Source organism: Siphateles boraxobius, unplaced genomic scaffold (assembly GCF_051911475.1).
Source record: "Siphateles boraxobius isolate OS27281-9 unplaced genomic scaffold, OSU_SipBor_1 19, whole genome shotgun sequence".
NCBI classification, from domain to species: domain Eukaryota; kingdom Metazoa; phylum Chordata; class Actinopteri; order Cypriniformes; family Leuciscidae; genus Siphateles; species Siphateles boraxobius.
The window spans coordinates 31048124-31192302 of record NW_027508799.1 but is presented as its reverse complement, the minus strand read 5'-3'; the positions used below and the strand labels follow the sequence as shown (position 1 = coordinate 31192302).

General features: G+C 37.9%; 10 protein-coding genes and 1 pseudogene across 12 annotated transcripts in view; 6 read left to right on the top strand and 5 right to left on the bottom strand.

Moving 5' to 3' along the window:
• The window catches only part of cdk17 (cyclin dependent kinase 17), a 57560-nt gene extending 53723 nt beyond the window's left edge, over positions 1 to 3837 (bottom strand). The window contains exon 1 of the mRNA XM_077234958.1: positions 3491 to 3837. The gene's annotated coding sequence lies outside the window, so the exon portion shown is untranslated. The remainder of the gene's footprint in view (positions 1 to 3490) is intronic.
• Positions 3838 to 9016: 5179 nt separating this feature from the next.
• On the top strand, positions 9017 to 10180 carry teni.1 (thiaminase I, tandem duplicate 1). Of its 2 annotated transcripts, none has more exons than XM_077234962.1 (3): positions 9017 to 9130; positions 9236 to 9539; positions 9622 to 10180. In XM_077234962.1, the coding sequence occupies exons 1-3, from the start codon at positions 9087 to 9089 to the stop codon at positions 9943 to 9945; spliced, it is 672 nt and encodes a 223-aa protein (XP_077091077.1). In that variant the 5' UTR covers positions 9017 to 9086; the 3' UTR covers positions 9946 to 10180. The 2 variants fall into 2 exon arrangements, with proteins under 2 accessions (XP_077091077.1, XP_077091078.1); XM_077234963.1 differs by having other exon boundaries at positions 9051 to 9130; positions 9242 to 9539.
• Positions 10181 to 11131: 951 nt separating this feature from the next.
• On the top strand, positions 11132 to 16402 carry phyh (phytanoyl-CoA 2-hydroxylase). Its single transcript, XM_077234960.1, has 9 exons — positions 11132 to 11293; positions 11630 to 11688; positions 11891 to 12001; positions 12645 to 12813; positions 12907 to 12988; positions 13625 to 13806; positions 13889 to 14038; positions 15403 to 15537; positions 15619 to 16402. Exons 1-9 carry the CDS (start codon positions 11228 to 11230, stop codon positions 15670 to 15672), a joined length of 1008 nt encoding a protein of 335 aa, XP_077091075.1. The 5' UTR covers positions 11132 to 11227; the 3' UTR covers positions 15673 to 16402.
• A 2676-nt stretch (positions 16403 to 19078) lies between these two features.
• On the top strand, positions 19079 to 25088 carry ucmaa (upper zone of growth plate and cartilage matrix associated a). Of its 2 annotated transcripts, XM_077234956.1 has the most exons (6): positions 19079 to 19163; positions 20479 to 20664; positions 21210 to 21266; positions 21477 to 21572; positions 23575 to 23673; positions 24365 to 25088. In XM_077234956.1, coding segments are annotated over exons 1-6 (537 nt in total). In that variant the 5' UTR covers positions 19079 to 19162; the 3' UTR covers positions 24463 to 25088. The 2 variants fall into 2 exon arrangements, with proteins under 2 accessions (XP_077091071.1, XP_077091070.1); XM_077234955.1 differs by lacking the exon at positions 19079 to 19163 and having other exon boundaries at positions 20477 to 20664.
• Positions 25089 to 25342: 254 nt separating this feature from the next.
• mcm10 (minichromosome maintenance 10 replication initiation factor) lies at positions 25343 to 35099 on the bottom strand. The gene is made up of 18 exons (XM_077234954.1): positions 34970 to 35099; positions 34185 to 34415; positions 33854 to 34099; positions 33540 to 33723; positions 32657 to 32822; positions 32404 to 32571; positions 31084 to 31200; positions 30807 to 31000; positions 30655 to 30725; positions 30444 to 30557; positions 29927 to 30044; positions 29526 to 29754; positions 27605 to 27737; positions 27382 to 27518; positions 27027 to 27140; positions 26460 to 26605; positions 26298 to 26340; positions 25343 to 26089 (listed from the first exon to the last, which is right to left on the bottom strand). The coding sequence occupies exons 1-18, from the start codon at positions 34974 to 34976 to the stop codon at positions 26006 to 26008; spliced, it is 2502 nt and encodes an 833-aa protein (XP_077091069.1). The 5' UTR covers positions 34977 to 35099; the 3' UTR covers positions 25343 to 26005.
• A 2313-nt stretch (positions 35100 to 37412) lies between these two features.
• nudt5 (nudix (nucleoside diphosphate linked moiety X)-type motif 5) lies at positions 37413 to 40164 on the bottom strand. The gene is made up of 9 exons (XM_077234953.1): positions 40099 to 40164; positions 39916 to 39983; positions 39473 to 39525; positions 39286 to 39393; positions 39093 to 39188; positions 38901 to 39002; positions 38793 to 38801; positions 38638 to 38691; positions 37413 to 37651 (listed from the first exon to the last, which is right to left on the bottom strand). Exons 1-9 carry the CDS (start codon positions 40147 to 40149, stop codon positions 37542 to 37544), a joined length of 651 nt encoding a protein of 216 aa, XP_077091068.1. The 5' UTR covers positions 40150 to 40164; the 3' UTR covers positions 37413 to 37541.
• A 471-nt stretch (positions 40165 to 40635) lies between these two features.
• cdc123 (cell division cycle 123 homolog (S. cerevisiae)) lies at positions 40636 to 47350 on the top strand. Its single transcript, XM_077234952.1, has 13 exons — positions 40636 to 40768; positions 41222 to 41293; positions 41378 to 41438; positions 41529 to 41561; positions 41646 to 41741; positions 41829 to 41935; positions 42070 to 42118; positions 42737 to 42812; positions 42930 to 43052; positions 43145 to 43173; positions 43421 to 43549; positions 43675 to 43812; positions 46957 to 47350. Exons 1-13 carry the CDS (start codon positions 40695 to 40697, stop codon positions 47011 to 47013), a joined length of 1044 nt encoding a protein of 347 aa, XP_077091067.1. The 5' UTR covers positions 40636 to 40694; the 3' UTR covers positions 47014 to 47350.
• Positions 47351 to 52529: 5179 nt separating this feature from the next.
• camk1da (calcium/calmodulin-dependent protein kinase 1Da) lies at positions 52530 to 106700 on the top strand. The gene is made up of 11 exons (XM_077234951.1): positions 52530 to 53028; positions 80189 to 80320; positions 84136 to 84210; positions 91363 to 91501; positions 91581 to 91707; positions 96154 to 96229; positions 99090 to 99202; positions 99610 to 99688; positions 100714 to 100801; positions 101008 to 101266; positions 101878 to 106700. The coding sequence occupies exons 1-11, from the start codon at positions 52931 to 52933 to the stop codon at positions 102006 to 102008; spliced, it is 1317 nt and encodes a 438-aa protein (XP_077091066.1). The 5' UTR covers positions 52530 to 52930; the 3' UTR covers positions 102009 to 106700.
• Positions 106701 to 113650: 6950 nt separating this feature from the next.
• Positions 113651 to 120427, bottom strand: ccdc3a (coiled-coil domain containing 3a). Its single transcript, XM_077234961.1, has 3 exons — positions 119778 to 120427; positions 118838 to 119012; positions 113651 to 114538 (listed from the first exon to the last, which is right to left on the bottom strand). Exons 1-3 carry the CDS (start codon positions 120143 to 120145, stop codon positions 114251 to 114253), a joined length of 831 nt encoding a protein of 276 aa, XP_077091076.1. The 5' UTR covers positions 120146 to 120427; the 3' UTR covers positions 113651 to 114250.
• A 1275-nt stretch (positions 120428 to 121702) lies between these two features.
• Positions 121703 to 128694, top strand: LOC143742221 (optineurin). Its single transcript, XM_077234957.1, has 14 exons — positions 121703 to 121986; positions 122811 to 122972; positions 123245 to 123438; positions 123514 to 123660; positions 123743 to 123807; positions 124782 to 124892; positions 124982 to 125060; positions 125270 to 125385; positions 125807 to 125956; positions 126065 to 126149; positions 126444 to 126599; positions 126699 to 126841; positions 126917 to 127002; positions 127571 to 128694. Exons 2-14 carry the CDS (start codon positions 122840 to 122842, stop codon positions 127675 to 127677), a joined length of 1572 nt encoding a protein of 523 aa, XP_077091072.1. The 5' UTR covers positions 121703 to 121986; positions 122811 to 122839; the 3' UTR covers positions 127678 to 128694.
• A 10964-nt stretch (positions 128695 to 139658) lies between these two features.
• LOC143741564 (uncharacterized) overlaps positions 139659 to 144179 on the bottom strand; it is a 6660-nt pseudogene continuing 2139 nt past the window's right edge.

Here is a 144179-nt window from a genome sequence, read left to right as displayed (position 1 = left end):
CAGAGCAGAGAGTAACACATGGAACAACACAGGCTTTTTATCTGGTTGGTGTGACTATGCTTATATGTAAAGTTTGAGGTGGGAGGAAGCAAGTGGGTGTGCAGTCAGAGGTGTCTGTGCTGTATGCAGAACATCAGCTGCTCTTCAACAAATTAATGGTATCCCATCATGTCCATGACCTACTGAATGTTCAAGAACCCCACTGCAAAGAGAACAAGAGACATTGGTTCTCATATAACAACCCACTGCCTCACCGCGAGCAGCTTTGCACAGGTCAAGTTACATTAATGCCTGCAACAATCAGTTTCCTCCGTCTCACTTAGCCTACCTTACCCAAAACACACAAGAAAGCATGAACAATCACTCTGCAAAAACACCATGAGACCGAATCAATGACTGAATCAAAGAAACACAGTGGCTACTTCCTTCTCTCATTTACATCCAAGTCGTTTCTTGCATAATTGTATCTCTTTCCCACAAACCCTTTACATGTTTATTTTAACGGATTGAGTATCAGTGAGTTTTACTGCACCTTCAACATCATAAAAATAATCTGCCGGTAAAAGCAGAATATCTAATGTTAAAAAATAACAAAGGGCATCATGGAAGAGTTACATGGAAAAAAGAAGCCCAATGGTCTCAAGACTTGTTCATGATGCGTTTACATGACAACGATGTGCTAAAAACGGAAATGTTTTTCCTTTGCATTTTTCGCATTCTCAAATTGATTCCTGTTCACATGTTCACTAAAAACGCTGTATCATTCATGCCAGTAGTCAGAAATGTTTCTTTCTAAAGAAACACTACGTAATAGACTGTAATACGCATGCGCATGCCGCTATCGTCTTCACAAATTCTCGTTTTTGTAAGTTTATATTGAGGTTTTTTATTTTTTGTTTGAATTTCCAGGCCCCCTAACGTTTTAGATGAAAATGGTGTCGCGTAAACAAACGCGGTTTGTTGGTAATGTCAAAAATGGTGTACCCCTAAAAGGGGTATCATCATGTGGTTACCACAAATGAATAGCATCCGTTTTGTGTGCTGGAATTATAGAACCTAAATTTTAACCATTTATTCTCAAATGGGCTGGTCTTTGTAATCACATTCACAGGTGAATATGGTTTGTTTGCATGACAGCTCAATGATTCTTCAAATGCTGCTAGGCGTACTATTATATTTAAAAGAAGTCGGACCTCAAATCTTTCACCTGATGGTCTATAAAACAGGCTAAACAATCCCACAGAACTACTTTGAAGGAGCGACCAGACTTCTGATGAACACTTGACTTTAGCCAGTAAGCAACCCCTTAGAAACCGTATAGCAACACCTTGGTAACAATAACAACACCCTAGCACATCACAGGAATGGGTTCTACAACTGCCTTTTACTGAAAATGTAAAGATCTAGTTTATTAGTCTCAAGCAGTTCACTAATTCAATAGATTAGCAGTTTGTCAATCTGAAAAACAACAAAGTGCAGTTTATAAGGATCGTATCACTTCTATTCCAGATTTTCAGAGGAACACTTTTCAACGTGTTTTGAAGTTCCAAAACACCCAATTACCAACCAAACAACAAAGCATCTCATCCGTATAAAAAGACGCTTCACGCTATCAGAAAACGCATTATACAACCACATACCCAGAAGAAGCTAGAGGGAGGGATGAGATATGAAGAACGGTTTATTAAGACGACAAATATAAAAGCGTAAAGTGAGCGTGGGTGTGTGAGAAAGCGAGAATAAGAGTGAGAGACGCTTATTTTGTGACGTCTTTTTATAGGCCATGCATAATCAGCATGATCCGCCACCACAATAAAGACAGTGAAGTACAAAGGACCCAGAAGCGACAAAAGCCATGTAACCCTGCTCCTCTGTCACAACACACTAACACAACGTGAAACTGTATCATGAGCTTCATCTGGGTGAGGCGTGGACCCATTGTCCTCATGTTACATTGACTATCATCATCAAAAGCACAACTAGAGCACATTTACAAATAATGGCATGCCTATTTTTTATATACCCAACATTCATTATCATCATCACCATGTGGGTCACATTCCATGCAGCCTCCCCATACCGAGAACAGCCAAGCCACAATCCCCAATTTGGATCATCCATGCAACAGCTGCATGCCAGGCTGTGGAACGCACCCTCATTTCCATCTCAAGAGCCCCTGATTGAGAAAAAGGCATCATCCCTGGGCAGGCAAACCCCTAAATTGGCCACAGGCCCATAATTGGATCCAAACAAGGCACATGTATTCATATCCATGCATACATGCCTGCTCATTTGCGGCATTCATTGCACGCACATATTCATCCGCTGCATTTGCTTGACTCGCATAAATAGCCCGGGCATAACGGAGGGCATATGAAGTTGGCACCATACTGATGTTCTCTACACTCAAGTATTTTAACGCAACCCCCTTTGCTCTGCTGGAGGGCAGGAATACATTTGTCCACGTTCACGATTCATTAAACCCATCAACATTTCCCAGCGTTACGAAGTCACCTGCGGTTTGCCTTGAGAATGTGTGGATGAGGACTGAATCAATATTAATCCATTTGAAAAAGTGAACAATAATGTTAAATATTGACATTCATTACAAGGATCTAAAAGTGCATTTTACACAGATTGTCAAGTATAAATAGCCTTCATACTGTCTTTGTTTTATTTGAATGTCATATTACAGATGAAACAATTGCAATAATATTTAAAAGTTATGATATTAATTACTATTCTTAGAAATTTTCACAAATCATGAGAGTGCCATTGATCACACTTATTTCCTTTCTGAATAAGTAGCTGATTATGTTTACTCATTGTACATTTGTGTGTTTTAAAGTGTTGTTATTTTCAATTAAAAAGTGTGTGTGTGTCCCAATTATGCGAAGTTTCACCCAAAATAACTAGTAACGTTAATCACTAACTTTTAGAAACTTTTACCAGGGAATAAAATGACATTTAAATGGACAAATATGGGATTAAATGGGTTAAAGGGTATTCTTGTAATAAGTCTTGGTAGTGCATTGACACGCATAACAACTGGTTCAAATGAAAATCTTTAAATAAATGTTTATTCAACACAACAATTGAATTTCAGTATGATTCTACCACAAGTGGAGGGACAGACGTAAAACAAAACTACAAAAACAAACCTACAAAGACTGTCAAGACTGTTATTTAACCAGGTGGTGGAATTCGGTACTAGTCAAAGCTTAAATAAACACTTATAAGCAACAGTTTTGCTTCCTTTTTATAGCTAAACCAACAACAACATTTAAACACGACATATAGTTCGTGTTGACAAAACAACCGTCGATTAAACAACATTTTAATCATATTACTCGACCCAAACACTCCTCAAAACCTGGATGTTTTGTTTGATAAACATAACGTTAAGTGACAAACATAATATTAGTGTCACGTCTACCTTCCGTTTAAGCGAAATGACCGTTGCAATAAACACAACGCTACACTTACTTACCAGAGACGGTAAACGTTGTTCGGACGCGAGTCCCTGCCCTCGCCTGCTTCTCGGAGGCCGGATGCCGTGTTTCCACTCTCCGTCAACACACAAGCCGCCTTTCCGACGAAAAACACACAGCCTCACCCGAGCTGTATCGGTGAAACTTGAGCTAATATCCTCAGCAGAACGGGTCGGAGGAGCTTCGCTTGTGGTTCAGTATGGCGAGCGTTTGTTTCCCTGGAGCGTACAGTGCTCAAGGCCGGGAGGGGTGCTGCTGCCCGTCTACTGACGCCTCCGCCTAGGGGTGACATCGGAGGAAGAGGAAAACCTTCTTGCACAATTATTTGAACATCGCACTGATATGTAACTTGACCAACAGCGCCACCTGCAGTATAAATGGCGCTATGAAACATCTACTCTTTTGTTGTTCGTGTTGTGGCGTCGTGGTTAAAAAGAGAGTTCACCCAAAAAATGAAATGTTGTCATCCTTTTCTCACCCTCAGGTTGCTCGGGATCTGTATGAGTTTCTTTGTTCTGTTGAACATAAAAGAAAATTCATTGAAGAATGTTGGTAACCAGACAGTTGAGGGGACCCATTGATTTCCATAGTATTTTTTTTTTCCTACTATGGAAGTCAATGGGTGCCATCAACTGTCTGATTACCAACATTTTTCAAAATATCTTCTTTAGTGTTCTACAGAACAAATTAACTCGTACAGGTTTGGAACAACTTGAGGGTGAGTATGACAAATTTTTCATTTTTGAGTGAACTATCCCTTTAACGATTGATTTATTTGGTAACCAAAATGTTGTAGGTTTAATCCTTTTTTTTTTGTCACGCCCATTTTTGAGTGTAGGCCTGCAAAGTTGATGTCGAAATGCAAATGAATGCAATTCTGGAACGCTTTTGAATTTAATCCTCATTCTGGTCTTGTTTTAAGGAAAAGAGTTTGCAGTTTATTGCACAGGTGTCTGTACTGTAGTTTAAAAAATGTAAAATAAAAAAAGTTATAGCTGTTTAAGTTTATTGTAATAAAAAAGTACTGCAATAAAACTTTTATATTTTATTAAAATAATATATCTAAAAAAATTGGTTCACCCTAAAATTATATGAATTAAAAGCCATAGTTCTAAAGAAGTTGTGTTCCAAAATGAGATTTTTAGGAGCTGCTATACCAACAAAGGCCACTAGGTGACATTCATGCCCAGTTGATGAATCCTAAAGGACACTTTTTTACCACTTGACCTGCTCACACCACAACACAGATTGATATCCTTTTTTTTATTCAAAACATTGTTTTCAAGATGTAAAATATTTTTAAAGAGTATAAACAGTTCCTTAGGTCACTCTAATTGTGTTTATTGGTTTTTCATAACAAAGGTCACAACTCCTGGTATAGTTTTGATTTTTTCGCTACTTTCTCTTGTCACAAATTGATAAATGTTTGTCACTATATAATATTTCCTGCAAAACAGTGGTCAAATATGAAAAGTACACACTTAGAGCTTTCCAACGATACATTGTTTGTCAATATTAGATCAGGTTACATATAGGATATAATTGTTTTAAACATGCAATGGCAAATGGGCTCTCCGGTGGGCGATATTTTTTTTCACAGGATGGTAGGGGAAGACTCATGAATATTCATTAGGGAACTCATGCCTGATTGGTCTTAACCCCAGTGACTGGTAGGTTTAGGGGCGGGGTTATGGGGTAGGTCATCAGACCCCCAGTGACGGGTAGGTTTAGGGGCGGGGTTAGGGGGTAGGTCATCAGACCAATCAGGCATGAGTTCCCTAATGAATATTCATGAGTCTTCCCCTACCATCCTGTGAAAAAAAATATCGCCGGAGGTGGGCCAGTGACAGTTAACAGAACAATAAATAATAATTAACTTACTTAATTTGGGGTTTATTGTTAATGTTTTATTTTTCATCTCTGGTAACTGATTGGGTTTCCTATGTCCTGACAGTTTTGGGTAACAACAGCTTTCAGTTAATAATAAAGAGTAGGCTATTACTTTATATAGTAAACTGGGACAAGTTGTCACACCTTTTTACTTCAGTGAATATTTCTCTGGGTAGATTTATTTTCAGGGTTCATTTCTGTATATGCCTTAAAGTATAAAAAAAATATTTTTTAAAAAATTCCATCATTGTTGCATGATGTCACATGGGGAAATATGGGAAAGTTTGGGAACTGCTTAGGATCGTGTAACTGGACTTCTGACTCACACCCTATGGTTCCTAAATACAGCCCATGTAGAAATTTCATTTTGTGCAAAATTTCCTCAGCATAGCAATAGCTCAGCTGTACATAAAATATTAAAAGCCATAACATAATGGGAGACATATCAGAGTTCAAAAGAGGACAAATTGTTGGTGCGTGTGTCTCGCTGCATGGCTCATCTGTGACCAGGACAGCAAGTCTATATCGAGAGCTGTGGTAATGTCAGCATGCCACATCCACATAGGACGAACCACATCCAACAGGAGTAACTGTCGACACAAGCTGGAAGGAAGCTGTCTGAAAGGGTTGTTCGGATACCAACCTGGATTTTCTCCAAAAACATAAAACCACAGCTCCCAACTCACTGCAGAATTAAATGTGCACCTCGAATCTCCTGTTTCCACCTCAACTGTTTGTCAGGAGCTCCACAGAGTCAATATTGGTCGGGCTGCTGTCACTCGTGGCAATGCCCAATGTGGTGCCAACAGTGTAAATCGGCTGTGGATAATATATATATATATATATATATAGTGCTGGTCAAAAGTATTTCCCCCCCTGGTATTATGATCAAAGTTGGCTGTAAAAATAAATCTGCATCGTTAATCCTTTTGATATGTTATTTTAAAAATTAGCAAAAATCTAACCTCTCATTGAAGTCAAAGAATTGAAAGTGGGGGGAAATCACATGCAATGCATGCGTGTTTTGGAAATTGTTCCAAAACACGTTATTTGCCCCCCTTTTATTGAATACATTTTGCAAGATAACAGCTCTGAGTCTTCTCCTATAATGTCTGATGAGTTTGGAGAACAACTGACGAGATCAGAGACCAGAGTCCTGGACATTTTCAGATGTGTTTTAAAGAAAAGCATTTATTTCATAATGTGATTTACACTTTCAATTATTTTTTGAATTTTTTTTTTATTTTTGTGAATTTTTTAATGAACAATCAAAAGGATAAACAATGCAGATTTATTTTTACAGCCAACTGATCATATTTACCAGGGGTGCCAATATATATATACACTACAGGCCAAAAGTTTGGACACATTACTATTTGTAATGTTTTTGAAACAAGTCTCTTCGGCTCATCAAGCCTGCATTTATTTGATAGAAAATTCAGGAAAAAAATTATATTGTGATATATTATTACAATTTAAAATAATTTAATATAATTTAATTCAATTTATTATACTTTAAATTATCATTTATTTCTGTGATGCAAAGCTGAATTTTCAGGATCATTACTCCTGTCTTCAGTGTCACATGTGACATCCAGTATATCACATGATCCTTTAGAAATCATTCTAATGATGGTTCATTATCAAAGTTGGAAACCGTTCTGCTGCTTAATATTTTTTCATAACCTGTGATACTTTTTTTTAGGACACTTTGATGAATAAAAAGTAAAAAAATAAAAATAAAAAAAAGAAGCAAATGTTTTAAAAATAGAAATCCTATGTAACAAAAATATACACTACTGGTCAGTAATTTGGGGTCAGTCATCTTTTCGTTTTAAAAAAAAAATAAATCAATACTTTTATTCAGCAAGGATGTGTTAAATTGATAAAAAGTGATAGTAAAGAAGATTTATATTATTAGAAAATATTTTTTATTTTGAATAAATGCAGTTCTTTTAACCTTTTATTCATCAAATATATTATGCAGAAGAACTGTTTCCAACTTTGATAATGAACCATCATATTAGAATGATTTCTAAATGATCATGTGACACTGAAGACTGGAGTAATGATCCTGAAAATTCAGCTTTCCATCACAGAAATAAATGATGATTTAAAGTATAATAAATTGAAAACCAATTATTTTAAATTGTAATAATATATCACAATATTACACTTTTTTCTGTATTTTTGATCAAATAAATGCAGGCTTGATGAGCAGAAGAAACTTCTTTCAAAAACATTACAAATAGTGATGTGTCCAAACGTTTGGCCTGTAGTGTATATATTGACTCATGTCGTGTATATGAGGACGTACTATGTTAATATATAGATGTTCTGGAAATTATTTAGTAATTTCCTTTGTTATTTAGTCATTTCCTTGCTCCTTTGAGAATAAAGTAATTGAAATTTAAACTAGTGCATGCAATTGATATACTGTTATACGTGTGACAAAGACCAACTCAAACGGCACAAAACATTCTCACAATCACACAATGACACCACAGACAGACTTTTATGCAAGACAGAAATTTTTGTCCATGTACTCGTGACGTCACTGTGTGACTCGTTTGCCTGATTGCAATTATGCATGTTCTTTTCATAATGAAACTGTTTAATACGTGTAACAGGAATTCATAGAACTCAAAAAAAAGAAGAAAGACAGAAAGAAAGAAGAAATCTCTCTGTCATGTCTTACAAAAGATGATTACCACATAAACATTACTGTAACTAGGCACTGGTGAAATTACGTGAGGTAACTCACACTTTCAGTTTATGTCAGAAACCCACAAATCACTATAAGATATATTTTATAAGACATATAAGCTTTATGTGAGGAAATATTAAATATCATAGACAAAGTTAAAAATAAAAAAGTAGTATTAAATTAGGTATTAAATAGGCCTATATTTATTATTTAAAATGGTTTTGTTCAATGAATACAGATATACATTTATCATTGTTCATGATAAAAATGACTTTGTATTGAATATTAGTACAAACACAAAACAGCATGAAAAATGACACGATGTGTTTCGAATTTCAAAGCTTTTTTGATTATTTCTCAAAAAGGCATGAACTACTGAACCGTTGTTGCCAATACCACATTAATTCTTAGGACCATGCAAAAAAAAAGAAATAAATAATATTTAGAGGCATTTTTAGTTTTGCTAAACAACACAAAACAATGTTGGTCGGTCGGTCGGTCGGTCGGTCGGTCGGTCGGACGGACGGACGGACGGATAGATAGATAGATAGTCAGATAGATAGATAGATATAGAATAGATAGATAGATAGATAGATAGATAGATAGATAGATAGATAGATAGATAGATAGATAGATAGATAGATATAGATAGATACTATAGATAGATAGATAGATAGATAGATAGATAGATAGATAGATAGATAGATAGATAGATAGATAGATAGATAGATAGATAGATAGACAGGAAGTCAAAAAATGCTCAATTCGAATCTTGTGAACTCGATAAGGAAGCTCACAAGATTCGATTTGAGCATTTTTATGTAAAGAAAACATACAGTCAGATCTCTGCCCTCCACACCCCTCCCGAAATGATGATTTTTATTGCAATAATCTATTGTCGCAATTCAGCATTAGCTAATAAACTGTCACTATAAAAGAACTGTAGAAAAAACAGTTGGGCTACAGATCAGAGCTGAAGACTACAAGATCCAAGAAAGATGAAGACCACGACCCTCCTGTGTCTCTGTTTCTTAGGTTTCAGGTGAGTCCTTCCATTTTCATACCAGGGTATAAATGAATGTATTATGTTGTAATGAAAATTCTTCAATGATGACGTGTGCATATCTGAGACACAGTTTGCTTTTAGTTACAGTTTGGCAGCCAGCTCTGTGGAAGATGTGTACGAATATCTGTGGGAGAAGAATAAAGACATCGCCAATAAGACACTCGGGACTGACTTCCTCATACAGATGCAGAACGGCAGACTTCAGGCGGAGCGATACGTCAACTTCACCATACAGGACATCGGCTATCTACTGAAAGTGACCAGTATGCTGAAGAGAATGAGTGGAAAAAGATATCAACCCACTGATCTCAGGGCCTTTATGAAAGGCAGATACTCAAGCTACAAAAGCTTTGCAGACTTCATGCTCAAACAATATTTTTTCAAGGTAAGAACAGAAATACAAAGACTTTAAACTTTCAAGCTTGTTCTGAATCCACTGAAGATGCTTTATATTCTCATTTCTCCAGGGTGAGCCTCTCATCCAGCAGACTCCAGCTATGAGGAAGTATCTTTCGTTCTACAGTAACCTGCTGGAAAAAGAAGATCCGCTGTACTTTGCTGTGGGTCTCCTGCCCTGCTCTAGACTCTGGTTGTGGTTAGCTAATAATCTCAGCACACCTCCAACCAATGCCTACTTCACTTGGAAGGTGGAGAATATGAACGGCCATCCTGAGAAACACTACAGAGATCTGCTGAACAAGTATCTGAACACACCTGAAAAAAAGGCCAAGGCTAATGCTATATTCCGTGCACAGATGCAGAATGAGCATGATTTCTTCTTCTCGTCTTGAGTGGTGTTTAGTAGTTAAATGCAAACGTTGTCTGAGCAATTCAACTTTTCTTGAAAAAAGTATTTGCAATTATTTTCCTAATATTGATTGTATTTGATGGCTTCTATATGCCTGTAATAATTTAAAATTAATGTAATATTATACCAAGTTAAATTTAAGCTTTTAATATTTAAAAACTGTAACCACATTGTTTGGGGGGTTTACAAACAATAATAAAAACAATACAATTAATTTACATTTTGTCTGAATATTTAATGTCTGTTATATTACCCATCTGTACATTAACCTTTAATAATCATGAAGAGCTACTGAATTATCGTCTTGAATTATGTCTGATAGCTCATACTACTTTTGTTAAATCTACATTCTGATAAATATATCCCACACTTTTTGGTGTTATATGGTTACAATATAATATAATATAATATAATATAATATAATATAATATAATATAATATAATATTATATAATAGTGTGATTTTGTAAGCATAGTGTTCAGTTGTGCTTGGAGTCAATTGTTTTATTTGTGATAACGCAATGAAACAATTTTGCCAACATAATATTTTTTGCAAACCAAGTTTGATTTTGTTCTTCCCTGATTTAAAGATAAAAACTCCTCATATTTTGTTGGTTTAATTCAACTTAATTAAGCTTATAAATCATACTAAGTGATATTTTTTGATAATGTTTTATGTGATAGGTAGGTTTAGGGTTAAGAATACAGTTTGTAGTATAAAAGTAATTATGTGTTCCCACAATATGTAAAAACCCAACATGTGTGTGTCTGTATGAGTAAAATTATATATATTGCAGCTCTTATCTGTAATTCAAACTGTTATTTCTACAGTGAACCACTTGTTTTTTTGAGGCAGTTTATTAGCTAATGCAGAATTGTGGCATTGATGCTGCCAAAATAACATTGTTAAATCAGTTAAACTATTTTTTTGTAGATAAAAGTGCTCATTTTGCTTGCAAGCTTCTTTATCATTCCCGTTGACTTCCTAATCTATAATGGCTTTATACTGTATATTTTAAAATATATAATAATCATATATGTATTTATCATAAATACATTTTTTTATTATTTAGTTAAAGTTTAATAGGTTTTTCATAGAGAGGTTTCAGAGAGGTTTTATTAGTTAATGAATACTGTAAATGAAATATCCTCTGTGACATCGTAAGTGCACTTTACCCCAGTGACAGTTATATAAACACATACACAGACTCAGAGTCAAAAGCACTGCAGATCAGTTCACCTCGTCTATACTTTACCGGATTAAAGATGTCCCGGGCCGCAGACAGATTAAAAGTGGTTTTGAATCATCTGGATCGGTCCCACGGCGCTGTCGTATCCTTTTAGAGACGTTTTCTCGAGCGAGCGGCGCGATGAACTTGAACGCGTGTGATCGAGGAATCTGAAGGCGGGTCTGCCTCAAACATAGCGGCTGTTCCGGGGTCTCACACAGTACAAGCCGAGGCATTACGGACAGGCCTCGTTTATTGCTCACTACTTTTTATCGATGGAAATACATATTTCTAACAACATTGGATCTTGTTTTAATTATAATTACTCTTTTGCTATAACAAATCAATCAAATAAAGCACAGCGATTCTTTACGTTACATTTGTTTTGTGTTATGGTGTTGACATGTTATATATTATGAACTTTAACCTTATTATTCAGCGAGGATCCTTCACTTCAGCCCAAAATGTGTCCTATCATCATCATCCTCAAGCCTTTCAGTTAGTCAGCTGATCTTTCAATGTATTTCCCTTTGGTTATCATCATGTACAAGGCATTTTATAATTGTTTTAGCCTTTAAATATGTCTGAAATTCCATTAAGTAGACTTTAATTTATTTTAATAAATAATAAATTCAGTAATGTGACATCTTTATAGTTGGTTCTTGTTCTGGTTGTAAAGTATGTTCTGGTTTGTCTGCAGATACACTTTTGAGACGGATCTCCTGACTCCAGAACAGAGAATAGCATATGAAAAGGATGGTTTCATACTCATCCGAAACTTGGTATCGGACGAGGATATTGACCAATTCAGGCAAGACTGATCAAATATTTTTTTAAATGCATTGAACATATTTTATTTAGTTTGTAACTATGGTTTTTAAAACAGATTTAAAGAAATATCCCAGGAAATATTTTTTTATTGAAATATTGCAGACTGAATTCATACAAGAATGCATCCTATTTGAACTGCCCCTAAATCTAACATAGACAGTTTGACTATGGACTTTCAGGTAGCCACTGATAAACTTATCTAATGAGATGAGAATACAGCAAACAATATATTGACTAAATGTCTCTTTTGTCTCTTTAATGTTTCACCTGCCACCATAATATAGCCTAAAGTCTTATATTATCACAATTTGGTGAGCAAATATAGATTTTTTTTTTGTAAAAGTAATCCACTGTTATATATGTATCCACACAAGGTATTTTTGAATGCAATTGTGAACTAATCACAAAGGGTTACATCACACATATTCTAATATTTACACTTTTTAAATTATGCAACACTGCCATTTTCAATCAATGAGAAATTCTGCTCAGTGGGATTAATAGGTGATTATTAGGCTACGTACATGTGAGTAGATCATTAACAGAAACTCTGAACCGAAGTTTTCAGTGCTACTGCTCTGCTTTGCATAAAGTCTATACATAACATAATGTGTGTTTCACAGGAATGAGTTTGAGCGCATCTGTAAGAGAGAGGTGAAGGTGCCTGGTTTGTTGGTAATGAGAGATGTATCCATTGCTAAATCCGAGTTTGTTGAAGGCGAGAAGGCTGTTACCAAACTTCAGGACTTCCAGGAAGATCCAGAACTTTTCCGCTACTGCACTTTACCCCAGGTAGACACAAACACAGAGTACTATGCAAAAAATACACTCTCTAAAGCAACAACAAAATCTATTTTGAATTTAATTTGAATGCTTGTTTCTCAGATCCTGAAGTATGTGAAGTGTTTCACCGGACCCAACATCATGGCCATGCACACCATGCTCATCAACAAACCACCTGACACAGGTATAGATACGCTTAACCCTCTGGTGCTCTTCGGTCATTTTTGACTGAAAATTGTATATTTTTTATTTTTTTGTCTTCATCGGAATGGACAAAACTTGGTAAAGGTACTTGCTATGTGAACACAAAACATCATGGACATGATTCGAACAGGTTAAATGGTCCTGACATTTTTTTTTATCACGTCTATGCTCAAAAAGTTAATAAATGGATAACAAATACAGCGTAAATATAATTTAGTACCATACAAACCCCTAAAAATACAAAATATTGAATAAAAAACATTATCGAACTAAAATAAAGTACATTATTTCATTGAAATAAAAAAATAATTTCTGTCATTTTTGACTGACACGCGAAGAGCACATGATTTACTCAAGTTCGAAGTGTTCCTGAATCAACATCCTTGTTGGAGCGCACGTGTAGCCTTCTGTGTTGGTCTGGTGATCGGATCAAGCAGAATGTCTTAAGAATTTTTAATCCTAAGTTATCTTGATTAACTGTGCATTTTTATGTGTTATTTATATGCTCATCAAAATGTTTCCAGTATGCCATGGAAGATATATCCCTAACATGAAATGTGTGATGCAGAGGTTTGCATCTAAATACCTAAATGTGCACTTGTTTCAAACTTCCTAGGTAAGAAGACCTCTCGCCATCCCATGCACCAGGATCTACACTACTTCCCCTTCCGACCTGCAGATCGCATTGTGTGTTCATGGACCGCCATGGAGAAAGTGCACCGGCAAAACGGCTGCCTGGTCGTCCTGCCCGGCTCACACCATGGCACTCTGCAGGAACACGACTACCCAGAATGGGAGGTGAGAAAGACACAGGAATGAGGAGGATTACGCAGATGGTCTACATCAGTCAGCCTTATTTTGCTTCTTTGTTTCCACCCAGGGTGGAATAAATAAAATGTACCACGGGGTGCGTAACTACGACCCTGATCATCCCAGAGTGCATTTAGAGATGGAGAAAGGAGATACAGTGTTTTTCCATCCTTTGCTGATCCATGGCTCAGGAATGAACCAAACCAAGGGATTTCGAAAGGTAGGAGGTACTTGCATTCATAAAAAATTGAGTTTTACTCTAGTATTTAAGACATTTCCCTCCCTAGTAGTAAAATCAAGACCAAGTTGACAGAACCATGTAAATGGGGACCAATGCCATTTTCTCAACCTCAAAACACATTCAGATGTGGTCAGGGATACATTGGGTCACATTGCATTTGTAGCATTAACCATTGCATGACCATTTTATTGCAAATGGGATATTGCATTAAAAAAACGCTGGATGGAAACTCCAAGTGCGCAATCAAGGGTTTTTTTTATCTAATAAGATGACACGTGTATACACTATGATGAAAATTCACATGACTTTGTCTCAGCAGAGATTGTGATTGGATAACACCTCAAATGTTGGTTTGATCATTCTGAAATGCCTGACCCAATGTCTGTCTTCAAAATGATTAGGTTTAATTCCCTCCCAGAACCGTCTCACATGATTGCATTCCCAAACACCAGGAGTGCAAGATAACATGTTTATTGCATTTTGTCTATTACAACCTCCATTTTTATTAGATATTTTGCGCCAATTTACCAGAGAGTGACGATTTTGCTCTTTTGAGCACATGGGATGGAAACGGTGCTTTATTTGCAAATGTTTTATGCAATATTCCAATTTTGCGTAGGTTAAATTCGCAACTTTGAATGGAAACATCATACATACTATCATACATATCTTACTAATGCAACATATTATTTCAATAAAACAAGAGATTTTAAAACTCAAATCTATGACTCTAAACTAAAACCATTGTCAAATCTGAAATTTGGAAAAGTGCTCAATTACATACACAACAGCAACAATGCTCTGAAAAAGTAAAGTAAGGGATTACTCTTAATTTTCTGCCATTTAATTACAGCTACTTCTGATGTGTTTAAATTAAAAACTGTACACACTATAGAACAATTCTATATAAAACAACAGGGAAATTTAACTAATTTAATGGAGACACTAATGTTAAAATTTATGTTTTTTTATGTTGGCTACTCTCTTTAAATACTTTGGTTAGTTCAAGAATAATTAATGCAATTTTATATTATTTATTTGAAAGATTGAAAATTTATTTGAAAGATTTAAAAGACACAGTTTCATGTCTATCCTTGTATTGTTCTACTGGTCAGGGTTGATATGGGATTTAGAAAGTCATTTGTAATAAATAATGCAATACTTTTTAGAGAGTCATTTGTACAGTAATCTAATTACACTGTTGGAGATGTAATTAGTAGCGAGTAATACTTTTTTTAGAGAAACTTACCCAACACTGTTCATCAACATGCAGTAACAACAAACTTAGTAAATGCTGTATGTAGTCACTAAATCCAAGACTATTCTGTGTTCATTTATTTCAGGCCATCTCCTGTCACTATGCCAGCTCTGACTGCTATTACATAGATGTGAAAGGAACAACTCAGGAGAACATCGGCAATGAAGTGAAGGAACTTGCAGCCAAGAAGTATGGAGTTGACGATACAATCTCCTTTCAGGTGTGTTTCCAGCTTCAAACGGCAAGTTTCTTTCATGCACGTGGCTTATCTTCAACATGCATGCGTTTGCTCTATATGCAGGACACTTGGGCTTTGCGGGGACGTCTGGTCCAAGGTGAAAGAACATCGATGTGACTCGTCTGTCTGGCTTAGAGAGAGGACGGCTTCACAACTGGATTAATTAACAGCACGTAGCTGTTTGTTAATTTGACAATTTCCTTAAAATTGATAATTATGGAAAGTACAGCTTCCACCATCAGGTGGCAGTGTAGAGAGTGAATCATGGATCACACACACTGAACTGCCCTCTGTGCCTGGGACGATCAGTCCTGATACTGATCTAATAATAATGAATGCCAGAAATTGTAATATTATCATCTACGGATCTTGGTGTGGCTTTTCTTCAAGAGATGTAAGAACATTGGGAATTCATTGTCCAGGATAAATAATTAAGGTGTTTGTGAGAGTGTTTCCTGCAAGTAATTATTAGTGAGGTTGTTGCTTATTAGAAGTACTTTGATGAAAATTTGAGTTCACAGCAGGTACTTGGTAAGGAATAATCGAGTACAGCACTTAATCTGCCTTCCTTTGAAACCGATACAGCTTTTTGCTGATTTAAATGATGGTTTGAAAGAATCAGATGCAAAATATTAAAGGGATTAATATGTTTTATCAACATTAGATCAGGTCTAAACATATCTATTAAACTAATATACATATTTACATTTCCTTGATAATAACAGCTTATAATCTAACAGGGAAAATTAAAATAAAGTTTCTACCATATATTTTTGCTTAATTTAAATAAAATATACTTATATGTAAATGCCAATGTTTAACTACAATAAATGCATTTAATAAGGTACTGAACTTTACTATGTATGATTTTTTTAATGTGCTAAAAGTGACATTTGCACAAGAAACACCATTGAGATTTTTGCCTATGCAGGAGAATATTTTCGAGAAGTTTCTCTGAAACTTGCAGAGAGGAAGCTAGGCCTATAGATAAATGATAATGCGTGAGCAGATGAACATTTTTAACTTAAATTGAAATTTTCTCATTCGCACACAAGTGTTTTGTGCGCACGCAAAGCAATAGCAGCCACCTTTGACTTGATATCAGGCACTAATGGTTTTCCAACCTCGATTTAGCAGATGTGAGCAAAATACACAATCTATTTATATATTTACCAGCTAACTGCAGTCCAAATCTTTGATCATACTGATTAAAAGCAGAATATGTGGGCATTTTAAGAGCAGCCATGAATGCTTGTTTGTTTCTCTCTGCATACACACATATAATAAATACCATAAGTGCCCAGACTGCAGTCTCCATTGAAATTAAATTGCTTTTAGCAGAAATGGTAGGTGCACTCAATGAAAGTGGCTATTTAAAGAGGTCCCTAGTACAAACCAGTTCAAACCACACCCTTAACAACTTTACACAGGAACTAACAGTAAGGATGGAGAAGTGAGTTTGGTTCAGCTTGTTCACATTTGAATCATTGGCATCAATGGTCTCTAAGATCAACTCACATGAGAAACACATTTACTAGACGTTTAGCAGAATCTAAAAAGAAATGGGCAGTCAAGCTCCCAAAAAAAAGAATGATAAAAGTGGTCCATATGATATCAAGTGGCCCGAACCAAACCACATTTGAATGTATACAAGTGCAAATGAGATTTGAGTGTTACTAGCATTCCATTCTTCTTTAGTGTTCCACAGAAGACAGTATGGATTTGGAACGACATGAGGGTTAGTAAATAGTATTTAGGTAAGCAATTCCTTATATAAAACATGCTTATACTCAATTTTGTGGAAAAACTCATGCCTGGAATAGGATTTCACATCTGTGTGTATTATGGGTAATAGAGAATGGATATCTACTGTTGCCTGGGGTGTCTGCCTTATGGAGACCTGGGACCAAAGAAAATACCTGGATGGTATCCAGACATCCAGGAATCCATTTACACAGCATGGAAAAATGCCTCATAAATGCACATGCACACACTATAGCCAAACCAACCCAGAAAGGGCACATCATTGAAACATTATGCAGGTTTTTTTTTAAAGACATTGGTATATTTTGATAAGCGTTGAGAGACGGAACAATACTTTTAACTTCACTCTACCTTTAAACACTCTGCATGTACGTTTCTCATTTCCTGACAATTTTTTTTTGCTAGTTGTTACTATAATTCTTTCAGTCAGTTTCTCTTTTAGATACTGACTAGATGGAGAAGAACTGATAGTTCTTGTGTAAAACAATGTCAAGATCCATGCCTGGCTCCAGCTATAAGATGTAAAGAGGGCCTCTTAATAGTTGGTTAAGTATGTTCTTTAGGTATGCAGATGTGTAGTTTAAATATTACATCCGCCATATGATATTCAGTAGTGAAGAATACTTGAGACAAGATTTGTCTCAAATAACTCCCACCGGCTTTGTAGTAAAAAGACAGTAATTTCTGACACTCTTGGTAAAGAATGCCATGTGTGGCACACAGTCAAACATAAAACAATGACCTGGTTATTATTACATCTACTGCACGAATGTTTGGGAATATATTTTTACACAAAAAATTTTTATACAGAGAGGACTGCTGAAGTTATGTGGATGGATGGATATGAAAAGAGCTACTCAGCTCACAGTTTACACTAGAGAGATTGGATGGATGGACGGACAGAACGTACGATCCAGGAGATGGAACAATAGAAAGAACAATAGATGGATAAATGGATATGAAAATAGCTGCTTAGATAACAGTTTAGACAGACAGACAGGCAGACAGATAGAGCAAACGATAAGACTAGACGGCTGAACGATGAATAGATGGAAAAAAGATAGAACGAACGATAGATGGAAGGAATGAACGACCAATAGATAGATAACCGGTGGATAGAATGATGGATGGATGGAATAATGGATAGATAGGAGGAAAGAACGAACGATATATAAAACGAACGATAGATGGAACGAACGAACGTCCGACAGACAGACAGAGCAAACAATAGAACAGAAGGATGAACGATGGATGGATGGAAAAGATAGAACGAACGATAGATGGAACGAATGAACGACCAATAGATAGATAAACGATGGACAGAATGATGGATAGTTGGAATAATGGATAGATAAGAGGAAAGAATGAACCAACAAACGATGGAACAAACGATAGATGGAACGAACGACAGACAGACAGATAGACAGATAGATAGATAGATAGATAGATAGAGTCTGATCTCAGGGGAATAAAGGGAGTATTATTTATGATGACAGGTGTCTGATGATAGTGCTGATATTTAGTTAATCGTTTAATCCTGATGAGTTGCTGCTGGAGAAATCCATCACACACACTTGATCTGTTCATTTGTTTCATTGGAATGGAAACCTGATGCTAAACTGTAAATCTGCCAGATCTTGAAGTTTGGACAGTAATAGTCAATGATGATATTGACCGTCATGCACACAGAGGGTCTGATCAGTGGGTGTGCGCTGGGGTCCGTGTCTCCTTCTCTCGCCCCTCCTGCGTTACTCTGGGGTCCGTGTCTCCTTCTCTCGCCCCTCCTGCATTCCTCTGGGGTCCGTGTCTCCTTCTCTCGCCCCTCCTGCGTTCCTCTGGGGTCAGTGTCTCCTTCTCTCGCCCCTCCTGCATTCCTCTGGGGTCAGTGTCTCCTCCTCTCGCCCCTCGTGCGTTCCTCTGGGGTCCGTGTCTCCTCCTCTCGCCCCTCGTGCGTTCCTCTGGGGTCCGTGTCTCCTTCTCTCGCCCCTCCTGCGTTCCTCTGGGATCTGTCTCCTCCTCTCGCCCCTCCTGCGTTCCTCTGGGGTCCGTGTCTCCTCCTCTCGCCCCTCCTGCGTTCCTCTGGGGTCTGTGTCTCCTCCTCTCGCCCCTCGTGCGTTCCTCTGGGGTCCGTGTCTTCTTCTCTCGCCCCTCCTGCGTTCCTCTGGGGTCCGTGTCTCCTTCTCTCGCCCCTCCTGCGTTCCTCTGGGGTCCGTGTCTCCTCCTCTCGCCCCTCCAGCGTTCCTCTGGGATCTGTCTCCTCCTCTCGCCCCTCCTGCGTTCTTCTGGGGTCCGTGTCTCCTTCTCTCGCCCCTCCTGCGTTCCTCTGGGGTCCGTGCCTCCTCCTCTCGCGTTCCTCTGGGGCCCGTGTCTCCTCCTCTCGCCCCTCCTGCGTTCCTCAGGGATCTGTGTCTCCTTCTCTCGCCCCTCCTGCGTTCCTCGGGGGTCCATGTCTCCTCCTCTCGCGTTCCTCTGGGGTCCGTGTCTCCTCCTTTCGCCCCTCCTGCGTTCCTCGGGGGTCCGTGTCTCCTCCTCTCGCGTTCCTCTGGGGTCCGTGTCTCCTCCTTTCGCCCCTCCTGCGTTCCTCTGGGGTCCGTATCTCCTCCTCTCGCCCCTCCTGCGTTCCTCTGAGGTCCGTGTCCCCTCCTCTTGCCCCTCCTAAGTTCCTCTGGGGTCTGGGTCTCCTTCTCTCGCCCCTCCTGCGTTCCTCTGGTGTCCGTGTCTCCTTCTCTCGCCCCTCCTAAGTTCTTCTGGGGTCTGGGTCCCCTCCTCTCGCACCTCCTGCGTTCCTCTGGGGTCCGTGTCTCCTTCTCTCGCCCCTCCTGAGTTCCTCTGGGATCCTTGTCTCCTTCTCTCGCCCCTCCTGCGTTCCTCTGGGGTCCGTATCTCCTTCTCTCGCCCCTCCTAAGTTCCTCTGGGGTCTGGGTCTCCTCCTCTCGCCCCTCCTGCGTTCCTCTGGGGTACGTGTCTCCTTCTCTCGCCCCTCCTGCGTTCCTCTGGGATCTGTCTCCTCCTCTCGCCCCTCCCGCGTTCCTCTGGGATCTGTCTCCTCCTCTCGTCCCTCCTGTGTTCCTCTGGGGTCCGTGTCTCCTCCTCTTACCCCTCCTGCGTTCCTCTGGGGTCCTTGTCTCCTCTGGCCCCTCCTGCGTTCCTCTGGGCGAGTGAAATCCCAGCTCCCCCTTCTTTCCTTGCCTGTCGTACTTCCCTCTTTTCTCTTTCTCTCACATACACATGCTCTCTCCCAGGTCTCAGGACTCTCTGCTGTGGTTCTGAAGCTCATCTTCTTAAGGATGGCCTGGAATCATACTGTCCTGCTCACACTGCTGGCCACCGTCCTCATTTTAATCAGTGAGTAACCCCATTCAGTTTTACAAATGTAAAACGTTTTGTTTTAGGGTATAGGCTTAGTGTGAGTAGTATTTATAAATACATTAAAACAATATAAAAGGTCCTCATTTAGATGGTTAAACAAATTATTATTTATTTAATTTAAATTAAACAGATAATCTGCTTTGAAATGTTTCTTCACAATCTTACTTTTACAAAAAAAGTACTGTGGTGGACGTGGTACTATGGTACAGTGAAGATTATAGATACTGTACTATGGTGCTTTGCTGTATATTGGTACTAAATGTACATAAACCATTTACATAGTATTTTAGGTTATTTCTAAGGACAAAATCTATAGTACATGTCCAAAATGTCATGGTATAACTATGGAACCATGTCTAAAAAGGATTGTATTAGCATGGTATTTTTGTAAATGTATTCAAAGGCTGCTTTAATTTCTTGTAAAACACATTGCCGAAAGAGTTAGCAATTATTTCATATCAGAAGAATTTTCTTAAAGACCTGATCAGAAAAAATGAAAAGAAAACACTCTCTTTCTTTAGTGTTGGCTGGGGTTGAAAGTGCAGCTGTTAAAGATGGAAAAAACACTGAAGCTCAAGGTGAGTTCAACACACACACAGAGTTTTATTGGGACATTTTATAGACAATGATTTTTATACTGTATATTCTACCCCCTAAACAAAACCCTCACAGAAAACTTTCTCCATTTTTACATAAAAAAAAATTGGTCCCCAGAGTCTAGGGTTCACCAGTATTGCACGCACACGCACGCACACGCACTCGCTCCTCTTACTTCATTGCTTTTGCAGGCCCATCTAAACAAGTTTTCATGCCAGCATCAGATGCCTCAAACTTCTTCAAACGCCGAGGTCGCAGATCCCCAAGGACTTATGAAGAGTATTATGGTAAGTGCTCTCCTAATGACAGATATATAGTTTAACAATTAAAGAGCTTACAGTCCACTCTAAGTAATATCCCATCAAAATAATTCACACTGCAATAGGATGCAGATGTGAAGAAACAAATGAATAGCCTTCTTTAACTTTAATTATCTTACATTAGAGGAGAGACACTAATGTGCTCTTATTTGTTACACATCTTCACTATGAGTAAATTAACACACACTCTTCAAAATAAAGGTCCTTTACTGGCATCTATAGATCCATGAAATCTTTCCATGGAAAACTCCCTATTGGAACCTTTGTAAACTTTAAACACTATGATGGTGATTTCAAATAAAACTCCACAGTTTAACATTATAGATAACACTAATCAGAACCGTAAATAAAAACTGTATTTCCAAACTATTTAAATTCCTCATAGTCTTGTATTGTGCACAGGTCTACTTAATTAAATATGTGGATTAAAGAGCCAATAAGCATTTCCTAACACCACTGTTCACAAGTTTTTATCACAAGGGGATATCCTCTTTTATCCTCAAGTTTTTATCATAAAAACTTGAGTTAATAAATTAGATTTCTTTTTAAAGTAATGCATTAATTTTAAATTTACAACAAAATATCTTGAGTTACTTTTTCAAAAAGGTAACATAAGTTACTTTGTTTTCCCATTTATTGACTACTACTACAGATGTGAGTTTACATTTCTACATTTTTATTATTAAAAAACAAACAAGCAAGCCCAGATGAGAAAAAGTAATGCAAAAGTAACAACATATTACTTTCCATTAAAGAAACTAAGTAATGGTTAATTTTAAAGGAGTAACACAATATTGTAACGCATTACTTTTAGAAGTAACTTTTCCGAACATTGCCTAACACAATACAATATGCAACTGTGACAAAACATGAGTTGAAACTCTAAAAGAACTATGTAGTAGTAAAATAAAACAAATAAAAAACGAACGATGAAATGAAGAAATAAATGCAATGAAATGCTAAAAATTAACAACCTGCATTATACTTCTAAAGCCCATACTATTGTTTTTACTGAAGAACAGTTCTTCAAACTTCTGGAGTCACAAAATTAATCTTGGACAACTATTTCAATTAATTCCCCAAACAAAAAAATATATATCTTGGACAATGCAGCCTCGAGTCAAAAACTTTGAGAACCACTGGGCTAGAAGGACCAACCGGACAATATGGAGCTGTTCTCTCACTCTCTCTCTCTCTCTCTCCCACCCACACACACATACTGACACTCGCCCAAACGCCATCAGGCCGTCCCTTAACCTGCCAGCCTACAACTGCAGCAATAAAGGCATGGAACAGTTTTACTGAAGTGTATTTCAAGTTGTCAGCAAAGTGTGTGTGATGGTGCCGGAGCAGACACTGCAGGTTGGAGGAGTTAAAGCAGTTCGAGAGAGAGAGAGGAATGTGCAGACATGAGCTAAACTAACCTCCCTCACTATGGAGAATGAGAGCGAAACGGAGATTATTTTTGGCACCCAATTTTGTTAATATCTGCGAACTGCTGTCGGCAGTTTAATGGGAATATGTGTTGCCCTTAAACCTGTTTATACTGTACAGTCTGGAGTTTTTGAGGATTCTGAGACGTCTCTGGAGATGAGTCTCTAGAGACGTCTCAGATTTTTTTGATGTTGCAGGATTGCAAGGATAGTGGATGCTTAACTGCTCATGTATCCAAACGTTGCAAGTACAGACTAGTAAAAAAGAATGGGTTGAGGTTGTTTTATGGAAATCCAGAAGCATATTTACACTTTGCCTAGTGATGGATCCACCTATATTTGGACATTTTGAGATTATAAGCATTGGCATGTCATTTCTGAACTCTAGCTTAGTCATTTAATGGACATTTAAAATAATGCACATTCTGTTTTCAAATAAGCTAGTGAAAAATATATATATATATATATGTATGTGTGCGTGAAATATATGTATGTGAGATTTCTATGCTGAAATATGTCTTTTCACTCACTTTTAGCAGAGCAAAGGGTGAAGATGGCTGCAAATGAGCGGAGGAGGGAGTACTATGAGGAACAAAGCAACGAACACGAGAACTATTTAGAGGAGGAGCGTGATGGTGAGACTGATCTCCCTGTTTGCTTATCTTGGCTTCCAGAAAAGGGAAACATGCGGTGCAAAACCTTTACGGGATAAAGACTAATAAGAGGCTGATGACAGCAGTGGCTCTGAGCCTCTAACAATGATTAGGAATTATAATCCAGAACACTTGATTGGTGACATTAGATCCCTGCACTGATTTGGAAGTAAACAGTAAATTTGGCACAGAAGATGACATTTAAATTGAAAAACTTTATGCTCCAAGATTAAGAAAAGATTAGTGATTTCAGTTTTTATTTTTTTTTTAATTCCACGGCTACTACAGTTATTGTTTCTACATAATGAACATTGGTTACACTTTATTTTAAGGTGACAGTTACATTGTAATAACTCAAATAAGTACTAAGTTATATGTACTTACGTTAGGGTTAGTTACTTGCAATTATACATAGTTTACTGTTATTACTATGGTAAGTACTTGTAGTAAAGTAACTACGTCACTACGTGTTACCTGAATGTTTTGAATTTTAATTTCTTTTTGATGATAATCATGGCTAAATACCACGGTACTGCAGTATACTGGTGGAATCTCCCAGACTAAATTTATTTTAGACTAAATAAATTGTTACCTTTTAATATTTAAGATATAGAATGTCTTTAAGAAATGGTCTTCGAGTCCAGTTCTAGCTGCTGTGTCTTTGTATCAACAGAACAGAATGAGAGGACCAGAGAGAAGAACGAACAGTGGAGAGAATTTCACTATGATGGGCAATACCCACGATACCCTCACCACCGCCCGTACGTCTGAGCACATGACCACATGCAAGGCCTCGAGAGTGGTCTTCAGTGGAGGGATACTTTCATGACATTATATGACTATTATTCAAAACATATAAGCACTTTTAGATTTAAAGCTCTTAATACTATGAAGCCCCTAGGAAGAAAAAATATGAAATGGGAGGGAAAATATGTCAAAGCGTTTGTGTTCGCTTGCAAATGTATTGCATTCCCCTGAGAAAGTTTGTGTTCACCTGCAAAACTTTGTATTTGCTCACAAAACTGTGTAGCGCTGAATGCAAAAGTTTTGCGAAGGAACGCAAAGGTTTTGATAACGAACGCCAAGTTTCTCAGAAAGCAAACATTTTAGTTTTGCGAGCAAACACAAAAGCTTTAAAATATATTTTTTCCACCACGTTCCCTTTAGAAAGGAGCTCCTAAAGGGAAAAAACTATGAGATGAGAGGAAAAATTGTTAATGCTTTTGCGTTCTCTCGCAAATCTTCTCGGTGGAACACAAAACTTATTTTTTTAATATAACATTATAAATCAATATCATCATATTAAAAAACGTATAAAATATCATATTTTTTACCTCCCATCACCATGTCAGGGGCTCCATATAATACATGTATAATAAAAGGGTTTGTGTATGAAAGGTGTTTTCTGTGTGAGTTTTATAATGACTTATCTTGAATCAAAAATTCTCTTCATCGGACTCATCAAAACGTTCATGATTAGTTTGTGATTTTAAGCCTTTCCCCCCCAAGAGCAACTGCTTAATTCCTTCAGTAATTGCATTCAGCTAGCATCTGACCTCCCCTTTTCTTCTCATTTTCCACATTAGTGAGGATTTGATATAAAATGCAACAACCAGAACAATAAAAAAGGGACAGTAAAAGCCAATAAAAGTAAAATGTAAAAAACTTGCCTTTATTGCAACATATTGTAATGTCATATATATGGTAATGTAATATATATATATATATGCATATAGAGCTCAGATTTGTGTATCTCATTCCAAGGCATTATTTGCTGGCAATGGAGTGACATTCCTGTGCTGAGAGCTTAGACAGATGGGAAAAAGAGGGAGAAAGTGACAAGTGGAAAGAAAAATGTATTGACCTTCCTGAGTCTCTGTGCCGTTACCCAAATCTGACAGGAGCTATCAAAGCTTTAAAATATCACTGCATGCTGTGAGACCAACAAGATTTAGCATGTGTGCCGTCCCCTCCAGTCAAATCAATATGAGAACGTTCACAAGTTCACTTAGTATCGTTTAATTCAGGTGTGCCACTTGACACAGTTGATATTAAAGTTCAGAATTAAAATAATAACAGTATATATTTACATTTAAAAGGCTTGACAGCTTATCTTAAAACAACAAATATATAGACAACAGACAAACACTAGTAAAATCACATTTAACATTGACCAACTTAAATGTAACGCTGATGCCCCTTCAACGCTTCAGTCACACTTTCCGAGTATGAAGACGTGATCCGAACCTCCTCATCTGTGTGTTTAGACTTCTCCGATGAGACTGGGCTCAGGCCTCGCACGGGACAGCTGACTCTACTTTAAACTGTTGAGGAATTTGGCCCGTTCCTCTCCGCGTGGCAACAGTAGCTCCCCTCCGATTTTGGGTCCCTTTTTCTCCTGTGGAAGTGAAATACAGAGCGAGTTACACGCTTATAAAATTGAATTGCTGAAGTACCACTGAAAAAATACAACCCAATTCCAATTATTTATAAATACTGTGCACTTAGAACATTAAATAACATGAATCTAATTATATTGTAACCTGTTTCAAGCAATTAAAGGAATAAAAAAAAAGCATAATAATAGTAAAGAATTGAAACTGTACCTTTAACATGCCATCTCTCTCCCACTTGAAGAGGCCACAATGGCTAAAATAGAAAAGTGAAATTTAAGTTATTAAAACAACTTATCACATAACAGTTACGTATTAAAATGTCAGTATCTTATATAAAATGTAACCAACGACTACTGAAAGTCCGTCACACACCTGCAGGCTCCGTGTGGCATCCGTGCCAGGCAGATCTTTCTCTGCCCACAGGGGCATTTGAAGAAGCGCTTGACGGCGTCGTGCCAGTGGTAGTCATGTTTCTCTGACACACAGCGGTCCGCTGGTTTAAAGTGGGTGTATTTACACTGCGGGCGAGAGGGGCTCATGAACTAAACCGCATAAACGGTCCGTGATTTACAGCTGTAATCAGACCGAAACCACGTAATGGTCTAATTAGCATCTTAAAGAGTTTTGTTTGCTTTTTGTTCCTCTTGAACGACAGGGATTATGTCACAAATGATGTTCAAGATTGGTTCGTCATTAAGACTTGCTGTGAATAAATACTAATTTGCTACTAATGATGCAGGAGAAATCACTCTGAATGAGACTGCAATAAATGTGTTATTATTCCACAGGGATTTTCAAGTGCACCACTTGAAATTTAAAATGTATCCAGTGCTTTTTTGTACCTCATTTTCACTGGAAAACCAGAGGTATGTAATTTATGGCTTACTCAGCATATAGGACAGATGCAGTGTCTCTTTAATTGCAAATCTGTTGACTTACGGTTTTGCAGGTGACGGCCCGACACTTCATCTCTCTGATAGCCTTCATCTTCTCCTCCATTTTCTCTTTTTGCACCAGCGGCTCAAAATACTCCTGCATGGCCTGCTCCTCAATCTAGACGGATAACATTTAGTCACACATGCAAGAAAATTCCACCGGGGCATGACCTGAACAATCATTTCATATCACACATGTGATGAAAAAAATGAACAAAACAATGGTGCATCCAAAGCATATAAACGCTGAACGCTTCAAATCAACCTTAAGCTCCACCCCCTATTGTGACATCACACATATCAAAGCATTGACATTCTTTAAAAACACACACAGGCAGCTGTTCAGCCAAGATACACACCTCTCCCATCATCCACGAGTTTGAAGACTTGGCGTTGAGGATACGCTGAAACTCCTCTGATTGGATGTACTCCAGCTGTTCCCGCCTCTTTTTCTGAGCTGGCTCCTCCTCCTCACCAATTGAATTTTCATCAGTTACTGCAGATAGATTTGTAGAAGAATAAGAGCCTTAGAGAAAAGCAAACAAGCAAACAGTCAATCATAAAACTCATGAATGTCTGTACCTGTAGGTGTGGAGAGATTACGCTCTACACGATCTGTGATGTCATCGCCTTTGGCTCGCTTGCGTTTAACAGCATTTGGGTCGTCTTTAACAATGACTGAACCTTTGGCTTGGAGTTTCCTCACTGCCGCCAACTAATAAACAAAAATAAATAAAAACAGCTATTATAAACTAATTTAAAGCAGTTGGAAATTCATCCCGAAAGCATCCAGGGTTTTGATCAAGTGGGATGCTGGCGGTCCGTGGAAATTTATTTTTATTCTCCCAAATTTAACTTAAATGTTCTAGAATTACTGCTTTGAGGATGGAAATCACAAGATTAATGTGATCATGTTATTCTATTGATTTTGTTTGTAATAAAAAGATGCATTAGAGCACACTTTAAATTCGTATATCAATAAATAAGAAATGCTAATGTTTTTTAAATGTCATTTAAATGTTCTGTAAGACTGGAAAAACTGGAAGAACTTTAAGAGAGGGCCACTCTCTGAGAAAACAAAGGAAATGAACATTTGAACTCCCCCTCATGCACTATTGAGACGAAGGTCTCACCTCCCTCATCCTAATCTACATTTCTCTCCCCCATTCTTCATCCTGGCAGAGATCTCCCAAACTCACACAAGAATCTAAATGGTTTAATGTGAATGATTATCATCGAGCTTTATACATGTTTGGTATTATTTGAAATGTCTCAGTGCGACTGGTACAAATGTCTCATTCCCAAAGAAGTAAATCAAAAGGTAATAAAGTTCTTAGGAAGTTTAGAAATATCTTCCACACTGGAGGGTGTGTCTTTGAGTTAACACCTTCTGACCATTTGACTGAAGGTAAATTTACAGGTAAATTTCCTCTGTGAATGATGTTTAGATTTGAAATGAGGTCTGGGTATATAATGAAACGCAGCGAGAGCTCGGGGCCTTTTCTGTACCTGAGATCGGTCCGTGAGGCTGAGAGTTGCGAGACTCTCAGCCTCACGCATTTCTTGTCGGGTAAACTTTTTCCTCTTTGTTCTAGAGCATTTGATGTTTTGTATTGATTATCTTTGAATTGATTATGAAATTGTAATGATACATTTACCTGACATATTAAATTGTGACATTTGATTAATCTAAATGACTTTGACATTATTTTCATTCAAGAGTTTAAAAGAATAGTAAAACATTCGCTCACATTTAATGATGCACAGATATCATTAAAGCCTTTTCATTTATGGAGTCAGATGAAATAACGAGTTAATACATATGAAAAAATGAATTTGACCAAAAATACTTTGCTGCGAGAAAAGACAGTAATACACCGAGACCTTCACCGCTAATTCGAATACCGCCATTGGATCGAGTTACACGGACTTACAGTTTCATTTTTAAATAAGTATTAATAATGGAATAACTTAAATTAACTCTTTCCCCGAATTAACATTCTCTTGCAGTCCTATAGCTCGCCCTGGGTTTGACATTTCATTTGGTAAGATTAGGCAGTTTTGATTTATACGTTTAATGTTTGATGATCGCATTATTTTATATGTGCCACTTTATCACTATATATACCCGATTTTTCATTGTACCTGATTTTTTACAATATTGTTTGATTTTATTATATTATTATTTATTACTCATTTGATAATTTAAGTTATTAAAATATTAAATGATAATGGTTTATTATGCTAACTTAGTTTTAATTATTATAATTATTTCTCATTGTTATTAAAAATGAAGTTAATAAATAAATATAAATCTCACATTCCTTGGAATATTTTTTATTATTATTTATTTATATCAAATTCAACTGAAATTGTTTCTATTCATGTTTTTGCATTTAACTGCACTTTAATAACAGATAGAAAAAAAAGATACACAGCAACACAACATTCTAGAATTTAAAAATCCTTTAACTAATGATGGAGCACTTTCCCGGGCCAGTACCTTTGTGGCTGAGAGGCTCTTTGATGAAGGTGGAGACAGATCAAGAAGGATGTCCTCTCCTTCTGAAAAACCACGGCCCAGCGATGGAACAGCAGGACCTGAGAGACGGGACGCAGGGGCACACGACCCTTTCGGGACCTCTGAGGCTGCTTTTGGGGAGAGCAGGGGACCCCTGCTTACACTGGGCCGTGAGGGGGCAACAGGACCCCCACTGTTCTGACCCAGCACCCTGGGTAGAAGGAAAAAATATGTATAGCACATCTACTATAAGGAAAGTTAAAGGGTCACAAGAGCACAACCAATCCAGAAACTCAAAATGTATCAGCTTTCAAATGTAATGCAAAACAAATACAATGAGTAGTTAAAGGAACTAACTAAATATATGAAAAAACACCCCTCACCTATTTTGAATCTCTTCTGCCCTTTTCTTTCGAGCAAGCATTCTCTGCTGGTGTTGTTCTTTCTGCTGTTTGAGAAGGTCAGATGCAGATATAGACTGAACTGAAGATCCTGTCACAGCTAAAACAAAGGCAAATAAAAAATAAGGCAAGTGAGAAATGAAACTTGCAAGCTATCCCAGTGACAAATGTGCTGGCTTTTGGTTTGTTTCATTGCATCCCAAGTGTGGCGTGGAATTCAACAGACATCTGCTGGCCCAAAACAGTACTGCAGCATCAGAGAACATTCATAATTATTATAAATTGTGCAACTAGCTGCTCTCAAATTTCTTAAAATGCATGAAAACCGACAGTGTTTGAGGTCAAATCTGCCATGGTGGCCCTCGAGGTGCATGGTTTCGTAAATGAGATTTGAGAGTTGTTTTAGTCTGTTTCTCACACGTTACAGATTAAGAATGACATGAGAATGAGTAAATACTCATAGAAGTTTAATTTTGGATGAACTATTTCTTTAAAATACCTGTACTTTTGGCATGTCCTAAATGCCTCTTTATATTTAGTGCTCCAGGCGTCGGCATAGACATCAGGCCTTTGAAATCATCTGAACAGCCCAACACCTCACCCGAATTCAGAGCTACCGGAACCAACACTTGATTAGAAATCATGAACAAGCACAAAAAAATTGCAGTTATTCGGTGAAGAAAAAAAGATGTACTAAACAGAAAGTTTACCAAGTTTCTTAGTTGGGATGGATGCTAAAATAGATTGCATAGTGGGTTGTTTCTTTGGCTGTGGGGCAGACCTGTCAAAATAAAAGATTCATACGACAATTTTAGGGTTTGTGTGGATTTAGGAAGGTCATAAAAAGAGGCAGTGAACTCACGTCGAGGGCGCACAGGCGAGTGACGACATGCCCCCGTAGTGGAAGTTAGATTGGCACAGGCGCTCCTTCAAACTGCCCCGCCCCTTTCCTTTACCGGGGGCGGGGCTTGTGAAGCTGGACTGAAGCTCAGACCTCTTTGAGCTCATTTTCTTGTACTGGGCTTTAACATGGTACTGGCAGTACTGGCATTCATACTGTTAAAGCAAACAGGAGTAATGAATTGGCTGATTGTGAAATACTTCAGGAAAGGAAGATGTTTTTATACATGTAGACTTACCAAGTTGACTAGCTGAGTACAAGAGTCCCCGTTCTTTTTTTTTGCCTTGCATGTGCCGAAATCCATGGCTTCTCCCATTACAAGGACCTTCTGTGGGTGGTCCACTGTCAGGCTGAGCTGGAGAGAGCGACACGTACCACAAGACTCATTAAAATGAACATTGTTCGCAATTAACAAGTTTTACTTCCAGAATCAGACATATTTTGGAAATAAATAGGGGTAATATACAAAAGTGTTATTTTAGTATTTAGGTAATGCATTAGTATATTACATACATTTTGATTTTAAAAATAACATTAAATTCAATTTCTATTTTACTTCCATAATGTGACATTGAGTGAAACAATATTTAGCAGGTTATAATGAGGGGTGGGACTTGATTTTATGCATCAGGATTTGATTGAATGGAAACACGTGAAGTTACTATTGGTTAATATTATTTTGGTTCCAGTTGTTAAAGGGTCTATATGTAGAATACAGAAACCTGTTATTAGCGACACCGGTGGTTGTTAAGTGAACTGCAGCCAGCAACTTATTGCTTGTGCTCTCATTGGTACACATGTACAAAAAAAACGATCGTCACTAAAAGCCCTGATATACTCACGGCAAAGTTTTTTCGCTCTTCATTTAGAAGTAAAAAGTAGTTGGAAAAATCTTTGCAGCGGTATACTGTTAACGAAAATTCAGACGCTGCTGAGAGCGACATTCAGATGAATATGTAAATATGTGCGGCACCCTTTCCTCTCAATAACAAAACAAAAATGAGAGCGGTGAAAAACAGCAGTTAAGAAAGCATCTGATCATAGCAATGTGGATGTGTTTGCACCAGCTCTGCAATTCACTGGCATCATGTCGACAGGTGAGGTAATGATAAATCACACTATCATAACAGTGTAATTTTAATGTATATTTGAGACTATAGAATGCATAAATCTGAGACTATAGTTTGAATTAATTTGTTTTCTTAGCCTAGCATTCACATTACAGTACAGAATGGCTCTTTCAGCATTATCCTGAACATTGTATAAGCATTCATTTCATGTGTCAGAACGGAAGAGAGGCTCTCAGAAGCTCACAACTGCGTAAACGTCACATCCTTTTGATTTTCCTGGCTAAAATATCCCGAGTCAGTCACATAAAATTAGTCTACAGGCTTTCATGAACAACCTATGATGTCGGGGAAGGTCTCATTTTCACACATTGGCAAAAAAAGAAAAAGTGATTAAAACATGAAATTCATACATACAGCCCCTTTAGAGATAGAAAAGAGTCTTTTTTTTATTTTTTATATATGATATTGTGGGCTTTATCTTCACAGACCTCATTGGAACCCTCTTTGTTCTTCATTGGGTTTGGATTAAGGATGCCAATCACTGTCCCAGTGTCAGTCTTCCACAGATCCGTGTGAACTGACCCAAACAGGAAGAGAGACACAATCACCTCCAAATTATGAAGGTCATTCAGCTTCCAGATGCTGAAGGTTTTCCCCTACAAAATATACACGGGTATAATGAAACATACAAGATGTAATACATTTACAAGAGTTGAAATCTCAGAAACACTGGCCCCTTACATTGTTTTTGCTCTGTGGGGTAATCTTATTTATCACCACTGCGAAGGTCACCCAATCACTGTCCTCTAAATTGTCCCTGGCCAGTCGATCGGGCAACTGAGAGAGCTTGATCAGTTTGCGGCTGGCCATTTTTTGCTCAATGTCTATGGAAGACAGACGTGGTTTTCTACAGAGAAAAAAAAATTGTGCTTTTAATAGTAAGAAAGAGAAAATCTGAAATACATATTTATGTAAAATTAAGGTCAAGTTCAGATGGCATCAGGTTATTTATGGATCGTATCCTCGATAAATTAACAACTTAATTTTTTATTATTTTTCTATGTAATAAAACAATTAAAACAACATTAAAGAGGCAATATTATTCCCTTTTCCAAAGTCTTGATTTTGTTTTTAGGGTCTACTAGAATAGGTTTTCATGCTTGAATGTTCAAAAAGCATTATTTTACACATATTTTACATTATTGCAGCACCTTCAGTTCCAGTCTCTAAGAAGCTCCTCCTTCAGAAAAGCACATTGTGCTCTGATTGGTCAGCTGGACCAGTGTGATGTGATTGGTCAACCGCTTTGAGCGCATTTTGGAACACGAGTCATCCCTTTTTTTTGCATATGCATTGTTTTCAGGAATTATCTAAATAAGGAACATAGTGATGTGTCCATTCCCAGAATAAAACTCAAGACTACAATGTAGGTGTTTCAGGGAGTCCAGAAACTCTGCGCTCTGATATAGAGAACTCCCTTAGGAGAGATTTTGTAACTTTCCAGATATTTTTCATGCTCAAACAGCAAAATTACACAAAGTTAAAAATATATTTAAAAAAAACAACAACAACATAATAGTACCTCTTTAATCATTTCAACAAGCCAAAGTTATTGTACACTGACCTGAGTCTGAGACCTGAGAATTTCTCCACGGCAACCTCTTGATTGACAGATGGACGTGGTGTGGCCTGACGCACAGTGGGAGGAGTCTTAAGAGGGGGCGGTGACTTCAACATAATGTCTCTCATTGGCTGAGATTGGCAGTTATTCATACTCTGCCCAATAGGAGTCTGCCTTTCCGAGGATGCTAATTTACAACAAAAAAAAATACATTTATGTTTATTAAATACAATACATAGATGATAATTCATATATTAAAAGCATTTACATAATCGTTTTTGAAAGCACAAAGAACCCAGAAACACTGGGACTTGCACCTGCTTTGGGTGGATGGCCCGACGTGTTCTTGTTTTTCTGTTTTGCTTTGACACCTGACGGAAGAGAGGCTCTGCTGTCCCGTCGTGTTGGTGGTGTAGTATTCAAACCCCCCTGAGGGGGTGTTAAGTGTTTGGTTCTCGCCGGTCTCTGGATGGACGGTTTGTTTTCAGGCTGTGTGGTTTTCTGTGAGGCCTCCAGCTGCTGCTGTAGCTTTTGCATCTTCTGCTGCATTAAATTCAGTTCGGCTGGAAGAAAAATACAGTTATCACCACCGCGTGACAGTCCATAACATGTGCATATCTAAACATGCCTAAAATAACTTGACATTACCCTCCAGATCTTCCTTTGACTTATTCAAGTCACTGCCCTCTTCAGCCGAGCTGGATTTCCCAGGTGCCACGTCTTCTTCCTCCTCCTCCGGCTCAATATATTGATCACCGTCATCATCCTCATCGAAGAGATCGTCCAGATTGTCAGTGTCCTCTCCGGCAACATGAGTCTCCAGATTCTGGCTCTCGCTCTCCGCAAATAAAGACAGCAGCATGTCCAGATTCTCCTCCTCTGATGTCAGACACATGTAACAATTACATTGTGCAGTATATTGCTCATTCATTTAATATAGCAGTTACAAAATTACAAAATAGAACATAACATTATATGTCACATAAATACATGTACATTCAGTTAATACTAAACTTATTTCATATAACATTTTATAAGGATCATATATAATACATACATACTATATAGAACAGGTTCTTACACATTGATTAGACATAACAGATTAAAACTAATATAATGTGACTGTCATGTGTAATACTCTTAAAATACTATATGAACACATGCACTACATATAAAAATATATGATCGAATAAAGTACAGGAATATACTAAGGCCAAAAAAGTATTTCAAAAGAGCAACAACAGCATACAAAAGTATATATTATATTATAAAATACAGATGATCTCAATAATACACATCATAGAGTATTTAGTAAAAATCAGCTCAAGAGATTTCGGGAACTGCAGGAACATATCTCATCTAATTTAAGAATGGTTTATTCAACCAAGTAATAAACTGCCCAAACATTTGTACTAATATGCTGTCGGACATACCTGTCATTTTGATTTTGATCGCTTTTCCTTGCTTTGTGTTTCAATTAAAGTTATTTAACAACTCAGAGGATCAGAAGCCGCAGCTGTTGTTACAATGTTGGCGCGAAAAACGTTTAATATTCAGGACCCCGGAACAACGTCACTTTTGGAGAGAACTTGGTGCCTGTCTATAACATAATAAACTTCCTGATACTTGTGGTAAAATTTTACTTTCACAAACAAAGATTTATTAAGAAAATTCCTATTTTTAATGAGTTCTTATGTGAAGTAAACTATTTAATCAAATCACTAAGAATAATTGACAATAGAAAATGTATCTCTTTTTTGAAGAAATATGATGAGATCTTTCATGTACCGTGATTAATATCTGTATGATGTTTTTAAAAAAAAGTCCATAACATAATAATAATAATAAAAAAAATTTTTTAATTGTTTTACAAAAGCATCATAATTTTACAAAACGTCACAATAACCGTGCGTTTTTGTAGAAAAAAAGAAAGGAAAAAAGACAATCTAAATATTTACTATAGCGTCACGTGTTTATATTTACATGTCGATAACATAATAATATAAATAATTAACCTGTTTTAGTAAAACATCACAGTTTAATAAAAACATCACAAAAACCCTACATGTTTAAAAAAAAAAATCGAAAAATATATTGTAGCTCCACTTGGTGACATTTACATTTCCAGGGGCCTGTACCATGATGGTAGTTGAACAAACTCAGGGTTACAGGATTAGTTTAGAGTTATCAAAACCAAACCAATCCAACCAAGCTTTGTTGGTACCATGATGCTGATCATCAACTTTCTCTGTCAACCCAGGCTTTGATCCTGAGTTTAGGAGTTTAAGTGTGACATCAGTAGCGAACAGCCAATCACATGTTGAGAAAGAGTGAAACTGAGATTAATTTCTCGCGAGAGAAGCAGCGCAATTCACTTATTAAATAAAAGTATTAAAATAGTAAGAATGTAAACAAATTTACACAGCAAGAAGAAAACAGCTGTCTATGAAAGAGGACAACTAAAAGAAAAAGTCTCGCTACTGTATATCAGTGCAAGTAAAATTTGTGAAGTTAGTTTATACAGCTGATAAAGGTATAGAGAGAATTGAACATTTAAGCTCACATGTAGTCATTTTATAGCTATTGATGCTAAAGCGTATTTATATTACCTTTATATATTTATTCATTTAAACTGCGTAATAATAATTGATGAACTAAAATTGTACATGTGTGATTGATAAAGGGTATAATAATTACATAAATAATATCTAAATCATACAAATTTATTATTCAAAATAAGCATCACTATAAACCAGAAGATTTTGTCTTTAAAAATCATTTGCTATGTAGTGACCTTTAATTTGGAGTACAAACAGGTGGAGTGACTTTATCACATCAGACATGTGTCACTTTGCTCACAGCTGATTGGTCCAAGTTCAGTTTGCAACCTCTTACCTGGAACATAACCTGCCCCGGACCAGGTTAGCCGTGGAGCGTAAGTTACTATGGCGATGAACACAGCTAAAAGCCAAACCACTTTCATGGTCCCTAAAACCCAGGGTTGACGCAAACTGAACTGAAACATAGCTGGCTAGCCACCTAAACCGGCTTTATGGTATAGGCCCCTGGTCTAGCTAAAAAAAAATATATTTTTAAGCACGCTTACTTTTCCGAGAATATTGGCTGGTATTGAGATCTGTTCTTGGTAAAGGATTAATTAAAGTTGGATTTCGAATTTGCTTTGATAGACTTATAAATGTAAAATCAAATTATTAATATTACAGTAAGTTATAATAATTGTATACATTTTAATACATTAAAACAGTTCATTGTTCTTTTATAATTTACATAATATCAAATGGATTCCTTTATTCATCACAGTCATGTGAATTATAAATGTATATAAATATACAGGCATTCAGTGTCAAGTTGTACACCTGTGTACAAAGTGTGAACAATAAATTATGTTAAAAAAAAATGTAAGAGTCAAGTTTGATAAATAAATTTGAATTACACTCTTAGTAAATATTCAAGGGAAAATGATAGGAAAGAATAACAAATAAGAGACATAAAACCAAAATCTAAACCGTCAAATTTATTAGATAAAAATTAATATTATTCGCGTACACAGCATCGCATATGCATCTGCCAGAATAAACTGTGATGTTTTAGAAGAATATACAATCAATGCAGGCCTTTTAGACAATTGGATACACAATATATAATAATCAGCTACTGTGCATATATGAACATGTAGCTACAGTACATCAAAAAACAAGCTTTTTATGTCAGTTTTATGCTAAGATCTGATTACAATACCAAGTACAATTCCTAATAAGGAGTGTTTCTATGACACTTACTGTATATGCAAATCCTGTTTAATCATCTATTTAATCTTGAACAATTATTCAGTGTTTGCACTGTTTTACAAAGTACTGTTAGTATATTAGGAATGTTCAGGCCACCGTGGTAAAACTCTAAGGCCGCTGTTCAAGTACTAGTCACTCTGATGATCAGCACACAAGCTTTGACTGCTGTGGGCCTGTAGAATTGCAGAGGAGAATCTCACTGCTTCAGCACAGGCAACTCTCTGGGTTTAAAGAAGGCCTGGGACATTCCCATAGCATAGATATACACCTTGGAGTCCACAATGATTTTCTCTTTTTGCAGTAACACTAGAAGAAAGAAAAAGGAACAACATAAGGTTTAGTACATCAAAGCAAAATCTAACAAATTGAGTGAAAATCATACAAAATGAATACTGAATAAATAGGTCATTTACACCGGAGGTCGAAAGTTTGGAATAAGAATTTTTTTCTTTTTTCTGTTATGCTTACCAAGGCTTAATTTATTTGATAAAAAAATACAGTAAAATGATTGCATTTTAAATAACTGTTTTTGATTTGAATATATTTTAAAATGTAATTTATTCCTGTGATGGTAAAGCTGAATTTTCAGCATCATTACTCCAGTCTTCAATGTCACATGACCCTTCAGAAATCATTCTATTGTGCGGATTTACTGCTCAAGAAACATTTATTGTTATTTTCAGTGTCGAAAACCATTTTTACTGCTTAACATTTTTGTGGAAACCGTGATTAATTTTTTTTCAGGACGCTTTGATGAATAGAGAGTTTAAAAGAACAGCATTTATTTGAAATATAAATCTTTTGTAATATCATAAATGTCTTTACTGGCACTTGAACCAATTTAGCGCATCCTTGTTGAATATAAGCTTCTTTTTTTAAAGATTGAGCTTACCCTAACCTTTTAAATAGTAGTGCATCACAGTTTACACAAACTATTAAGCAGCACAACTGTTTTAAACACTGATATTAATAGCAATAATAAGAATAAAAGTAAATCAGCATATTAGAATGATTTCTGAAGGATCATGTGACACTGAAGCCTGGAGTAATGATGCTGAGAATTTGGTCTTACCATCACAGGAATAAATAATATTTGATAATATATTTAAATAGAAAACTGTCATTTTAAATAGTAATAATATTTCTGTTTTTACTGTAATTTTAGATTATTCTTACTCAGCATAAGAGACTTGAGCTTCAGCTTTTATTTATTAATACAGTTATTCATAACCAATGGACATGGTTATAAACTAAAAAATTATGCATTTCTCATCAGTAAGAAATCCACTCACCGTCGATTTTTTGCTGGAATTCATCCAAAGGTAGAAGAACAACCTCCACAAATTCTGGAGACAAAATACATTTTCAGAAAAATAAAATAATAATAATAAATAAAACATTATCAAATAATGGTGACTTATTTTTTAACTGGAAAACAAATACATACCTCCATCACCTAGACATGCACAATGGAGAAAAAAAGGAAAAAATTAATAGCTCTGAATTAATTTCAAACACATTATGTTTCAATAACAGGAAATGATTCTTCACTCACCCAGCTGCTGAGTGGGGTTTATATTTTTACTGTCATCTCCGTTAATATGTACCATCACGATCTGTGTGGTGCAGTTAGACAAGCCTGGGTCTAAACATGTGACTAAAAGACAGAAAAAAAGACAGAAAGATATTAAAATCCATAAGTTATCAGCATATAGTCAAGTATACACACACATGACAGCAGTTGTACCTGGGGTGATGCCCACGACCTCCCCTTTGTAACCCGTCTCCTCCTTTAGTTCTCTCAAAGCAGCCGCTTCAGCACTCTCATTGTCATCAATCAGACCTGAAATATTCATACAGAGCGAATAATCAATGGTTAATTTATTTTATATAAACTATTATAGGCTGTACAAACCTAAAGCAGAGTGGCATCATCAGACCTGCAGGAAACTCCAGTACGTTGCATCCCAAGGGTGGACGAAACTGCTTCACCATGACGACACAGTCTTTATGCAGGGTCCGCTTCAGAAGGGCTATGATTCCCACACCTTACAATATTTATAGAGCATTAAAGCATGAACAAAGTTCCAAATGAATGTGTGTGAGAGTGTCTGGAAGCACACACACCGTCAGCTGCACTGTTGGCTACTCGGGTTGTTCTCTTTGCGGTTTCCCATGTTCTGAGGGGACAGAGATCCACAAAAGATATTCCAGTTAAATGTCTAGTAAGATAGCATCTGTCTGTTTATCTATATGTATGTATGTATGACATGTATGTATGTGTGTATCTGTCTGTCTGCCCGGCCGGCTGTCTGTCTGTACATTGATGTCTCTTTCTGTATATGAATCCATTCGTCTGTCTATCTATCTATCTATCTAGAAATTATTCCAAAAATAAACATTAGGCTGTTTGACGGAATTAAACCAGATTATTCCAATTATTATCTATCCAACTACCTGGCTATCTAACTAGAAATAACCAGTCAGAGTATTATCATCATGTCCACTCCACTCAGTCCAGAGGTCACACATCACTCACACATCACTCACACACAGTCGCAGATCAATACCTGGTGCTTCCAGAGGGATCCACATATGTGGTCTTCTCAAGCTTCACCCAGTTTCCACTTGCTATCAGCTAACAAGAGCACATATTTTAGTGTTTAAGAGCACTTGGTAACAACAACTGGGTGTTTACATGATGGCAAAATGTAACATGTTTATTTTACTGTTGATTTAAGACAGATTCTTACCTCCTCTTTGATTACATGAGGTTCAGTAGTGGCTTTCTTTGGAGAGCTCATCTTGTGTCTATTGTGTTAATTCTGCACTTGCAAAAGAAATTAAGTTACAGGGCACAGCGCACGATGTTTTCATGATGATGACCATAGTCTATTTCAACTGGTTAATACTCAAAAAGGTAACGGGAGATCTGTCTAAATCGTTTGAATTAGCGGGGTACTTACCAGACAAATCCGAGAGGATATTAAAAATAGATCACAGTGATCTAGCCCGAGAAAGTAGTGATGGTGCTGATTAGTTAGTTTTCTTTCATGTAGTCACGTGTTCAATGAACATCTGCCCACTTGTGTGCAGCTTAAACAGTTCCTCCTCTTGTACGTTGCATCATGTTCTCGTTGTATACATTACGTTGTTAACCTGGCCACTTAAATTCAAAAATAAAAACTATGATTGAACATAAATCTTCCTTAAAGTATTAAAAACACAGAATTGTTACAAAACAAAGCACATTTATAAATCGGAACTGCTGTAGTAACTAACGTTAGTTCCATAGTTATACCGGAATGTTTTTGAGGTTGCGCAGATTACCAGTGTAGTTTCAGGCAGCATGAAGAAGGAGCAGGTTGTAAACTGTCAGTTTTCTGTTTGGTATTCTTTATTCAAGAAACACACTATTAAGAGGTAAGAGAGTTATTTGCACAGTGGGTTTAATAATATTTAATGATCGCGTAAACTCAGAAAGAGTCCAAACATCGAGCGCTGTAGAAAAAGTACGTTACCATATAAAATTATGGTAATGATGCAGCCATGGGCATTTACCATGGTGCTACCATGGTTTTGGAATGAAATTTTGGAAATGCGTATTAGTACTGCCATGTTTTTATTTATTTTTTGTATATTTTTTTTGTATTTGAATATGAATATAACGTTATGGCAAAATATGATTCAATTTCTGTACTGTAATCTCTCTCTCTCTCTCTCTCTCTCTCTCTCTCTCTCTCTCTCTCTCTCTGTGTGTGTGTGTGTGAATAAAGCTTAGAATAATGATGGACCTTGCGGTTTATATGCTAAAGTATTTTTGTTAGTGTGCTGTTGTAATTAAGTATTTAGTGCTGGTTATTTTCTCTTTTTCAGCTTGATACTACCTATACCTCAAAATGTAATCGATTACTTATTAGATGATGGGACACTTGTGGTTTCTGGCAGGTGAGATTTGGTATTGAACAAACAATTGAAACAGTTTCTGTTCTTGACAGGTTATCAAGGATGTATTATTGTCTCTCTTTATAGTGAGAACAACAATTTGCAAACACAGGCGAACAACAGTGACTCAGATGAGGAGGACATTCAGGTATGTGTGTGGATGTTCGAAATACAAGCACATTTAGATATCTCGTATACAACTCAACCAGTTTCCTGATCTCTTGCTTTTGTTTTCCAGTGGACTGACGATGAAACCACAACAACAGTTACGGTGCGTCTCGTTCCTCTCAGCCGGTCAAAGCTGAGCTGATCTGATATAGTTGTGCAGGTACTAAATTGTGTGTATCTTCCACAGGCCCCAGAATTCCCAGAGTTCAATGTAAAGGTGCAGGAGGCCATAAATGTTCTGGGCGGATGCGTCTTCCCAAAACTGAACTGGAGCGCCCCTCGGGTGAGTAGATTTTACTCCCAATTGTATTTCATACATATGAATGTATAATACTCATTATACCCTTCATCTTTTTGTCTTCCTTCTCAGGACGCTAACTGGATTGCCCTGAACAGTTCCTTGCAATGTCAGAGTCTAAGCGACATCTTCCTCCTCTTCAAAAGTTCAGATTTCATCACACATGACCTCACACAGCCGTAAGTCTCTCACACAGATGCATAAAGGCTGAAATTTCCCGTTCCCATCAAGCTCTGTGTGATTTGATTTTTCTTCTTAAGAAATTCAAGAAAGCTGGTTGGTTGAAGTAATAATTTTGTACATCCTTTGGCAGATTCCTCCATTGTAGTGATGATTCTCCAGACCCAACCATAAACTATGAGGTACAGAAAACACAATAGTCAAGCATACTATTATCAATATGCACCATTCAGATATTTTTGTTCCATAGAACACCATTATATTATATTATATTATTATTCAAAAGTTTGGGGCCTGTAAGTTTATTTTTTACTTAAAAAAAAAAAATTATTGTAATCACTACCTCAGCAAGAACATTATTAATAACAATACATGTATTGGTCAAGTTATTGTACAATGTTATTGTTAATAATGTCATTATTATTTTTAACAGCAAATCTGTATATTAGAATGATTTCTGAAGGAGCTTGTGACACTGAAGACTGGAGTAATGATGCTGAAAATTCAGCTAAAAATCACAAAATATTTTATATTTATACTATATTATTTTTATATTAAAATAGAAGTAATATTAAATGTTTAGTAATATTTCACATGTGACATTGTTTTTACTGTATTTTTCAAATAAATGCATAAGAGACAAAAACATAAATCTTACCAACCCCAAACTTTTGAATGTTACATTAGATTAGATTTGATTATACCACAATGAAACCAGATGGATAATCCTTAAATATCTCTTCATTTAATAAATACTATTAAATAATAAATAGTTTCTCTGTGGGACTTTTTTTGTGCAGTTGGTTTTGAGAAAATGGAGCGAGCTCATTCCAGGAGGAGAATTCCGTTGCTTTGTGAAAGAGAATAAACTAATTGGTATGAACATCCTGCATTTATTAAACTAATATGTGAATATTCTGTTTCGAATGTAATGCTTTTAATCGAATGTATTGTATAATATAATGTAGCATGTGATAATCTTTTGTTTTTTAGCGATCTGTCAGAGAGATTACACACAACATTACCATCACATCGCCAAACAAGAGGCCAGCATCTCCTCATCTATCCTGAAATTCTTCAGAGACCACATCCAATACCAGTTCCCAGATGAGGACTGTGAGTGTATCAATGTGGAGGACAAAATATGTCTTATTTTTTTAAAAGTTACATTACATATGTTCATTAACAATATTCTCTTTTTTTTCCAGTTGTCCTGGATGTTTACAGAGACAGCTCGGTAAGGTTTTTATGAATGCAAATTTTACATTTAAATGTGTAATTTACTGTTTTGCAATGTTAGATTGTACTCTGAGGTTTAGTGTCCATCAGGATTTATCAAAATTCTAGTAGACCCTAAAAACAAAATCGAGACTTTGAAAAAGGGGATAATATGGCCTCTTTAATGATTCAACTCAAGTGTATTTACAAGACTGCACAAACCTTAAATAAGCGCCTTCATATAAAAAAAGTCTGTTTTTCTAAAGGGACGTGTGTGGTTGATTGACTTCAACCCATTTGGTGATGTCACAGACTCTTTGCTTTTCACATGGGAGGAGCTAACATCTGGCAAAAATCTCTCAGCCAATCAGACGCAAGAGGACACAACACAGCAGGTTGTTTATACTTGAAAATGGTGCCCATTATACATCAAACCCTGTTCAAATGTATTTCACTGGCAGTATTTTAAAAGACAAAAGTGCTGTGTTTTATAAATGGAATGCATACCATATTTTATTAGGACGGACCTGCGTTTCGATGCACCACCAGTGAGGTCACGGTGCAGCCCAGCCCATGTCTGTCCTACAGAATCCCACGAGACTTCCTGGACCTGACCACAGGGGAAGATGCCTATAAACTCATTGATTTTCTTAAGCTGGTGAGTGAGATAAGGTTAAAACGAGGACCTCTGTAGAAAAAGAGAGGGATATTACACACCAGCTTCATTTATGCAGCAGAACATGAGAATATCAACCGTATTCAATATAGAGAGCTGGCGAACCCGTTTTTCGTGTTGTTGATCGATCTCCATCGATAGAGTATACGCTTCTTTTATGTACGATAGTAAGTCATTATATGTAGTCAAATAAAATTTGTTGGCAATTCTGGTTTGATCATATATTTTCACAAACGTATGTTTTGATTGTCAATCTTCTTAGGCAAATTGTGAGACAGCTCTAGTATCTGAACCAATCGGATTGTAGTTTTTAACGTCATTAAAAATACTAACCAATCACAGACGGCCAGGCTAGGACCCCGAAAGGGGCGGGAGTTATATAGCGGTAATGTTGTGTTGTGGGCCTATATTTATATATCTAACATAAATAAGACACTTTATCTTGGATATGGAGTGTTGTGTGCATGTTAGTAGCTGTACATCAAATAACATCATACCCTTTTCACTAACAAGTTGGATCAAGTTTGTACAATACTCTAAAGAGCATTGTACAAACTTGACCCAACTTGTTAGTGAAAAGGGTATGATGTTTGTTTATGTACAGCTAGTAACATGCACACAACACTCCATATCCAAGATAAAGTGTCTTATTTTTGAGGGATCTCAAAAATAAGACAAGTGACAAATAAGACAAGACAAAAATAAGTGTCTTATTTTAAGTGTCCCTTTTTGGGGGGTTTGTATTGTAAAAAAGCTTTTGTATTTAAATTTAAAAGCTTTTTTACAATACAAATCCCCCAAAAAGCTGTGGAAAAATATGAACAGAAGACCACATTCCAGATGTGTCAATTCATGTTGGCTACCATAGAGAATGCTACATGCAGTACGCTAACAAAATAAATATTGAGAGAGCCAGCAAGAAGAAATAAGACAGTACCAGAAGTTGAAGGTTTGTAAGGCAGCTTTATAGTGGTTAAGTGTAGTTTTTAGACCTCATACGTTTGGATAAATCATGGTATAAATGCTTAGAATCCTTTTTAACCCCAAACATAAATTATTGATATTTACATCTCAGAAATAGTGAAAAAACATACATATATAATTATATAATGTAATAACATATATATTAAGTTAATAATTATATATTTATTCTTATAAAAGTTAATATGTATTATCTTAGCATGACTATCTTTATAACTTAATGACAATTCAACTATTTTGGTCAAGCAGGCTTTAGTAGTAATATATATAATGGTAGAACATATCATATTAACAACAATAAATAGATCCCTCTGAAACTATGCACACAAAAAATAAACCCTGCCCATGTAAACCCTGCCAGGCCAGACCATGGATGTATTAAGAGAAAGGCCAGACATAGCCCTGTGTCTTAATTGGCATTTTAGTCAAGGTAAACTAATAAAAGGATTCTATAGACACAGCAACATCTAGTACACACATTTTTCAACATATAGCGACTGAAAATGTGCTCCAATTTTAATAATAAAAGCATAACATTCAAGTGGTTATCCAACTTGATAATCAGCTTGTAGTTGCAGTACCTGAAAATAAGGCAGACATTTTTTGAAAATTTATGTCATGGGTAATTAATACACTAAACACTTGAAGATAAAATATACAACATTAAGGATAAATATTGTAATGCTATTTAATACATGGTATTTCTTCCATGACTAGCTATTAGGATATCTGCTGTTGATGTAAAACTATTTAATACATGTTATCACTTCCATGCCTAGCTATTAGGTGATGTAGCTAGTAGATGTAAATTTATATGATAAATGTTATCTTTTCCACTTTAATCTCTGTCTAGTAATCGTCTTTCATATCCTAATTTACGGCGCTACAGCCTGATAGAATAACTGTGTTTACGTTAACATGCACTGCTAAAATTACATCTAGCTAACGTTTACATGCTAACACGTTAGCTCTGTATCTCCTCAAAACAAATGTTTTCTTCTCTGTGATCTGTATGTCATTTCTAACAAGTGTTAATGGTTTACAGAGTTCATGCACTAAGCTAACATTATAAGACAGGTATAAAAAGCAGTATTTACCGGAGCCATTACACCTGGAATCTTGGATGCCTCTGTTAATGTTTCTCGACTTCGGATAGGATTCCTGCTGGGAAATGTTTGATTGTGTAGATTTCGTTAGAGAAGATTTTATGGTGTGAACTCATGGATTTGGATAGCTAGCTAGAGAACACATTTGCAACGCTAACCCTACAGTCGTGGTAATGGCACTATATTTTGAACGAATACTATCAGACGTTAGTCACGTGACGATAGAATTAGTTTTTTGATTGGTTAGATGTATAGTGCTCCCTCGTGTTTGCCTAATCCGTTTATTAAACGTAAATTTAGTTTTCAAAAAAAATATGATCGAGTTGACACTGCCAACAAGCGGATACGTGTTCAGAAAAAAATTATTTAGTTTATGTGAAAAAAGCAGCTACTCTATCCTCGAGAATCTATCTTTTCAAAAACTAAAGCAGATAGCAGCGTTTGGCCCACCGTCTAGTAGCCGAAGTGACTCACTTAAAAGTGCCTGTATGCTCTTTCGAATATTTCCTTTCATGCAGTGTGTAATATAGCTTTTTGTGAATGTAAAAGATCGGCAAAGATCAAAGAGTTTGATAAATGGAGTTATGTCTCCCAAAAGAAAGAACCCATTCTGAACTGCATGAAACGAGTCGTCAGAAATGTAACGTAGGTTTGTAACAAATTTGCATAATGCCGGACCGCAAACAACTTTTCCATCATTTGTATCATTGTTGTAAGCGGCATTCCAATCACAACAGACGGGGCCATCTGACCAATCAGAGCAGAGCAGGCTCTCAGAAAGGTGGAGTTTAGAGAGACCGAATCCTTTATCGAACCGTTTCAGACACTGTGAGATAAGATGCTGCAAATCTATATTATGAGAAAATTAAAGTGTTTTTTTTTTACCTTGAATCCATGTAAACCTATTGTAGATTTACCAAATTAGGAACATATAAAATTGGATAAAGGGAGCACTTTAAATATCCAGAGCTCAACATTTTGACTGTGTGAATATTGCTGATTTTACACTTGTATTTCTTTCCTTCCTCTGTAATTACAGAAGAGGGGGCAGCAGGAGGAGGAGGAGTCTGATGCAGAAGGGGAGGGGCCTCAGTAGTAAACAGGAAGTGCTGGGTATCAGTGCGGCTCTCCTGCAGTGTACTTCCAGCTCTGCTTGAATAGACCTGTCTGTATTTTTCAAGTGAACTGGACGATTTTGATTGGCTTCTTCAGGGTTAAAATTGTATTGAAGTAGGCCTACCAAACTTTATCGGAAGGTCTCATTACTGTATATAAGGAGATGCTGACCCAGGAAGTCCCTGTCAAATGCTTAAGAGGCTTCTGTATTGCAGAAGACATTTTTATGCTTTCTATCTGCAGTAGTGCTCGCACACATAACAAATTCAAAGTGCAATAGTTGTGTTATGAATAAAAATGTATATTAATAAAAAAAATGGTTTCTGTGTTAATTATACGTTAAAATCGGCAAATTAACTATCTCCATTATGAGAACAAACTGTTTTTTTTTTTGTTCAAGAATGATTTTTTGGCATCCACGTGGGGGCACCAGATACCAGAGAACTGTGTGCAAGAATAAGCTGTATCGCAAAGTAACTCTCGGTCAAACTTTTAATAGTTAGTAAGGTAGTTGTTAAGTAGGATTAAAGGATGTAGAATATGGTCATGCAGAATAAGTCATTAATATGTGCTTTATAAATACTAATGAACAGCCAATATCCTACTAATATACAGTATGCAAATAAGCAACTAGTTCATAGTGAATATTGGACCCTGAACTAAAGTGTTACCAATTTTTTTAAGGTGTCCTTGTTACAGTGTATTTATATATTTATTTAAGTTGTGAATAGTATTACTTACATTAACAATATGTACTTAATATAGGATTAGGGTTTGGTTTAGGGTTAGTTGCATGTAATCATAATGTATTGTATGTTGCATGTACTTAATGTAGTCATTACATCGTTATAACTACAGTAAGTACGTGCAACATATGTAACTAGGACAATGTAAAATAAAATGTTGCCAAACTTTCTCTTAAATCTTATTTTAAGAGCAAAATGAGTATTTTGAAAATGAGTGAAAGAGAATCTTGTTAATTCAGAGTTGGAAAACATGGAAATATCAAGAAATTTGATTTCCAGGCCTTGCAATTTAATACAATCTTCCGATGGCATGGACATTTGTGTAGTGCCAAGATAATTTTCTAGTTCAGTTTTCTGCTTGGCATTAAAATATTTCATCAACTGTTTTGTGAAGTTCTCCATAAAATTATTATTAAATCCTTATCTAGTAATCATAAGCAACTGAAAAATTTATTGAAAAGACATCAAAAGGTTTTGGAATACTGTTAAATACAGTCTCGAAAATGTATTATAGAAAGGCAATATGCACAATATATGTTAACACTTTATATAATAAGGTTCTATACGTTAACATTGCTAAAGCTAACACAAAATAATAAACAAAACTGTTGTAGCATGTGGGTTAATGTCAATTTATACATAATTTATTTTTAACATTAGCCTAGGAAAATTGTCAACCTTTATTCAAATATCATACAAATTTTGTTTGTGATAACGCAATGAAACAATCCAAAATGTGCAGAATTATTATCATTATTTTTTTTACCAGGTTGTCATGCAAAATAATTATGAACACATGCAAAAACCAGAGAGAACCAACTAAATTTTAATAATTCATTATGTGGTAGTCAATGAATGCTTTTTCCTGCATGTTTTTCTATGCATTTTTATTTGCATATAAATAAAACCAGTAGTTCTGCCTTATAATTTTGTCAGATAAATACCTTAGTCAAGTTTAGTGTTTTGTTCTTCCCTCTTATTTAAAATATGTGTGATTATATTGATGGTTTAATCTACTATATTACGCCACTACTGTATTGGGAACAAAAATATATTTAACAATGAACAATAGTATAGTTATTAGTGCTGTCAAATCGATTAATCGCAATTAATCTCACCTAACATAAAAGATTTTGTTTAAATAATATGTGTGTGTGTGTGTGTGTGTGTATATATTTATATATAATATTTATACGTGTGTGTGTGTGTGTGTGTGTGTGTGTGTGTGTGTGTGTGTGTGTGTGTGTGTGTAAACTGTATACACGCACATAATTATACATATATAAATATAATATATGCACACACATTATGTAAAAAAAAGTTTATGTTATATCTATGTTATATATATAACTGTTTATGCGAATAATCGTGATTAACCGATTTGACAGCAGTAATGTTTATATATTAAATTAACATTAACCTAAGTTAATAAATGCTGTTAAAAATTTGCTATCTTTTATGATACCCATTGTTAACCAATTAAACCTTTTTGTAAAGTAACGTGCAATGTTCAAAGTCCACTTATTTTGGTGTATTTAATGGGATGAACAAGTCCATTCAAATTAGACTTTAATTTGAATTTAACATATGAACAACTACCAGTGAGCATGTCTATATTAGCATTTTTTGCAAGATTTGGCAATGCTTCCTAATGACTGACTAACCAAATGCTCAAGTGGACACAGGAGGTGGAGGGGGAGGGGGTAACTGTCAGATCAAACTGCTTAGATTTGCTGACTCAGTCAGAGCTAAAGAGTGAAAGAGGGAAAGAGAGAGACAAAATGGAAAGGGAGGGGCAGATTTTACAGAGCCGAGAAACTGCAGTGGTTTGCAGCTGGAATACTCATGAGCAGAGAAGCTGACTGATACACACACACACACACACACACACACACACACACACACACACACACACACACACACACGCACACACACACACACGCACACTCCCTCCCACCTCGCCACTGACTGTACTGATAAGTGAACAGTCTGTGGCCAATCTGACATCCACAGCAGACATGTGTCAAGCAAGCTTCAGTGCTACTGTACGGCCTGGTCTCAAACATGCTTTTTAACCCTTATATATTGTATTATGAGTGATATAGACATTCAAGCTCCTGGGGGGAGGGAAAGTGAGTGAGCGTGCCTCATTTTGGGCGAAAATGTTGAAAAGGTTGTCACTGTAAATAAATGTTTTCAAGTGACTCATAAAAGCTCTGGCATGGCATCCTCTCACCATCTTTATCTAAAAGTCACATGGCAACTTGCTATGAGAAGGCCACCAAAATCAAGGTAAATATTATTTTTTACAGTGCAATTGTGTTAATTTGTAATATGTAAGAGATGGTGTGTAAAATAATTTAAGCATATCCTGCACTTTTAAAGCTTAACCGTTTATTGCTAAACACAGGCAAGGTGTGTGTAGAGCTCTGAAGCTGGTTTGTGGATTATTATCATCATCAGCCTGCAAAAAGGTGCCACCAGATGTAGCCAAAGTGTTGTTTTACCTTGACTTTGCCTAAACTATTTTGCCTTACATATTGACTTTGTTGCTTTAAGATGCAGTTACTATTAACAGTGATTAATATCACCAGCTTGCATGTGAATGCATATTAATGTGGCCACTGTTTTATTTACTTAGACTTTATTAAAATAATTGATCTGAATGGATGCATGCTTTTTTTCAGTTGGACTTGAGCATGCTTTTGGTGCAATGCGAACAATCCACACAAGCACACGATCTCTCCTCCTCCTCTTCTCTCCTCTCACATACGGCAAGCCACTTTAACATTTATTTCATGAAACTATTACTTTTTATGGTAATAGAACATATTTGTAAATACTAGGAAGAGATCCAATAGAAACTATATATTTTTTTAAATTGTATTATTCATTAGATACCAGTACTACTTATTTCAACAGTGACTAGTTATAGTTCTTTCCACAATGCACAATGTTTAAATCAGTCAACCTGTCAACCTGTTGCAGCCAGTTTACTATTAACTTTTCATTAGGTCTAATACTTATTCTTTAGTTAACGGAACGCACCATTTTTTGAAATTGTGGTTATTCACCATCTCCCCTACATTTAGATAGGTGGGCAAATGCATTTGTGTCTCAGTGCATGCATTGTCTTAGTCTGGCAGCGCCGCCGCTAGCTTAGCTTAGCATAATGAATGGAATCCTTTGTTGCCGGATAGCATGTAGTGAGTAAAAGTGATCCAAAAAAAAAAAACGAATTACTTCTTGTGGCCTGCTTATTCACAACGAGTACAAATAGCAATGCAGATTAAGACTAGGCGATTTCCTAGGCATATATTGACTTGTGACTTTATGGGGGGAAGCACAGGCGAAGCACTGCTACTTGGGCGCAGAGATTTCACGCAACACCTGAAATAAAGCTCCTATGTCAGTGTTGTCTGTAAAGATAAATTTTAGACAGTAGTGAACGCGCCTATAGAGAGAAATGCACACTTCATACGAATTAAGCCACATAAGCAGAGAGTAGCCAATTTCTTTTAGGTTTTATTTGTTTTGTTTAAAAGTAGACATTTCAAGCTTTCTATAGATATAGATATACTTCTCAGGTCTGTGAGACAAGTAGCTTATACGCTGAGTTTCGGTTCATTTATGAGACACGCTCCAGTTCACAGCTGGAGCCTCCGTGTCCTGATTATATTGTCTACTATATTTGCTTCTTATTTATTAATCCAGTCAATTTGTTGATGAAACATTGATTAAAATTAAGATACAATTTATACAAAACGAAATTCACTTTTAAAAAAGGCTTTCTACAAAACAAAACTTAATAAGTGGTCAAAATCATGTCTGATCCATTCCAAATGTTTTCCGATATATTGGGCATCTTCCTATCTTTCTCATCTCATGCGGTTCCCTTTTCATATAATCAACATAGATTAAATTAAAAAAATAACATTATATTATTTAAACATAAATATAAAACGTATATTTAAGTTTTATAACTTATATTTAAGCGTCACACTGCTCCGCTTTGCTCACATGCTCTGGCATGTAGCCTATACATGCATGTAGGTGGGGTGTGATTTTCAAATAATAATCAAATAATAGCCACCCAGCGATCTTTGAATATTATTTTAGCTTGAAATTTTCGTTTTGTATAAATTGTATCATCATTTTAATCAATGTTTCATCAACACATTGACTGAATTAATAAATAAGAAGCAAATATAGTAGACAATATAATCAGGACACGGAGGCTCCAGCTGTGAACTGGAGCACGTCTCATAAATGAACCGAAACTCAGTGTATAAGCTACTTGTCTCACAGACCTGAGAACTATATCTATATCTAAAGAAAGCTTGAAATGTCTACTTTTAAACAAAACAAATAAAACCTAAAAGAAATCGGCTACTCTCTGCTTATGTAAATGTATATTTCTCTCTATAGGCGCATTCACTACAGTTGAGACGGAGACGTGTGGAGTCGGTGGATAACCCCAATTTCAAAAAACGGTGGTGTTCCTTTAATTGTAGCCTACTGCAATTTAGTAGTAGGACTAAGTTCCAACTAATTCAATTGAAATGTAGCCAGCCTGCTTAGTATAGTGAGATATAAAAAGTAACAATTCAGATTGATACGATTGTCTAGTAAGAAACTATTAAAGCTAGGCTACTAGTCGCTGTAAAAAAATATTAAATTATTAACTCGTAACAACAACAAAAAAGATGCTTATTAGTTGAGTGTTAAAACGGCTTGCCATATTTCTCATGCATTTGCTCTTTGTCAGGTCGCGCGGTGAGGAGCACAGCATCTTCCTCCTCCTCATTCATTCACTCACTCACTCACTCTCTCTCCTCATTGCCATAACAACGGATGCAGTGCATCAGTCCGCTCGGGATCAACATTCAGCAGCCGCGCGCGGCGGAATAAACCCGCACCGGTGGCGAAACACGCACGCACTCAACACTCTGAACTATTTACGTCAAACCGTTTAAGCTGCTTGAGAGAGACAAGCGCACTCGGGAGATCCTCACCGGGGTTGTTTGGTAACGGTTCAACCGGGGAAGGCGAGAGAAGAAAGAGCAGGAAGTGCAGCGTGGGAAAGCGAGGAAAATCTCCGGGGATCTCCAGCTCACTTCTCCATCTACGGTCCTCCCCGATTTTTCCGCCATGGCTCGGGAGAACGGAGAGGCCGGCGGGGATTGCTCGTGGAAGAAGCAGGTCGATGATATCAAGGAGATGTTTGAATTCAAAGAGGTGCTCGGGACGTGAGTAACTTTGTTTTGACTTTGACATGCGGCTATAACAGAACCCACTTATGAAAATTCACCATGGTAATTATAGTTTTCCCTAAACCACAGTAGTGAGAATCCTGGTCTGTGAGTTCGGTCTGGTTTTACTGTGGTTTTGGGTACGCTTGACAACCAGCTGAACTAAAACCCATAAACCATCGGCTTGTTTAAGATGCTGGTTATGATAAGCCTATAGCTGCTACTGTAAAACCAAGATAATAATTTGTGATCACTTTCAAACAGCGTCAGAATATTTCTTTCACTTTTTGCTTTTTAATTTTTGATTGCAGTGGTGGCTAATACCATAACAATACACTAATAATAAGTTAATTAATACTGCCATTTTTAAAAGTGAAATCAAAGTGGTGCCAAAGTTCATTAGAATTGTTTGACGACTTTGAAGTTAATTACGGACAAAGATAATCGATTTGAAACTCATACAGTCAAGTACCGAAATTATTGTGTCAAGTTAATGCATTGACCCAAAGATGTTATATTATAATGATTCTAAAAAATTGTATTGTATGGGTACCATAGTAAAATGTATTTAATGGAGAAGTAATGCCGTAAATGCTCAATGTTAAATTATAAACAGAAACAAACAACCCTGCTGGATCCATCCTAAATCCATCCTAAAGTGGTACAATATGATCAGTAGTTGGTAGACAATTTTGCACCAGCAATAAAGGCCAGTTTAAGCTCGTCAGACTGGTTTTGGACCAGAAACCAGCTACCATGTTCCCAAACATAGCTACCATCTTAAACGGTCTTTTCAAACGTTTTGTTGTGGCTACACAAGTGAGGAGCAATAATGTTCTGATCGGAGTTTCATTATTATTCACTCCTTATCTAAAAGCATGGTTTTGGACCAGAAACCAGCTACCATGTTCCCAAACATAGATACCATCTTAAACGGTCTTTTCAAACGTTTTGTTGTGGCTACACAAGTGAGGAGCAATAATGTTCTGATCGGAGTTTCATTATTATTCACTCCTTATCTAAAAGCAGAGTCAGAATGCACTGCAGAAATTTTATTTTTCGTATCCTAAAGGTATTTCTGTGAAGCTATTTTTTGGCTTGTATGATGCATTGTTTGATGCATAAAGGGCCATTACGGTTTCCGTTAGCCTGCATGCATTGCTTTTGCAGTGGCTGTGGTCATGCACGTGTTTGATGATAAACAGTGGGATTGTTTTGCAGTCTGCAGCCACTTGCATCGCCATGCATGCATGTTTTCATCCAACACACAATAGTGATGTACTCTCAGGTTGTTAGTTAGCTCATATTCAATTCCTCCTGGACCTATAAAGATTAAACTTCATCTGCATCTACCATGTCTTAGCATCCTTGCAGAACTGTATAGTGTTTATACGTTCTGCTGCGGGTCAGCCCGGTCGCTTTGACTGCAGTAATTTAATATCTGTGTGCTAACCAAGGGGAGTCGGATTAACCAGATCGGATTATTGCACCGGAGGAAGACAGTCCTTGAATAGATTGTGTCCAAATTTCATAATGCGTGTCTGAGAGGTTTACCTAATGCCTGGTTCAGATTACATGATTGTAACCCGATTTTGGCACAATCCGTTTGACGTAGGGTCTCGTGGGGATTCGTAAACGACAATGGGCGTCGGGACGCAAGATTCGATCGTATCATCTCGTATAGTGTGTCATAGTGGGCGACAACCTACGCCGCGTCTGCGATGCTTCACGACATCACGACAAAAAGACTAGCATGTTTAATTTTTTAAACGGTCATCCACGACGGGTTCCGTCACATGTATGAGGTTGACCAATAGGAGCACAGAAGCTTTTCCGTACACAACTTTCAAAAATGGCGAATCGAAAGAGAGACGATAGTGCTACTAGGTGGAGTTATGACATGGAGGAAAGGTTCGTAAGAAAACAATATTTTACCTCAAGTTCTCTTTGTAGGATTGACAGCCAATACTGTCCTCTTCGAGCAATCCAGGAACGTGTCCATTGTCGGGTTTTCTTTCTTTTTTTAAGTTTTCTGAACACAGGACAGCCAATACAACACTCACCGCCACATCCATTGTTTGTTTACGTTCGTTTCCGGAAGTCACTCGCTATAGTTTCGCCTTCTCAATGACATCACGCGCATCGTTAAAGACGGCACGCGATGACTGGTCAGGAAGCAACGTGTAGTCTGACATGTTTCTTGTCCACGACACGACAAGATTTTAGGAGTCAAAATCCCGTAATCTGACACAGTGACTATCGTAAAAGACAAAAAAAATCGTGCAATCTGAACCAGGCATAAACGAACAAACGGGCGTCGGAACGCAAGATTCGATCGTATCATCTCATTGAGTGTGTCATAGTGGGTGACAACCTACGCCACGTCTGCAATGCTTCACGACATCACGACAAAAAGACTAGCATGTTTAATTTTTTTAACGGTTGTCCACGACGGGTTCCGTAACATGTATGAGGTTGACCAATAGGAGCACAGAAGCTTTTCCGTACACAACTTTCAAAAATGGCGAAACGAAAGAGAGACGATGGTGCTACTAGGTGCTACATAACTCCATTATGACATGGAGGAAAGGTTCAATCCAGGAACGTGTCCATTGTCGGGGTTTCTTTCTTTTTTTTAAAGTTTTTCTGAACACAGGACAGCCAATACAACACTCACCGCTTCCTCCATTGTTTGTTTACGTTTGTTTCACGTTCGTTTCCGGAAGTCACTCGCTAGTTTCGACTTCTCGATGACATCACGCGCATCGTTAAAGAGGGCACGCGATGACTAGTCAGGAAGCAACGTGTAGTCTGACATGTTTCTTGTCCACGACATGACAAGATTTTAGGAGTCAAAATCGCGTAATCTGACACAGTGACTATCTAACAGACAAAAAAAATCGTGTAATCTGAACCAGGCATAAAGTGTAAGTTCATGAATGAGAGACTACATCAAACATATTTCTTGTGCTCCAATTTGCTCAAATAACAAAACAAAAAAACGAATAAATTGAAAAAGTAAGATTGATAACGGCAGTCGGAAGAGTGAAAGATAGCAATTTTACTGTCTCTGTATTAGAAACACCCTCACAGCAGCCGTAACTAGTTTTTTGTAATTTGATGCAAAGGTAATAATACTAATACTAAGTATAGTATTATAAATATACATAATATATATATATATATACAGTATAGGCTACAGTAGTCAACATTTGAAGTGGATCAAAACCTTTCATCAAAGTCATACATGGATTTTGAACAATACCCGTTCTTGTCTTAGGACAACTTTAATGAACTTTTTTGATCCACTTCAAATGTTGATTACTGTATATAAAACCTGCAGGATTTATGATGCTGTTGACTGTTAAAACGCGTCAGAGTCTGTGAAAAGGGTCCATTTGTTACAATGCAGCGACTGACGCTAGTGGTCTTTAGCGTCCTTGTTCGCACGCCGCCTCCAATGCCAGCGACCTGGTTTCGAATCTCGCTCGAGCCGGTTGAGTAGGACTGGTTAAAAAGCCTTTAGCCACTGCCTGCAACGCACTGGATCCTTCACTGTAAACTGAAAATAACTCATTACTGCTAAACGTTTACACATTTTGTTCAAGTTCACACCATTGTGACTAAAAGTTTGCTAAGGAGTATTTCCTACTAAAGCAAGGCGGTATTTGTCTGATCAAATCTATCCAATAGAAGCAGACTGAGAGTGGCCTTGAAATCCAACATAACCAGTGCATTATGGGCAAAAGGGAAGACAACTGCCTTTTTTCCCTCTGTTTTCTCTAGCCAGGTAGCACAGATTTAAACATTATTTTTCGCCTTTCTACCACACATGAATGCAGCCAAGTTTTATTCATTCCCATCAGTGATTTACCCTTTTAACGATCATGTGATACTTTATGCTTTGTTACACATTGCATGCTAATATAATTACAGTATCACTAAACAAGGTGTCACAAGATTACACTAATGTAAATAAACTATGACCATGATTGTTCAGTTGGAGAAGTGTTTTGTTATAGAAGAGCTCCGACTGTGAGCACACATCTATTAAACCTATGATTAGGTGGATCTGAGCTCTATGTGGAGACGATGCCGTCATAGCAACCCAAGAGACAGGAGTCATGGCAACTCTGACTGGCCCGTTCAAGCACACCATTAAGAGGGTCTCACCGATCTTCATTTCCCCTCATATAAAAAACGCTGCTGGCATGGTACGGTTCTCTTCGCCCACGCTCAGGCACACACAGATTTTATTTATCCACCCACAGTCATCCAACTGGCCATTATAAACCAGAACACAGCATGCCTGATCTTTACTGTGTTCACAGCATAGTGTTATTATTTCCTTTTGAAATATTGATTATTGATCGGGCTAAAATGGCAAGGAAAAGCTGCAGCGTTCTTATAACCCTGTTAGTTCACTTTATCCAGGGCTTTTCCTGAAGAACGACAGCTGTGTTGACGTTTCCGGCAGAGCGGAGGGTATTTCTGCACACATTTTTTGACGGATGTGTCAAATTCAACAGTTGGGCTCTGCAGGGGCAGCTTTCTAAAACCGTATGTTTTTAGAAACGAAACGGTTTCTGCTCTGAGACCTCGGCTATTTCACATCCTCTACCCGACCATCTCACACTTGAAGTCACATGAATCATTCAGTTCTAGCTTGTTTGCTCCTGAATGACCACTTTTCTTTTTGTGTATGTAATGGAGAACTAATGTCATAAATGCTCATTTAGTTTTCTCTTATTTTCTTGGTAAGCTAAAAACTACTTATCTAAAAGCAGAGTCAGAATGCACTGCAGATATTATATATTTTGTATCCTGAATGTTTTTTGGTGGAGCTATTTTTTTGGCTTGTATTGAAAAAAACAACCTCATTATAAGACGTTTGTTTAATGCATCAAGGGACATGACGGTTTCCGTTAGCCTGCATGCACATGAATCATTCAGTTCTAGCTTGTTTGGCCCTGAATGACCACACAAGACTGAATTCACTTTCTTTTTCTAGCTTTCTTGCTCTCTGTTTGTGCATGTAACTGCTAGATCATTTCCTGATCTCTCAAACCGTACTTTTAAACCTTATGTAAGCCATCCTGTTTCTTCACGAGATGTACATGTTTGGGGGCCAGGTGCATGGACGGTTGCAATGGAAGCTTTTTGTATTTCCTTTAAAAACCAAAAACACTTGTGTATTAGTAATCGTTCTGTTAAAGGTTTATTTGCATAAGTCAAATAAGTCCACCTCCTTCTAAGTGTAGTTTTATATAAGTACTGTTTTACTATATCATATAAGTATGATGAGACATATTATTCATGTCTGTTGCCAATTACGCACTGGAGTTTTATACTTGGACTTTGAATTTGTTCAAATCCATAACGCTTGGAGCATCAGTAGTAATGCTTACCATAACAAGCACCGCTATTAACAATATTATAACCCGCACAGTATGAATATGTAGAAATAGACTTGTTCACTCTGCCTAGCCATTAGGGACATGAGAATTCAGTGTTGTGTTTCATCTGTGTGTGTGTGAACACCTCCAGTGTTGTTCTCTGAACTGAATTATTCAGTATGTGGAGCGCCCAGAGGCCACTGGAGGTCATGTGATCACTCAACAGGTGCGTGTGCGCCAGGTACTGTGTACATGATGCTACTGTTAGAAAACTCTCAGAGACACCATCTAAAACACACGTATCGTACGCCAGGTGAGGTGACTCGAGAGGAGAGGAGAGGAGAGAAAGGAAAGGCAGAGGAGAGATAAAAAGAGAGAGAGAGAGAGGAAACATTAAGGTTATGAAGCCCTTAATTGCCTGCTCCATTTTCAGGCCTGTGCTCCTGGCTTTGTCCTCTATTTAGAATCTCTCTCTCTCTCTCTCTCTCTCTCTCTCTCTCTCTCTCTCTCTCTCTCTCTCTCTCTCTCTCTCTCTCTCTCTCTCTCTCTCTCTCTCTCCCTCTCCTTCTCTCTCTCTCTCTCTCTCTCTCTCTCTCTCTCCCTCTCCCTCTCTCTCTCCCTCTCTCTCTCTCTCTCTCTCTCTCTCTCTCTCTCTCTCTCTCTCTCTCTCTCTCACTGTACTTTATTAAAGTGACTTTTACAGGGCGAGCCATAGTTCAAAATGAGATTCTATTATAAAATCCTTGTCACAGATACTCGCTGTGCTCTGTTATAAAGTTGGTTGGAGAGTTGGTTGGAAAGTGTCTTAAAGGTACACTAAATCATTTGTGTCCACTTGAATTGCACTTTTTTATTACCAAAACTACTGTCTTATCGGGCAGTGAAACAAACAAAAAATATTTAGTACACTCTTAAGTTTCTCCTTGGTATGTCATGGTTGTTGTTTTACAAATGGATCATTGTGACATTTACTTACATTTTTGTTGGCCTCTGTGTAAATAATAAATGCAGTTTAATAGGTGGAAAAAAAATTATGGCTGGGAACATTTTTTTTTATCCGTTGGCAAATGCTGTGAAAAAATGTATGAATTTTGAATATCTTTTTAGTGTGGGTCTTTACTGCAAAAATTATTATTTTTCTTTGTGTAAACATCCTTTAAATAAGATACATTTACTGATTTGAAGATACTATTTGCAAAACGGATAAAAAAACCAACTCAATTATTTTTTTTAGATATTGTAATTTATTCCTGTGATGAATTTTCAGCAGCCATTACTCCAGTCTTCAATAATCATTCTAATATGCTTATTTGCTGCTCAAAAAACATTTATTGTTACTATTAACAATATTGTTATTGTTATGTCTTCCAAAAACAAAAAAACTTTATGGCCCCAAATTTTTAAACAGTTGTGTACATCTACAGTAGTCAAAACCTTTCATCAAAGTTATAGGCTACATGAATTTTGAACAATACCCGTTCTTGTCTTAGGAAAAACTTTTCAAACTTTTTTGATCCACTTCAAATGTTGACTACTGTAGATTCAAGGATGTTGAAATACTTATCCTGAAAAACAAGAAGAAAATACAGAGAAATAATAATTAGTTTGCAGTGCTGAAACTGAGAGGTTTTGTATTGCGATTGAGAGTGTCTTCATGTGTTTGGGAGTGTTCAGTGATGTGGTAAGCTTGAGATCCTGAGTCAGCTGTCCGAGGTGTAATCTTTAGCTTTAACGCTGTCTGCGTTCAAACACAGGGGAAAGTTACACTTACTCTGACAGAAAATATCACAAATTGATTAAAGGTGAAGTGTGTAATTTTTTCATTCCTAATTACGTTCTCCACTCCTAGTTTGCAGAGAGATGTGCCATAAATAAAAGGGCAGATATTACACTTTTAACCTTTAACAGCCAATTTGGGAAAATTCAAACTGTTCAGAAAAGTGTGTTGAATGAATGAATGAGTCATTTACTACTGTACACCCAAAGCACTTTACAATCATATCAGGGAATCTGTCCTCAGCCACATCTAGTGGTGTGGTTGTTGAGTTCGAGTCTGAAGGATTTGACAGCTTTGCAAGAAATCCTTTTCGAAATTCCTACAACATTCTTTAAACATGATACATTTACTGATTTTAAGACACTATTTGCAAAACGGATTTGAAAAATCGAATAAATTTTAAAAGGCAAACGTGATTATTGTTTTTTTTAGGTTTTTTATTTAGGTATGATTTGTTTTTAATATGTTGGAAAACACTTTATGTAAGTACATACTGTACACTACCATTTAAAAGTTTGGGGTTGGTAAGATTTTTGAAAGAAATCTCTTATGCTCACCAAACAAAAGTACATTAAAACCAGTAATATTGTGAAATATTGTAAAAATTTAAAATAGTAGTTTTTTATTTTTATATATTCTAAATAATATATTGTAAAATGTGGAAATTTATCATTAATAGAAGTATAGATATTACACTCTTAACTTTTAAAGGCCCATTCACACCAAGGACAATAACTATATATATAACGATGAAGATATAGTTCTAAATATGAAATACTACTAAATACTGCAGCACACGCTTATAATAAACAGAAAGATATCGTCCGCTGGTGTGAACGCTGTATTGTTATCCTTATAGTTAACTGTTCTTGGTGCGAACAGGTCTTAACCTTTAACCCATTTTGGAAAATCAAACGGTTTAGAAAATTGAATTGAGTTCAAGTCTGAAGAAGTTGACAGCTTTGCAAGAAATCACTTTAAAAGTCCCTTCTCTCTTAACTGGGCCCCTGTGGAACAATCTGTTTTTGAGAACAAAAGCACGCACAGTTTTGCAAGTTTCCTCGGATGCAAACATCTTGTGACTGCTCTAATAGATCCCCCCATGTGTGCCGCTCACACAACCATCTGCTGCGCCGTCGACGTGCGCGACAAAGCCACCGCCAGGTATTAACATGGAGAAACTACATGATAGGATCTTGTAAGATCCTCACGAAAGTCTCCTCATCCAATACATGTTGACAGGTTGGTTTGCCGGGAGTTACACAGTAACTGAATAAGTTGTTTGGCTTTGGGGTCACGTGCCGGATGAATCCGCCCTGATCAAAGCAAACGACTTCACAGTGGAGGAAACCCGTCTGGAGATTATTCTCTTCCCGCCATCTCTCCTCAAGCTCTGCTGTCTTTGGCTCACTCGCTCACTCGCTCTTCTGTTCATCCGAGTGTACGGTCTGGTTCCTGCCATCGCTTTCAGCCAAGGGGACGACCGTCTGTACTCGTGTCACCAGTGTTTATCAGCAAAGCTTGTTCACTTAACAAGAGCGGGCTGAATCTGAATGAGATTATGCCCAAATCCCATCTGTTGCTGACAACACGGGCACCACAACACGCCACCCACAAACAGTCTTATGTGTGTTTACAGACTTCAACTTGTCTTTGTTGCATTTGATGTTCTTCCGTTGCGTTATAATGCAACTGTGCTACAAATACTCATTATCACTTTAATGATCTGGGTTGTGCAGTTTTTGTAATTCTCTGTTTCTAGCCACCAAGATATAAAGTTTCTGTCATCACTGACCGCATGTACACCAATAATGTGATTATTTTTACATGTTTACATGCAATTCTCATTATTCTGATTATTCTCAAAGAAGTGTGGTTATTTATACCACCATTATCACATACCCCAAACCACAGCACAAATGATGAACTCACACACAGACAGTATGAAATGGTCTGGGCTCGGTCATCTTTCTGTGACGCGCCTACAATTTGCTGCATTATATTAATGTCCCACAACCACAGCAAACCAAAACTGCACATTCCCACTTTGCAATTGATGCGATTAAAGTGTTTACATGCCTGTTTATTGCAATTACTATTAGCATACACCATGTTTACTACAATTATGGTTGCTATGATTTTATGAGCTGAATTTGAGCTCAAAAGTTTTGTGTTTAAATGAGATATAGTTTAATCACATTATTGCCTGAATCTCATTATAATCACTTTATGAGGGTGCACCATTCTTTTGTTTGTTCTTCTGTGGAACACAAAAGAAGATACTTGAAGAATATTTTTTAAAGTCATGGGGTCCAAAGCAGCATAGGGCGCCATTGACTAACATTGTAGGAAACGGAAAAACACCCCCTTTTAAAATGTATTATTTTTTGTTCCACGGAAGAAAAAACATCATACAGGTTTGGAAGGACATGAGAGTGAGTAAATAATGGCAATGTATTGTTAATGTTCAGCATGACAACTGGACTCTACCTGCTGAAGTAAGCATGCAACATAAAGTCATGTGATGGTGTTTAAAACATTTGTTATATGAAATCGCAAGAATATTTCTATCCACCAAAATACAGACAGACTATAACTGGCATTTAGAGGTTTATTACCTTAAATGACCTTTTTATGAAAAACCCCACACTACTATTTGGGACATCCCCACACTAAAATGTTGTGCCCACAAGGAAAGCAAAACCTGCCCACACACACAGCGCATCACACCCCTAATTTCAAGTAGGATTAGACTCACTAACACACTCCTTTCAAGTCCATTAGGGCGGAAAGCATTTGCCTAGAAATGTTTTTATTGACACTTTGCAGCCCCTTTAAACACATGTGAGTCATTATTATGTCCTGCTGGTTGTGTAGCAGGTATAATATGGCTCTGATTAGTGGGTTTTTATTACATCTCAGCTAGGGTTTTACATAAAGACCTGTATTTCAGCATAGCTCACTAATGTTGGATTGAGTGTCCAATCAATTTCCGTTGCGGCCATTGGTGGAGATGCTTGTTTTTGAAATTGTGAAGTATTGCGGTAGATTGATATATGCTATTCCTCTTGTTTTATTAAAGTCTACTCGTTAGTAACAATGCATTCAGAGTGTGGTTCTGAACTTCTGAAGATGCTGTCACATGCACGTTGTTTCAACTAGTCCAGTTAGTGTAAAGCTGTAATTGCAGGCTAAATGAATGTCACTGTGTACCATCACCAACCAAAAATAAAACGACATGTTAAATCGTTTTCCTCTTCAGGGACTATTTGTACCAATGTGGTTCAACTTTAATAATAGAGCATGGGCAAGTCCATCTCTTTAGACTGCCATTTAAAATATTGTAGCAGCAGTTTTCTTATTTATATTGTATATTATTGTCAGTTTTATTGTTATGCAAATTAGCCTACATCTTGTTTTTTGACTACTACTATACTACTAATTTCTGCACTGTGCACAATGCAAATCTCTTTGTGTATGTGAAAATCCACTACATTTTCTTGAACACGCATGCTGCATGAGATAATGTATCCCACAATGCAGTGCACTCAACATTTCTAGGGATGCACGACACATCGGCCACCATATCGTTATTGGCCCGATATTTTAATTTTGAATGTAAGTGTTATCGGCCCAATGATCAAATTTGGCTGATATATTAAAGCCGTATTAATACACTTCAGATGTGCACTGTTCGCTATGATGGTTTTGAATTGCTTGAAATATGATTGAAATCACTTCAAGAAAGAAAAAATCGGTTAAGTTCAACATGCATCGCAAGTCTGTCATATAGGCTACATAAAATTATAATTAGAACATTTTATTTGTGTGCTTGGGACATGGATTTTAATGGTGAGACTTTTGCTTTTGTAATCAGGCTCTAAAAAATTATTTAAAAAATTAGATTTATCGGCCAATATATTGGTAATAGGCTTTCAAATATAAAGAATTATCCGTTATTGGTATTGGCAATTTTTTCAAATCAGTGCATCCCTAAACAGTTCCTTTTCCACCTTTCCACTGTTTTTTTCTCTTTGAACTGCCAAAAGTCTTCTTTTTTTTTTTTTACATAAAATATAAAATAGTTGGTAGTACTCAGTAAGCAGTATGACATTTTAAACAGAGCCACAGACATATTTTATGTCCAATTACTTGACTTGTCTGTCCTCTAATGTAATTTGTTCTACTGATTATTCAGTGCTTTCAAATTAATATTAAATAGATTTCCAAATAAAATAATTTTTGTGTAAAAGTACAGTTCGCTAAATCATACAGTTCCATTCACTACTTGATTTATTAAAGTGTAAAAGGTGAATTTTTGTTTTATTTGCAATTTTGCATATGGTGTATAGCGCATAGCTGTTATTGTTGCTTCCATGCTTGTGAATGAGGTCTTGTACTGTGCGGCTCCTCCTCCATTTCGATGTGTCTCTTTCAGAAAAATTGATGCCAAAAATAGAGAATGAAGATTATTTCCCTGCATTAGCTTTTAGTGTTCATTACTGTCACTATCTACAATCTTCCACTTGTCACGTACTTCGTGTTCTAGGTTCTAACATAGAACATCTAACATAAAAATAAAACTCGGACACAAGCGCTGCCCATTATTTTAGGATCAACCTCCGTGTATAAATAGTGACCAGGTTTTCTGCCCAGTCGGGAATACGTATCTTCATTTAGCCTAGCGGCTCAGGGCTTTGGCATTCACTGCTGAAGTCCTGCTGATAAATAGTGCAGCAATTTAAGACTATTACGTTAGCCACATTAATCTATATCAACGTCAACCTTAAGTTCTTTCACGAGAGTCAAGTTGTTTCCTCGATCGCTATCTCTGCTAAGCCATGACTGGCCTACAATGCGATTGGAGCTATAGGATAAAGTCATCATTTGGAACCGCTTGTAAGGGAACAGACCGTCTGCGCAGAGGATAGTGTTGAAGTGTATAGGAAAGGGCACTGGAAGTAAACTAGGCTAAATAAAAAAAGACTGTTTAGGAAAAGCCTGTTCATTATCTGCTTGGCCTTTAACCAAGCCCTGCACTGATTCTGAATGTATTCTTACAAGAGTAGAAAAGGGGGATTAGAGTATAGTTTCAACTTCACAGACCGGTTATTGCATATAAAACAGGAAAATGCTAGCAAACTCTATTTAGATTGTCCACCTGTTTTCACCTGTACAGGTTTTTAATCAGTCCACCAGGAAACCAAATGATGATTAAAAGGTACTAAGCTGATTTTATTAACAAGTACTAATCATTCAATATTAAAAGTTAAACATGATTACATAATTGTGAATTGTTCGATAAATGAATAATGGTTAAATATTAATTTCATACTGTATATTTTGTAATGCCTAAAATCAATTTTTAGCATTGAACACAATTGATTTTAGTTTTGAGTTTGTTTGGTTTTTTACATTTATTTAGACAAAATAGTAACGAAAACAAAAATCCAGTACTATTTTGATTAAAAAAATGTTGGAAAAATGTGTCACTGCAAGAGAAGGGGAAGTTATTTTGATTTAAAAAAAATATGATTAATCATTTATAATAAGTACTGCGATATTCCATAAAAAATAAGATTTGTCAATTTTGATTTCTTTGTGTGTTCCCAGGATTCTCAGCTGCCCTCACTCTCCCTCTTTATTGCTCTGTCATATCTGATTCTAGTTCTCCCTGCTCTTTTATAAGACTCAAGCCAATTGCAGGAGCCCCACTGTGAGCGTGACCTGATCCACGTGGTAACCCAGAGAACAAGGCAGAACATTTGACAGGCCTCCTTCTTAATATCACAGCAACGTTGCAGCAGACTCATCTCTAGCAAAGCAGCTTGTCATTACAAAGCCCCTTCAGTTAACATTATAAAAAAAGCAAATATAGACTATAGTTTTGAATTGAATAATGCTTTCACTACTTAAAGTGCCATTAGCGGCCACTTAGTGGTGACAAATATGAAGCCAAAATTGGTCAATGTTTCTAGTAATGCATCTGACTACTTGGTGATTATTAGAAGTGCCACAAAATGATTTTAGCAAGGTATGCCACAAAGCCATTTGTGAACATTTGAAACTTCATTGATTTATGCAAAATGTGTAGTGCTCGAAGTCGAATGGCTAAATGGCTGTTGTGTGGGCTTAAGTGGCAGTCATGGTTTTGTGGTCATCAGTTGCCATAGTTCTCATTTTCTTCAGTGTGTTCGTCGTCCACCACAGCCTCCCACAAGGAAACACTGCCGGAGTTTAGCAGCGTTCTGCAACATTTTGTAAACGTTCCCTTGTATAACAAGCATGCTAGCTTTAGTCAGAACACGAGCTGACCTGCTGAGCGAGAGGGATGTCAGCACGACCCCAGATATCTGTAAGCTCAGTCATTACCCCTGAGCTAAATGCCAGCTGGTCGACACATCATAGCACTTACCACTCCTAAACCACTGTAGCTCCTGGCATAAACTACCCAAGACTGCAAACAATTCTATTCATAAACATTATCTCAAAACTGCAAACAATTCTGTTCATAATCATATCTGGACAAATTTCTTTACTTGTCCTAATAATCTAATATTATATATATATATATAATCTAATAGCTAATCAACCTGGTTTGATATTGTGTTATCTAATGCTATGACAGTCATACATTTTGAAATGTGGCTTAAGTCACTAAATAATTTTTGAAACTACTAGATATGAATTTCCTCAGTATTCCAGTAAGAAAACAGGCTTAATTTCTAACTGGAGGGCCATGTTCACAGAACCGATGAAGAATAGTCTAATAATTGTAATGGACGGTTAATAATTAATGATAGAGGGAGTTATAAAGTTCTTTAGTTAATGAGTATGAAATCTCCAACAAATGTCAGCTAAAAATTCATTTTAAACTGATTTTATATGTGAAAGTTTGTTTTCTGATAAATGTTCTAATGACACCCAGCCCATCTCTAGAGATTGCCTCAGTCCTTTCAAAGGTTTCTTTTTCATTAAGCTTCTCTTTCCACATCACCTCTTTCTCCCTACAATTCTCTCTCTCTCTCTCTCTCTCTCTCTCTCTCTCTCTCTCTCTCTCTCTCTGGCCATGTTTCATGAGAGACCTACTTTGAAGAAGTTCCATTACAGGTTCTCCCCTCAGAAGGGATCTAAATAAAGCGACTTTTAATGCAAGTGTCTAGTATGTGCCATTTGTGCAGCCGGGACAGCAGTGGGTTGTTGTCCTTGAGTTGTGCTGGTCTTGGACTGCAGTGAGGTCAAATATAAAGCACTCTTTTACCACTCTCGTACACTCCCTCTCTCGCAATCTCAGTGTTACCAATTCTGTTTGTATAATACTTGTATATAGGCAGTTGTTTGAATCCGTAATCCTAAATTTGAACAACTAGTGCAAAGTGCCCGTACAAAATCAGTTTTTGTGTGTGTTTTTAGTAATTGGTGGTTTTGGAGCTCATTGTTACAATTAAACAGCAAAAGTTCAGTGACATTTTTATTTGTGCGTGGTGGAAAGCAAATACTGATACTGACACGACACATAAATTGAACTACACGATTCAGGGAGCAGCTACACAGTGAACTCCAAGAAAACGCTACGCTTGAGGAAACAGTTTGTGAATAGGCACTTACAAATGATGGCCGTGAAAGAGACTTTGAACGCATTGAATAGGATAGGTTTAGTTGGTGAATAGCATAGGCTACTATTAAACAGTAGCGCACCAGAATTAAATATAATATACATACATTTTTGTTTGTATATGAGTTTATTTGTGTCTAGATGTGCGTTTAGGTACATATTACATGTGTTTACTTTGTTTAGGGAGGAGTGCGTCACCTTTAGAGAGTCTTGGATGAGTGAATGTCTTGTTTGTATTGGTTTTAGTTATATATTTCTGTACTTACCATTATTGTAAAGTATGTTTTTTTTTTCTTATTGTGTATTTGTTTTTTTGTTTTGTTTTTTGTTATGTCTTATTTGACAGCTGTTGTAAGGTCAGTTTGTGTATCTAGATTTGAGGACCCCCTCGAAAACGAGATGGTCCATCTCAAGGGGTTATTCCTCCTCAATAAAATAAATGTCAAAGCAATATTCAGAAGTAAACAGCATGACTATGACTAGCTGACTTACAGATTCAGTTAACATCCACAAATGAATAAGCGCGGCGATTCAGGGAGCAGCTACACAGTGAACTCCGAGAAAACGCTACGCTTGAGGAAACAGTTTGTAAATATGCTACTACAAATGATGGCTGTGAATAAAATATAATATTCAGAAGTAAAAAGTGTAGCTGACTTGAGTGTTTATGTCAGAATGTTTATTTTTAAACCACAACCCTCTAATGTCAACCACAATCACTGATCTATAATACGCTTATTTCACGCAGCCGTTATTTTGAAATCGAAAGTGAGGCTCCGGTGGGAAGAACCCCGGAAGTAAAGATAAACAACAATGCCTTGGACTACCAACCTGAAGCTGCTGCCGAAGCTGATTTCCAATATAGGATATGTAGATAGTTCGTTCCTGCTTATTTTTTTACTTTCTGAAAAAAAAAAAACATTTATAAATGAATTTCACTGTATATAGTCTAAAGTATGAAAGAAATGTATGTACATTTTTAGAATAACTAATTTCTACATTAAACACAACAATACGCCATCGCATTCACGACTCTCCTATGATTAAAGGCGACACTTCTGGTTTTCTTCCCACCGGAGCCTCGCTTTCGATTTCAAAATAACGGCTGCGTGAAATAAGCGTATTGAATGATCAGTGGCCACAACCCTCTAATGTCAGAATGTTTATTTTTAAACCACAACCTTCTAAGTGCTTCTTTTACCAATATATTTACCGATATCTTTTGCATTTCTAATCCAAACAACCTCAAACTTGGCACTTCACTTACTTGTGCCCGTAGCAAGACACCTGTCAAGTTTGAAATCCATTGGACTAACGGTTCGAGAGATATGCGATGCGATTAACAGACACACAGACAGACACACAGAAAGACAGACGTTCCTGTAATTTATAGAGAGATATTAAGAGTTATTAATGTTATAATTTAAACGGCCGACAACATCAAGGTTGATTCATCCCCACAATATCCCAGCATGCTCTCTTTGTGATTTCTTTGGGGTACCTTAGGCTGGTCCGCTCTCTCTCTCTCATAAACGTGTGTATGTGTGCTGGGACAGGCTATTACGCTGACTGATTTCCTTCTTCATCTCTATTGTTCATGTTCATCAGATAAAGCTTCTATCTTTCTACCGTGCCATGAAATATGAGACATGAAGAGGATAACCCGAGATGCATGACTCTTTCACTCATACATGCATAAGCTCTGTTCCCAAACCCAGTGAGCTGCCTACTCAGACAACATATTAAGGGATCATAGGCATGAAAACTGAACCAAAAGACAGGCAGCAACGCTATGCTTCCTTCTAAAGGCCAATTCACACTGCGCCGACAGACACCCACTAACGGCAACAGGCACTTTGTCAGGTTTTATCGGATCAGCGTGTTACCTGTTGGTGTTGGTCTGTGCTTGTTTTTTCGCCAATTGAACAGGTTGTGGAATGTCTACAAATGTCTACTGTGGCTTTTTTTGTCTTGCCATTTTTTTGACTATGCCTTTAGATGCGTATATAGACAGCTCATGTGGTTTAAGAACACAGTTATACTTTTGCAGAAGTGCAGAGCAACTGATCTCTATCGCAGCCTGAATGGGGGTCTTTTTCTGTTAGTGGCTGTTACTGTACTAATTTAGCCCCCTTTCCCGTAACACGATCTGTAATTGAGGTATTTGCATAATGGCCTGCGGTTGTTGTACAAGAGTGCTCATCATGTCTGTTTAATTGAAAGCGCTTTGTTGTAGTTTATGGAACAGAACGTTCAAGCGCAGTCCCTCCTTTGATGCGCAAACTCTCACGTGGAATCATTTCTGTAAATCAAGAGTGTGTCAGTGGACCAATCAGTACATGTGTGTGTTTACATGATCAGTTGAAATTTACTGCACAGTTTATAACTGATTTGACATTAAAAAGTAATTTAATTTATTGTAACCTTATGTAATGAGTTTGCAGCTATCATACTGTTTTTGAAACACTTTATATTTTATGTAACCACATAAAGCACATTTTTTTGAAAATGTGCTTTTTACACAAATAGTAAAAAATGCATTTTTCTTTTCTTTTTTTTAAGGTTATGTTTGCCTCATAAATGTTCTGTTCTTTGCAAAGGATCTTCCATTAATGGAAGCAGGTTCGTTAAATAAAGAGGAAACGTAAGCCACCCAAGGTTCACTTACTCGAAGCCTGCGCCTTCAATGGCCCTGGATATGTGTGATTATTTAAATGAGTTTGTAATTCACTGACAAAGACCTGATAATACTGCCTAAAATAATCCTGTGCATGCTCTGCGGATGCTTTATTGCTCCTGTTAACATATGTCTGGCCTTTCTTGTTGCATGTGTACATGTGACAGTCAGAGGGGAAAAAATGGCCTAAAATAATGAAAATACTGTCATCATTTACTCACATTCATGTTGTTCTGAACCTGTATGATTTTCTTTTATCCGTGGAACAGATAAGGAGATGTTTTAAAGAAAGTTTATGCTGCTCTTTTCCATTGAACAAAAGCATACGTTAATCAGTGTATTACCAAAAATATTTTAATATTAGCTTTGTACTCAGAATTTAAGACATTATCCACTGAAAAAGTTATTCAAATTCAAGACACACCGCATAGCATACACAGCAGCAGCTACTGCTTTTTGGTGTCAGTGATTGCAAATTTGGAACAATGCAAGTATAAGTTTTCAAGTTTTAATGTGAAAACTCACATTAAATGGCTTCACAACACTTATGACCCTTTATGGTGTGTTCTTTCCATTGACAACATCTGGCCACTATAATATTATTTGTATGGAAGGATGCAACACGGAGAGAAAACGGACTAACCGTTATACAAGTCATATAGTACTGAATCTGAGTTAGTTTGTGCTGCATCCTCACAGGTTTTCTGCACTATGAGACGATAGGATTGGGTCCAGCTTGAGAGGCGTGTGTGTGTGTGTGTGTGTGTGTGTCTGTGTGTGTGTGTGTGTGTGTGTGTGTGTGTGTGTGTGTGTGTGTGTGTGTGTGTGTGATTCCGTGATTCCTGATGTGCATCACCTCCTCCCCCGTATTTCCTGGTTAAGTATCAGATCAGTATTATCAGATCAGTGGAAACAATAGAACAGAACAGGATAATGTGTGTGTGTGTGTGTGTGTGTGTGTGTATGTGTGTGTGTGTCTGTCTCTAGTTTTATGTGCTTAAGGGATTGTCTGCTCCCTTGACACAGACAAAGCAAATTTATCTGAAGGAATCAGGTAAGAGGTTGCGATAGCTGAATCCTCTCTCTAGTTTGTCAGCAGCGGAAACAGGAGACTCGATGGTACGCATCTCCTGCTCAAAGCAGTAGAAACGCTCAGATGCCTGTGATGTGATTTGATCACATCTTAATAGAGTTACCATGGAGCTTCATCTGTGTTCCCCCACAGTGCCCTTGCATGCATTGTCTCTCTCTGTCTTGCTGTTTGCAGGTGCAGCTACAGAGAGAATATGCAGGCTTCCTGTGGTTTGTACTGTGTGCACTGTTACTCCATTCACAGTGCAAAAACACACGAATAAACGTACACGCGCACACACAATCCGCCAAATTAATGTTTGATAATAGAGGCTTTTAGGAAGGGGGTGAGATCTCAGCTGTGTTATTCTATGAGAAAAGTGTGTGTTTTGAGGGCACAGGGTGCCGGGCTTCTTCAGATAAGTGTATTAGTGTTGCTTCATCCAATTTGGTGACCCAAAACTGACCCTTTTTTTTTCATCACACATGTTTGTGGCCATGCAGACGGGTAACATTCTGTCATCTTCCACATCTTTCAAAGAAAATGAAAAGAAATTGTGCGTGGGCTTTTAATCTTGGGATTAAGTAAACTTAAAAGACAGGCATGGTTTTAAATTTTCTGAAGAAAACGTGTTTAAAAGTCTATGATGCTGAAGTGTTGTGGATGGTTGCCATGTTTTTGCTATAGGGTTGCCAAGGTGTCGTGAGTGGAAAACTAGATCTTATGAAACATAGGAGCGGCTTTATTCTGTGTTGTCGTCTCTGCCGATTTCGAAACATGTCTCCATAATATTGTCATTTTCTGCTCATCTGGCACTTTGCAACAACACAACCTTGTTTCTGCAGCAGCCTGTTTCTTATAACAACGTCTGACATTTATGTTTTACGTTGTGTGAGAATGTCACATAAACCATGTGAAATCCAATCAGAGCAGTCAGATTGAAACGGATTTCCAAAAATGCGATTTGAATATGTAGCTCAAAACGGATTTGTAAAAATCGCATTTGATGTTATTTTTTTGCCATTCACACTTGCTAAATCTGATCGGATTTCAATCGGATATGCACAAAAATCGGATATGGACCGACAGTCTGAATGTAGCCTTAGAGAATGAGCAAGAGGCAATAGGAAAGAGAAAAGTAGGATTATGCAGTGATGAAATGGAGGGAGCGCACAGTCAGAATGAGAAGATAATAAGATGTGTAATTACCCATGGTCCTTTGGGCCTGCCCTGGATAATATCTCAGAAAGAGTACGAGCAATGCCAGAGTGAGTGTTCTTTTACTGTGCTATTTTGTGCCGATCTAGCTCCGTCCCTCATCCCCCATGTGCCCTGAGTGTCCTTGTGTCTTCCTGGCCCTCACAGTTTCACGTCTGTCTCTTCTCTAGACTTGCTGTCAGTAGGCTGTTCATCACTTCATAGCCATGCTAACGCTGAAATGATGCTCCAAAGCCCCTGTAGTTAAGGAAATATGACACCCGTGGCTTTTGTAATTACCCATGATCCTCTTGTCTTACAAAAAAACATTCAATTAACACAGGTGGGCATTGAGTGCGAATGTGTTTGATCAGATTTCAGTGATTTTAGAACAATGCTCCAAATATTCATCTTGCCGTGTGTGTGTTAGTGCAGCTCTATGACTATGACTCAGGGCTTTTTACTGAAATTACAGGCTTCTGCAGCCCACTGGTCGTCAAATGAGTCACGACCTTAGGGAGACGTAGACACATGAGCACACACACATCTCTGATCACACCACGTCAATCGCACCCACACACTTGTATTTGTGCCAACGGCCATAGATGAGTGTCAGCATGAATCACACACCATTATAAACTTTTTCACTGTTAGTGTGTCACACAACAACAGAACTTATTTGAAGCATGAGGCTGATCGATATGCATGCAGACACAAAAACTCATTTCTGATACCCAGGGCCAGATTTACTGAACAGGGCAAATTAGCGCAAGAGCTCAATCAGTAAATTGACTAGCGCAAACTTTAGTAAATTACCTTGCATGATTCTCCCCTTTCATCTGAAAGAGAAAGGTCAGCCACAAAAATGCTTTTTCAGTGCTTTTTTTTTTTCCAGTTTATTTATTTATATATATACTTAATCTATCTGTCAATAAGGTTACTCCAGCAAAAGTCATTTTTATTGGTTACATCGAGCAGAGATAAATCCTTGTGTACCAATTTTTTCATTTCAGTTAGTATGCTGCCTAAGAAGGCAGGCAGCCAGGTAGTAGACACAGCATGGCAGCGATTTTTGGATCAGAGCTCCAGCCTCATATTACAATGCACTCACTGTGATTAAATCAAGAAATGATATGCCATAGTTTCTCAGGGAGCATGAAATACAGTATGCAGAAAGGCTTTCCCGTTAAACACTGTATGGCTCTTTCTCTTTAGCTATGAACAGATGGATGTCAAATCCCCTGCATTACCAAAGGAAGGGCGATACATTATTTCGGACAGTTAGATCAATAAAGCATCCCACTGCTACAGCTGCAAGGTTTCCTAGCAACAACTGTGAAGGGTTCTTTGATCTGATCCGAACATTCCAAAATGTTTTTGAAATATTTTCGAAACATCCCAAAAACATGTTTTCGGTAGATAACAGAACATCAAATTAATGTCCAATATGCATTCACAAATGTCTAAATTTGACGGGTCAATGGTTGGGTTGTTGTACATTTACACCGAAGCTGTTGACGCTTTCAACAGATCATTTATTTTTGCAGTGCTGACTATTGATCGCTGCAGGCAAAGAAACCAATTGCAACGATTAATTGTCGGAATTTAATAAATAATGGGTTCTGTGTTAGCTTCAGGGTTTGGTTGATACATCGTTGGGGTAGACAACTTAAATGGTTTCAAGCTAAGACATAGCTTCTTTACCCTCAAAACTCAGCATATTCCTGCAGATTATGTTGTTTTAAATCACATCTTCCCTGTGTTTATTTGCTTATTTGTTTTATTCAGCTTCTTTGCTGGGAATTCAGCACCACACAGTACATGTAATAGCTTGTGTCTATTATATAAACGTGTCTTTGAGATGATCTAATCTTCTAGTGTGAGTATGTGTGCTTGTGCATTGACTAAATCTTCACAGCTCCTGCGTGAAGGACTTTGATTAAACTATATATTTTATATTTACTACCTGTCATGTGATCACATGATCTCAACCGCAGCTACGTCTCATTTTTTCATGTAGGAAGTACATGCACTCCTGGGGGGAATCCAACATTCACTAATCCACATGATCTTCTGGACCCTAATTAGAAAAATTAACCTTTTCCCCTGATACTTTCTAGTAACATATATTTTTAGTACATATACTTTTATACTAATATTACCTTATTCAAAAATCATCCAAATTAGGCTAATAGCATTTAAAATGCTATTATTGGTGCTTATTAATATATTGTAGCCTATATTCATAGTGCATACTACACATTGACCTTCCGATTTCCTCCTTCTCCTGTCTACTTAACCAGGAAAAACTTCCAGTAAATTGTTTCTGTCAGGTTCAGCTGCTGATCTGTTAATCTGAGTTGGGGTCAAATAGAAAAGAGGAAGTAGTTTGGTGCTGTGCTGAGATTATCTCAGCAAGTGCACCTAATCTAGCATGTGTTACATCTAGGGATGTAACTTTTATTTTTAACATGAGAAGCGGAGCATTATCTTTCTGTCTGTGTGTGCGAGACTTTGAAACCCCATCCAAGCCAACCCTTGGGCTTATAGTTTGACACACACCCACACATACACACGCTCAGGGAGAGAGATACGCATACTGTAGTCACATTTGTGAGTATTTTCAGGGCGATGTGCAGCTGTTGGTTCGATGGTGCCAGTGTATCGAAGAGACAATAAAACATTTAAAGGATGCTGAGCACAAACAACCTCCTTAATGCAAAGTTGTGTGTTTGCACCTGTGTTTTAATAGGAAATCGGACAGCTCTAAACAAGAGATTTAGACTTAGGCAATCATTTGCACTGGATTTCTGCTCTTGCTTTAATTTCCTTTGTCAAAGGTAGAGTTTCTTCAACATCAAAAGGAATGCAGATCCGTTGCGGAAAAAACGATTAGAAATACTTAAAGCAGAAAATAATTGAAACGAGCCATTGTGTCTCCAATAGTGGTTTGCAAAGCGGTTTTGAATTTGCAAAATAATGCAGTCCTTAGAGAATGAGGACTGTTTTTATACCCTCTGATTCTCATTTTTAAGGCTTTGTATGCTCACTTGAGTAGTTGCTAGTTGATTACATCATCAGTCTCGCCATGTAACCTCCTTTAGACTGCTGTAACAAAGCGGATTTGGAGTGAAGGGTCAGACAAAGTGAAGTGTCCAAGATGCATGCATGAATAACCAAATTCATGATGAACTGCAACATTTATTGACATCAGGTAAATGAGTGACAGGGAAAGTGCTAAAATGGAAATGTTTCAGGAAGGAGGACGTCATCAGAGAGCTACGCACTTTGTTATTCACCTCTTAAATCCAGATTTAACTGCTTGTAGCAATTATACTACTCGAAATGGCACTTGTTAGCACATTTACACATTGAAAACTTTTGGGAAGCATTTGTGATCAAAGATTTGAAAAGATTTCAATTTTGAATAAATGTTTAAAATACTCAATTAAAGTGTAAGTTCACCAATTTTCCAACCCACTTTGGATTGTTACAATGTCAGTGGTATATGTAATGTAGTAGGCTATAGTGTATGTCTTAGTGTTACTTGGACAGAGAAATTCCTGTTTATTTGTCACCCGATGACACAAAACGCAACATTCTTTGATAAACATAGTTCAAAAGAACAGCATTTATTTAAAATAGAAATTAATTTCTCCCCAAATCTTCTTACTGACACCAAACTTTTGAATGTAGAGTAGATTTGGAGGAGGACCACGTTGTCTGAGGAGGGCTGATATAATTTCAATTAAAGCCAATACAGATGGTTCCCTTTTTCCATTATTCGCCTCTCGTCCAAGCTTTTCTCTTAAGCTTGGTGTTAAAACATGATTTCATTATTTTTTTCAGATGCATTGTGTGATTAACATTCATTGAGGCCATGTTAATCGTACCTCAATCCTGTCCTCTTTAAACCAGCTCTCATTGTCTGACTATTTCTCTCTTCAGTTTAGACAGTAATAAGTGGATGCTATGTGTATAATTTGTGTGAAGCGTTCCCTAGAGGAGAACGCAGCGACACAGAAGCCCCTCCAGTGAGGATGTGTGTTTGTGTGTACATGAGTCATTGACTGACAATCACCGCTGCTCTGTTCCCTGAGAGCCTGTATGAGCACTTGTCGATGCATATTGACATATAGTTTTCTCAGCAGTGGTCTAGCTCACACACACACAAATAGCATTAGGAAACTCCAATGCATTATTTTCACGCAAATCACAGAGGCGCTGGAGCCTAGCTGACAAAATTCCAGTCATTCGGCACAAGGGGGAAAAGCTCAGCGATGCCTCGCGGCCGCTGCCCTCACTTTAGAAGCAGAAATTGAAGCACATTTACAAACACGATCTCTCCCTCAAACTCATTTTTCTTCTTGCTTGTTTGCTGCCCTCTCCCTCACAAAGACGTTACATCACAAGCGCAGCTGGGGCTCCAATCTGCAGCTCCTCTTGTGGATATAGAAATTATATGCCCGGTGTTTTATATGTGTGTGTGTTTGCTTGTGGTGTTGCCGGTTTAGCTGCATCTAGTTTGATTACAATTCCGCAAGTCTGTCGGAGCATGCCTGCCATGCGCACACACACTAAAAAACACACTCTTGATTACATCTGACAGGTAGAGGCTCTCACATATGATATAAATCTACCACGCGTCACTCTCTCACCTGTGGCCTGAAATCTATGTCATTTATGGAGTGCATGTGTGTGTGGATGTGTGTGTGTGTGTGTTGCTGCAGTGGCAATGTGTGTTGGCGGCTCCATTCACATTTTCTCTTCAGTGTTCATTCATCACGATTTTGTCTCCTGCTACGTGCCGTGCTCCCTGTCGTCGCACCCCTCCCTTCCTCCCGGGCTTCCTGTCTCCATCTCCCTTTCCATTTTCATTAATGATGAGAAGTGTCATTTTCATGACCGTTTCATTAATGTTGCTTTGCATAGGCACTGCATCACTATTGCGTTAGGAGTTTGAGTACACTCATAATTGGTGGTTAATGCCAATATTTAGAGAACAAGATGGGTGATAGACATTATAATGCAGTTGACTTCCATAGTATCCGTTACACTCTCACCCCAAACCTCACTCCCATCTGGGTCACGGCACCAAATGTAACTGGTCCTATTCGACACACTCCGAGCATGATTCGAAACGGTACCTCCGGCATGGAAGGTGGGTACGCTAACAAGGATGCTAAAGAGAGCAGTCTCTAGCGTCAGTCGCTAGCGCACCTCTCGAGCCTAGAAGAGTGAGTTTTACACGCACAGCACTTATTTGCTTACCTCCGTTACATATGCAAATGCTGAATTTAAGTGAACATATTTTATCCAATATTTAATCTATATTCACTTAACTTGATGCTGGTAATCACAAAATATTGACCACTATTGGCAAGAATCAAACTAGGCATGACCAGAACTATATGTAGAGACAAGAATATCATAAAGATTTAAAGCTTTTTAACTGCCTAGCAACCAGCTGGAACAGCCTACCAACACCCTAGCGACCACCCAGAACACCTTTGCATAGTGTTGCCAAATGTTCACCCATTTATTTCATTAACAGTATAATTATATCATGTTGTCCTTATTTTTTGTCTCTGTTAATTGCTCTCTTTTGCCTTGTTCTACTTCTTTCCTTGCACTGGAAATTTCCGTGACTGGCAGTACAGAGGTGTCTGTTGCTGGGGAGCTTAGAGGAATTCATTTAGGCTCTGCGGTGTTGTATGCTTGTTACCAATCCAGCCTGTATTCATCTTATGATTCATGTTCATGTTGCATTGAACAGAGCTGAGAAAATATGACAGACTTAATCAGGGAAAAATTAAGTCTGCAGGGTGTGTGAATGTTGTGGATGGTGGTGGCGAAGACTAGGCTATTTCTATACACATTTCTGTATATTTTAATTCTGTTTGTGAATATTCTTTCTTCAAACACACACAAGCAAGGAAACACTAAGAAAGTGAATCTCAAAAAACATGTCTGGGTCATGTTTCACATGAAAACAAACTGCCTTTTTTAGGATGACTAGAATCTATCGATCTATCTATCTATCTATAGTATCTATCTATAGTATCTATCTATCTATCTATCCATCTATAGTATCTATCTATAGTATCTATATATAGTACCTATCTATCTATCTATCCATCTATAGTATCTATCTATAGTACCTATCTATAGTATCTATATATAGTACCTATCTATCTATCTATCTATCTATCTATCTATCTATCTGTCTGTCTGTCTGTCTGTCTGTCTGTCTGTCTGTCTGTCTGTCTGTCTGTCTATCTATAGTATCTATCTATCTATAGTATCTATCTATCTGTCTGTCTGTCTGTCTATCTATCTATAGTATCTATCTATAGTATCTATCTATAGTATCTATCTGTCTGTCTGTCTGTCTGTCTGTCTGTCTGTCTGTCTGTCTGTCTGTCTGTCTGTCTGTCTGTCTGTCTGTCTGTCTGTCTGTCTGTCTGTCTGTCTGTCTGTCTGTCTGTCTGTCTGTCTGTCTATCTATCTAATGTAATTTTGTTTTTTGGGATGAAATATGACCCGGACATGTTCTTGACAAACTTTGTGAGATTAACCCAAGAACCACAAAGATAGAAGATATCACAAACAGAAAGATGGGCTTTACCTACACAGAATAAGGAAAAAGTGTTTTGCGTGTGTGACTTAGTAACGGGAAACATCTGTGGCCAAGTATCGAGTTAGTTGTAATTCGTGAATGCAGCAGCATAGCAACATGTGCGATTGCCTAAGCAAATATTCCCTGATTCTTCACACAGTATTTTTAAAAGCTTTTGCTGCGGAGACAGATGGCAAATGAGATGGAGATTCTCTTAGGGACCTCATCAGCAAATCGGTATTCTGAAAACTCAGGCCACCCCTCTACACACCACACACACGCACACACAAATTTATTTTAAATTTTATTAATATTTCACAATATTACTGTTTGTACTGTATTTTTGATCACGGTTTTTTTAAGAGCAGAAGAGACTCCTTTAAAAAAACTTAAGTCCAAACTTTTGACCATCAGTGAATGCATGAAAATGTACATAAATGCACACTCATACACATTAAATGTTATGTTAGACTTAAAGCAACAAACACAGTTTCACTATGAAAACATTGGGGTCCAGAAGTCGCAGACCAAAATATTATATATATATATTTTTTTTTTGTTTTGTTGGTTTTTCTTTGTTTTTATAAAATTACTGTGATGCTCTAATGCATAATGTATGACATTTACATTATTTTCAAAGAATGCCACAGTATTGCATTGTTCATGTCCGAAAACCATAACAACCCTGATGTTTTTTTTTTTGACTGTATTAATCACTTTGTTCTACTACTGTAGAAAACAAATAACACCGTCTATATTTCCCAGGTCTGCAATCATAAATAAAGCCCTCTTTCTCTTTTATAGGGGTGCGTTCTCAGAGGTGGTCCTGGCGGAGGAGAGGTCCACGGGAAAGATGTTCGCTGTGAAGTGCATCCCTAAAAAAGCGCTTAAGGGGAAGGAGAACAGCATTGAGAATGAAATTGCTGTTCTACGCAAGTAAGTTCCATTTCCCGCACCACACCTGTACCCATGGCAACAGCATCACCTCTCTCTTCCACACTCATTCCCTGTTTGCCAGTTGATAGGAGCTTGTTTGCCTGAGGTTTGACCTCCAGTTACCGTGGTAACTCCGGTGCCCTCGTCCAATTACAGCAGGGAAGCTCCCGCAGATGTTCTCCCTCTCCTCATGAAACGGCGCGCGTGCGGACTGTGTCCGAGTGTAGACAGACTCTTTGACTGCTTGGAATGGAAATATGATCCCGTTTAGATTTAAAATACACTGTAGTAAATTAATGAGTGCTATCCAGATATCATTCATGGAATACATCGAATTTATAATGTAAAAATTTCAACAAATTTTATGTAAAGTTGTGGAAGTTCAATCAAACACTACCATTCAAATGTTTGGGCTCAGTAAGCTTTTATTTATTAGAAGTTTTTTTTAATCAAGGGTGCTTTAAATTGATCAAAAGTGACAGTAAAGACATTTATAGTGTTACAAAAGATTTTTATTTTAAATAAATGCTGTTCTTTTGAATGTTCTAAACGTTCTTGACTGTTGTTTTCAACATTGGTAGTAATGTTTCTTGTGCATCAAATCAGCATATTAAAATGATTTCTGAAGGATCATGTGACACTGAAGACTGAAGTAATGACGCTGAAAATACAGCTTTGCTTTGAGTGTTAGATGTTCTTACGATTAATACTTATTAATTATTAATAATTATTAGAAATTATTATTTCTTAATTGTATCACTCCAAAAGGTTTATCTGAAAGAAAGCACAGCAAGACAGCCTCTCAGCGTAACATGTTGTTTCGCAGGTATTTCCTCACTCTTGGTGCTAAAGGAAGCAGGTGTGTTTGGTGTGTCTGACATATGGATGTGTGACGGGTGTTTCCCCCGAGACTCATCAGAAAAGGCCGCCTCTGATTCTGACATGGGCTTCTGTTGTAGCAGCCGTCGTACCCTGGAGATTGGACACACAGCTTCTCCCTCATCTCATATCATAGCTACTAAATGATTGACAGCTTGTCTGCCATCTCATGGGTGATGCCACAGGCCTGTAATTAGATCGAGCGAGCACACGCACGCACTAGCGAACGGGAGCATGTTTATTGTCTGTTTGTCTGCCTGCATGTGTATGACAGAACGATATAGAGAAAGATCAGAAGATATTTCTTCGCATCTACAAATGAGATAATGAGATGCCCTCACAGGTTATAGTTTAATCTTCATAATCCCCGCAGAGAATCGCAAACGTACACTCCAGCATGCTGCCTGCCTGAATAATGCAATGTTTAAATACTTAAGTCAATTCAATTCATCCTAACATGGGACTTGCTAACCCAGAGGGAAAATTGTATTGCTCAAGGGCTACTCTTTCATAGCTTACGAGGCATAATTGAGTACGCAAAGTTTCCAGTGATAAATGTTTTGGTCCCCACTGAAAGCGAACTGTCAATCAAGCAATATTTAAAGTTTGATATACAGTTATGTGGACCAATGAGAGAACACCTTAGCATACTTTTAATAAAATATGTTACTTGTGTGTGTAAATGTTACTTCATATGTAAAATAATATACTTTAAAAGAATATTGTTAAGTGTATGTCTTATTGAATGTATTATAGTTTAAATTTATATTAATTACAATGAACTGAACTTTGGAGTGCTTTTGACCCACTGAAGTAGTTTAGTCAACTCAAATATCCAAGTTGTCACCTAGTACAACCTCACATTTCAAGGTGACTACACTTAAAATTTTAAGGCAGCATGAACACTTATTTTATTTTTTTACTTATTTATTATTTTTTTAAGCTGAAACAACATTTGTTTTACAGTAAAAAATCTGAGAAGCACAAGATTTCCATTTGCTCTCCAGTGAATCTCAATGCTGTCTTGGAGTAGCAATTGAGATATTAAAGACATCTCTTCTGTGCTTTTTCTTTAATAAGAGACCCACTCCACATCAGATAATGTGCACCGGCTATTACTTAAAAGCACCTGGTAGCAGGTAATCCAAAGATTTGCATAAAAGAGAGCGAGATTCAGCTTTCAGAGGTAAATAGCTAGTTATTCTATCGTTTTTATTGTTAAATTATTGCTTTTTATCGGCACTCCGTAGCGTATTTTGTGAAATAATGAAATAGAGAGTGTTTTTGTTCCTCATTCTGCTTTCACCCTATTCCTTATTGCTTTTTCTTCTTGAATCAAAAGAGAAGATGGTTTCAGAGGCAGCGAATGAGTCGTGCTACAGCTTCTGCCCACTCACTGCTGAAGAAGAGAGAGAGAGAGAGAAACAGACAGAGGGAAGAAACAAATGCATGAAAGAGGGATATTAAACCAGTGAATGGCTTTGTAATCCTCTGCCAGACGAGTTTTCCATAATCAGTTGTGAAATATCAATATGTCAAAGGGCGAATCGACCTCCAGGTTTTGTTTAAGATGAAAAACCGAGGCATGTCGTTCGTTGTTTATTCATTTGTTTCCAGAGCTAACGTTTTAATATGCTGCATCAGAGGTGACTCCCAGTTCATTGAATCGTGAATCAATACGGAACTGGCTTCTCAATGAATCACTCTCTTTCAGATTGAGATTTGTCCATACCTCAGTAACTCTCTAATATATTAAACTATATGGTGAGGAGCATTTCTGACAAAAACAAACGCCTGAGGCGTTATACTGCAGTCTTTTATTCTCTTTCCTCTGAACTGAAAACTTTTTCTGATTACTCTATCTGGGCTCAGAACGTGGTGAGCTGCAGTGAAAGGCCCGTTTCTGAGACGATTGTCCCTTACTTATGAGGATCAACCTTTTCTGAACATATGGATGATCGAAGAGAGTTAATTATAGGAAACTAGGGTGGTGGGGGGGGGGGGGATGTTTTATCTGCACCCGCCGATGACCATTATCTGCGTGTGTGTGTGCGCGTGTGCATCTTGTTATTGTCCGCTCACTTGCGTCATTGCCCGTCCTGTTATCATGTGCCAGTTGGACCCGTTGATCAGAATTCGCTTAAAATGCAACGCTAATGTGTATACACACCGCCGCTGTGACTGCGTTACCATGACGAGAGGAGAGAGAGAGAACTTAACTGCAGGGATGGAGGGAGGAAGGAGAGGAGAAGAAAAGCAAAGCAAAAAATATTGCTAGTTTTTAAAGCAGGCACCCTAACAGCATTAGAGGACAACAATTACTCTAGCTGTGCATCTAAATGCTTCATGAACTTTAGAAGCCATTTAATCTTTTGTTTTGGCATATGAAAATATACCGTACATACAATATTTAACTATATTTATCATAAACTGAAATGCATGTAAAATATGTGTGTATTGAATGTTAATTTCAGTGACAAAAGGATACAAACTAGTGTATGCCACTTCATGGCATAAAACATTGCGGTGTTTATTGTACATTTTATGGGCTTATGGAAATGCACGCCACTGAAGTATTCATATGCTTATAAGCAGATCCGGAATGTTCCACTCTCTTAAATTCACTTCCTAAACAAACCCTGAAACAAAGCAAGCCAGATTGTAGACACACACACACACACACACACACACACACACACACACACACACACACACACACACACACACACACACACACACACACACACACACACACACACACACACACACACACACACACACACACACACACACACACACACACACACACACACACACACACACACACAAATGATATGATAAATATGATAAACATTCTATTGTATTACTTAATAGTTTAATCATGTTAAATTGTCAAGTTGTGCATTTCAATGAGCTTCATGTGTTTTGTTTTGCAGAATCAAGCATGAGAACATAGTGGCACTGGAAGACATCTGTGAAAGCTCCAATCACCTTTACCTTATAATGCAGCTGTGAGTATGTTCGACGCATACACAATTACCCACAATGCATTTTGCTCATGTCTTTCTGTTCATTCCATGCACATTTTAACAAGCAAATACCCAAATATCCGCTTATATGCATGTATAAGGGGGGGTCTAACGTTGGTTCAGCTTTGCATTCGTAGTGGAAAGCAACCAATCCGGTTGCACGCATTTGTAAACGCTTTCAAATGTGTGCTCGCTCTGCGATTTCACTTTCGCTCTCGCTCGGTTCAGCTGGGTGGAGAGGGAGGTATACGGGGGGGCACAGTAACTCATTTGGGGGGGGGCATGGTCTGCGAATGCCCCCCCTCGGCGCCGAACCTGGGTTGGTAAGATTTTTTATGCTGTGCTGCTTAATATTTTTGTGAAAACCATAATAGATTTTTTTTCAGGATTCTTTGAGAAAAAGAGATGTGTGAGTATCTTGTCGGGGACTCTTTTGAAATAAATTAGTTCAGTGTAACATGAAAAGCTTCCTCCGCCTGCAAAAACACGGTTGTCATCTTGCAAAAATAGTTCACCCAAATATGAAAAATCTGTCATTATTCACTGATAATCTTCAACTCCGCTGCAGATCACAAATCAAATATGACATATGTGGTCCATGATTTTTAGTCATTTCAGAATTGAGATTTGAGTGAACCATGACTTTAGCATATTACCACCCACATCATCATCTCCTAATCAGTATTCAGCAAGGGAGTGGGGGCGTTGTTAACTCATTTCACATGTGCAGAGGTCATTTACATATTGAAGTCTTAGAATCAAACAGGCTGTTTTTGCTACTGTACTTTTAAGGGTCAGAGAGAGAGCGCAAAGTGATCATGTAAAACTAAATTACAAATCTAGAAACCTTGACAGACATTTATAAGAGAAATAAAAGTGCAAGAATATAAGCAGAAGACATTCAAAACACTTTTAACAGCTCGGATGCTCATCTTTATGTAATCTGTACGTCCTGATTTTGCAGAGTTAGATGTGTTCCTGGGTCAACATACTGTGGAACAACATTCCTGTCCAAAAATTTAGTCCTAACCATGTCACTACCCCTTATACCTAACCCTACCCACAAGTTATCCCTGTAATCAGAGGGAAATGATAGGTGAATAACACTGATATAGAAGCACCTAACCCCGTTTATAAGCTTAAACTTGACATAAACTCTAAACTTGTTCCTCAAATCTGATTGTTTGACTGAATCAGGAACATGTGATTGACATTGATCCAGGAACATGTTGCACTTGGCGAAATCATGTTCTGCATGTAATCCTCATACATGTATGCACTTTAAAATGGTGTATTTTTAGTTTTAACTCTTTGATTAAACAGCAGGAGACAGTTTGACCTCTTACACAAGTATCAAAGTGACTTCTGTACTGTCCTTTACTTCAGCTCACTTCAGTTTAAAGTTATAGCTCATGAATGCACAAAAATGAATCTGTATAGCGATAAGAAAAAAAATGTCATGGAGTTGTGGGCCACGACCAAGATCATGGTGAACTGGACGATGAAGAGTGTAGATCTGGCGAGAGGGAAGGAGAGAGGGTGGCAGTCTGGTGAGTTGGCTGAGGACTGTGGATGCTGACGTAGAAGCGTTGCGTAACGCTGATGATGGGCAGCAGAATGTCCAAGTCGTTCCAGCTCTGCAATCACACGCACCTTATGCAAAGGGAGTGTGGTGCTTGTCTTGCATGCATTTAAAAAGAAAACCAGACCTCTCTCACAGGTTTACACCTGGTGTTTCTTCTGTCCACTTTCAACCACTTCTGCCCCTGATTTCTTCGAGGGGAGGGTCTATGGGAGGGTAAATATATGGGCTTTTTCAGATCTTTCGATCTAATGGACAAAATAAGCTTGCGCAATTTACAAATAAACACGACTGGAGACGACGGAAAAGCATATGGAGAGCATCAGCTTTGCATTTCTGCAAGACGACAACAAACACTGTGAGTGTGTGTTAGAAATCAGGAATGGTTAGAGAACATTGTGTTTGGTACGTTTTTCATCTTCAAACCAAACTTGGGTCCTTAGCCGAAAGTATAAATCCCGTCTGGCTAGTACGCTTCCCCATAATGTTTACACATTAGGTCAGTATGCCGAGAGAAGACGGTCTTTTGTGGCGGTTTAAAAACATTCGACCACATGAACGTTTACGCTACGAAAGCAATCCGGTCTAATGGTCGACAGTGGACAAGCTCAAAGCGTTTTAGATCCCATTTACATCTGTATTTAGCGTCACCCACTTGTGGTCCGATCAACCAAAACACATTTTAATAACAGGTGTAAACAGGGCCTCAGTTTTGAGGATTGACAGCCGCATTTACTTACAGGTGTGAGTCTCGAAATCTCTTTATTTTCTTACCAGTGAATAAAAGAAATAATTAAAAAAAGCCTGTATTCTCTTACCAGTGACCAAAGTAATATCAAAGATGGCAACGTCCATAAAACTATAAAGTCAAATCACCTTTGATACGACAAGAGTCCGATTGAGCTGCCAAACAGCCAAATCTTCATTATCCGAGAGTGGAGCATTTGAGGTGTGTGTAGAACACAAAACGGACGGCAGCAGGTCTGGTAGAGAACGGTGACTGGATCTAAAACCTTCAGATGACACAGCTCATATCTCCATCTGTCATGCTAAACCCGGAACACACGGTAGACACGCGTTTGTGCAGCGCAGAGCGGCTCTCACACTGAATGGGTGACAGACAACTAGTTGTCCGGTCTGGTTCTGTTCACACAAAGCAGGATTTTCAAGAATGCAGTTGTGAGTCCTGAAAACTTACAGTTGTGAGTTCAGTTATACAATGCAGTTATCGCTCCTGTAAATAACTGAACTGTGTGTGAATGTTACATAATTATGGACTCAAATACAGAACTGAGAACCGTATCCTGTTGCTGTGTGAATGTGGCCTATGTTTAGTGGTGAAATGGCTTTCACAACCCAATTTTGCAATTACAATGTGACACACTCTACCATTCAAGTTTGGGGTCATTAAGAAAGAAATTAATACTTTTATTCATCAAGCATGCTTTAAATTGATCAAAAGTGACTTACAAAAGTAATAATGTTACAAAAATAATGTTACAACATTTTTCTATTTCAAATATCATTTTGAGCATTGTTTTCAACATTGCAAATATTAAATATTTCTTGAGCAAATCAGCATATTAGTCAAGTCACATTTATTTATATAGCGCTTTTTACAATACAGATCATTTCCAAGCAGCTTTACAGGGATAAAATAATGCAACAAAGTTTGTTTCCAGAAGAAAATAGCGTCACAGTCCAGCTTAAGTAAGGTCAGTGATGTTTCATTTTTCTTGGAAAAAAGTTATTAATTTAGTTAATTTATATATATAGCCGCTCTGGAGAAAACCGTCATTGTCCAGCTCAGTTCGGTTCTCATATAATGGTGTCAATGCAGGCAGATCAATAATTTTGTTGAATATTAAATTAAATGTTACATTTAATGACCCCAACTAAACAAGCCAAAAGCCAATGGCGAAAAAGGCGACAGTGGCAAGGAACCAAAACTCAGAAAACAGAATTGAGAAAAAAACCTGATTATGATTCGGCAGCATTTTAGATCAGAAGTCAGATTAGAATGATTTATAATGATTTCTAGAAGGATTTAGCTTTGCCATCACAGGAATAAATTACATTTATTAATCAAAAATAATTGCAAGATTAGAGGAATATTCTGAATACAAGTGAGGCTCAATCAACAGTATGTGTTGATTACCACAAAAATATATTCCAATTTCTTTTAAAAAAATGAAGCGTATAATTTTATGAATAGCACTTATATTAATTCTTGTGTAATATTTGAGCTGTAACATTATTTAAATCATGATTTTTATGTTCGTTTTATGGTGTTATGTTGTCATGGCAAAAGTAAAAAAGTACTGTATATATTTTTACACTGAAAAAGTTAATTAGCAATTAATATGTTAACTCTGTTAACATGGATATTGGTTACATCTTGTGACTTTACTATTACAAAAGTGACAATTTAAAAGTTTATAGATTCACTTTCAGTGCCTCACTGTAAAACAGATTTTTTTAAAAGAAAAATAGGGAGTCCAAATTATTGTTTGTGGTAAACAACATTAAGCCACAAGTGCTTTAAACTTTTATTGAACGCGAAATAATTTTTAACAGAGATGTCATTTATGATGTTTCTGCCCGATGGATTATGTATCCGAAAACTGTTTGAATGATTGAATGATGCACATGTGTAGATAAGAAACGAGAGTGCATGATCTACTTTATCGGTCAGGAATCGACTTGATGGTGTAAAGTGTCTCTATGACAGGTGGTAGGAGGCGAGAGGTTGTTGACATCAGTCAAAAAGGAATTTCGGTTTAGGGATAAAGGACGTTTATTACATTTTGATGAGAGATTATGAAGCATAAACTAGGTCAATACTGATTTCATTTCAACTTTGAATGCTGATGATGTGGAGAGGAGAGGGAAGTTAGGAGGATTAGAGGAAACAACCATTTATTTTCCGTCCTCATTTCACCCCCTAGAAACCGCATTAGAATTTGAATTCCACAGTTTTAATTTGATAGTTGGCCGGGAGCCTGCCCCTCTTTTCTCTGTTAATAGGTTGTGCCAAGTGTGTGTGTGTGTGTGTGTGTGTGTTAGAAAGAAACATGAAGAACGTTTTGGCATATGGTGTTGAGATTAATATTTAAACGGTACCAATCTGCTTTTTGTATGATCTCACAGATACAGTTTAGAATCTCTTTCCATAATTCACTCTGCATGTAAGTGTGTGTGCAAGTGTGATTAAAGATCAGATATGGACTGTTTTCTTCATGCATGTTGGACATGCTGCTCTACTACTGCGTATGGCACAATTTTACGGCAGTGGAAAGAGAGAAATGAGGACTAGATGATGGCAGAGAGAGAGGGACAGACAAAGGGCATATGCACACTGCGTCAGAGAGTGTTATAAATCCATTGATTACAATGGAGATGGTGCATCACAAGAACGTAGAGCAGTCCAAAAGGTCTCTACAGTTTCCTTCCCTGCAAAGATCCATATAATCAAACTTGCTCAAGGAGCAGAAGGCTTGGCGGAGTGTGAACCAACTAAAGAGATGCGCTTCCCCTTTTAAAACACATTAAAATAGATTCCCTTAAAATAGTTTGAAGTTACCTGTATCACCGCACAAACTACACATCCCAGCATAAACACTCCCAATAAATAATTTGTTATTAAAGCGTTCACAAACTAATGTTAATTATAACAGATAAGCAAGCATACTGTACATGAGATTTGGCATGGCAGAAAGCGTGCAAAGTGCGCTCCCTTTTCTAATCACTAAAAAGCTGTCACTTGTTATGATGTGAGGATTTGCCTTGCCCAGCCTAACACACGCTCTGCCTATGCTTGGAAATTACATGTGCGTTGGAGGAATATGTATTGCAAGTTTCCAGGTTTGGCTTCTTATAAAAAGTGTTCCTTTGGCTCAATTTACCCCTGGTTAGGGGTAAGTTGAACCGAGTCAGTGGGTAAGTTGCACCATCTGGGTGTAAACTGACCATCTAACTGTATCTGAATCAAACGCATGTGAAATTTTAAAGATCATTTACCTCTTATAAAAACTAATTTAATAATCAAATTTCCCTTTTACAAATAGTCATATTTATTTTCTTAAAGCTGACTTAAACAACATAAAACCAAACAAATTAAGTTGAAATTTCAATATCTTTAATTGCGTGCATTTCTGAAACAATATGTTGAACACCATATGTAACCGTCCCTAAACAGACTAAACAGAGTTTGTTGAGTACAATTAGATAAAACTGAATTAGAATGAATAAATAAATGACACTGAAAGGTTCTTGGCATGGTAGTTCTTGGCTGCAACGTAGAACATGTTAGGCCATCCGGTAAATGATTAAGCATCTTCTGGTTCTTCTCAGAGAAGGATTTGGTTTACTTGTGCATTGTTCCTATCAAATAAACTAAAACTAAACGACTAAAAAAAATGTTTTTTAAAAATGATAATGATAAATAATATTGCATTGAAATTATAATTTATACTTTAGAGACTTTAGAACTTAACTACAGTGCCTTATGGTAGGGTAAGTTAAACACTGGCTCAATTTACCCCACAGCATTTGACTCACTTTGCCCCCATAGCTGCCATTTTGGACAAAACTAGCTAGCTTACCAATTCAGGCTTGTATTTAGCTAAATGATTTGCATGGTTTTATACATTGCTAAATCCCCAATATGGATCATAAATATTTTTAGACCTGGACAAATTTGCTCTGATGTAACAGCCATTACATCTGTTATGCTAAAATTTTACAAGCCAAAAACAGTTTTTAAAGTAAATGGGTGCCTTCCACTCCTTCCATGTGTTTTTCCTTTTCACAGTCTGGCAGAAATGATGGTCACATGACAATAAAAAGTGTATGGTTGCCAAGATAAAGGAGGTGGGTTAACTTACCCACTGGCTCATCTTACCCCACTCTCCCCCTACATACAATTTTTTTTGTTAGTTTTCTCAGAAGACTATCAGTTCCAAGACCGTTTTTAAGCCAGCCACCAAAGACTATAAACTAAAGGGAGTCGACCTCCTGCTAAGCGCCCTAAGGGTGGAAAGAAAGAGGTGGGAAAAGTGCATGCATGGTAATGTATGTCCTTCCAGAAGGGGGCGCTATAGTCTTAATAGTTTTAAAACAACCCCTGCTCAAAGTACACCAAGTCCAGACTAAAACTTTCAAAACCCATCAGTGTGCTCTGAAAAGCCGGATCTGCACTAATGCATGTCTACATTAAATGTCTCCTGCTTTGAAGTTAAATTAGCCTAATTATATGTAGCATATTTTGAATTTAAATAAGAATGACTGGCTAATCCAGGCGTATAAGATCAAGAGGGCAAACGTCATTGAGTTCTTTGCCGAGGCTTCTTTGTGTGACGTCTTGGTCTTTGAACTTACAGGAATGAGATAAAGTCATTTTCCTCTGAACTCAGATCAGTTCTTAAGTTCACTCTTATCAGAGTCCAAATGCAGCACCCCCTACAGTCCTGCAGTTGTACTGTACTGTACTAGTATATATATATATATGGTATTTTTGTTTTTAGTAGTCTCTGATCTTTCTCTCTTTCCAGTGTGTCTGGAGGAGAGTTGTTCGACCGGATCGTGGAGAAAGGTTTCTACACTGAGAAAGATGCCAGTACGCTCATCAGACAAGTACTAGATGCTGTAAACTACCTCCATAGTATGGGCATCGTACACAGAGATCTCAAGGTGAAAGAATCACACCTACATTCACAGATATTGCTCTGGCTTGAAGTGTTTGATTTTAATATGTGTGTTTCGTCTTCAGCCTGAGAATCTGCTCTATTTCAACCCTCAAGATGGCTCAAAGATCATGATCAGTGATTTCGGCCTGTCTAAGATGGAGGGGACGGGTGATGTCATGTCCACAGCATGTGGAACGCCGGGATACGTGGGTAAGAGTTTAATTATGAAAGAGAGATGGAGATGTTTATGATTTTGCTTCGCTATGGGTTATGTGTTTGAAAAAGCATGAATGATTTTGTCATTTGTAGATGTGCATGTGCATACAAATGTGTGTATATAGATTTTAGCTATTGGAAAGTGACTGCTTGTATTGGTTCATTTGTGTGTAGCCTGAAGCTTACTCTTATCTCAGACTGACAGAAGTGCCCCTGAGTCGCCTGTTTTTCCCCTGCGATTAGAGCGACCGCAGCACTTTGAGCCAACATGGCTGCATGTGAAATAAACACACACAGGCTGGCTACAAACATCTTTGAATATTAGAAAATACTGAATTAGAAAATAAATGAATGCTGCTATTACAAATAGCGTTTGTTAATTGAAATAGGAGCTAAAATAAAAATAAATTATAGATGAAAAAACTTATGACATTAGAAATGTTGCCTTGGCAACTAACTGAAATAAAATAAATTTAAACTTTAGGTTAAAGCTTAATGGAAAACAAATGAAAGAAAAATAATGGCAAACAAATGACAAAAGCACATGATAAAATGAATAAAATGAAAATTAAAGAAAAGAAGAAATTTAAAATATTAATAAATACTATAATTATTATATACATAGTAAAATAACAATGAGCGGTTCCATGGCACAGTGGTAGTATACCACAGGACTGAATGATCCATATACCATGGTATTCACATGGTACTCCAAGGTACTTAGAGGATACCATGTTATTACCATGGTAAATGATGTCCTAAAAAACATCAGATGGAAAATAAATATCTGTAACACTTTACAAGAAGGATTTTTTTTTAACATTAGTTAAAGCATTGATATAATTATCTAACTAACAACAATTTTTACTACAACTATGTATTAATCAGGTTAAATTATATAGTTTATGAAAAATTAAATAAATTATGTAGAAATAAACATTAACCAAGCTGTAAAACATTAATAAAAGCTTTTAAAGAATTGGGTATGACTTTATTTTACAGTGTCCTTATTACACGTTACATGTAGTTACTGTAGTAATAACTATAAATGCATATTTGCATAATTAAATTAAATACAATGCATAATTACATCAGTGTTTGGGTAAGTTACTCTAAAAAAAGTAATTCATTACTAGCTACTAATTACACTTCCAATAGTGTAACTAGATTACTGTATTAATTACTCTCTCTAAGTATTGCATTACTTATTAATAATTACTTTCTAAAGCCCATATCAACCCTGACCAGTTGAACAATACAAGCATGGACGTAAAACTGCTCTTTTAATTCTTTCGAATAAATTATGTCAAATTGCATAAATTATTCTTGAACTGACCAAAGTATTTAAAGGGAGACTCTTGCATTAAAGATTTAATATATTTTATATGATAAGATATAAGATATTTAACATTAGAATTAGTAGAGTATTTAATGCAATTACATCAGAAGTAACTGTAATTAAATTATAGAAAAATTAAGAGTAATCCCTTACTTTACTTTTTCAAGGGAAAAGTCATTAAATAACAGTAATTAATTGCTCAGTAGTGTATTAAACCCAACACTGAATTACATGCAACTAACTCTAAACCAAACCCCAACCCTATAAGTACATGTAGATTATTATTACTCAGTACTTAAATGCACTGTAAAGTTACACTCTAACAAAGACACCTTAAAATAAAGTGTAACCAAGAATTGTCCATGCAATAACTAATGAATTAAATAACGAATTAAATCTTTTTGTGAAGAGTTACCCAATAAAAAAAAAAAAGCATTATTTAACTTTTCAGTGTAGTAGTTCTAACATTAAAATGCATAAGAACATGCTAGAGTCATCATATGGTTGAAATGTATCTAGTAGGTCTATAACTAGACCAGAGTAAAGTCACCAGTGTGAACCTGCAGGGGTTTCATGGTAGTGTTGAGTTTCCAACATGCCTCTTCATGCATGCATGTTTAAGACAGTCCTTACGTGCAAGTTTCCATAGTAACCGTGTTTTAACGGCGCTGTGGTGGCTATAAAACACCGCTTCAACCAGTTGCATCCTGGGCTGGGGTCAGACGCTGCTGTGTGTGAGGTTTCTCTTCAATGGAAACACTCCAGCCTGAATGAGAGCAGCTCGCAGGCATGCATTCTGTGTGTGTCTCTGGCATGTCTTCTTTTTGTCTTTAAATGGTAACAGTCGCACAACAAGCTTTCCAAATCAACCGCCGTCATCATTTTCTATCCTTTAGCTCCTCATCTTTCTCTCTTTATTTTTGTTTTGTCTCTCTCTCACGCACGCACGCACGCACACACAAACACAAACACAAACACAAACACACACCTCTTTGGTAGACACTTCAAATCTGATGATAGGATTATATTGATCATAGCCTCAAAATAGCCCGTCTTGGAAAACATCCATTCCTGCAGTCCTAAGACAGGAATCAACGGTTTGGTTTTCATAGGGAGATGAATTCAAGCAGGTTTTGTTTGCAGATACTCGATTAAACTGCAAAAGAAGCCTGTATGACCTAATGCAGTATGGATGTGTTTGTGTTGTGGGGAGTTTAGCCATGATATTTTATAATTATCACCACTGTACCTGAGCTGTTCAAAATAGTCAACTTTTACTATCACAAACTACTTTTTCCTACAAGTAGTGGTTCAATTACTCTTGTTCTTCTTAGTTTTGCACAGCCTTGCAACCGAGTAAGCATCACTGACAACTGAATTGGTCAAATTTGTTTTAGATTTGTTTAGATGGCTTATTTATTTCAATGAAAAAAGAAAAAGATTCACTGATTCAAAGTCCCCGTACCTCATTTTAGCTGTGCTTTTTTACAGCAAAATGAAAATTTGGTTAAATATTTCTGTTTATCACTGTTTTTGTTTATTTTATCATTGTGTGTTTGAGATTTTTGTAGCCATCCTAGCCAAGATCCTTTCAATGGCATTTGATGCTTATGTACTCTAAATTTGCTAAAATCATTTAAACTAAACAGTTATTTTTACCAAAAATATTAATTATGCTTCATCTAGGAACTGCTATGCTGTTATAGCGTAACACTGTCATACTTGAATCGAGTTACTGACCAAATAAAAAGTGGTCCGTATATAAATACATTTTTTAAATTTTTCTGTGGTCCAAAATAACCGTAAATATATTGTGATGATCTAATACAAAACACAACTCTAACTGAGATCCTTTGTACTTTGTCTCAGAATTATTTTTTTTTAAATGATATAATCTGACAATTATCTAAAAGATAAATAGCTTCAATATGGCTCCTTTTCCAAAGAGTAGCTTCACTTTGGTTGAAGTATTTTATGAATTATGCATCGCTTGTAGCCCGGCAAGCTAAGAAGAATCTTCCTCAACACTGCTACCTGTGTGTTTTTTGGAGTTGTTGTTTAAAGGTCATAGAGTTTCTATCATTTCTAATGGAAATGCGCCTGTTTCATTTCAAGAGGTTTTCAGAAAGCGGCTTTCATAAGTAACAGACTAGTCCAGCCCTAAACCATAGAACCAAAGCTTTTGTGTCGAGAGTGAAAGCCTGTTTCCTGAAGGGAGGAAGAAAATGTCTAGAGGCAGAATAATAGATTAAATTTAGAAGGACTCAGGAGCCTTAACCTCCTATGGAGAATAACAGGATTATGAATGTGTGTTTCTCAGTCTCAAAAAGTAGTTTGTCCTGATAGTAAATTGAGTGCCCTTCATGATTTATATGATGATCTGCTGTCTAACACATGCTTGCACATACATTCTACTATACCTTTATATTCTCTTATAAAGAGTTGTAAACATCTTTATTTTCTCAGGGTCAGTTCAACACTGGGTTTGCACAAAAGTTGTTTCTGAAAGATTTTTAGATTAACAAGATGGTGAACTTAACTCTATGCACAACAACTTCATAAATTTATCAACAAACCATTTAGAAACGTCCAGTTGCATTCTAAAAGTTGTCCCCTGTTCCTGGGGCGCTCCATCAGGGTTTGAACATGTGATGCTGAACACCGCTACTGACAATTTCTGACATTTTGCCTGCGTGACATTCTCCAGTTTTGTTGTTGCCGGAGTATCCGAAGCATGAGCTGTAAAGGCTCCACCCTCTTCTGGAAAGGGGATGGGGATCAGCAGCTCATTTGCATTTAAAGGGACACACACACAAAAATGGTGTGGTTTTGCTCACACCTATATAGGGGCAAATTTAGACAAGCTATAATATATGATCTGTGGGGTATTTTGTGCTGAAACGTCACAGACACATTCAGGGGACACCAGAGACTCATATTACATCTTGTGAAAATGGGCATATTAGGTCTCCTTTAAAGTTGCTAAACACCTGAGCTTGAATTCTCAGGACAGTTTTCATATAGTTGCGAGACTGACTGATAAGACAGGAGTGGTGTGATTTGTTTGACTCAATCAGATCTGTTTCTTTCTCTCTTCTCAGCACCAGAAGTTCTCGCTCAGAAGCCGTACAGTAAAGCTGTGGACTGCTGGTCTATCGGAGTCATTGCCTACATCCTGTGAGTACCCACAATGCTACACTCGTCCTTTCATTTATAAGCTTAGGAATCATTCAGCTAAGGTTTGCATGAGACTTTCATACAGAAACGAGAAGTTAAGAAATTGTTTTGACCGTTGAGTAAGTGACCCATCTCTCCTGATCAGCTACAGATGTTGTGCCACACAGTTTTACTCAGACTCCTTATATGGTGAAGTTTGAGTCTGAGTCATTAAAACAGGAAAAAGAGTGTTTGTGTCTCACAAATATTTCAGATGTTGATTAATGGAAGATTTTCATTTTCTCAGCAGATGTTTTATGGAAATTCTATCTTACCAATAAATACTGTGGTGGTACAGTGTTACAGTGATGTATGAGATGCTAATGCCATGGCACTGATATATTATGAAGGATTCACATAATCAAATACAATGGTATTTGCATACAGGGCAGGCTGGCAAACAAATTGAATTGTTTGTTTTTTGTCGGGTTATTTTTAAAAAAAATTTGATGATGAATAATGATAGTTGATGTTTGAGATTTATATATGTGACAGTACCAAATTCTTATATGATGATAATTGCTGAAGCTTTTATCACTCTATATTGTATCATCCAGGTGTTTAATTTAGTTACCAAAAAGTGATGTCGTCCTAACAGGTTTAATAACTTTTCTTAAAACAAAAATAATATTTAAATACAATAGACAATACACAAATTTTTTTTAAAGTAAAGACATACTTCAAACAGATTTAAGAGCAAAAGAACTATAGAGGACAATAGGTAACACCATTACAGCACGGTTCCATTAGTTAACATTAGTTAATGCATTAACTAACAATGAGAAATTTGTGTTACAGTAGTTATTATTCTTTCTTAATATTAGTTAATAAAAATACCACTGTTTTTTTTCAGTTCAGGTACATTAAATATAATATTACCAGATACGACTTTTGATTTTAATTATGTGTTAGTAAATGTTGAAATTAACACGAACTATAAGATTAATAAGTGATTGAAAAGTATTTTCATTGTTAGTTCATGTTAACTAATGAATGCACTAATGTTAACAATAGTAAAGTGTTACAAAACAATAATAAGGAATCAGAACTTGTCAAAATGTTAAGTCTTCAAGTATTAAGTATTTGGTGCTGATTAACACCATAGTGAATACAAAAATATGAATGGTTTGAACAAAATCATTGTAAATATATTATGACTATTCAATAGGCTATTATTTGAGAATTCCCTACACTAAAAGTACCCCCCATCCCGAGTAATTTCACCCTTTTTCTCTCTCAGTTTAATTTTTCTTGCGGGAACGTTCATAAGGATACTGAGAATGTGTCATAAAAGCTGTACATTTCACATGAGCTGTGGCCATCTGCTCTTCTGTGTGTGTGTATTATCATTTCACTGGGTCTGAGTGGAGACAAACCAACATTACAAAGCTTCGCATCACCTTCTCGTATCTTCTACAGATCTGATAGATCTGCTACAGATCTCCATGTACATCTGAGTAAATTCTCTTTTGTTTTGGTCTTTCGATCCCGGCTGCTTTGGGGGGCGACTCTTGAGCCAACACAAACACTCACACTGTCTGTCAACAAACTGATGAAGCTGTCGTTCAGACTGCACTTCCCATCACTCCCACTCACAGCTGTCCTGATCAGAAGTATTCACATGGGTAACACTTTATTTCGATGGTCTACTTTAGACATTCTACTAACTATAAGAAACTCAGGTATTTAGGATTAGTGGTTAGGTAGTTAGGTACTATAAACGTTTAGTTTCTCAGGGGAACGCAAAACATTTGCGAGAGAAGGCAAAAGCACTGACTTATTATTTTTTCTACCACCACCATGTCCATTTAGGGGCTCCATACAGTCTACTGGCATTCTACTAAGCAAGTACATGTCAACTTATAGAAATTATACAACAAAAATGACAAAAATCACATTACAAAAATACTAAAATGGAAGCTGAAATTATACAAATTAAATCAATGAATTAATACTATAAAACAATATAAATACTACTAAATAAAGGCCTATGCCCAGCTCTTCCTCGGCTAGAGCTTGAGTCAGATCTCATGGATGGTTGGCCTCCTCTCAGGTGTGATTATTGCAGTGACAACCGGCCGAAACTGTAGCTAATTCTCTTAGCGTCTGATTAGCTAAGAGAGAAAAACAAAGCTAATGGGGTCGAAATCAGGCAGAAAATTACCTTCCTTTTCTCCCCCACTGCCTCTGTTACACACGAGGAAAGGTATTTTAATGGCTTTGATGATGGGAGGAAAATAAAACGTTCCAAGAGATTTGATTTACATTGCTCAGGTTTAATCAGCTGTCTTTCTTTTCTGATTTCCAGAGGCCCATGGGGTTTATTTACGCTTATTTATTGAGCGTTATGTTCACTGTTAAATCAAGGTGTCCGCTGAGGTGTTTTCAGAGGATTACAGTGATAATATAAAGGTATTGTTCACCCAAAGGTTTACTCAGGGCTAGGGCTAGTAATTGCCAATATGACAAAATAAGCACTGGAAAAGTAGTCCTTATGACTTTTGCACTGTTTTGAAGTCATATGATAGCTTTGTCATATGGACCATTTTTATGAAGCTGTGTTTATGAAATGTAAGTAGTATGGTTGTGGGTTTGATTCCTCAGAAATATATACTGATTAAATCAGTAGTTCTCAGCCAGGGGGCCTCAAAAAACTTCCAAGGGGGCCTGAAAATGACAAAGCAAAAATATAGCTTCAAATATTGTTGTGGACAATGGGGGAAGGGGGACTTCAAAAAGGTTGAGGTCCACTGGATTAAATGTGTATGTTGAATATGCTGCAAGTGGAAATGATGTAATAAACTCATGTGTTTTCTTACAGACTGTGTGGTTACCCTCCCTTTTATGACGAGAATGACTCCAAACTCTTTGAGCAGATCCTGAAAGCGGACTATGAGTTTGATGCACCGTACTGGGATGATATTTCTGATTCAGGTATATTCATTCCGACACGTGTAGAAGAGAACTACATCATGCTTACGGTCTGGTTTATAGGCGTTTAATCTATAACACACTCAGTAATCCCACATGCTGCCAGTAAGAGTGGAAAAATGTTTTAGAGGAAACTGGAATTCGGTAATCGCTACAGGCTCTAGCTAGATGAAATTCTTCCAAGCTATGAATCAGGGAACAATGAATGAATCCAAATGGTGTTGTCAGTGCTTCCACTGATAAACTCAAAGTCTCAGTTTTATCTCACCAACAGGAAGAATGTGGCACACTGTAGATTCACTACATGAGACCATATCTGATGCCTTGAAATGTCAATATAGTTTAATCGTTCTAAGCTGCTGTGCATGTATGTTTTGTGTGTTTTTTAATGTTTATGTTTAAATGTACAGCAAAAGACTTCATCAGTTGTTTGATGGAAAAGGATCCCTCAAAGCGATACACATGTGATCAGGCCCTTCGACATCCCTGGTGAGTCTAGTGAGGTCCTGATCTATAAATAATCTATAATATTTTACCATTAAAACTCCTTTTTATAATGAACCAATACTATTAAATAAAATAATAATATAATAATCATTTAGAGGGAAACTAACAATAATTTAGTAATATTTTTTTAATAAATAATTTCAGTGAATTAAAATAAATTAATTTGTTAATGATAGTAATAATATCTTACCATTAAAACTCCTCTTTTTTAATAAAGCAATAATTTTAAATTAAATTTTTATTATAATTGATAATAATAATAACCAGTTCATAAAATAGTACATTAGCATAACTGTAGGTGAAATAGTCGCATGATGCGAAAAAAGAAGCATTTAATAAAGATAATTTTGTACCAGTAACAAGTAGAACTCTTTGTGATTATTTTGTTGGACTGTCATTCGGGTCTAAGACACTTGAACTGTACCAGACCAATTAAACTGTGACCTCATAAACTGCATTTAGAGACTGAGTTTTATTTCACTTTATTAGTGCAACGTTTCATTCGTATTAGGTGGAGACGCTATCTGCGTCAGCCGGGGATTGAATGTGTGTTCTGAGTATCAGGCTGAATTCTGTCTCTCTATTATCATGCACCAAGATCTCTCTCAAGGGCAAGAGGAAAGCTACTGAATAAACGCTAGCCAATTAAGACACTGCGCCTAATCTCGCATTATGTATTCCGAAGCGCTAATCGGCAATTAGGACATCCTCTACAGGCACCGTTAACAACCCTTTACCGAACACAGGATTTTGAAAATGGAAGGATTGAAAACCATAGGGAATTTACACACTTTGTAGTAAATCAAAGTGCTTCTCGAGAGGAGAGATGAGAGGAGACCAGAGGACATCATTGTTGGTGAAGAAAGTTGCCAAGTTTTGACTTGAGAGAGAGAGAGAGGGAGAAAGAGAGAGAGAGAGAGGGAGAAAGAGAGAGAGAGAGAGGGAGAAAGAGAGAGAGAGAGAGAGAGAGAGAGAGAATTTAAATACACTGTCAATTTGCTTTCCAGGATCGCAGGAGACACCGCGCTCTGCAAGAACATCCATGAGTCCGTCAGTCGACAAATGCGCAAAAACTTTGCAAAAAGCAAATGGAGAGTGAGTACAAGTGACCTTGTAAATAAGACCAGAAACACACTTTATGCAAGTATAGTCTGTGAACACATATTGAAACCGAAATGTCATCTTGTGTAGCTGGAAGTATTTGGTTGGAGTGCTGTACAGTTTGGGCCCAAGAGTCAGTCTGTGAGAATTGTCTGTTTCACTTGTCATTGTCCATGAGTTCTCGTCTCTCCACATAACAGCAAGCCTTCAACGCCACGGCTGTGGTTCGCCACATGAGGAGACTGCAGTTGGGCAGTAGTATGGGGAGCAGCATGGACCAATCGAGCTCCGCCAACCAGAACCGCACAGCGAACGCAAGCCAGACTCCAACTCTACCGCCCAACACTACACCAAACTCCACTCCGGCACTTACCCAAAACCACAAACCTGCTGCCAACCCAAACGCCGTTCTTATTAACGATATGGCCACAGGAAACACCTCTATACCACGCAAAGACTGTAAGTATCTTTTTTTTTTTTTTTTTGCATATACATAGTTAATGCTGTCATGTAGATTAATCACACCTAAAATAAAAGTTTGTAAATATACTGTATATGTGTGTATACATATTCATACATGCATGTATATTGTATATACACACTATATACATATATATATATATACACACACAAACTTTTATCTTAGATGCTGTGGGATTACAAATTATAGAATCTGTTTAAGATCTTCTGATCTTATGTTCTTAAATAACATTAAAAACTAAGGTAGAGAAGATTGAAGATTGTGTGTGTGTGTGTGTATATATATATATGTACACTGTATATGAATACACACACACACATATATATTTACAAACTTTTATGTTAGATGCAATTGCTCGCGATTAATTGATTTGACAGCACTAGTATTTGCCTTTTTGCACTTCAACAATGGCTGTCAAAAAAACACGTTTAAGGCATTTCAGACGTACATAAGAATTAAGATATAGAATAGCATCTAGAAAAATATTGACCTAGATATATTTATAGCTATAATTGCCTAGCCCTACTTTCTATATTAAATGTATCAGTTTCCATGCATGCACTTCTAAGCAGTGAATTTGCATTTGTAGGTACGGCCCCTCCCCACGCTTCCTGTTCTCTAGCATCAGCTGCTTCCTCCTCTTCCTCGGGGGCGGAGCCCTGCAGGCCCCTCCCTCCCTCCGTTGCGTCGGTGACCACAGTGCTAACTGGGACCAAGTGACGCCAGGTTCTGCGGGGAGAGAGCTGGGAGGCCACTGCCCTGTGAGTCCTGCCCCTCAGCCCACTCCCCGCCCTGCCGTCCAGTAAGGCAGAGGACTGACCCATCGCCATAGCATCACTGCGCGCGCCTAATGCACTCCTGCCATTTAACCTCCAGGCCACTAGAGGGTGCAATGCATGCAGTGGCAGGAGACAGAGATTTCCAGCAGATGGCTTCCATTTTGAGAAGTGAATTCGTGCGGCTGGACAGAACTGTGATGTCTTTGCTATGAATATGATACGAACCTCGCCAGCCATGTTACCTTTGGGGGAAAAAATGAGTGAAAGAGTCAAAAAGAGCGCAGAGGTTCAGGTGCGAAAGTGTGTGCATGATCGTGTCCGCCCTTATAAGAGGACGGCGCCAATGTCAAACAATTCTTCTTACTATATTGTAACATGTCTAGCTCTTCCCTCTTTCCCTCTTTTCCCTTTTTTCCCTTTTTACTTTATCTACTCACGATTTCCTGTATTCCTTCTTAGCTACCATTCTGATCTTTCGTGGGTTTTTCACTGATGTGTCATGCTGACCTGCAGAAGTGCTTTTAATATCACGTCAAGACTGTTTTGCGACATTTTCTGAGTCAAGACATCTGTTTGCACATAAGAGAGAATATTTACTGGCGCTTTACAGTGTTTTTACAAGAGCTAGGCTGGGAGATTATCGATTTGAGACCTCACAGTTGGGTTTTAGCATCACGAAGTTCAAGATATCTGATAAAACATGCAAAATGTTTGATTGTTATCTTACTTAACTGGACTTTTTTTTTTAAACGCAGAGAAAAAGCAGCTTGTTCCTGTTTCTATCTACTTTGAATACACACACAGTGTTAGGTACTGAATATAGTATAACTGTTACTCAACACAAACACACACAAATCTCCCAAAAAGCCATGGCAGCGTCTTTCTACGCCCAGTGTACGAGTTCTCAGGGAATTCCGCAGCTGCACTGGGCATCAAAGTGATGGGATCTTTACTAAACGCCTCCAGGGTTTGAGCTTGTCTCATCCAGCCAGAATAATGTCAGAAATGTAGTTTAGGATGATAGACAGCTGTTTAACTCGTGCATACGATTGTATGACAATTTGACCATGCGATAAAACTGACATGTTATGCTACATTTATGCTGTATCAGAATTAGCCTACTGCAATTAAAACATTTTCAAATTCCTAATAGAGTGCAACAGCCGGGTACCGGATGTACCCGGATTTTTTCCATAGGGGAATAGATTTTTAATGGTAAATTACTAAAGCCTTTAAAGACCTAATGTGAGCTACAAGGTTGTTAATGCTATATGCTTTTGTTGAAGCCTTCAGTCTTTATTATATTTCTACTTCATTTTTAAATAATCATGTTTAACAGTGGAATTCCTGGTTTAAAACTACATTACCCATGATCCTAAAAAAAACTACATTCACATGAATGACATACTCAGACAATAATTGAGTGCATATTTTGTAATAAACGTAAAATATGTTGTTTCTATATACACAATCAACATCTTCATATCAATCATTTTATATTTAGCTGTTGTTTTTACTTTGATTGTCATTTGCAATGATTCATGGTAGTTTGTAGATTTGTAGTTCTTTATCTGAGACAGCCTTGAACTTTTTTTTTCCTCAACTCTTTTTTTGCTTATTTTTGTACGTTTTTAATGTTGTGATTGACCTTGTAACTGGTTGGTTTGGCTCATGGCTTATAACTATTAAATTAAAATCCCTATGAAAAAAATTAAAAAGACTGCATGCACTGTTGCACTCTATTACACATTAGAAACAAGTTAAAAGCGAGACCAATTTTTTTTTTGTCCAACAAATGATAGACAGGGAGTGTTTTGGAAACCCGTTTGAAACCAGTCACTATTTTTGCAACGTTTTGTAATGGAAGTGGTGTAGAAACTTCACTTTTAAAGGCAGTTTTGTTTAGATACTGCAAATATTTCTAGTTAATATGTCATTTTATCATAGACAGTCTATCATGGTGTGCTTTCTTTGCGCTTCCTGAATTCGCAAGAGGTGAATTAAGGTGGCTATGAAGTATTTTGCCTTCATCAACAACAAAGTCAAGCATATATCCATTTGGTGTAATGACAGGTTCATTTTTTTTAATCATTTTTAGATCGGTAATTCTGAGACAGTATTAACGCAGCATTACTTTAATGGAATAGTAGCCAACAAGGACTTTCCAGTGTGATTCAAAGTGGCTTTATTTCTAGTATTGGTTTAAGGGCTAAGTTAAGGTTTTTACACTTCCTTATTGATGGGTGAGGGGTGTTCTGTCCTCTGCTATTATGTCCTGTCGGGTTTTTAAAGTGACTGATGTCTTCTTTGCCCTTTAATGCTTGCTAATATCACAGGAGGGAACCAAGATTTAGGAGTTTGTGACATTTTCCAAAGTGCCATTGAATATCTTCATGCATTTGACAATTAGTTTGGTCCTGAATGTTTGTTTCAGTGTGGGCGGCACCTCACCATGAGCTAATGGGTTTATTTTTCAGTCAGGTCATGCATGCGCCATTTTGTCTTCATTTTCACACCCGAGAGGAGCTTGTAATCTCACAGAGAGAAGCTTTCCACAAAATAACTGGGGCAAAGTTACTGCAAGGTTTTGTATGTCACAAAAGCTATTTTCTTTGAGGTGAACCATACTGCACATTTCTGTTAAAACATTCAGCCTTTTATGGTCTAAGAATGAGGTGTTCGAAAAGTAACGGTTGTTTAAATGAATGTTAAACTCTTTTGACAGTATCTGTGGCATAATGTCGATTACCACAGGAAATAATTTCAATTTGTCCCTTAGTTTCTAATAGTAAAAGTCTATGGAAAGGAATCACAAACGGATTAAAAGACGAAATTTGAAGGTCATATTTTTGTTCAAGCATTTCTATTCATTTTCCTGAGCAAATATGTGTTATTTGAGATTTTAGCTGTGGGACGACTGTTCTGGACTTCTAGTTTGGTGTTGCTTACATATTTACAGTGAGTTGTGTCATGTAAACAGTACCTTTTTGGTATCCTTGTGCATTTTGTATGATTTAGGGTTTGAAATTGGATGTAACTTTGTTCAAACAAGGTTAGTAAGCAATTTTGTTTGACCAGTCTTAAAAATTATATTACTGTTCTCTAAAAACACTTATTTTGGTGCAATTTCTTGCGCTTGTAGACTTTTCTTGTGTGTAGCTACATTACTGTAAATGTCATTTTTGCTTGTTTCTATGAACTGAGGGACAATTAGAAATGATTTTCTGTGGTAAAACGGCAACATCTTTGGACTAAGTGTTCATGTACTCTGTGTTTGTGAATGTCACCTTCTTCTGTGTGTATTTATGGGTGTAAAATGCAGGAAATTTGTCCGATATGCTGGTTTTGAATTTTTTAAACCCTCAATAGGATATGCAGAAAAAGTATAAACCAAAACGTTGGGATCTTTTGAATGAAGATAAATATATACAGTTACTGCCACTACTCCAAGCCAAACATAAATGCATTTAAATATAGTATAACAGTTAGGTATATGAATTCATTTTAACATTAAATTCAGTAAATACATGCACACACATGTGCCATGGCTCACACACACACACATCCTGATCAGTCAATGAGTGCAATGAAGGACAGAGAGGAAGTCAAAAACTGTCTGTATACGTGACGTTTCAGTTAAATTAGATTATAGCATCACTGTTGTCTGTCTGTGCCCAGAGCAAATCACTCTGTGTGTCCGAAGGTTTTGTAAATAGACTGTGATTGTGACGTGTCTCATGTTGTCCCTGAGAAGATGTTCGTGTGTGTCTCTCATCTCGTTCTCTAAATACTGCCTTTCTCTGCAGCTTTCGGCCACACACTGACTGTAATACACAGATGTATATTCACAAACTCGTGTCTCTTGCTGTATGTTGTTCCGATAAAATCATGTTTCTATTGTACAAACTTCAGTCTGTGCACTTCACACGAGCAACATGGTAAATATTTAACGATGATCGGTTGTGATGCAATCTTTTCCCAACATTTTCTTTTCTTTTTTCTTCTTTCTTTTTTACCAACTCAGGCGTCACTTTTGCCTCTTACGATGAAAAAGCTGTGACTGACAAGTGTCTGTGCTACCCAGTGACTGTGCAGTTTTAAACTTGTCCCTTGAATGTCAACTTATTTGCAAACTAAGAAAGAAAATACATTGCAACTGCATCGAATGATTTTATAAACAATTGCAAGCATGTTAAATGCGCTTTCCGATTCAACCAATTGTTTGCGTATTTTCAAAAGTCCTCACCATGTAACTATATGTATGAAGAAATATGTCTGTATCTATATGAATATATATTTAAAAAATTGCAACTCTGGCAATGCAGGCCTTGTGATCTCTGCATCTCTGACACAACCTGTCCAAAATAAAAGTTACCCAGTGAAATGTGAATTATATACTCATATGCATGTGACAATGATGATCATATTTTGCGAGTGGCATACGAATACTAACTTTACTGTGACGTGATCTTCTGTTGATATGGGGCTTGTATATCCAATGCCTTTGACAATCATCTGCACATATCAGAGTTTATATTCCATGCTGTAAAGCAATGGGGAATGAATGATTGTTTTTTTCCTTTCTTTTTTTCTTTCTTTCCTTTTTCCTTAAATAAATCCTGAATGATCATGATATGTCTTTTATGGCTCAATAAGATTCAAGGATCTCTATTTGCATGTCTGCATTCAGCTTTTGAACACTGTGTTTTCTGTCATTAGTTTGGTTTGGATCGCTTTCATTAGCGGTCAGTCAGGCTGGACGTGGCCGGTCTCCCACCAGCACATCTTCAGGCGCTGCCTCCTGCTACTGACTCAAAACAGACTGGCAAGAGACCATGTGAATATCATCCAGCCATGCATGACCGCTTACGACCCCAGGCATCTGTGCATGTGTCTGGCCAACATGTTTGACATTAGCTCTGTCCAGGAGGCCATATTGAAAATGAAGCTTGCCAAGCGACTCAATAGATAGATAGAGTGATCCAGGAGAAAGCTATCCTTGCAATCGGGCACTGGTACATTTACTGCAGTATTCAATCAAAACAACTGGATAAAACAGACAGATAAGATAAACACAAACAAACTTCACTATGTCTTACAGGCTATATTTAGTAACAGCTCTGAACGAGTCACTGACTGAGCGAATTTGATTCAAACAGCAATGTGTGAATCATTTTGAATAATGAATAATTTTGGATTTGAAAGAACCGGTTCATGAGTCATTAGTTTCATAGTCGGACATTTTCGTGTTCATGTTCTTTGCAGAAGCACTGACACGCGCTACCGCCACCTCACGAGTTTTCTGACGATTGTTTACTGACTGATAAACGCTTGATTATCTTAATAAATATGCTATATAAGGGATATATATCTAACCTATAGTAAAAAAAAATAATAATCTGAAAATATGTTAAAATAAATAAATAAAAACCTAGCGTGTAGTTACGACATCTACCAGCAGGGGCTAACATGCTAATCAGTTAAATTCTGACCCCTTTACTACTTAATGGGCAGTTAGGTTTTGCATTTCTATCTATCTCATGTGATGGAAAAGTTATTGAGTTCGGGTTTTTCCTTAATTTTCTTTTATGCATTTATAAATTCCAATCCAAGTCCAATCAATCAACTGTCTCTGTTCTGTTGATGTGGAAACTGAAACTGCAGAAACCAAATTTCATTTTACAGACCAACATCCCAAACCTCTTAAAATAGATGCTGAGATTTCCCCGGAGGAAAGCACACATTGTTTTTCCTCTCACGCCGCTGCAGGGATCAGCAGAGTTTCTCTGTCATTATCCTCTTAGAATAAATGACTTTTAACTGCATCGCCCCGAGAGCCCATGTCTGTGTGCTCAGCAACACGTAACCAAACAAACTTAAAGGTGGGAAATTATGAGTCATGCTAATGCTATAGTTTGGAAAGACACAAAAATGTTCATCTTTTAGTTTGAAACAGGGGCATTCCAGCAGATGCTGGGGGTACAAATGGGTTAACTTTCCCAGAATAGTGGCACACACAAAAGAAAACAGAGAGATAAGTATTTTAAGTGCACTCTCTCTCTCTCTCTCCCCCCCACCCCACACACACCCACACACACGTCTACAAAAGAGATCTCACAGATCCAGAAGGTGATTTAAAATAAAAACCTGAGCCATTAGATGGCATCTCTGGCTCTTTGTTTGAGGTTTAGCACAACAATCAGTTATTTCCCCCACCAATGAGTTCACACGCACACACATCTAGTCATGCAAAAATCAACTAGACTGCAGTGCAATTGATCTCAAACAGCTCACATTAAAAGTATAACAAAACGAATCAACCGGAAAGGACTGAATATAATGCAAACTGTGATCAGTCGGATCAAAAACACCTCAGCACACAACATATTATGAAGTCATCTTCACTCACCAATGAAGTTCACTTGAAATGAAGAGATGTCCAACAGTCTTTCTTTTGAGCAAATTGTCAGTCATGTTTTCAGATCTGCCAGTTTATGAAGGAATTCATTTTCAATTGAAAGCATGGGTGTGTAAATGAAATCAGCCGGTGGCCATCTTGGCAACACCCCCAACATTCGTTATTATGTAGTACAGCTGCTACCTGCTATCTATCTGAAATGTCCAACACAATTGGCCAAGCATGTATCAAATAAGAAATACAATCTGACAGCAGTATAAAACTTTTTATTTACAATCTGGCTCAAGAACAGTTACTGATATGTTGCATGGCGTTCTCCACTTCCCATGCTGAGAAAAGTTACTTCTTGTAAAACACAATTTCTGTCTTCTTTAAGGGTTGCAAAACAAATCTAGTTTGTGGGAATTTTTTTTCTTGTTAAAATGAATTGACGTTGCCATTTTGCAACACAGTGCGTTCTAATGTACAGACGCTATCAGCCATAATCATGTGACCAAAGCCTTAACACATCTTTAGTTAGTCTATTTCTCTGGTTCTTAACTTCACAGTCAGCGTACATCATCAGCTCCTGCTATCAACCTCTGGCCTCTTAGTTCCTGCTATTTGATCACATCTGCAGCTCAAAGACTTTGATAACAGACACAGACTGTGTTGAAAGTGGACAAATGTCAATCTGGTCAATTTTGTATTGGGATCAGCTGGGGTTAATGTTTATCTGAGGACTGTGTTTGCTTGGGTTGGAGTGAGATTGAACCGTCTTAGATCTATACGTTCACCACTGTCAGCATGCTGATATACCGTTGTGGTAATGTTTTGTGTATTTGCAGTTGAAAGACTCCTGCAAAGTTCAATATTAGTTCACAATGATTCATTTTTGTTGATTTAGAGAGCCTACAACTATCTGGGTTCAAGAACTGGTGAAATCAAGGCTACCGTCTACTTAATGTGTGTTCAAAAGAGAGGATGTACACTCTCTAAAGCTGCCACATGTCATATGAGTCTGCTGGGTGTCTGTCATATGGAATAAGAGAAATGTTTAAGATTTGGGCTGTTTTTAACATTTCTTTTTACAGCATGATGCATGCAGAAATGTCAACAAAATGTCCCCACAAAGATGGCATTATCTGAAATCCTTGTCCTTGTGGGGACATTTTTTGGAAAACAGCTTATAAATCATACTAAGTGATGTTTTTTGAAAATGCAGAAAGTTTCTCAGAAGTGAACTCAGACACATGTTAAACACATTCTCTCTCCCTTTCCTCCACTCTGTATCTCAATCGGCTCAGCAGATGAAAGGAGACAGTGAGTGAGGGTTTGCTGAGAAGCCGTCACTGGATCGTCTGCTTGATAACCGAACCTGTGATGCATTACTATCAGCCTCAGAAAGGAAGAATCAGATGTAATGTAATTCAGTGCAATCACAGTATCTGATTCTGTGCGTGTTCTCACACTTACCTCTGATGTAACTGTGAAGTGTGTGTGTGTGTGTGTGTGTGTGTGTGTAGTATTAACCATTCAGGACCTCTATATTTGCCTTTTTAGTTTTTTTTGTTTATTGGAATATCACCTAGTTTGAAAATGAGAGTCTGATTTAAATTTTGAGTTGATAATTTTTATTTTATTTTGATCTTCACTTTAAGACAAACATTTTATTAAAAGTATATTTGAATTATTGTAAATGTATCAAAATTACCACTGTTTCTTGAAGAGGGCAAATTAGCTCCGCCCCCCTCTAAACACGTTTGCTTTTCATACATATATCAGTGTTTCCCCTAGAAATTTTTCCAGCAGCGGTGCTGTTGTGTGCCCGAGGTTGTTACCAAGCCGCGCGTGGTGGGGTCCGGTGGCATGCACCCTGTAAGATTAAATTATTATATTTAAAAATAACCCCTTAAACCATGACTTCTGGCAAGTTTTGTGGATAGAAATGGACATTTTGAGAAAAACAAATATGACATGCCATCAACTGATTCAAGGCATGATTATTGCAGCAGCACGTACCTTGAACTGCAGTCACAAACAGAAACCTTCATTTTATAATTTTAGACAGGATTGTTCATGTTTTCTTTTGTGTTCATTTTCAGCTTGTTAGAAATTGTTTAGGGGAAAAATGAAACGGCACAACCCAGAAAAAGATTATTTACAATTTATTGAAAATTTTATCTTAATGGGAAAGGCCACACCCAATCTGTGAGCACTTAATTTTTCTGGCCTTTACATAGAAGATCTCTAAGGCTCTTTGGTAATTGAATGATATTGTGGGGGTATTTTTTGTTTTTGCAAGAAGTCTTATGCTCATCTAGCCTGCATTTATTTAATCAAAAATACAGAAAAAACAGTAGCCTAATATAGTGAAATATTATTACATGATGTTCTTTTTAACTTTTTATTAATCAAAGAATCTTAAAAAAAAAAAAAAAAAGAGCATCACGTATCATCATATTAGAATGATTTCTGAAGGACACCAACAAATTTAGTAGACTCATCTGAAAAATTAAATATGATTTAACGTTAACTATCAGGACTATGAGCTGTAGGTGATACTTCCTCGTCCTCATGGAGAGCGCAGTTCGTACCGCTTTCTCCTTTCCACAAGCGCTTGCTCTCCCGTGGCGTCTGTCGTCGCTATACAAACATGAACAGAGGCGCGCTTGAAAAAACGACCGCGCCGGCCGCATTTGAAATTTGCACGCGCAAAAAAACGTGCTATGTGAACGGCCCCTTATGGCAACGTGACATTAGTCTAATCGAAAATATTTCCATGTGTGGCTCTTTCCTCCTTGTTAACAAGGGGATTCAGAGCCACCGCATGCAGCGCCGGCGGTCGCCATGACAGTGTTTTAGGTGTGTAAGTGAATGTCGTGATATTGCTGATCATGGAAAGATTTTGCAGCGGCGCTGAAAATCCAGCGGCGGCGCTGCGCCGCTGCTGAATACATTGTAGGGGAAACACTGTATATATATATTATACTCATAAGTATACTCATTCATCCATCTGCACAATCCAATATCAACTGTCTCAGACTTCACAGAAGTATGAGCTAATTGACCCTTCGCTAAGCCACGCCTGAAAACCGCCACTGGCCAATCGTGTCTTAGCAACCGTAACTAGGCGCGGGAGGTCTGGCAAGCTTTCCAGCGAGGGAAACATGCCGAAGCGTTGTGCGTATGGATTGTGCAAATCTGATACCCGGTATCCTAAAAGTTTGGACGGGGAGTGGAATTTTTTTCCTTCCTGAAAATCTAAAAGCCAAGAGGAGAAATTATGTGCGTGGATCAGCAGTGTGGGAGACCCCATTCACAACTAAATGTCGACAGGATTAACCAAAACACATATTCCTTGGAAGTTGGAAATAATTATGGTTCTTTGTTCATAATGCATATATTTTAACGTACAATAAGACGTTTAAAGACAAGACGGAGTCTCACTGACATACTTTAAAATATATTTCAGCATTTTGTTAATCGACGGCCTAACGTTGCTGTTACCCCTGACTGAGTAACTTTAACCCAATCCGATCGCGGCTCTCCCGGTTTTAGTGTTATTCCACAAGATTTATGGATAAACTGTTTGATTTATAATTATTAGGTTATTTACACATTTCACTTACCCTGCTGTGCACGAACATAGCTATTCCTAGATTTGTGTGTTTCCCATTTGAATGGTCAGCATATGAGGCGGCGGCTGCTGCGACTATTGAGAGTGAGGAGTTGTCGTCATTGTACAGAGCCCCTCCCCTCTCCGCCATGTTGGCAGGATTACCGCGGCAAAACAATGAAAACATGATTGTTTACGTGTGTTGTTAACTCGGTAGTAGAGGAGATTCTCGCAATTCCGCACTGTTTTACCATGCCTGGACGTCACTGCTGCGTTAAAAACTGCTCCAGTACCTCACACGATACATACGGAAAACATAGGAACAATGGAATACAGTTTTTTAGGTTACCGAAATGGACACAGCATCAGGGAAAGCAAGTCTCTGACCTGACGAGACGCTGGATTGCTTGGTTGGCTGATGCCTTTGATAAGATTGTCTGCTGTGCCTTAACGAACATGTGCAAAAGTGTTGTTTGAGTGCCTTGTTCATTACTTTTTTATTTCTTTGAAATAAATGCTTGAAACAACTTGATATGGCTTAACAATATTTATTGAGAACTGAATATATATTTTTTGGACAACATAAGTAATAATAATAATAGGCCTACTGTTATTAGTGTAAAAGAACAAATATCTTGATGCTACTTCTCCAAATACCGCTGTTTTGCGCTTGGTGTGAGCTTGTTCCTGTAAGGTCCCTTTTCTTTCGCCATATCTTTTTGCATTGCTTTACTTTCTTCCTTTTTTCCCCTCATATTCGTAGATCCGTCTCTGTCCCGCCAAAATAATAAATGCGTGAAAATAATAAATGCGCGAAAATTAAAGAGCTCTGGAATGTTTAGTAGCGCCTCTGTGAAGTTCTGAAGGCGTTGCCCCTGGCAACCGATAGCATCTCCTACCATCATGGCCGACAGGCTCAGACCCCGCCCAAATCGGCACGTGACTCCTCACTCTCAATAGGCTTTAGCTTCAATTTTTATGAAATTATTCTCTAATCGGTTGCATATTATGTCGTGGATATATCCCTCGAATGCCTACTGCAGTCCCTTTTGTCTTGCTCTCCCAGGTATTTCACATGTTCGCCAAAAATTACTAATTATCTCCTTGGGAATGTCTGACACCGGTGCACACACACTGTAATAGACGTGCTAGACGTGAAAGCTTGACAGGCGTAGTAACAGTAACTAAGGAGGGCGGGGCTTAGCGAAGGGTCAATTGCATTTGTGCAAACACTTGAGTTTTACAATTACAACTAAAGACAAACTAAAAATACTTTGAAGAAAGACAGACCAATCACAATCCAGTATGCAAATATTATGATGACAACACTGCTGTCTGTTACATCTTAAACGCTGAATATTGTAAAAATTTTTAAACTTTCATCTTAAATTTCTTACAAACTATAGCGTTTACATTTGGAAGCATGAGGGGCCATTCACACCGAACGCATATTTGCGGTTAAAAAAAGATCCAAGATCTAGAGATTTATTTCAACTTGAGCGCCACTCTTTTACAATGCCTGGTGAGCTGAAAAAGACGCGAGCGCAACAGTCAAACACATCCGTGATTTTAAAGTAAACATGTTTTATTGTTTTAAAAGCTTCATGTGGTAGCATCTATATTATTTGGTTTAATTCAAAATAAAAGTCACATATTTTTGAATATGACAGAATTAACCCAACTACATTAGGTTACACCAACAAGTCATTTTTTTTATAGTTGTATCAGAAATAAAAGTATTCACTTTTAACTATCATCTTAAATTTCTTTAAAAAGCATATTAAGTTTAAGCTTACTCGTTTAGTGTCAACATTAATATTATGTACAAATCATTTTAAGCATTTGGAGCTAAATTAACTGCTGTGGAGAGAACAAAAATTTCAAATATAATGTATTTGAAGACTGCCCTGCAGTCTGTATGAGTCAATGCATTGCAAACAGCGAGTATATTTGTCTTGTTTTCCAGTAAACATTTCTCAATTATAGCGTCAATCACTTTAATTTTGATACATTTGTCAGAATACAAGACAAATTGTTTCATGTCATCTTGCTTCTCAAGTAAATGTATCTTTTTAAGATGATAAGATATTTGTCCTGGAAAACAAGATAAAAATGCAGAGTAAGAGAAGCACTTTTTTCCGAGTGTGAAGGTGTTTGCGTGATGAGCTCACAGTCCATGTGTGTATCTGTGGCGTGGAGGGCTGTGTTGTGGTGGAATGGCATTGAGGTGAAGTCCTGCACGTCTCTCCGCCGTCTTCACGAGCTCTTGGAGCTCCTGGCGTTCCCGCTCTGCGCGGCGGGACACCTTCCGGGCTTTCCTCAGAGAATGCCTCAGTTTCCCCACTCGTTCTTTTAACTGTTTATTCTTCCTCTCCAGCTCAGCCACCCGCTCCTGGAGCTGTCCGACCCGCTCCTCCTCCTCGAACAACACCTTCTGCACGGAGGAACACAGCAGCTGAAAGAAAAAGAGAGAGAGAGGGTCACTCGGGTACGTTATAATCAGAGGTCTGTGCATGCATTGATAACCTGACCCTGTGGAATGAAGGTCAATATACAACATGACATCATTTCCAGCCTCCGTCAGCCTTAATATTTCCTGTTGAGCGCCGCCTTTCTTCTCTGGGCCCCTACAGATGCCAGCGTGTGTGTGATGGAGGCAGTTCAAAAGTGACATGCTGTCATGCCCACGGTAGACACAAGTCGAGGCATGCTGAGTGTGTGTGTGTGTGTGCATGTGGAGTGTGTGTGATTACTGTGTGTATTTGAGCAACGGGAGGACGCATGTTCTCCCTGAGCAGCGGAAAGGTCTAAATCCCTATTGTAAAGAGACAAACCTGAGTGTCAGATGATGTCAGAGGTCACCACATGAGCTAACTGCACAAAAAAAAAATATGTTGACTGTGAACACAAGTTACATGAAAGTGAATGGAAACTGTGAAGTTCATTAAAAAAAATTCAGTTAATAATGACTTAAAATGTCTGTTCAAGCAATGACTGCATTTGAAAAAAATTAAAATGATCAGTGTCACATGATCCTTCAGAAATAATTCTAATATGCTGATTTGCTGCTCAATAAACATTTATCATTACCAATGTTGAAAACTATGCCGTTTAATATTTTGTGGAAACTGTGATACTTTTTTTTTTACAGGATTCTTTTGTAACATTATGAATGTCTTCACTGTCACTTTTGATCAATTTAATGCATCCATGCTGAATAAAAGTATTAATTTACTTTATTAATGAATCCCCCCCCCCCCCCTCCCCTCCCTTCCCCTCAGAGACCCCAAACGTTTGAACGGTAGTGTATAAGTTTATATAATATGTTTGTGCACTTTGTAAAAGCTATCCTGGACAGAAGAGTGTTCAGAGAAAGAAGGAGTGATGAGAATAACTGTTGTTGTGTCCTACTGTCCAAACAAAACACCCACTGACTGCTGTAACAACAACAGCCCTCTCCAAACTCCACGAGACCCAGAGACTGAAAAGTGGACACCAACACACCTAAAACAACACACACGCTGAAATAAACAGCGCTGCTCATTAACAAGACCTTATGTTGCTTCTTTTGCTTGTGAAACTATGTAAACAGCTATCCAGCAATGCAATTTAATATAATATGATTTCTTCTTAACGTGGTTGATGTGTATTTACAACCACAAGAGCCAAATATAGCCTGCTTTGCTTTCAGACCCAAACTAGACCCAGATGTGGTGGTCAGTGAGTCGTCTATAACAATAGTGTGTTTTTAGAAATGAAAATAAGACAAGGATAGATAGATAGATAGATAGATGGATAGATAGATAGATAGATAGATAGATAGATAGATAGATAGATAGATAGATAGATAGATAGAGAGTATTAAATGATCTTGCTTCAATTTCCAACAAAATGAAAAGTGTTTTAAATGGGACACAAGACAAACATGAAATCACACAAGCACACACACACACACACACACACACACACACACACACACACACACACACACACACACACACACACACACACACACACACACACACACACACACACACACACACACACACACACACTGTAAACACTACATCAGCACAACTTGAGACCTCCGGTTAAACGATCTTTTAGTCAAAAGCTTCTCGTTACGAAAGCATGGATGAACAGCCCAAGCTCTTCAGAATCAATACCTGATATTTTGATTAAATACATTATACATTCAGACATTGTACTGCAGTGCCAATGTTTTTTTTGTTTTTTTTTTGCATTTGTCCGAACCAGATTAGAGTTTAATAAGTATAATGGGTGTTTAAGATGGATTGCACAGGAAGCAGGGGGTGACATACATAACACACACCGTTCTGGCTACAGTCACAAGAGCACAAAGTCCCTCAGGCAACCTCAATCCTTTTCCCACAGTAAAACTCCTGTTTTAAACAGCTCTTATTATCTCTCTGATAATCAGCCCCACCTGTTACTGCAGCACACACACACACACACACAAACACACACCATAATTATCTTTATCTTCTCTCCGCTGTGTCTATGCATCTGTCTGTCTCTGTGATTAGTGAAGTTTCACTGTATGTCTGCTATGATCTGTAATACTTGAATAAATGTAACATTTTTAAAAATGTTGAGGGTTCAGAAAAGATGCAGTTAATAAAAATGAAATAGTTTTGAACCCCCATATATTCCTTTATTGCACATAGACTGTCACATCTGTTTAGCACAGTGGACATCTGTTCGAGAAACCCTGCACCTCCTCAGGTCACTGCGTTCCACACACTGTCTGCATGACGCACTGTAATCTTCATCATCAGGAGACTCAGTGGATGTCCGTGCATGTACATATACAGTGCATGTACAAAGGCATATGTGCGAGTGATTTGAACATTTGAAAATAAAAGTCAATGACACTTTATTTTACAAAGTCCTTATTACACGTTACATGTAGTTACTGTAGTAATAACTATAAATTATGCATAATTACATGCAACTAAACCCTAAACCTCACCCTAACCCTATAGTAAGTACATGTAGTTAATTATTATTACTCAGTACTTAAATATATAATTACACTGTAACACAGACACCTGAAAATAAAGTGTAACCCAAAAGTCCCACTTCCATGGTCCAGGTCTTTCCACGTTCACGGCCAAGGAGCACATATACTTTTTCATTTGAATGTATATGTTTGTCTGGAAGGAAAGGGAGATTCCCACTGGTTTACTCTGTATCGGTTTCTCTGTTGGTATATTACAATCAATAAATCTGAAACTGTCCACCCTTGAGCTGATGACTGTTTTTGGTTAGATGAAGTGGATATTTATCTGTACATTCAGGAATCTCAATGTGTTTGTCTGAATATAAGCCCCTCTCTCTAGACAGCAGACCACCGTCCAAATATTGAGCGCCTCTGTGTTTGATGTGTTTGAATGTACAGCAGGCTAATCTCATCAAGGCAAACATAACTTCCACCACTTGATACTGTGTGTGTGTGTGTTACATCAGCTCAAGCCCTGCCATAACCTCTGAGGACCCCTGACATTCCTCCCATTCTTCATCAAACCGTCCTCATCAAAAACATGATTTATTTTCCTTTCAAAACCCACCGCCGTTTCCCCAAGAGGATGTTCACATCCATCTGACGTCTCCCTCACTCTTTCTTTTTATTTTCTATCTCAGCTTTATTTTCAGTGGCAGATGTGTGTGTTTAGGTGGGATAGGCTGTCCGAATGTGTGTGTGTGTGTGTGTGTGTGTGTGTGTGTGTGTGTGTGTAAGGTAGGTAGGGCAGCTCTAGCTGGGAGGTCTTTAATCCGGCCTCTATCGAGCCGAATTAACTCTAGAATTATCTCAGCCTCCTACCGTGATGAACAGTCACAGTCGTCAATATAAAGACCACCAAAGAAAGGGACTTGTGTGTGCTGTATGAACCCAGAACCTGAACATGTTATTTTCATATTATTCTCACTTCCTGTGACACGTTTTTGGCTACAGCCAATTAGATTCCTTGAGTCATTATTGCAGCAGTTGTTTTGTATATTAATTTGCCAAGTAAGAAGTGTTCTGTTTTTGTCATGCCATTTTGTTAATCCTGGAACAACATTCCTGTCCGAAATTTTTATCCTAACCCTATACCTAAACCTAACCCTACCCATAACTTATCCCTGAAATCAGAGGGAAATGATTGGTGAATGTAGAACTGATGTAGAAGCACCTAACCCTGTTTGTAAGCCTAAACTTGCCATAAACTCTAAACTTGTCCCTCAAATCTGATTGGCTGATTGGAATGTTGTTCCAGGATCAACAAAGATGCTGATCTACAAACATATAGTGCTTGGTGAAATCACGTGGTTCACTGTTAGTGCAGTACTGGAATGGAAATTGGCTGCTGTTTTACTGTTAAAGCCCAGGTAAAAATAATGCAGTTGTGCATGCAGACATTCTTGTTTTAAAAAAGGCCTTTTACAAGCTTCTTGAATTTACAACAGAGTCGTTTCAAAACAGAACGCACTCTGAACGTCTGCCTGTAACGACGCAAAGCTCACATACGCATGATGTTCACCTTTAGCAGATTCATGCCTTTCAATTCTCTTGACAAGATATGGTTTTCTGCAAGGCATTGTTAAATCTACATCGTTCAGGACGTGCTCATTTATCTCTGCAACTCTATTGCATATTGAACACATCTGTGTGTGTGTGTGTGTGTGTGTGTGTGTGTGTGTGTGTGTGTGTGTGTGTGTGTGTGTGTGTCTGTGTTTATTAGTGTCGTACCCTGCTGTCTTCCTGGCTCTCCCAATCACTATTAAAGTTGTGCACCGTCTGTCCAGCAGAGCAGTTTGAGAACTGGAAGAGGCTGGAAAACAGTCGTCTGTTATCCAGCGTATCAGGGAATATGGCGTCCTGGAAGTTAACTCCATGAGGGAGGATGTTGTAGTTTTCATCCATTCTGTATAAAATACACACAAATGTTTGTTTGTTTGCATATACTGTACTGGTGAGGATGACTTATTGGCTTGTTTGCCTTTAAAAATATTTTAAATAAATTTTAATATCACAAAATGTATACAAATAATAAAACGAACTAAATAACATGCAATGTTTGCGTCTTCATTTTGTTTTTAAGATAAAATAGGCACCCCAATCTAATTTTATAAACTTAAATATCATAAATAAAAGGTCATTTTAACAGTTCGTTTCAATAAAAGAACTTGCAGTTCAGTATGTGAGTAGAATGATTCAATAACCGCCCCTTAAAGGGATAGTCCATCCCAAAGATGACTATTCTGTTATTAATTACTCACCCTCATGTCGCATAGGCTTTCGTTTATGTTCGGAACACAAATCTTTTTGATGAAATCTGAGAGCTCTCTCTCTCATTGACAGCAGCAAGGCAACTAACACTTTGACGCTTTGAAAAAATTCATAAAGAATGTAAAACTATATGATTTAAATAGTTTAGTCACAATTTTCCTTAAAGACACGAATTTAGGCTTTTATCCGCGTTGTTTGTGAGTCCATTACATGTCAATTACGCGTCGAACTTTAATGCGCAAACTACCCGTAGTTAACGCGTTGTTTACGTGTTAAAAGTCACGTGTTTTTGAGCTTCCCGGCGTTCCATTGAGACGGTACACCATGAAAATTATTCTTTCCCCCAACTTAAATTCAGAATAAAAACTGGTTCTTTGTTTCCAAACAGAAGTGAACCCACCTAAGGAAGAATATGTAGGAGTTGTTTTCCATCACCGTGTGTGACTGACAGCTGAAGTACCCGAGACCCGTGAGGTTGAGGCGCGAGCCCGCGGGCACCTCAAGCATGCTGCCCCACGCCTGGTCGCATAGCAACTCCACCTCCGCCGCGTACAGCAGCGCGTCCTCCGCGCGCTCGTGCTTCTGGTACGGCAGGTAGTTGTACAGACTGGACGCGTACGGCTCCTCGTGGATGGCCAACACCTTGGCGTACACGATGATCTCGGCGAGTTCAGCCCGACAACCCTCGCTCAGGGGTCGCCACTCGCTGGGTAGCTGGCAAGCAAACGCGAACCCGAAACCCAGCGTCAGCAGAAGCGCAAGGTGCATGCTTCCCGTGCCAGTAAATATTCCCACGCGCAAAAATGGCTCGTTCACGGGTTCAGTGGATAGGCAATGCAGTGAAGGCACCCATGCAATGGCCCGGGGTCAGTTCACATAGTCTCGACTTGTTCAGACTGCTGAAGGTTCACAAGAGTTCCCACGTCCTGCTCCTCCTCGATCCATCATCACCCCTAAAGTTCGTCTCAGGCCAATCGGACGCGCTGAAGTTTAACCAGCCAATAGACGCGCTGCATCCTGCGTCCATCAGCCTCACTCACTGCTACATTCCTGGACAGAGGATTTGGACTCATTTTTTTGTCTTTATAAATTACACAGACAGACAGATCACTGCCCATGATAATTCACTTTAATCACCAAAACTGCTCTGAAGAAAAATGTATTGGGCCATTGACTTTTCAGTCATGAAAAGGTTTATTGTATTATTACATAACATGAGATTGCCTCTATTGTGTTGCCCTTTTAAAATTAGTTGAAACCTATCCCTTATACCATTTCTATGATGATAATAAACTTGATTTTCTATAGCGCTCTTTAAAATTTACACCTCAAAGCGCTTTACAAAATAAAGTTTCAAATAAAGTAATACCCTTAAAAGTAGCTTTTATTTGTTGCATGTAAATATCACATATATATATATATATATATATATATATATATATATATATATATATATATATATATATATATATATATATATGTGTGTGTGTGTGTGTGTGTGTGTGTATATATATATATATATAATCACGTGATGTTATTTTTCACTTATTTTGTTTTCCAGGTGACCAGAGTTTGCAACAAAAAAGGAGCAATTATTCATATAAATAATGTTTAAATACCAGTTTATATCATGCTGATGATATCAGTGTTACAGAACTATTATTTTGAAAGATTAAAAGTACAAAAGGTAAACTTTAATTCAATGTTTGGCTGTATATTTTTCTGGGCAATAACATGGAGATGTCAGCTCCAGTCTCCCCCTAATTATTAGGTTAACAGACAATTTTACTTAAGCCAAATTCACACTGGAAAGGTGGCACAGAAGCACTTCTGAAGTGGCAATTGTGTCTTCACACAGACTGCTGCTCAGAGGTGGCATAAATGCATTTACACAATTTTAACTGGATATTGTTATAGGGGCAGAGGTGGGTCAGAGCAGGCATAATTTAGTCTGGTTTTTATGCTGCTTTGCGTCTTCTTTTACAGAATTTTTAGCAGGAACAGAGCAGTCTTAACTCAGATGGCGCGCCTTTAAACGCATCTCTGTCTCAGTGGCTCCATCTAGTGCATCAACAAAGTCCTTACATTACAGGGAACTCAACTTTTAATTATAATAATTATGATAATGTAGGCCGCCAATTATCACCGCTGTTGTTATTGCTATTTAAGCGTTTTATGCCAAACCCATAAATATCATGCAGTATATGGAAAGAAAGAGCAACTTTGTATTCCCCTACGACATTTCTTGTCATCGTGTAAATAGGAAAGTATGACCCTTATACTAGTATGAAAATACGGGTGTCGAAAAGCCCCTCCGTTTGCCCCAGTTCGGAGTGCGTCACTGCGTCATGTGGGATGACCGTCCTCAACAGGGAAGGGCAGGCGCAGGGAAACCCCGAAACGCGTCCTGACATCACCGTCAGCTGGTTGTGCTGTGAATTCAGAGCAGAGTCTTATGACAGTGGATAGACACTGACCTGTATAACGCTTACTGTATAGACCAGTCCTGCTGGATCACAAATCCGCGCGCTCATCGCCCTTCACTGACGTCTACAACAGGAAACGAGCATACTCAAAACAAGTTGCTGCACACAAGAAGAGAACGCTTTGTGAGTAGCGCATTGCTCTTATATATATCAAGTTATTAAACGCGTGGCATTTAAAAAAGTTGTGTTAATATGTTGCGCTCTAAGGAAACACATTAGAATGATTAACGAGTGTTAGTTAATTTCTACTGCAAATGTCTTCGTTAACTTTCGCTTTCTCGTGACACCAAAATTGGATGTCTTGTGAAACGTCTCGGGTGAGAACAGTCTGTCCAAACCAATGAGGAAACCAACGTAAAACAGTGTTTACCACTCATACATCATGTGTGTTTTTCACAAGTTAATGTTAAAGGACTAGGCTAGTTCTCCCAGAAATGATTGTCATCATCCTCTACTCACACGCTTGTCATTTAAATCTCGTATAAAGTCGCTTGATGCCATTGCTTTGTGCAGGGTACAGTACGAAATAGAAACCATTACTCACCGACAATCCTCCAAACCAGTGAAACGTAATGTCAACTCGAGAACCTATTCAGTTCGATTCGTCATAGTTTAGTTCAGGATTGTGTGATTCGGATTAACTGATAAGATTCGAATTTCCATTTGTATTTTGAGCATACACATAACTTATGTGTGTTTATATAAACGCTCTTTTAATTATACTTGTTTTAAAATAGAAAATATTGTTTAGTGCATATAAAATGTATTACACGTTTTACTCATTACATGTTATTTATATTTTCTTTTTATAGTTATGGTAAAGCATATATTTGCCTAGAATTTTGGTCTGTTCAGCCTAAGTTTCACTTTACGTTCTGTGCTGATGATTGCATATGTGAGTGTAAGCCTTCTTAAACTGAGTCATGCTGTGGTATTTCATAACACAGCAGACTGTAGCTCAACAGACACCGAAAACATGGCATCTGGTTCATCGATGATGAACGGGGACATCAGTCATCCTCGCGGGTCCGGCCCGGGGAATGTGGGCAGTTTAGAGGAGACCCTCCAGCAAATGAACACCCTGATCAAAGAGAACAGAGAACTGAAGGGTGAGATATTAACACCAACAGTACACATGTTGAATGTCTTCCTTATCTGACCCAATTATTTCTTGTCTTGGAGTCTCACTAATGAGTTGAATCAGGTTTGTTTGATTAGGAAGAGTTTGAAAATGTGTACTGTTGATGTGCCTCCAGGAACAGGGTAGGGTAACACTGATTTAAACAGCAGTGTCTCAGTCGTTTTACTTTCAGTCATAATCTCAATACATAAACACGCTCCATCATGCACAACAATCCAACATCATTATGTGTATCAACAGAGGCCCTGAAACAGACCAACTTGTCCATGAAGGAGAGATTTGAGGGTCTGTCGGCATGGAAGGAGATGCAAAAGGAGGAGAGAGACTTCCTGGAGAAACGATTAGAAGAGGCCAAAACCAAACTGAACAATATGGATTCAGAGAATGAGATGTTGAAGAAACGAGTGGAAGAGCTGGAAAAAAGTGGAGCCGAGGTGAGCAAAGCTAGAATCACACAACCCAGAAGTATATAATCAATTATAAAGACTAAAGTTAAATATCTGCCGTAGTGTTTACACACTGAACTGGAGGCACTGAGGGGTCAGATTGGTCGACTTCAGGCTGAGAAGAATGATCTGGTAGCATTGAACTCTGAACTCCAGCTCAAAACGGGACAAGGTTCACCTAGCGACTCATTCATTGAGATTAGAATAGCTGTAAGTATAAACATACACACACAAACACAATAAAGGGAAAATATGTTGCTCAATTTGTCACTCTTTGTACTTTCTTGCACAGGACGATGATTTAAAAGTGACCAGAGATTTGCCCAGTACACAAAAGGACCTATCTGCATTCTGCATGTAAGCACTGCGATTAAAAGGCTTACTGTGGTTTCCATTTAAATGCTACTGATTCACCAAATTGTTTATTTTCTTATTTAGATAGTTTGTTTGCTAGAAAGACAGTTACCTCTGACAACGCCTCTTTTTGGGACATTCAATTAAACTGGAAATTTGTTTAATAAATAAAACAAATACTTAAGGGTGTGTTCACACTTGTAGTTTGGTTCATTTGGCACTCCGGACCCCAAAAAAAAAACTTTTAGTCCTGGTCTGCTTTGCGTTCACATTAGCATTTTAACATTGAACCTAAAGATACCGAACCTACAGGCATAGGGATATGTTCACAACCCGATTGGTTGGCTTTTATTATGTATATTTTGTGACAGAACTTACTGTCTGCTGGCCTAAATGCGCTCGTTGTATGTGCGTAGCCTACATATGGTATACTGACCAGCTGAGAACTCGTGAAGAGCTTATAAAATGTGTAAAGGGGTCAAAACAATGGCAGGAATCGCTCTATCACACACACAAACAAAGATCGGCTGTGAGGAGACGCGGGTTCTGACACCTGTACTGAACTGAGATGTGCAACATTGTGACTATGACTAGAAAAATCTGTCCTTTTTAGGGTCGCATCTTGTGACATATATCCCATTTTAGGTTCGTTTGCATATCTTTGGTCCGTGTAGTGATCATATTTCAGTTGAACCGCACCAGAGTTCGTTTGGAAGCTGACCGAGACCCATATTTTCAGGAGTCTCGGTCCACTTGTTTAATGTGCACCAGGGTTCGGATGGCAGCATTTACACTTATTCAAATGAACCGCACTAACAGGGGAATCACACAAGGGTTCGTTTTAATCCAACCAAACATGCCAGGTGTGAACACACACCCTAAGGCTCATGGTTAGTCTGGAGTAATTACTTAAACACAATAGAAGCCTATAGTAGGTCCTCATTTTGATAACCAGGCACACATATGTGCGTACACAGGCCAAAGGGCGAGTCGGAGGAGCAGACAGTCAGGCAGCTGCTTCACTCCCTCAGAGCAGAGATGGATGAGAAGGAGAGACTGCAGATTAAGCTTCAGGAGGAACGTGCGAGGTCAGCCATCTTTTCACACACCCTCTCAGAAACACAACTTAAGGCATTTCAGCTTCTTTTATTGTATGCGCATATGTGTGTGTTTGCAGAATTGCAGAGTTGGAGAACAGACTGGAACACACTGACAGCAGCGCACAGACGTCTCTCCCCAGTACAACTGAAATCAGTGTATGAGAATCAGGCTTTTATAGCAATCCATTTTGTAGCATTTTTGAAGTAGTTATTCGATCAAAACATCAATGTGGTTGTGGTCTTTGAGGACAGTCTTGTCTGTGAATGTGAAACTAAAAGAACATTGTTTAGAGTGTGGCAACAACTTTGAGTTTACATTTAATTTGAAGAAAGCAACCGATTTTGTGTATGTTTGTTTCTGTCAGTCAAGCGCTGGGGTGAAGAATCTGGAGGAGCAGTTGTTGAAGCTCTGTAATGAACTGAAACAAGCTCAGATCAAACTAGACGATGCTGAGAACATGAAAAGAAATCTGCAGGACAGGTCAGAAAGCCAGTCAACAACAGCCTTATATGCATTTGTTTTCAAATTAAAACAAAAAAATATATTTTTTTAAATTAAACCCTACCTGTTAAAAGTTTGGAGAAATGTTTTTCAAAGAAGTCTCTAATGCTCACCTAGGCTGCAGTTTTTTAATCAAAAATACAGTAAAAACAGTAATGGTCTAAAATAATATTATTTAAAATAATTGTTTTCTATTTTAATTTTAAAAATGTAATTTATTCCTGTGATGCAAAGCTGTATTTTCAGCATCATTACTCCAGTCTTCAGTGTCACTTGATTTTGCTCAAGAAACATTTAATATTATTACTTTTAAAGTTGAAAACAGTGGTTGTCTTTTTTTTCCTTGTAACCTGAAGCTTTCCAAGATCTATAGCTCTCCAATCTCCTGCTCTGTCTGCAGGTGTAGAGATTTGGAGCAGGATCTGGGCACCTTAAGGGCTCAGCTGGGAGAGAAACAGAAGACTCAGGCTGAGAACGACTGTCTGAAGGTTCAGATGGAAAGTCTCCAGGCTGCTATTAAACTGGAACAGAAGAAAACTCAGGATGAGAAGTAAGCGCAGCTTGTTACCTCCAACTGATGCCTACAGAAATGCACAGGCGATTGCTAGATCTAAATGTTTTCATAATAATCACGTCTCATTTTATCTTTCTTTGCCAGAAACAACTTAAACCAGCTGAAAGATGCCTACACTAAGCTGTTTGAAGACTACAACGAGCTCCAAGAGGAAAAGAAGAAGAAAGAGGTACAAAAGGAATCATCATTTTGGATTAAGTAGTAAACTCACTCTTTAAGGAAGACTTTTGCATGGAGTTGCACCAGCTCCCATTTACTTTAGAAAAATGTAAATCTTCAGTCTCACATCTATTTTTGCATTTGGCTAGATGCTATTATTTAGGTTTAACTGTTAATTACAAATATTCTCGTTTTTGGTAGGAAGCAACTTTGCTTGCAGCAAAATATAAGGCCGTTCATTTTGTATTCTGAGGGTTTTGATGATTCATGTTTCTTAACTCATTGCGCATGTGTGTGTGATCAGGGTAGTGTATCACAGGAAGAGTACGATGACCTCCAAACCAGGTTTGCTACGGCTGAAAAGGCGCTGGCAGACAAACAGCTGAAGATTGATGAGATGAAGATGGAAATCTTCCAGAAGGAAAAGGAGCTAGATACTATCTCTGTTTTCCAGGCTCAGGTACAAGCGATTGTAATATCATGTCACGTCCTCTCACTTTTTTTAAGCTCTTCGCGATCTGTATAATTTATTAAGTGTTTTTTTGTGAACACATTACAGGCAGAGATATATTCCTCAGACTTCTACGCAGAACGAGCTGCTCGGGAGAAGATTCACGAGGAGAAAGAGCGTTTGGCCACTCAGCTGGAGTATGTGAAGAAACAGAACAGCCAACTTCAGGAGGAGATGGAATCACTTGGCAGGTACGTCACAAACTTAACTTACCCACTCACATGTGACCTCTGTGCCAACTTAACAGAATTGTTTTCATGCTTCAGGCATTCCATGAGCGAGATGCAAAGGAGACATGTGTCGCGTGGGGCAAATCCACAAGGCCCCACATCTCCACGCAACCTGCAAGGAGGTAGTAGACCCTTACCTTAAAGGTGGGGTATGTGATTTGGAAAACGACCGGCAGATTTTGAAAATAAACAATTCAAATGGTCCTACCTTCTTTCCTCCAACGCTGACTCCACCCATACGAAGAACATGGACGCGCAATCATGCACGAGCGAAAACTCAGATGCGGGAGAGATTGTAATGACGATTTACTACTAATCATGGAATCGGCTTTACTGACGAGATGCACATGCGTCACGAGCTTTGAGTATGCGCACAAAGGGGGTCACACCCGCTGGGGGGAGGGGGGTATGGTTATAACTTACTGTCCAATGATTCTAGGTGGTCTTGGAAATGATTGGCTGGAGTTTTTCGAGTCCTGCCCGTTCCACAGATGATTAAATTGCTTAATTTACATTTCAGTGCTTCTAACTCAGTGGCTGTGAGTGGGTTAGGAATAGGATTTCAAGTTATTTTGAAAAAACGGACAAGAAAGAGAATCACATACCCCGCCTTTAAAGAGCCCATATTGTACACTTTCATGCTACTGTAACAGCGAGAGGACAATTTACATAGACCTCTTTCTTTCCCAGGTGATTGGCAGCAGCAGAATATTCCAGACCATGCTTGTCCCAAATGTGGGGAAGTCCTACCTGACCTGGACTCCCTGCAGATCCACATCATGGATTGTATCATCTGAGCCTGTTGCCTCAACCATACCAGATCCCCCCTATATGTGAATGAGTGGTGTGATAGCTTTAGCTTCAACATGCTGAAACATAATGCTTCAATAACACAGGTCTATAAACCCTGCATCCTAAATATACTGTACATTATCAGTGTGGATGTTTTCAGATCAATAGAAGATACTGGTTGAGGGTGAGAATGAGCATTTAATCTGAATGGTTGGATATGGTCTAAATATGCCCTGTATAACAGAAACATTCATTTAAGATGCTTTGACAATTTATCATTCAACTATTAAGGAAAGTATATTACTGTATGTTGCAGGTGGGTAATTATTGTGGCATACAGGCTATTACACAAAAATCTGTTGTGGGCAAATTGCATTATTAATCCCAAAAATATTTTTGTTTAGATTAACTTTGAATGTCCCTGAGAGAATCATTTATTTAAAAGTCTCATGTTGGTTAATGGTTAGTGGTATTTTCATTATACTTTCAATGCCCAACATTATACAGACAGATATCAACAGATAATGTTTTCTCTTCATTTTATTTGTTGCATCTGTTCAAATGTTAAAGCACTTTATCATGGTAAATTAGTAAGATTTGGGGTTATTTTGAATATAACTGTCTGTCTGTTAGTTAATACCTACCTAATAAATAATAATAAAAAATCTAATAGTTTTCTGAAGTTCATAAAGATATATATTTTCTTCGTCACATGTCTAACGTTAGATGTTATTTTTTGTAAGTAACGTTAACGTTAGCCCTGCGCGATGCATAAATTAATCTCAGCATTGGAATTGCATAGGCTATTAAAGGACTAGTTCATCCAAAAGTGACAAGTTTGCAGTCATTTTGTCACCTTCATGTGCAAATCCTTTAGGTTACTTTCCGTGGAGGACATTTTGAAGTATGTAGCAGCTAATGGTCACTCTTCTTGTCGATGTAAGTTAATGAAAGTGAATGAGTAACGTTAGCCTACTGGGAACTGCCTTTCACGCCTAAATAAAATCATAAAGGTGATCTGATACGACTTGTCCGTTATATTAATATCGTTATTTATTCATATGATAGCTTTATGTGACAGACAAACTGCAATTTAAGTCGTTATATTATAGTATAGGGGGGGTTGGGACAATACAAATTTGACAGCATTACTATATATTAGGCTACTATACAGTATGGCTTCAGAATAGGCTAGGCTACTTTAAATATAGCAGCCTAATACTGTCAAATTTTTGTGGTGTGTTTTTTTGGAGCAAACATTCACTCTCATTCACGATTAGTACATTTTTAAGTAATTTCCCAAATTACTTAAAAATTTACTATTCGTGAATCGTGACCCTAAAAGAGAGGGTTTTTCTCTCTCTTTAGGAGCATTCAACAGATGGGCCAGAGTATAAAATGTGTGATTTGCACTAATGGGGAGATTTTTCACTTGCTGCAAGTGAGAAATAAATCTGTGAGCAGGAAGAGAAGCAAGGTTGATATGACACAAACGCTTGAGAATGAGAGGTGATTCTGAATCAACTTATCCCTACTGAAGTCTCAAGTAGCCTATTAGTTACCTCTGCTTCTCAATTCACACTGAAACTAGTTTTATTTGATATATGTCTTTATTAATATTGTATTGTGAATGTTAGGGGGGGTTTTTGATTATAGATTAAAAGCATTTTAGTAAAAAATAAATGAATATAGCCTATTCAATCAGTCAATGCAGAACACACACTGACACATGAGCAAGAAAAACAGTCACATATTATAGTTATCAGTCTCAAAGTAGCTTTACAAACTGCTGATTTAGAACAGGTTTATTTCACTTCAAACCTCAAAAACAGGGTTTCATAATCCCAACGACAAGTAGCGCTGAAAGACCCATATTTCACCTGTGTGGCACACGTGTGCAAGTGATCATCATAATTCAGGTCTTTGTCCAACACCTCCAACTTCAGGTTTTCACCATATTTGCAGTTTGGGAAGTTGAACTGTGCAGACCATGTAGGATTGGTGTTATCCTTGATAAATTCTGTCTACCCCCCAAAAGCAGAGCCACACCAGACCTTGAGGTATGGATCGGGTGGGTTTCCAAGTGGATCACCGGTGAGGCCTCTGGAATATAAGCCAAACACCCTAACAGCAGCACTGGCAAAGTCCAGCTGAGACGCCAGCATCAGCACAGCCAGAGACACCAGCCGAAGATCATAAAAGACTGCCATCTGTCAGAAAGAACAGATGCTCAATTATAGAGGTTTAATACACACAAATATCGAAATGCGGAAATAATGTCTAAATGTAGTGGTAAATATGCCTTACCTTGCTTTTATCAGATGTCGAGTGTTTGTTTTCTGATCCTAGCCCCCTTTATAATGCAATGACCAGGGACGTAATTTTCAAAAATTTCACACCACTTTTGGTCGATAATGTCCCCACCACTTTTGAAACATCTCGTGGATGGATGTAGGGTACCAATACAAATAAATAAAATATCTCCAGTTAAATTGCAGTGCATGCATTTCGTTCGTCTGTTAAATAAGAGGTGATCTAGCATGCTGACATGTGTTTTTGAAATCAAGTGATCAAAGTGTTCGTTGACTCTGTGATCAGTGGTGCAGATAGTGTTCTCTTGTGACTCGCGCACACCGCAGTCTTCACATGGACGCGCGCTTTAAACTGTTTCGGAGACTCTCTATTCGTTCTGATGAAATCACAAAATAAAATGCACTCAAATGTGTCACTGCTAAATATACAACCACTGATAAATATAATCGGTTTTAGCAAGAAAAAAAAAAAACTATACGAGTGCGGATTAGAATCCAGAACCTCTGACACGCTTGGCAAAAGTTCTGCCACTGGACCAATAAAGTATAAGGGCTTGGAGCCAGAGGGGCGTAAGTGGCTTTTGACAAACTTTACCTGAGAGTCAAAACAAAACTTTGACCAGACATCAATCACCTGTATTATTAACCTTAAACCACAAACATTACAACCACATGCATACTTACATGAATGAGTATTTAAGTAAAAATCGTATGGTTTAATAACACAATGAACATGTTCTAAAAGATTTTAAAATCAAAAAAATATGGCAAAAACATCAGATACGCCTTTTTTGGCACCAAATATTTCCAAGTCTTCTATGGACATATTGGGCGTATCTGCTGAACAATGCAGAACATAATTGGTCAAAAGGGGAATAGATTGAATAATTAACACTTGAATAACACTTGAACAAGTAATTAATGTTCCTTTAACTCATGCATTTTTTTTTTTTTATCATTTCATATTTCCATTCTGGGCATCTGCTGAACAGTACAGACTGTAATAAAAGTCACTGAACTTGCTAAACACACTTCTGATTGGCAATTCATGAGTTGTTCAATTTATTTCATTACATTCATTCATTTTTTTTTCAAATGCTCAATACAATTGACAGTTCTCTTGTGTTCTTTTTACTCATTTCACTTTTCTTTTTTGTTCAACCATTTCAATTACATATTCATTGACCACATCCAAAGAATCATGTCGCAATCTTATTTGCTTTTCTGTTCACTAGTTTGTTTAGTTCTACTTACTGTCCACTGTCAGAGCATTGTAGAACTCTGCGTATGTGTGAGGAATACTCCCATTCCTGCAGAGGGTGAGTAGATCTTTCTTCTTTAATGCACTGATCCCAGCAGGGCTTTCATACATTAAACTTGGTTTGGACACGGAATGGGTGCTTCTGTTGCCCTGGTTGCCGGCTTTGCCACCTTCAGTTCATGGAAGGTTGGGACAGTGAAATCATACTTGAAGAAGATTGTTCTGGATTCTTCTTTTGTGTAGCGAAACCATTTAATCTTCTTCCAATGCACTGCTTTTTCCTCCTCATCTTTGGTTTTGTTTTTGAGTATGTGATTGGAGAAAGACTTGAAGTCCACGAAGTCCTTGTGACCAAGTTCATGCACGGTGTATGGTTTGTTTTTTCTTGCCACTCACAAGGGTGTTGTAGCCATCAGGGGAGTAGATTGGAACTTTTCTCCTGGAACAGCACGCACGCTGTCACACGCCATCTGGCTGTGACCAGACTCCATGCACTTATGGTCAATAGTGGAGAGGGGCAATGTGCTGACTGCATGCAGGCACATTGTGCTAAAGGCAGCATTTCTATTCTGTCCACCACATATATCTGAATAAAGAACTGCATGTTGACTTCAGGATTAAGTTGTGAAAGGTACGAGTAAACACAAGTGCTGGTCTCTGATCCTCGACCGCCTTCCCCCTCATACCACATGTAACACTCAACATCTTTACTGTCCATTTCATATACAGTGAGGTCGTAGGTACTTAACTTGCATGAGTAGAACAGGCTACTAACGTTGCTCCAGGGGATGGTTAACACTTGCTCCAGGTCAAAAGTGACAGCCTTGTATGACTCCTGTTCCTTTGCTTTCTTTTTGTCATTATCTTTATGTTCTCTGGCCTGTTTTTTTCTTAACTGGTGGGCTTCAAAGTCATCCTTATGACTTTCCTTCTCACTGTCTTCTAAACGTTGGTACAGTATTTGCACGCGTCTTTCTTGTGTGTGAAAAGCTAGATTGAACTCAGTGTCAAACACCATTCTATAAAGACTTTGTTTTTCTGGTTTAATCTTCCACTCCTGTTCACAATTCTCTTTATACATAATGGGATTATTATTTTTATATTACTATAATAATTAGATGTTCAAGCACGAAGTGCTGAAAACCTATTGTTATTGTTAGGATTTTTATTATTATTTTTCTTCCACCGTAAAACGCATCGTGCAGCCCAAACCGTAAGTGCTTGAGCTTTGAAACTTTGTCAGATGGTAGTACAAAAATCGAGGAGAGGTTCAGAGAGTATGACCACGATTGTCCCATAGGTGGCGCTATAGCGATCAATTGCTCGAAACTGCTCATAACTCCTAGACCGTATGTCGTAGACTCAACTGTCTTATGTCATTGGAAAGCTGGAGGCCTGAAGAAAAAAACGTATATCTCCAATTTTATTCCCGCCATGATGGATTTTCCGCCGTTTTGAATTTTGTCGAAAAACTACTTTTGCGAACAAGTCCCTGGTTTTTCGCCCGATCGGAAACCAAACCAGTGCAGAAATGTTCTCTGGAGTCTGAATATCAATAATTATCGAAAAAAAGTTGAACTTTTGCATTTGGGTAGCTGTAACAGGGTCATTTAGAAAATGGGCGTGTCAAAATATACTCAAAAGCCTATAAATCATAAATAAAAAATCAGAACTTCACAAAAATTGGTGAGCATATGTGTCATCACATGGTGAAGAAAGATGCAAAGTTTCATGGAGATCGGACCATAGGTGGCGCTATAACTGTTAAAAAGCTTCAAAACCATGTATTTCCATATGGTAAATTGCCTGTATTAGCTGTAAATGGTCTTTTCAATCTACGATCATACAATGTTCATATCATAGTGTTTATAACCATCATAAATCATTATAGAATGTGGCATATCATGGTAAATCATCCTATAACATGGTAAATCAAGGTAAACTGAGATAAATTATGGTAAATTATGGTGAATCATGCTAGAATCATATTAAATCATACTACAATGTGTTCAATTGTGGTAAACCATACTAGAGCAGGGTAAATCTTGGTGAATCATACAAGAACTTGGTATATCATGGTAAACTATGGTAAAGCATGCTAGATTCATGGTAAATCATACGGGAACATTGTAAATAACGAAAAATTAACTAAATTTGGTATATCATGGTAAATCATGCTAAAACATGGTCTATTCCATCTATGATGTCAGTGGTTAAATGCTTGCTACATGAAACTTAATGTCTTTTGATGCTTTTGACCTTAACTGCCTTAACTGCTTGAACACTGATAAATGCTGCTTGCAGCTTTAATTATTATTATATTGATAATGGGATTAACGTTAGCCATGCTAGGTTAGGCTAACAAGGTAAGGCTCTCAAGGCATGATTATGTCTTACTGTCACCACTCTTGTGAGGAAATGCATTCAAAAACAACTCTGACTCATCTTCAACTTCTTCAATATATGATTCATCAGTTTGTTTCATAAATATTCATCAAAATCTTTTCTGCCTCAGACAGTTCCATGTCTGCAGTTGTGTCAGCCATTTTGAATGCTGTTTTAGGGCACCAACTACACTTATGCCCTTCTGGCTCTGAACAAAAATGTGGGTCCAACATGTATTTTTCAGAGCCAGAAGGGCGTAAGTGGACTTACTCCCTTCTGGCTCCAAACATTACTCACAGTTTTTCTGTTAGGTCTTTATTGTTTTGTTGCTTTATTCAATACAGTTTGATCTCAGATAGGTATTTTTGGCACCATTGGATAGAGCTCATCGAGACCTTTATTTTGATATTAAGAACTCATATTCGCCCAAAATGCCACTTAAGCCCCTCTGGCTCCAAGCCCTCGATTATTGAAGTCGGATCTATGTATTTATTCACGTGAAAATTCTCGGTACTAACAACATATATTAGATCTCATTAAACAACAAATTAACCTGTTAAGCTGCAAGCCTACTTTTGAAAAATCCCCAGAAATGACATACCCAAACTGAAACAGATACAGTTCATGAACCCTTTGCACTAAAAGCACAAGTATGATCTCATTTGAAAGCTGACACCTGGTAGTTTATTGTAAATGTAGAATTAATTATTGTCATAATGATTTTTTTTTTTAAATAGCTTAAAAGTTTTGTAAAGTTATTAGAAATGTATTTTTATGAAACATCTTCATGAAAATAAAATTGAAGTTGGCCCTGGAGCAATCTAGAAATGCACTGCAGCTAAAGCCATATGTGTGACCATTTTATATTTAAAATCTGAAAATGATAAGTCTAAAACTCTGTATTTAGTTAAATGTTTTTCAAGATCATGTCAAATTACTTTATTTTGATTAGACTCTAAAATGCAAACTGATGTTTAGTCATCTTCTGAGTCATCTATTCAGTCTATTGTCTCTATTGTTTTGTGGTGCAAACGAGCCCCATTCAGTGTCAGTCTCCCCCTGCACACATTTACACCTCTCCAGACTGGTTATGGCTCTATATATGCATTTCTTTTGTCTGCATTATAGCTACTAACGACTGGCTATTCACAGGCTATTCATAGGGTTTCAAACCCTAATTTCTTTTATCAAAGTTCTCACTAAATATTTGAAACTGGTATCAAATATACTGAAACATTTCAGTAAGCATTCCTATTTAGAAAAAAATCATAAAACAATAACTGCTGGTGGCAGGTGCACCTGGGCTAGCTAGCATATTAGCTTAGCACACCATCAATACACGACCATTTATGAGATTAAAACCATGTTTGTGCTCCAAACTTACTTTATAACGCAAGTCGAGTGTTTTAAATAATCTTATGTGATCTAATTTGGCTTCAGATAAAAAAAAATCTGACAGAAAATGTATTATTTATGGTGTTCTGCACGATGATGAAATCTATATCGATTAGCATTACATTATAAATATAATCTATTATTATGAAATACCTGACATGGCTTGAAGAACACAGGTAACTCAAATATCATTGCAATCATGTTTATTGTCTTCAAAACATCTTTATCTGCATGTTACAGCGATCTCTGTCAGCTACTTTCTGTATCGAGGTGACGTCTGGAATGTCACATGACTATGGGTCTTCTTCGTGATCCATATATGGACTATTATTGTGCATATAGCCCCCTCAGGCTATTGGTATGAATTGAAAACACAGCACATCTCAGTAAGAAGCGATCATAATGATTACATCGACGCATTTGGGTATAAATTCAATCAATATTATTCCTGTCTATAGAAATATGATGTGAATCAATGAGAATATATCAATATTTCTCCAAGTCTGCACATTTTTTACCTAAAGCCCTGAGGGACGTTGTTTTGTGAATCGCTGTCATGACGACAGCACGGAGTGTTTTATATGAATGGACCAGCCGACGCTCATAATTCATATTAAAGGTATCGACTCATTTTTTCATTTCATAACTCCTGACACAAATTAAGACATAACTGTCACTATAAGTTTCTCAGAATACAATAGTGGTCAAATACTGAATCTTGAGTCTTATATCTTTTTAATGATGTATAGTTTGTCAAGGAATAACATTAAATCTGATAGTAAATTTGAACTAAATAAAAAAAAAACGCTTCAGTGCGCCGACGCTCTGGCAACGGTTAACTTAAACCCAATGTACTATTTAAATCGATTGCTGGACATCGTAATGTTATTGTGCATGACATGTCAGAAAGCCAGTCTACAGCAGCCACATACACATTTTTTTTTATTAAAACAAAAATATGTATTTCCCTTTCGAGGGAACGAGACGATGCGTCGATGACGCTTTGGGAACGCCTTCGCGTGATTACCTCTGAAGCACGTATGTCAACTAGTCCAATGGAATGAATGAATGAACGCCACGGGCGGGTGACGTCATGACCAGGAAAGGATATAAGCACATCCGGTGCGTTACTCGCGTTAGCTTTTGTGCCTCAGCAAAGCGCTCTGTGTCAAAACTGTCTGTGAATATTTATTGTTGTCTGTCTGATATATACATATACAGGTCCTTCTCAAACAATTAGCATATTGTGATAAAGTTAATTATTTTCCATAATGTAATGATAAAAATTAACTTTCATATATTTTAGATTCATTGCACACCAACTGAAATATTTCTGGTCTTTTATTCTTTTAATACTGATGATTTTGGCATACAGCTCATGAAAACCCCAAATTCCTATCTCAAAAAATGTGCATATCATGAAAAGGGTCTCTAAACAAGCTATTAACCTAATCATCTGAATCAACTTATTAACTCTAAACACCTGCAAAAGATTCCTGAGGCTTTTAAAAACTCCCAGCCGGTTTCATTACTCAGAACCGCAATCATGGGTAAGACTGCCGACCTGACTGCTGTCCAGAAGGCCATCATTGACACCCTCAAGCAAGAGGGTAAGACACAGAAATAAATTTCTGAACAAATAGGCTGTTCCCAGAGTGCTGTATCAAGGCACCTCAGTGGGAAGTCTGTGGGAAGGAAAACGTGTGGCAAAAAACGCTGCACAACGAGAAGAGGTGACCGGACCCTGAGGAAGATTGTGGAGCAGGACTTATTCCAGACCTTGGGGGACCTGCGGAAGCAGTGGACTGAGTCTGGAGTAGAAACATCCAGAGCCACCGTGCACAGGCGTGTGCAGGAAATGGGCTACAGGTGCCGCATTCCCCAGGTCAAGCCACTTTTGAACCAGAAACAGCGGCAGAAGCGCATGACCTGGGCTACATAGAAGCAGCACTGGACTGTTGCTCAGTGGTCCAAAGTACTTTTTTCGGATGAAAGCAAATTTTGCATGTCATTCGGAAATCAAGGTGCCAGAGTCTGGAGGAAGACTGGGGAGAAGGAAATGCAGAAATGCCTGAAGTCCAGTGTCAAGTACCCACAGTCAGTGATGGTCTGGGGTCCCATGTCAGCTGCTGGTGTTGGTCCACTGTGTTTTATCAAGGCCAGGGTCAATGCAGCTAGCTATCAGGAGATTATGGAGCACTTCATGCTTCCATCTGCTGAAAAGCTTTATGGAAATTAAGATTTCATTTTTCAGCACGACCTGGCACCTGCTCACAGTGCCCAAACCACTGGTAAATGGTTTACTGACCATGGTATTACTGTGCTCAATTGGCCTGCCAACTCTCCTGACCTGAACCCCATAGAGAATCTGTGGGATATTGTGGAGAGAAAGTTGAGAGACGCAAGACCCAACACTCTGGATGAGCTTAAGGCCGCTATCGAAGCATCCTGGGCCTCCATAACACCTCAGCAGTGCCACAGGCTGATTGCCTCCATGCCACGCCGCATTGAAGCAGTCATTTCTGCAAAAGGATTCCCGACCAAGTATTGAGTGCATAACTGAACATAATTATTTGAAGGTTGACTTTTTTGTATTAAAAACACTTATTTTATTGGTCAGATGAAATATGCTAATTTTTTGAGATAGGAATTTTGGATTTTCATGAGCTGTATGCCAAAATCATCAGTATTAAAACAATAAAAGACCTGAAATATTTCAGTTGGTGTGCAATGAACCTAAAATATATGAAAGTTTAATTTTTATCATTACATTATGGAAAATAATTAACTTTATCACAATATGCTAATTTTTTGAGAAGGACCTGTATATATACACACTATGGAAACAATTGCACAAACTCTGTGTTCTCCCTGCTCGTGTTATTTAATGAGTAGGGACACACACAAGCTTTGTGTGATGTGTTGGGAGTGGAGCATGCGGTATCAGCCTTGGCTGATTGCCAACATTGTGAGAAGCTTTCGCTTTGCTCCCGCCTGTCACTTTTCGAGGGAAGTGGCCAGGCTCGCGATTCTCAGGGTGTAGGACCCGTGTCTGCCGAGGCAGCGCGGAGAATGCATTCCTGTGGATCGCAAACAGAGGTTGGAGACGGGTCCGCGGATCTTATCTCCTCCCTTTCCACGAGGAACCCATGCTCTCTCTCCGGTCTCGGAAGCCCGCGCTGCTGTAAGCCTGTTTATTGGTCCAATGAGGGTTTCCAATAATACAGGTGAAGGTCTCTGCGTGTTACTGTCTTCCCTTTTACGCAACACAACAAGATTAAATGGAACACACTTTTCTCATATGTATTGACTCGTTATTTCATCTGACTCCATAAATGAAAAAGGGTTTTAATGATATCTGGGTATCATTAAAAGTGAGCGAATGTCTGATTATTCTTTTGAAACTCTTTAATTATGTTTTACCCGTTCAGATTAGGAAACTATGCCGCTTAGAGGTCCTCACATCTACTGCGGGTCTCGCGATCACAATCTCGTCAGTTTCGTCACTAAACAGAGGTTTTGACTAATATCTCAGACGGTCGGATTCACCCAAAACACAATCAGAGATACTTTTATTTTAGTCCCCTTGAATTGCATACACTTGAACTTAATTTAATAGTTATACTTTAGTAGAGGTTTTGGCCCTATTATAGGTATGAGTCGACCAACGATACTTTCCTCATAATAGTTTAGACTGGCCAAGCCCGTGATCTCTCACGTACACTTATCTAAAGTTACATTAAATTAAGACAGAGGTAAAATAGACGTACCCAAATTTAGGCTGGTCAGGCAGCGCGTTAGCTACCCCTAAACGGAATGCCCCGTCTCTACAAAGCAAGTACACTTGAACTAGTGACAAAGTATTAGCCGTCGCCAATCTGACGCAGAATTGCGGGAGCATACGAATCCGATAATCTCCTTGGGAGAACAAACTGAAGAGTCAATCAGAGTAAAATCAAACGTTTACAATTTATTTACCAGGTAATGAAGCAATAATTCAAAATCCAATTCATGAGAATAAAATCATCAGTTGATCATATCATAACAGAAATCAAGGAATTTGTAGAAAGTATTACCTGGCAATCAGAATTACACACAGCGGTTGTGTGGGCAGTCAACCTACAGACTCCTCGAACCTTTTGCCCATTTTCCTTATAAACCCAGATAATTCAATTTGCTTACCAAATGGTAGTGTCTGCCATTATAATTAGATTTGGTCCCCTAGTGAGGGGCTCACAACTGTGAGATCAGAATGGAGGATCTGGGGGAGGGAACACCTTAGAGGGATACACTACTTCTCATATTTTGTAACTTCTTTTAGCTTTCTATTATGGTTGGGAGAATGAGACCATTTTACCAGGCGCACTGAGATACTTTAAATGATACCAAACATGCATAGTTACTTATTTTGTACACATTTAACATTTCATGGGTTTTCAGTGAGTTTCAGGTGAGCAGGAGAAGGGGGGGATTGTTCAAGTGAGGTGTGAGGTGTGAGTTGCACTGTGTGCTGCGTCTCGGATGCTGCTGTTATATCATTATGCAAGGGAGGGTTCAAATGTTAATTCTCAGGAGCCTTTTGTTTCCACCAGGGGTGGCCCAGACTTTTCGGCACCCGCCTTACAGTTCCCCCATTTGGCACCGTGGGCCACTCATAGGGTTTCCTGCGGTGTCACTTCAGTCTTTGTAAGGTGGGCAGCTGTAGGGGGCTGAGAGTTAAGATCGTGTTGGTGGATGCTTTTACTGATCTGATGAGGTGTCTGAAGTAACAACATTGGAGTAGCGTGAAGGAGAATATGAGTGCGCTTCCAACCGCACAACCTCGAAGTACCCAGTCCCACCAGGTGTATGCCGTCTGTGCCGATCGAGTAGATGAGCTAGACAGGATCTGTGCAGTCTTTCGCGCCAAGTTTGTCTCTACTTGCGCTTGAGAGAGGTGGTACTCTGTTTGGAGGATGACGTTCTGTACCAAGTCCATTGTGTCGACCAAAGCTTGTGTTCCGTGTTCATAAAAGGTGTCGTCCCACCATGGGGAGACCTCGGCGTCCTTTCGCATCCTTCCGAGGATGTCGATTTGACCCATAGAAAAATCCTCTGTCACTTCCAAGCAAAAGGAGTGATTAGCAGGACAGGTCAGTCCTCCATATGTGAACGAATTCATCTCACTGATGACGCACCACTGTGTATGAGACACTTGAACAGCATTTGAATGGCCATGCAAAGATTCAACATTTATGAGTTTGCTATCATTGGAAGAGAAAGGCTGCAATGTGTTACATGTACAAACAACGTAATTGTGAGTTTCATGACAACAAGTGCGGCTGGTAAATAAGGTCTCAGTACCCTTCAAAGTCATATATCCAGTGAGGTGATCCCATTTAATTACCTGATCTTTAACTACCACGCCAATGGACCGAATAGTAGTGGAATTTGGATAAACTTGATCTGGGTGGATTAAAGGAAAAGTGGCAAAAAACCCAATACAACCAATACATTCGTTTCCTGTATACATCATAACTGTGGATAACAGTTCTGAATACTTAATATTTTTCATTTTTTCTGAAGAGAACCATCTATGCAAGTCTAAAACCTCAATTAAATCATTCAAAACATGTCTAGGGGTCTTGTGAAGACGAAGGTCTAAAATTTCCTGTCTTGTTGCAGTGAACAAATCTTGTGCATATGATCTGCAGGCTAAGTCACGTTCGATGGTACGGGTCTGATTGAACAATGTGTGGCTGATCGTTAGAAGCGCCTGCGCCTCGGAACGAACTGCTTTGATAATGTTATCATTGCTATTGGTGATGTGTTGAAAACCAGTGGCCATCTGATCTGTCAACCATGTGGAGAATTGGGATTGTTTGCTTATTTTATAGGTGTTGGCTGCTGAATTAATTGATCCAAACAAGCCGGCTATACTGCTGAGTAGGTCTCGCTCTGAGCGAGTAGGTGGAATTTGGACAGCAAGTCTGTCTTTGTAATCAGAAATTAAATCATCGATTCGTGACTGTAGCCATTCATATGACTCATCATTAATATTACAATGTTTTGTGTAGGCAGAGAATATGTTGGAAATGTTGTATGTTACATGTGTCATTATCAAATTTACATCATGTAATAAAGTCTTGTTGATGTTTCCTCTAATCAGTCCACCAGGTGGAATTGAGTGCAATTCCGGACACTTTTTGGGTTTAGTGTATCCACAGGTGGTCAAATTAAAACAATAAGTAATAGTCCATGTACAGTTGTGGGGATTGGTGAAATTGTCTATGCTATGTGAACATTTTCCGACACAATATGTTCCTTCCTTCCGGTTGGTCCACACAAAAGTTTTTGGTTTTGGCTCGTTAGGTGTGTACGATGTGAGATTATACATTAATTCTGTGAATCTTATATGGGTGTCATTATGTGTTTCAGTATGTGTGCACCTATATGTTGCAGGTTCCAAATTCTTTACATAATAGCACAATTTTGGATCTATGCCATTGTTGTTGTTTTCGTGTAGAGTGTGTGCATGTTGCCTATTGTGTCGCCTGTATCTATCTTAAGTTTATACCAGGCAGTGAGATTGTGCATGAATTTTGGTGCTTGAGTGTATCCCGAAATGTTTTCTGAAGGTGGGTGGGTGCTACCTGAACTACAGCAAATTTGTGGTGTGCAATTTGGATCCGGTACTATACCGGGAGGCCATGTAGCTGTCTCTTTAGGTGCGACTGTGATTTTTGGTGTGGATGGCCCCTGGGAGAATTTCCACACCCACCTCCCACATTTCAGGTTGTGTGTGAGTGAAACCCTTTGGCCCAGTCTGATGCACGTGGGCCCGGACACTTTCCTTTCATCCGGCCTCCATGGGATCGCTGCAGTCGACCTGGAAGGCAGGAAGAGAAGACAGTGACAGTTAGTTATTTATTCTCTGAACTTTTAAATGATTTGCACTGAGACATGTGATACCATCGCAGTTTCCCTTTTACGGTTGTGGCCACACAGCTGTTGCATACAGCTTTTATTTCATATGGCCCATGCCATCGGGGTGTGAATGCACCTTGCTTCACAAAAACGCGTATCATTACCATGTCTCTTTCTGAGAATTTTACCTCAGAGTTTGGGTTGAATTGTGTATCATTTATTAAGTCTGATTGCTGTTGTTTCAGAGCAGCATGTGCATGTAGCACTTCCAGTCTGTCTCGTAATTGCTTTAATACAGACTGTTGAGTTGCAATCACGAGAGGCCCCAGGTCTGCTGGGGTAATTTCTGGGTCGACGGGCAGCTTCATGACTCTCCCAGTCATGAGTTCAAATGGACTGATACCTGTGGCTTTTGAAGGAGTTGCCCGCAATACTGTTAGGACCGTGGGTAGGGCATCAATCCATTGGTTTTTGTGTTGTGCAACCTGTTTCGAGATGCTTTCTTTTATGGTGCGATTAACGCGTTCCACCATCCCGGAGCTCTGCGGCCTGTATGAAACGTGAAATCTTTGTTTGATGTTTAGCATCTGGCATATATGTTTCATTATCTGACCTGTGAAGTGTGTGCCCTGATCAGATTCAATTTGGATTGGTGCTCCCCAGAGTGGGAGGATTTGGTTCGCTATCACACGTGCCACTGTGTTTGCATTGTTATTGCGAGTAGGAATCGCTTCGACCCATTTGGAGAATTTGTCAATTATCACAAGGCAATAACGATATCCCCCTTTGGCACTGGGTAGTGGACCTATAAAATCCAATTGGAGCGACTCCCAAGGTCCTTTGGGTGGCTCTGGTCTGCACAGTTTTGTACGGCCAGTCCTACCTTGATTAATGGTAGCACATACGATGCATGTGTCACACCATCTTTGAATGTCTGATGCCATCTGTGGCCACCAAAAGTTCTTTTGTATAAGCTGTTGTGTTTTGGGGGCTGATACATGTGCATAATCGTGGTACAACTTTATCACTGGTTTCTGCAGGGCTTCTGGGACGATGTATTTGTCGTCTCTTAAAATCATGCCTTCAGTGACCTTGACTAATTGGTCCTGCTGCAGGTGCGGTGTCAGCTCCCCATCAGAACTCCACAGTTCTTGTTGGTACTGTTTCAAGTCAATAGGAACAGTCTGAATCGCACTCACAGCAGGAACAATCAGTCTGTCAGGCTTCCATTCATCTCCCTTTTGTGCTGCTAATTTAGCTAATTGATCTGCGATGTTGTTGTTTTGTTCGTTTTCATTTGGATTTTTGTTAATGTGTGCGCGCACTTTGACGACGGAGAGTGTGGAATCACGTTTTTTAATCTCCTGCCAAATCGAAGTTATGATGTTAAAATGTTTTATCGGCGTTCCGGCAGATGTGAGGAATTTTCTCAACTGCCACTGTGCCATAAAATCATGGACTGCACCAAAAGCGTATCGACTATCAGTGTATACACACAGCGGCTCGTGATGTGATCTGATTGCTTCGAGTAATGCAATAAGTTCAGCTTCTTGCGCAGATGTGTTTTCGGATAGTTTGATTAGCAATTGGTTAGTGCCGGAATTGGGAGAGTGAGGAGTCCACACCGCACATCCTGTGTGGAATTTGCCATCATGCCAATATCGGGAACCATCAATGTACACCAGTGTCTGATTTGGAAGTTCTTGATCATGAACTGGGCTCTGTGCTTCCGGTTTGGTTTGGCATGTGTGTGGGTGGCCCTCTACATCTCCCAATAAATGAGGTAATATTCGGTCGTTAACAGTTGTGATGTCACGTGCCTGTATGTCTGCTAGCCATCTTGCTAACCTTTGCGACGACACACCTTTTATTCGGCCTTGCAACAGTATTTGTACTGGCGTGTGCACTGTATGCACAAGGATAGGTTGAAAACCTACAACCGGTTCAGTTGTTGTCAACATCCAGTGAACCGCCAGCACGTGCTGAGTGCATGGGTCGAAACCCTGTTCGACCGTGGATTTCTTTCGGCTGTAATAGGCGATCGGACGCAATTTTCCCCCATGGTCTTGAGCTAAAACGCCACTTAGTGTGTTTTCATTCGCATCCACTTGTAAGTGAAAGGATTTTTTGGGGTTCGGCAGACCGAGCGCGGGAGCACAGCATAAGTTTTCTTTTAGACTCGTAAAGGCTTTTCGTGTTCCTCTGACCATTCAAGGTCGTCAGAGGGCTTTGATTTTCCTTTTAAGAG

What these genes read in the sequence shown, in the direction of transcription:
- teni.1 (XM_077234962.1), top strand. Translation starts at nt 9,087, where the DNA reads ATGAAGACCACGACCCTCCTGTGTCTCTGTTTCTTAGGTTTCAG. An exon ending in CTCTGTTTCTTAGGTTTCAG is followed by an intron (nt 9,131 to 9,235) that starts GTGAGTCCTTCC and finishes GTTTGCTTTTAG; the next exon opens with TTACAGTTTGGCAGCCAGCT. An exon ending in TCAAACAATATTTTTTCAAG is followed by an intron (nt 9,540 to 9,621) that starts GTAAGAACAGAA and finishes TCATTTCTCCAG; the next exon opens with GGTGAGCCTCTCATCCAGCA.
- phyh (XM_077234960.1), top strand. Translation starts at nt 11,228, where the DNA reads ATGTCCCGGGCCGCAGACAGATTAAAAGTGGTTTTGAATCATCTGGAT. An exon ending in CATCATCCTCAAGCCTTTCA is followed by an intron (nt 11,689 to 11,890) that starts GTTAGTCAGCTG and finishes GTTTGTCTGCAG; the next exon opens with ATACACTTTTGAGACGGATC. An exon ending in AAACCAAGGGATTTCGAAAG is followed by an intron (nt 14,039 to 15,402) that starts GTAGGAGGTACT and finishes CATTTATTTCAG; the next exon opens with GCCATCTCCTGTCACTATGC.
- ucmaa (XM_077234956.1), top strand. An exon ending in AAAAAACACTGAAGCTCAAG is followed by an intron (nt 21,267 to 21,476) that starts GTGAGTTCAACA and finishes TTGCTTTTGCAG; the next exon opens with GCCCATCTAAACAAGTTTTC. An exon ending in GACTTATGAAGAGTATTATG is followed by an intron (nt 21,573 to 23,574) that starts GTAAGTGCTCTC and finishes ACTCACTTTTAG; the next exon opens with CAGAGCAAAGGGTGAAGATG.
- mcm10 (XM_077234954.1), bottom strand. An exon ending in CTCGCCTGTGCGCCCTCGAC is followed by an intron (nt 30,726 to 30,806) that starts GTGAGTTCACTG and finishes TTATTTTGACAG; the next exon opens with GTCTGCCCCACAGCCAAAGA. An exon ending in TAATCTCTCCACACCTACAG is followed by an intron (nt 27,519 to 27,604) that starts GTACAGACATTC and finishes ATCTATCTGCAG; the next exon opens with TAACTGATGAAAATTCAATT.
- nudt5 (XM_077234953.1), bottom strand. Translation starts at nt 40,149, where the DNA reads ATGAGCTCTCCAAAGAAAGCCACTACTGAACCTCATGTAATCAAAGAG. An exon ending in CTCATGTAATCAAAGAGGAG is followed by an intron (nt 39,984 to 40,098) that starts GTAAGAATCTGT and finishes TGCTCTTGTTAG; the next exon opens with CTGATAGCAAGTGGAAACTG. An exon ending in ATTCCAGCAAAAAATCGACG is followed by an intron (nt 37,652 to 38,637) that starts GTGAGTGGATTT and finishes TCTTTCTTCTAG; the next exon opens with TGTTACTGCAAAAAGAGAAA.
- cdc123 (XM_077234952.1), top strand. Translation starts at nt 40,695, where the DNA reads ATGAAGAAGGAGCAGGTTGTAAACTGTCAGTTTTCTGTTTGGTATTCT. An exon ending in CAGATGAGGAGGACATTCAG is followed by an intron (nt 41,439 to 41,528) that starts GTATGTGTGTGG and finishes TTTGTTTTCCAG; the next exon opens with TGGACTGACGATGAAACCAC. An exon ending in CCAGTTCCCAGATGAGGACT is followed by an intron (nt 43,053 to 43,144) that starts GTGAGTGTATCA and finishes TTTTTTTTCCAG; the next exon opens with TTGTCCTGGATGTTTACAGA.
- camk1da (XM_077234951.1), top strand. Translation starts at nt 52,931, where the DNA reads ATGGCTCGGGAGAACGGAGAGGCCGGCGGGGATTGCTCGTGGAAGAAG. An exon ending in TCGTACACAGAGATCTCAAG is followed by an intron (nt 91,502 to 91,580) that starts GTGAAAGAATCA and finishes TTTCGTCTTCAG; the next exon opens with CCTGAGAATCTGCTCTATTT. An exon ending in GGATGATATTTCTGATTCAG is followed by an intron (nt 99,203 to 99,609) that starts GTATATTCATTC and finishes TTAAATGTACAG; the next exon opens with CAAAAGACTTCATCAGTTGT.
- ccdc3a (XM_077234961.1), bottom strand. Translation starts at nt 120,145, where the DNA reads ATGCACCTTGCGCTTCTGCTGACGCTGGGTTTCGGGTTCGCGTTTGCT. An exon ending in TCCTACATATTCTTCCTTAG is followed by an intron (nt 119,013 to 119,777) that starts GTGGGTTCACTT and finishes TATTTTATACAG; the next exon opens with AATGGATGAAAACTACAACA. An exon ending in AGAGCCAGGAAGACAGCAGG is followed by an intron (nt 114,539 to 118,837) that starts GTACGACACTAA and finishes TTTTTCTTTCAG; the next exon opens with CTGCTGTGTTCCTCCGTGCA.
- LOC143742221 (XM_077234957.1), top strand. Translation starts at nt 122,840, where the DNA reads ATGGCATCTGGTTCATCGATGATGAACGGGGACATCAGTCATCCTCGC. An exon ending in GACCTATCTGCATTCTGCAT is followed by an intron (nt 123,808 to 124,781) that starts GTAAGCACTGCG and finishes GTGCGTACACAG; the next exon opens with GCCAAAGGGCGAGTCGGAGG. An exon ending in CCAGTACAACTGAAATCAGT is followed by an intron (nt 125,061 to 125,269) that starts GTATGAGAATCA and finishes TGTTTCTGTCAG; the next exon opens with TCAAGCGCTGGGGTGAAGAA.